At 34.3% G+C, this 119,473-nt stretch overlaps 9 protein-coding genes, 1 non-coding gene and 1 pseudogene across 10 annotated transcripts; 8 read left to right on the top strand and 3 right to left on the bottom strand.

Annotated features, from left to right (window-relative positions):
- Nucleotides 1-2,254: 2,254 nt before the first annotated feature.
- On the top strand, nt 2,255-3,117 carry LOC108340297 (lectin 7). The gene has a single exon (XM_017577582.1). It carries the CDS (start codon nt 2,262-2,264, stop codon nt 3,027-3,029), a length of 768 nt encoding a protein of 255 aa, XP_017433071.1. The 5' UTR covers nt 2,255-2,261; the 3' UTR covers nt 3,030-3,117.
- A 13,489-nt stretch (nt 3,118-16,606) lies between these two features.
- Nucleotides 16,607-17,515, top strand: LOC108327964 (lectin 5). Its single transcript, XM_017561720.2, has one exon. It carries the CDS (start codon nt 16,607-16,609, stop codon nt 17,432-17,434), a length of 828 nt encoding a protein of 275 aa, XP_017417209.1. The 3' UTR covers nt 17,435-17,515.
- A 9,441-nt stretch (nt 17,516-26,956) lies between these two features.
- TRNAN-GUU (transfer RNA asparagine (anticodon GUU)) lies at nt 26,957-27,030 on the top strand. The gene has a single exon. It is a non-coding gene; the product is annotated as a tRNA-Asn (tRNA).
- Nucleotides 27,031-27,864: 834 nt separating this feature from the next.
- Nucleotides 27,865-33,097, top strand: LOC108323253 (serine hydroxymethyltransferase, mitochondrial). Its single transcript, XM_017555649.2, has 16 exons — nt 27,865-28,023; nt 28,102-28,152; nt 28,240-28,326; nt 28,476-28,597; nt 29,300-29,376; nt 29,741-29,865; nt 30,181-30,273; nt 30,394-30,486; nt 30,620-30,817; nt 30,964-31,068; nt 31,351-31,416; nt 31,525-31,602; nt 31,828-31,939; nt 32,015-32,125; nt 32,267-32,435; nt 32,827-33,097. Exons 1-15 carry the CDS (start codon nt 27,934-27,936, stop codon nt 32,413-32,415), a joined length of 1,557 nt encoding a protein of 518 aa, XP_017411138.1. The 5' UTR covers nt 27,865-27,933; the 3' UTR covers nt 32,416-32,435; nt 32,827-33,097.
- A 5,260-nt stretch (nt 33,098-38,357) lies between these two features.
- Nucleotides 38,358-40,016, bottom strand: LOC108339495 (uncharacterized). Its single transcript, XM_017576625.2, has 2 exons — nt 39,737-40,016; nt 38,358-39,099 (listed from the first exon to the last, which is right to left on the bottom strand). Exons 1-2 carry the CDS (start codon nt 39,875-39,877, stop codon nt 38,698-38,700), a joined length of 543 nt encoding a protein of 180 aa, XP_017432114.1. The 5' UTR covers nt 39,878-40,016; the 3' UTR covers nt 38,358-38,697.
- A 473-nt stretch (nt 40,017-40,489) lies between these two features.
- Nucleotides 40,490-54,606, top strand: LOC108338897 (uncharacterized). Its single transcript, XM_017575999.2, has 9 exons — nt 40,490-40,760; nt 47,554-47,704; nt 47,782-47,910; nt 48,008-48,123; nt 48,645-48,726; nt 49,586-49,645; nt 49,729-49,836; nt 51,810-51,855; nt 54,025-54,606. Exons 2-9 carry the CDS (start codon nt 47,630-47,632, stop codon nt 54,237-54,239), a joined length of 831 nt encoding a protein of 276 aa, XP_017431488.1. The 5' UTR covers nt 40,490-40,760; nt 47,554-47,629; the 3' UTR covers nt 54,240-54,606.
- A 19,126-nt stretch (nt 54,607-73,732) lies between these two features.
- On the bottom strand, nt 73,733-74,597 carry LOC108336883 (pathogenesis-related protein 2). Its single transcript, XM_017573328.2, has 2 exons — nt 74,296-74,597; nt 73,733-74,196 (listed from the first exon to the last, which is right to left on the bottom strand). The coding sequence occupies exons 1-2, from the start codon at nt 74,474-74,476 to the stop codon at nt 73,910-73,912; spliced, it is 468 nt and encodes a 155-aa protein (XP_017428817.1). The 5' UTR covers nt 74,477-74,597; the 3' UTR covers nt 73,733-73,909.
- Nucleotides 74,598-76,291: 1,694 nt separating this feature from the next.
- On the top strand, nt 76,292-77,222 carry LOC108336459 (pathogenesis-related protein 2). Its single transcript, XM_017572926.2, has 2 exons — nt 76,292-76,601; nt 76,701-77,222. Exons 1-2 carry the CDS (start codon nt 76,421-76,423, stop codon nt 76,985-76,987), a joined length of 468 nt encoding a protein of 155 aa, XP_017428415.1. The 5' UTR covers nt 76,292-76,420; the 3' UTR covers nt 76,988-77,222.
- A 5,891-nt stretch (nt 77,223-83,113) lies between these two features.
- LOC128193307 (transcription factor bHLH93-like) lies at nt 83,114-84,648 on the top strand. Its single transcript, XM_017556135.2, has 4 exons — nt 83,114-83,738; nt 83,932-84,105; nt 84,178-84,345; nt 84,426-84,648. Exons 1-4 carry the CDS (start codon nt 83,157-83,159, stop codon nt 84,510-84,512), a joined length of 1,011 nt encoding a protein of 336 aa, XP_017411624.1. The 5' UTR covers nt 83,114-83,156; the 3' UTR covers nt 84,513-84,648.
- A 12,557-nt stretch (nt 84,649-97,205) lies between these two features.
- On the bottom strand, nt 97,206-98,555 carry LOC108327918 (uncharacterized). Its single transcript, XM_017561652.1, has one exon. The coding sequence runs from the start codon at nt 98,553-98,555 to the stop codon at nt 97,206-97,208; it is 1,350 nt and encodes a 449-aa protein (XP_017417141.1).
- A 6,294-nt stretch (nt 98,556-104,849) lies between these two features.
- Nucleotides 104,850-108,950, top strand: LOC108327907 (cytochrome P450 710A11-like; annotated as a pseudogene).
- Nucleotides 108,951-119,473: the final 10,523 nt, after the last annotated feature.

Here is a 119,473-nt window from a genome sequence, read left to right as displayed (position 1 = left end):
TTATAACATTTTAATAAAAGTAGAATGTTATTCCTCTAACAATATTTTTTTCTTTATTCCCATCGTACTAAAATTAATTAATTTATAATTACCATTCAACTTTTGTTTAAGTTATTATTTAAATATAACTATTTCATAATAATAATAATAATAATTGATACACATATTTATTTTTATCATTGCTACCATTAGACAATCTATTAAATGAGTCAATCACTATGTTAATCATGAGAAGTGTAATATTTCTATCAATGATTAAAATGGGTCACAAATCCGGCCCATCACGGGTTTGAGTCGGATTAGGTTTGAAAAAATTGTATTTTTTTTTTATGCGAGTCAGATTTCAACCCGACTCATTTAAATCCGGCTCATGCGGGTTGAACTTGTGGTGGACTGGGTTGGCCCACCAACCCACCTACCTAATTTTATTTTATTAAAATTTAATTTTAATTATAAAAAATATTTATTATTTTGTTTTTGTTTCAAAAAATTATTTAAGTTCTTTATTTTAAAAATTAATTAAACACATGTTGAGATTGAAATTTGGAAGTGAAATTTGTTTATATTTGAATTATAGAAAGTTTGTAATTCTTTTATTTAAAAAAAGTTATAATTAAGTGAGACAGTGACCCGTTTATCCACCAACCCGTGGTGGGTCGGACCGGGTTTGAATTTTTTTGACTCACTAATAAATGAGTCGGGTTGGGTTGGGTTGGCTGACTAAGTGACCAACCCGTGGTGGGTCGGGCCAAGTCGGGCCAGATGATCCGTTTTCACAGCTCTAGATTAGATATAAGAATGCATCAATATGTAAATACCGGAAAGAAGTACAAATATAATTTTTAGCATGCAAATAATTGATAAGTCATATATAATAGCTACTATCCTGGTAAGAAAAAACTGTAAGTCCTAAACAGAAGAAAAAAAAATTCGATTGCTCTTTTAATTTAAAGTTAATAAGGATAAAATAGTTTCGTTTTTAGACAATGAGAATTAATATTTTAATTATAATTAAAACAATTACAAATTGTTTATTCTAAAAGGAGAAAATTTCAGTTAAAAAAATAACAACAAAATACAAATATTACAAAATAATAACATATCTCATATACAACACTATCGGTTAATAAAATTTAACCTAATTAAACGAACTTAGGCCCAAATTATAGCCTAATTCTTTAAGTCAGTCTCTAGATGTCTAGTGTATGTTAAAGTGCCAACTCGATCTGTTAATGACTAGTTAATAACGAAGTCCAACCAGTTTTGGTGAAGATAGACTTCGACCAAAGATAACTCTTGCTCCTACTTAATCTTCATGCAGAAATAGGTCAACTTGTTGAAATTAGAGTAAATTTACTTAAAGTAATAGCCTCCACATCGTCCATCCTTTGGATTGAGTTTAGTCATTAGTATTAGAACATCATTCTCCTCAGTTCGGGTAAGTAACCTTCTTCTCTAGCTTTCACTTTTCTACCTTCTTCTTCCAAAAATATCATTCGTCCTCTATTGGGTCGCACTAATATCAACACAATTATGAACTATACAACTACTAGTTTGAAATACTTAATCTTTATATTATTTGTTTATAAATAACAATAAATAAATAGATGGAATTTTTTTTATTAAATATTGTTTTCCCTTCAAAACTAGAGACATACCTTGTATGTTACGAAATAAAATTTGTGATAAAAGTCAACATAATTGCTAGTATAATAAAACTTCGTTCTAATTGAAGAACAATGAAAAGATATTAGGAAAGAAAGAAATAGAGCATTTTGGAGAATTGGACTGAAGCACGCAACACCTACGAAGAAGACATAGAGATGCATTTCGGGGGAGCCTCAAAATTAATCTATCAACAAGAACAAGTTAGCAAGGAATTAGTTGTCATCTTAAATGCACCATTTAACTTATATAGACATTGATTTTTTTATCCCTCGAACCCCAAAGCAAGATTTCTTATACATTTTCTATATATTTCTTCTTTTTTACCACTTTCTCTTTTCATCCTTTTTATCTCTTTCACCATCAATCAAACGGTTTATATAATGAGAATGAAAAAGTTTTCCTACACATCCTTGTTTGAATCACCATTCTTCCTATGTGTCGTCAAGTGCCAACTATGCAAATAGTTTGGCCTCTTCCCTACCTACACAATTTATTTAATTTTATTTTCTCCTCTGACCAAAATCTCTATCTGTATATATGTAGTGGATTGACACTTGACCGTTCTCAGTATCGTATGATATGATCTTAGAGCCATGGCTGCTTTGCTCAACACAAGGCCCGTTTTCATGCTCCTCGTTCCATTACTACTGCTTCATCGTGATTTCGACACTTCTTTCATATTCCCCAATTTTTCAGCGGCATACGTGAACAGCCTTTTATTCTTCGAAGGCGATGCCTCTTCATCAAAGGGTGTCATACAGCTAACAAAGGTCCGAGATGATGGTAGAGTCGTGCCCAACAGTGTTGGCAGAGCCACCTATGCTCTTCCTGTTCGCCTTTGGGATGCACAAACTGGTAAAGTTGCAAGCTTCTCCACTTCCTTCTCTTTCAACATATCCTTTGGTCGAAGCAATGGAGATGGAATCTCTTTCTTCTTGGGAGCAACAGAATCTACCATGCCCCTAAATTCATTTGGCGGCTACCTCGGACTCTTCGATCCTAAGTTTGCTTTTACAAATACCGACCGGAACCAAATAGTTGCGGTTGAATTTGACATGCACCAGAATCATTGGGACCCTCCTTTTACCCACATAGGCATTGATGTTAACTCCATTACTTCGGTGGCATCGGCGCAATGGGAAATGCATCCTGGATTGATAACAGCATTTGTGACCGTAACCTATCAAGCTGCTTCACAAAGTTTGAGTGTGGTTGTCAAGAACGGACCTACGATTAGCCTCATGATTGATTTGAAGACGGTTCTGCCAGAATGGGTGAGGGTTGGCTTCTCCGGCGCCACAGGACGGCTAACTGAAGTGCACCAGATTCAATCTTGGACTTTCGGTTCCAGCTTCGATTAGGACAGTGGAGTCATGATGATGTTACCTTATTTATTTCTTATTATGTTTAGGGTTACACTTTCTTACCTTTTTTATGTCTTTGGGCAAAAGCACGTGTAATTTTTTCTTTTTAAACTAGTTTTAAATTCGTGGTTATGCAAGTGGGTTATTTAAAGACATATAAATATTCGAAAAATAAATAATAAACTTTTTTAGGTTTATAATTTAGTTTTCTATAAAATTAATTTGAAAAATAAAGTTTAGAAAGTAAATATATATATATATATATATATATTAGATTTTGTAAAAATATAAATAGTAAAAATATATAGACTTAAAATACACATAATATATTTCAATATAAAATACACATGCTTGTATAAATATAAATAATAGATTTTGTAAAAATACAAAGGACAATGCATATACAAAAAATATAGAGTGCATTCTCTACAAGTATAAAGGATATGCAAAAACATGTAGAGTAAACTCGCTAAAAATACAAATTAGTTTATGAATATATTGCTCTAATGTATATGTTAGACTCATCTAATCAGTACATTAACAAACTTGTCTAATATATATTGTTATATGGACTAATTTGTTTAACGTATATTACAAAACTTGTCTAATTAGATATTGGATAAAGTTGTCTAATGTGTATTAATAAACTCATTTAATATGTATATGAATAAACTTGCTTAATTAATAGATAAACTTATTTAATGTATGTTGTAAGACTCGTTTTATCATTGTATGGAGATATTTGTTTAATGTATATTTTTAATTAATGTGTGGAATGACTCATCTGATATTTTTTACTATACTTATTTCATCAGTGTATAGACAGACTCGTTTAATGTGTATTGCTAGACTCCTCTTATGTTTTTTTTCTATACTAGCTATGTCATTTAATCAATGTATGAAGAGACTTGTCTAGTGTATATTACAAGTTTCACCTAATCAGTGAATGAACATACTTGTGTAATTTATATTAATTGAATCGTCTAATTTGTGTATGGAAAGACTTTTCTAATCAATATACGAATGACTCGTCTAATGTGTATTACTAGACTGGTGTAGTCAATACATCAACAAACTCTTCTAATTTTTTTTTGCTTTAATTATCTAATCAATGCATTCATAGACTTGTCTAATATTTTTTGTTATACTTGTTTAATTAATGTATAAATAGTCTCCTCTATTGTATTTTGTTAGAGTCGTGTTCCTATATTTGTTTAATCAATGTATGGAAATATTTGTCTAATGTGTATTGTTAGACTTATCTAATCAATACATCAACAAACTTTTATAATGTGTATTAGACTTGTCTAATATGTATATATACACACTCATATAACATGTATTGCTAGACTTGTTTAATCAATGTATATTCATACTCGTATAATGTGTATTGTAAGACTCATTCAATTAATGAGTAGACAAACATGTCTAAATGTATATTAATAAACTTGTTTAATCTATATGTAGGTATATTTATCTAATGATACTGGTAGACATGTTTAATCAATGTCTAGACATACTTATCTAATGTCTATTGGTATACTCGTGTAATTAATGTGTGTCCACAGTTGTTTAATCAATGTATGTGAAAACTCATTTAATGTGTATTATAAAAAAAAATAATTTGTGAATAAACAAACTTGTCTAATGTGTATTAATAGACTCGTATAATTTGTGTATGGACATGTGTATGGACAAACTTATGCAATGTATATTGTCATGCTTATCTTAACTATGTATGGATAAACTTATCTAATGGGTCTTCCTAAACTTTTCTAATTAATGTATGAAATGATTTGTTTAACTTTTTTTTATACTTGTTTAGTAATTGCGTGGACAAACTCATATCAAGTGTATTGTTAAACTTGTTTAATTACTGCATCAACAAATTCATTTAATATTTTTTATTATACTCGTTTAATTAATGTATTATTGGACTTAATTTAACCAAAATATGGAATGACTCGTCTAATGTTTTGTTATACTGATCTAATTAATGTATGGACAAACGCCTATTGTGAATTGTTAGATTCGTCTAATGACTTATGCTATACTTGTTTAATCAATGTATGAACATACATCTAATGTGTATATATTAGACTCATATAATTTTATTGTTAAATTTTTCTTGTATATTACTAGAATCGTATAATCAATGTATATTTAATATATATTTATAAACTCATCTAATGTTAATATAAATGCATTAGTATATTTTAAAAGGATAATGATACTTTTCACAACATTTTTTTGACAACATTTTAACATCATTTACGTGTCATTCTGTGATTGATTCAAAATTACTCAACAATCAATAGTAATAATCATAAACACCAACATAAACCAATCATAGAATGACAGGTAGATGGTGTTAAAATGTTGTCAAAAAAATATTGTCAAAGTAACATTATCCATTTTAAAATTATTAGTTTGTTAGTTTTTATCTTTTGTTTTGGTCTTACTAAATTCTTAAGCTCTATATTTTTGTATTAAAAAGAAAATAAAAGGTTAATTTAAAGAATATAAAACAAAATTTATAATATTAAGGAGTGTGACTTTTGTTTATTATGAATATACATTTTAAACCTTTAAAATGAACTATTAAATATAATGTTTTAATTCATTCATTTACAACTACAATTATTTAAAATCTTACATTAATTTCTATGTATATATATATATATATATATATATATATATATATATATATATATATATATATATATATATATATATATATATATATATATATATATGATTAAAGTTAGTTTTATTATTAAATAATATTAGTTTAATTTTAACATACTTTAAATATGAAAAATATTTAACAATAAAAAGATTTATATTATACTTTAAAATAACGATAAATGTAATTTTTTGTTGACAATTTTTTTCTAAATTTTTTTTTTATCATATGACATACTTTTATATGATGGTGTGAATAATTTGTATTATATATAATTTATTAAATAACATTATTTTAAGAAATAAAAGTAAAATATAATTTTATTAAATGACGAAGTAGAAATCATAAAAAAAAATTAAAAATGAAAAAAAAATAATATAAAAAATAGGGTTAAATATGTTTTTAGTCCTAAACTATTGGTCGTTTCTGGTTTTCATCTCTCTTTCAAAATAAAGTACAATTTGATCCTCATTCTTTTCGAAACTTTGGTTTTAGTCCTCAAAAACTAACACCGTTAAAAATGTGCTGACGTAGCTAACTGTAGACTGACACACTATTTTTTTTTCAAGTGTTTCTCATCATTTCTCCCTCTCTTTGAAGCCAGCGCTCGACACTTCTCTCCTTTGATGTCCCTGTGCCTGCTCCCTCTGATGTCCGTAATCCTCATACAAGCCTCTCAGATGAAGGCGCAGGACATTCAGGAGCTTGGATATTTAAACTTGTTTTCGTACCTGCATTAGTAATAACTTGGTCAATCCAGTAGTATATATTTGCAACTCCTTGTTAAGATTCCTAAATTCATAAAAATCTACCTTTTGTTTATTTTAACCAGCTTAAGCTGTATAACGTTAGATGATTGTATATATCCAGTAACTGTATGATTACTTTCATTGCTACTTCTATAGCAGTAATTAAACAGACCATGAAAGCTATTACTAATGCAGGTACGAAAACTTAATGCAGAGCCTTGTTTTTCAGTGTGACCATCTTCCTTCTCAATATCATTTCTTTTTTCACTTCGAGAATCCTTCTCTTTATCTTCAGGACCCCATCTAGATGACCACTCATTCTCTCTTCTAGAGTCATGGCCAGAACCACGGCTCTCATGCCAGCGATCAGAGGGCAAGGATCTATTCTCCAATGTTGAAGTATTCTCCAAACGACGATCTTCTTTTCTACGATCTCTTCTCTCAAGCAAGCTTGTTTCCCTCTCCTCTTCACGTCAGTGGCGACTGATGTCAACATCAGAACTTGTCCTCCTCCAGTCTTTCTTGTCCTGAGACCCCTCCAAACGCCAACTATCTTTCAGTATGGGATCAGTTGAATTCACCTGAGGCGAAAAGCCAAGTAGAGATGTCATCCTATCATTTATCCAAGGTCGTATCGAATTCTACAGTTTAAATAACCACTCAAAATTAACCGAGAACAACACACAAGGGATTACGGACATCAGAGGGAGCAGGCACAGGGTCACCAAGTGTGACATCAGGTAGTGGTACCCCAGTTTCACATACTTCAGCTTCACGCTCTGCGAAAAATCCGATAACCTCTTTTTCGACTCCTTCGAGGTTGAGCTCGAGGTTGTCTCCTTCGTGTCCGTCTTCGTGTTGGAACTCATAATGGATCTGGTTCCTATGAGAGAGAGAGAGATTGAATGGGTGAATGAAGTAAAAGCAGAATGATATATATGTAGTGAGTACGAAAGAGATTGGTGCGGTGAGGGTCAAAGAAGAGAAGCGTCGAGCGCTGACTTCAAAGAGAGAGGGAGAAATGGTAAGAAACACTTGAAAAAAAATAGTGTGTCAGTCTACCGTTAGCCACGTCAGCACATTTTTAACGGTGTTAGTTTTCGAGGACTAAAACCAAAGTTTCGAAAAGAATGAGGACCAAATTGTACCTTATTTTGAAAGAGGGATGAAAACCAAAAACGGCCAATAGTTTAGGGACTAAAAACATATTTAACCCTAAAAAATAATACTGTAAAAATAAAATCTTTTTTGTCTAATATTTGTTAGATTTATCTAATTAATATATGTATAATATGTATTTCTAAACTCATAATAACAATATAAATATATTTCAAAGCAATAAGTTTGTTATTTGTTATGTTTTATTTTTTATTTGATTATGAAAAGGAAAGATATTACCGATGGTTATAATCCGTCAAAAAAAATTAAATTTCGTCGATAATGTTCAATTATCGACGAATTAGCGAGGGTCAAATATTCATCGATAAATTCTTTGTTGATAACTATTATCGACGACCTTTGACTTTCAATAATTATCGATAGCCTTTTTCTTTGATAACTGTCGAACGACTAACTGAAGTGCACCAAATTTAATCTTGGACTTTAAGTTCCAGCTTCTATTAGGATAGTGTTGTCATGATGATGTTACCTTGTTATTTCTTATTATGTTTAGGTTACACTTACCTTTTTTATGTCTTTGGGCAAAAGAGCACGTGTATTATTTTTTTAAACTAGTTTTAAATTCGTTGTTATGCGTAAGTGTGGTTATTTAAAGAGGTACAAAGGTTGGAGAAATAAATAATAAATATTTTTTATTTTATAATTTATTTTTAAATAAAATTAATTTGAAAAATAATTTAGAAGTTTAGAAAGTAAATATATATATATATATATATATATATATATATATATATATATATATATATATATATATATATTAGATTTTGTAAACATATAAAAGGTTAAAAGTTGTTTTAATTAGGTTTTTAATTTTGAAACTTTGATGCAATTTGACCATCTCCATTAATACAACAATGTTAACTCAATATCATGCATCAGTTTGTAAGTTTCTAAATTTTTTAATTTTTTTAGTTTTTATTTTATTTTTTTAAAAAAAAAATTGTTATATGTTTAATGAAGATAGTGGAAAAGATAGTATGATATAACAGTCACACCGTGTCATTGTTGGAAAAATTTTATGTGAAATATTTCCATTTAATATTTTTATTTATATTTAGTTAGTCCTGATTTTTTTAAAATTTGACTAAATTTATCCTTCTCAAAATTAAGATTAAATTTAACTTTTATATACGTATAATAATATTTTCATTAAAATTGATATTTTTATTAAATATTTTTAACAATTTTAAATTTGTATTTTACATTGAACTTTATCTAAATTTTGTTTCAAATATTTATATATTAATAATTTCTACAGAGTTGGTTGAAAAATAATAAAATTATAAATTTAAATATAAAATTTTAAAATACTTTTATAACAATTTGAAATAAATATTATAATGATATTTTTATTAAAATTTTGTTTAAATAAAATTCAATGTAAAATATAAATTTTAAAATATTTTTATAAATATTTAATAAAAATGTCAATTTTAATGAAAATATTAATATATATATGTATACAAAAGTTAAATTTAGTCTTAAGTTTAAGAGAGATGAAATTGCTCTAATTTTTAAAAATATTAAAACTAAAGTGAGACCAAAAATAAATTAAATGACTAAATTGAGATTTTTCATATGACACTTTTCCAATAGTACTATCACTATCACGTCATACTATTTCTGTCACGTGATAAGATCCTACGTGATAACTTTTTTTTATATACAAAAAATCAAAAAAATCACAGACTGACACGTGACATTGAGTTAACGTCATCAGTTCTGTATTAACAAAAAGGACCTAATTGAGACAACCTAAAACGAAAAAGACCTTGTACAAACACTACAGTAAAAAAGGGCATTATCGACGGCCATAATCCTTCGGAAACATCCAGAAGCCGTCGGTAATAAGCCATTACCGACGGCTTAGCGACGGTCAGATGATCGTCGGTAAATCCCTTGTCGCTAACCGTTACCGACGGCCTTTGCCCTTCGGCCCTTCGGTAATTACCGAAGGACAAAAGCCTTCGGTAATTACCGGCCCTTCGGTAATTACCGAAGGACAAAAGCCTTCGGTAATTACCGAGGGGCAGAAGCCTTCGGTAATTACCGAGGGGCAGAAGCCTTCGGTAATTATCTGCAATGTATTTTTTTTAGCTGTTTTGGTTTAGTGTATTGTTTACAATCTACGCTTGAAAAATCTTAATTTTATATATATATATATATATATATATATATATATATATATATAACACGTGTAAACTAAACATATATAGACGTTTATTTCCCAGAAGTAATTAATATTATGCTTGCAAAAAAGTGATTTAGCGAGACATAGAAAACATATAACCCAAGTAATTTACAATCTTTGAATTCAAATTCACCAGTACTCTATATGCTTTAAACACTTGTAATCCTTGATTTTGTTTATAGATCCATTTTGGTGGTAGGCTTCTAATCCAAGATATACATTCAGGACACCCAGGAATGTGACTACAGTTTCAAGTATCTAGTGTGCAAAGAACCAAACACTTCTTTTGGATCCCCTATGAAGAACAACAACAACAATATCATATTCATCATGTTCTATTAACAATGCTAATAAACATGGAGCATAAAAGGTCTAATTACTTTAACTTTTCACTGGTTTTGTAAGGTTGAGTACTTGTTTTTTAAGGCATTTAAAGGAAAAATTATGTTGTATTATTTCTCTCAAATTTTGGTAAAAATTAGTTTTAGTCCTTTCATGTTTTGGTGGATTTTAAACTTTGTCGTTAGGGATTAAATTGATCAAATTTCAAAATATACAAAAGACCAAAACTACCAATTTTAAAATGTAGTGACAAACCAATTTTGACTAAAACATGAGTAACCTAAAACACATTTTCTCAAGTCAACGAAGGCTAAAAAATTAACTAAAATTCTCAATCTTAGTACTATATTTATGGGGAATCCACCTACTGCTAAGTCTGAAATTCTGTAGAAGATGCTATGGTTGCTGAATTATTATTATTATTATTGCAGAAAACTGATAATGGTTTTATTTTCTTATCATAAATATGCATATATGAAACCAGATATTAACAGCCTTTACCAACTACTATAGGAAAATATCTTGTATATTGTGGAAAGGAAATTGGATACTTTAAGCAACCTCAACTTGGTTTATGAACGCCTTTCTTCTTCTTTCTTTCAATTAAAACTCATAATACCTAACTAACTCTCATTTCTATTTCTCTCTTTCGTATACTCCCTCCTAACGCCACCATTCTCTACTCCCCTGTTTTTCCTCTTTTTGAACCTAACCATAACCTCTTCTATCTCCTTTCTCTTTTTATTCACACACCATTACTCTACAGTTTCACAACCACACACTCTTGTCTATTCTTCTTCTGTTTTCTTCACATCACCACCACACTGTGGCTCTTCTATTGAAACACATCACCCACACCTTACAGAAATAAAATAAGAAATCCTTCCACATGCATGCTCTTCCCACATGGTCAACCTATTTTAACCCAATTCTTTCTCTTTTTCTTTTTCTTTTTCTTTTCTTTCTTCCTCATAAAGCTTTGTAGGACCATCCTTAACTCCTAATCCTAACTTTCTTATTTCTTCTTCATTCTAAAAAGTTACACAACCCTTACTTATGCACAGACCTGAAACCATTCATTCCTTTCTTTAACTCAAACAACCACTTTCTTTCTTTCCAATATCTCTCTCATATTCTTCTAAAACCAGCAAACCTAACCTCTTTATTTCCTCTTCTCTCTTCTTCCCCGTCTTACATCATTCACACTCTTCTTTTCTCCTTCACCTATTTCCTTCATCACCAATACACCCTTATACTCTAAACCTCCTCACTCATCATTCAACTCATTCCCACGTTGCATTCTAACCTTTCTCTCTTGATCCTATGAACATGTCACACACTGGGTTTACCGAATCCAAGAAGAGACCGAGAGTGGATCCCGTGTTTGCTTCTTTTCCAATAAAAATACTCTTCTCATTCACACAATCACATTTTACATATAAAAGTTCATCATATCAATGTCATTTGTTCCCTCATGCATATTCATACATAAACCAATATAAACAAAGACACTCTCATTACATAGAACTTTTCCAAACACGAGAGAAAACATAAAAGCACCATAAAACATCCACCCAAAACTCATATTCATTAATGTAACCCATCATGCATTAGATATAACTTTGTTCTCCCCTTACCTGGACTTTTCTTGAGCTTGCTAACCACTTTAACCTTTTACGGTTTTGATGGTAAGAGCATTGTCGCTTCTCCCCTCTTGCTCGATCAACCACTCTTCCACCAGCCTTTAACAAAAAACCTCAACCGGAGGACCCACCCTTCACGAAAATCCTCCAAAAGAATTGACCTGCATCATAAACAGCAACCCATTAACAACAATAGAGATTTGACCTACACAAAAGGGATGATTCTCGACACCCTACCTCCACAACGGCCTCCCTACACCACGACAGCCAAAGAATGTGCAGGAATCGTCGTCCACTGAGAGTCTTCAACCACAATCCCCCAACCACAGCACCAACCGTAACACCAATCGCCTCTGCTCACGACACCAACGTCCTCATCACAGCGTCAATATCCCACACACCTCACCTCACAACGATGACCGAATGACCCAAATGCACCAAACGCCTCTGCTCACGAGACCAACCTGGGAAGAACCACGACCAACTTTTAGCTTTGGGAGGGAAGAAAGAGCAATTAGGTTTTCTGGAGGAGGCGAAAAAAGGTATTCTCTGGTCTGCCAAATCGGGCTTGCTCAACCACCTAACGACCACCACTGAACATTAGCCGCGAAGAACCATAGCTGCATCAACGACTTCAAATCGACGAAAGACCAAGGGCGGGAGGAATCGCAACAGGGACGACGAAACTACGATTTGAGAGAGGGAAATCCCAATTCTGGGTTTTAATGATGGAGCGAATTACCGAAGGCCCTATACCGTTGGTAATTAAAATCACCTCAGTATTACCGAGGGCCTTAAAGCCTTCGGAAACACACCGTCGGTAATACACGTGTTTCCTGTAGTGAAACATGTGGACTATCCCAATGTTTTAACCAAATATAAATAGTAGAAATATATAAACTTAAAATATATATAATATATTTCAATATACAATACGCATATTTGTACAAATATAGATAATAGATTTTGTAAAAGTACAAAGGATAAAGAATATACAAAAAATATAGAGTGAACTCTCTAAAAGTACAAAGAATATGCAAATACATAGAGTAAACTCGCTATAAATACAAATCAATGTATGAACATATTGGTCTGATGTGTATTGTTAGACTCATCTAATCACTACATTGACAAACTCGTCTAATATATATTGTTATATTTGTCTAATTGGTATATGGATACATTCACCTTATATTTGTTAGACTCGTCTAATTAGTATATGAATTAATTTGTTTAATGTATATTATAAGACTTGTCTAATTAGATATTTGATACAGTTGTCTAATGTGTATTATCTAATATGTACATGAATAAACTCGTTTAATTAATGGATAAACTTGTTTAATGTGTGTTGTAAGACTCGTTTGATCAATGTATGGAGATACTCGTCTAATGTATATTTTTCATCAATGTTTGGAATTGTCATCTAATATTTTTTATTATACTCGTTTAGTCAGTGTATGGACATACTCGTTTGATGTGTATTGTTAAAATCATCTTATGTTTTTTGTTATATCATTCAATTAGTGTATGAACAAACTTGTCTAATGTGTATTTCAAGTTTCACTTAATTAGTGAATGAACAGGCTTGTATAATGTATATTAATTTACTCATCTAATTTGTGTATGGAAAGACTTTTATAATCAATATACGAAAGACTTGTCCAATGTGTATTACTAACACTACAGGAAACGCGCTAATTACCGAAGGGCATTTACCGACGACCTTTAGTCCTTATGTAATTAATTGGTGACATAATTTACCGAGGGCTTTTGACCCTCGGTAATTTCCACGATGGATTTAAGTAAAAAATTTGGGTTTCATTCCCCCAATTTCAGAAATCCCCTACCCCAAATTTCAAAAATCCCCTACCCTCGTCATAAGGCTTGCGCTTGCCCTAAGCTAAATATCATAAGTTTCTTGGCTTTTGGGAGTGCCAATTCGCTTGCCATAAGGTGTTGTTATGTAACCGTTCTGTTTGGCGGTGAGGTGTGTTCGTTGGTGGCTGCTGGTTTGCGGTTTGGGTGGCTAGGCTTCGTGGCATTTGCGACAAGGTGGTGGGTCGTGGTAGCTGACGTTTGCGCCAGTGGTGGTGGGTCGTAGAGGTTTGCTTGACGACGACGTTGGGGTGAAGTGGGGTTGTTATGTTCGTAAGGGTGGTGGTCTGAAGAGTGTGGTATCGTCAAGCATTTGGTTGTTGAGGTAAGTTGATTCCCCTGTTCTTTTTGATTCATTTAAGTATGGGAACTGTAAATTGACTTGCCCATAATCTTTTTGCGTACATGTTGGTTGAAGTAATTGAATCATTGAGAGTTGTTCTGTCATGTTGAGAGCTATACATTGAATCCGAGATACATGAGAGGAGAGTGCATACAATTTTTCCTGGTTGCGCCTGTCGGTAATAGTTAGCGACAAGATGTTTACCGACGGTCTCATGGTCGTCGCTAAACTGTCGGTAAATAGTCATTACCGACGGCTTCTGGCTGTTAGCGAAGGATTATAGCCTTTGGTAATGCCTTTCTTTTTTTATTAGTTAAACTTATGTAGTCAATACATCAACAAACTCTTTTAATCAATACATCAACAAACTTATATAATGTGTATGGACTTGTCTAATCCGTATAAACATGTATTGCTAGATTTTTTAATCATTGTTTATTCATACTCATATAATGTGTATTGTAAGACTCCTTTAATTAATAAGTGGACAAACTTGTCTAATGTGTATTAATAAACTCGTTTAATCTATATATGAGCATACTTGTCTAATGTATACTGGTAGACATGTCTAATCAACTCGATTGGACCTGACTTTTGTCTAGCTCGACTTGACCTAACCTTGACAAGATTGACTTGATCTTAGCCATGCTCGACCCACCGAACCTAACTTAGATCCATTTCAACCTATCATATTTTGGCCTAGCTCAACTCAAAATAAATTGGACTCAACTTGGCTTAACTCGACTTGCATAACTTGGATCCAAAAAATCATTCATACCTTTCCCGAGTTAAGTCTTACCTAACTCAATTTAACCTTGATAACTTGAGCTTGACTTAAGTCGACCTTGTCTTGACTTAACTTAACTCAACTCAACTTAAGCTAACCAGGACCCAACCCAAGTTAACTAAGTTTAGGCAGAACCAATTTAGTTTAATATGGATCAGACTTAATTTTATCTAACATGAAGTTGTCTCGTCTTGGTTTCATCTTGACTTGGTCTTATATAGGTATGGCCCAATTCAGTTTGACGTGAGCCTAGCCTAACTTGGCCTAACATAGGTTTTAACTAATGTAGCCTAAAATGTATATGGGTTGTCTTGGGTTCACTTGAACCTAACTTGACGAAATTGATATGGTCTTGACTTGATTTAACTAGGTAGACTTGTTGTCGACAAGTTTAGACTGATTTGAATTTGATCTAACCCAATTTGACTTATAGGCCTGACTCCATCTAGCCTAACTTATCTAGGCTCGTACCAACCTAACATAACTTGGGTCTCGATTAACCTAACCTAATATAGGTCTAACCTAATCTAACTTGATTTGGTTCAACTTGTCATAGATCTAAATTAACCTGATCTAATCTTGTATGACTTGAACTCAACTCGACTTGACATAACATGAATTAGTCTCATTGAACTTGTTTAACCTTGCATAACTTAAACTAACTCAGTCTCACTTAATTTTAATTTGTTACCATTCAAAATATTATTTAATTTTTACTCAATTCATATCTAATTTATATCAAATCCAAATCTAATTAATTAAATTCATTTAAAATCCAAAATCATGCATTTAAAAAATATATAATGTAAATTCAAAATTAATTCATTAAAATGGACTTAAAATAATAAAAATCTAAATAATGGTGATTTGAATTTGAAATATATGTTTTCACCTTTATAGAGTTAACTTTGAATCCTATAATTACTTGAGACATTCACCTCTTGTCTCGCACTCGAACATTGGAAGTATCAGTCACCCCCATTGCTGCCATGAGCGGCAGAATAATGTTATTTTAGTAACATTTAAATGAATATTCTTTCTATCTAGTCTATATTACAATAAAAAATTCAATAATTACTTATAAAATAAAATTAATTTATACATGAATTAATTAATAACGATTATTTGTAAATTTTGATTTCTAATCTATGCATACAATTTTGAGAAATTCTTTTTATTATTTTTTTTATTTTTCAAAAAAAATATAAAGAAATGTTACTGTAATTATATGAATACATTCTTTCGTATCTAGTATTAGGAGGAATTTTTAATAATCATTTCTTTATAAAATAAAAATAATTTATAAAAAATATTTTAAAATTTTATTTTAATCTGTGCATAAAATTTGGAGATGTTCTTTTTACTCTTTTTAATTTGTTAAAAAACATATAAAGAACTTGTCAAAACACATCCTCGTTAAATATAATAAGTTATAGAGTTTTTGTAGTTGATGAATGCCTTTCACTTAGCTGTAAAGACGTTGCCATTCCCACTTTTAATGGTTCACCAACACAATCCTTTCTTTGAACTTTCAAGGAGAAGTGGATATTCAAGTTGCAGTCCAAGAAAGATATATTTCAGACAAAAACTACTTAACAAAGTTATATACATTGACAGAAATCTATATTTCGATACAGACGAGAATATACGAAAGATACTTATTGATTTTGCCGATTTAGCAGAGCTCAGCGAGCCTATATATAACTCGAATTTCTGGGTTTTGCCATGCACCATCAATCAATTAAGTTTTTCAAAGTAATCTCTGGGGTGTCAACCATGGCTAAAACACGAATTCCATTTCCCTTTCTCATGATTTCCTTCTGTTTTGTGTTTCTTGTAAACAACGTGAAGTCCGATTCACTTTCATTCAGCTTCTCGAAATTCGAGCCTGGAATACAGTTTGACATTGGTTTCCTCGGCGATGCCCGTGTGGTAGACGGTGCAATACAATTGACTAGAAGAGACGGTGGATCATACGGCAATCCGATAATTCGCGAACACAGTGTTGGTCGTGCTGTCTACATTCCACCCGTCCGTCTCTGGGACAAAACCACAGGGAAACTTGCAGACTTCGAAACTGTGTTCTCCTTCGTCGTTGATTCCGCTGGGTCACAAATCCACGCTGATGGCCTCTCCTTCTTCATCTTACCATTCGATGCTGACCCGAGCATTCCCAGAAATTCATCTGGGGGATACCTCGGACTCTTCACTCCCGAAACTGCTTTCGACGCCGACAAGAATCAGATTGTGGCCATTGAGTTCGACAGCTTCGGAAATGAATGGGATCCCGAGCCTGTTGCCATTGCTCCGCATATTGGTGTGGACATCAACACTCTTGAGTCCGTTGAGACGATAGATTGGCCTATTAATTCGGTTCCGGAAGGTTCGATTGGAAAAGCTAGCATTAGATACGATTCGGAGACGAAAGAGTTGAGTGTGGCCGTTGGTTACGGTACTCAACCCCCCACTGTTGTTGCGCTGTCGAAAAGAATTGATCTGAGGGTAGTTCTGTCGGAATGGGTGAGAATTGGGTTCTCCGGTGCCACCGGTGACAGCGTTGAGACCCATGACATTCTGTCTTGGACTTTCGCTTCACGTATCTAGGGAGACCTAGTTCCTCCAAGGAAGATAATAATAGTTGCGTACGTCAGGGTCCTCAACTCATTTCTACATTTGTTCAGTCTTATTGTTTTATGGACTATGCCCTACTCTGTGTTTCCTTCAATATTGGACATTAAAATTAATAATCATTGCTTTTCCTCTTTCCTAAAATTTCATGCCCACACACACAGAACACACACAAATTTTTTTATAGTTATTTAATATTTTTTTTCTTAAAATACAAAAAATAATTTTTATAATTATTATTTTATCTTTATAATATATGTTAAAAATAAATGCGAATGTATATCACCTTTAGTTACTTAAGTGAAACTTCTCTTTCGTGTTGAATTGTAGTCAGTTTTATATCGTGTCAATGATAAATATATATCTTGTTTTTTCCATTAGCTTAAATATATATTTTTGTTTTCTCTATTAAGCGATAAACTTTCTTTATGTACATGAATTGTTTTTCATAAAATAATAATAAAATTTCGTAAAAACAAATTCAATCTGACATAATATAACATAAAGGAAACTGTTTTTATTGAAATGAGACGAGGATGTCGCCTAAGTGTTGTTCCGGTGTGCCAAATGTCTCTCCGCTACGTGTTCTAGTAATCGATCGATGTATGGGGGTGACCTACATAATACACTCAAGTCAGAATCTTTCTCTGTAGATCTTTTGTAATTCAATAATGAGTAAAAAAAGTGTATTTACCTCGAAATTAAACTCTTATCTATAGAGTCTAGAATCTAACAATTAATTTACTTCTTAATGGTCATTAATGCAAACATTAATCACTCATCAGTAGCCGTTGTAATATTAATTGCACATTAATTCTACTCAACTGCTGTCGGGACCGAGCGGCCGTGAGATGCTTTCTTATGCATTAACCGCTTGGTCCTGTCCATCTAGTTTGTCACCTTACCCGATCGGTTGTTCATAAGCTCATAGTAACATAAACACTTCTCACCTTTCCTATCTCTATCCCACAGCAATTAGAAATAATTTTTACTTAATTCTTCTTAAATTATTTTATATTTTAAAATGAAAGTATAGTTTTACTAATGTTGAGTAGGTGTAAAAATTTGATGTGTTCAACTATCATCACCCTAATAAAAATATTAAAGTAGATTAAATCTTTAGTAATTTATTATTATATGAATAAAAGATAATAAAATTAGCTTTCTTAACTCGGAGAACAGTAAGAACAAATGTCAGACATCAGAAAAATATATTTAAGAGTTAAAATAATATTAAAAATGTGTATCAAAGATAGAAATTATTCTTGATATTCAAGAAAATGGAAGCAAGAAATATCTAGAGAATTTTTGAATTATTATTGTTCTGTTAAATTCCTTGATTAACAGACTACCTAGGTAAGCTTAATTGCTGACTCAAATAATTAATTTTCTATATATCCAAAGTTGGAATGGAGACTACCTAGGTAAGCTTAATTGCTAACTCAAATAATTAATTTTCTACATATCCAAAGTTGGAATGGGCATGCAAAGAAAAACTCATTTAATAGAGTAATAGTTGGAAATTAACATAATAATATGGAAAATTATACTAATAATTTTAAAGGTGAAAACTTTTTTAACGGGAGCAAGGAAAACTTTATGAAGTGTATTTCAATAAAAACATCTTTATTATAAAAATAATATCATTGCCAAGAGTATTTTTCCAAAAATCTCACCACTTTCATATCAATTACCTCTCAATTCTCACTGAATCTGGGGGAATATAACTTCCTTTTTCTCTCAGAAAGAGAATAATTTTTTATTGGAATGGAATCCTCTCTATTTCCAGGATATGAAAATATCATTCATGATGTATGAAGAGATGTGACTCTTAAAACTTAATACAAAGATGTCACGTTTGACTTTTGATGGAACATATTTTATTGATAAAAATGTTTTTCAAGAATCAAAAGTCACATATTTTATATCATAAAGTGATATATTTTTCATAATATATCATTAGTTAAGGAAGGAAGTCTAATAAATCTCTTCTTTTTTTCTTAGAAAACATTACCATGTCAAAATTTTAGTCATAGACTTTAATCTTTTTGGTTGATATATTGTTACTCATCACGTCACACCAATTTATTATCTATATGTATATTTTGTTTCTTTAATTTCTTCTTATTTAGAGCTCATTGAATGTGTATTTCAATAAAAACATCTTTATTATAAAAATAATATCATTGCCAAGAGTATTTTTCCAAAAATCTCACCACTTTCATATCAATTACCTCTCAATTCTCACTGAATTTGGTGGAATATAACTTCCTTTTTCTCTCAGAAAGAGAATAATTTTTTATTGGAATGGAATCCTCTCTATTTCCAGGATATGAAAATATCATTCATGATGTATGAAGAGATGTGACTCTTAAAACTTAATACAAAGATGTCACGTTTGACTTTTGATGGAACATATTTTATTGATAAAAATGTTTTTCAAGAATCAAAAGTCACATATTTTATATCATAAAGTGATATATTTTTCATAATATATCATTAGTTAAGGAAGGAAGTCTAATAAATCTCTTCTTTTTTTCTTAGAAAACATTACCATGTCAAAATTTTAGTCATAGACTTTAATCTTTTTGGTTGATATATTGTTACTCATCACGTCACACCAATTTATTATCTATATGGATATTTTGTTTCTTTAATTTCTTCTTATTTAGAGCTCATTGAATGTAATGATAATATATCCTAATAGGTTTTAAGCATGAACGGAGCATGCTATTTTATAATCATAGTTCAAAATTTAATTAGTATGTCCTAACTATCTTAAGAAATGTTTCATTTATATCATTTCTTTGCTTGATAATTACGTAAATGTATGCTTGAGTATGGTGACTCGACAAAAAATGGTGAATGATAACTTCATGTAGTTGCATAGGAGGTGTGTACTTCGTTAAGACTTCCTATGAAAGTAATGAAAAGTGACAATTGTATACTTCATCAAGGCTCTCGAAAAGAGTAATGAAAAGTTGTATACTTCGTTAGAGTTCTCAAGAAGAATGAGAAGTGACACATATATATACTTTGTCGGGACTCGCTAGGAAAGTAATGGAAAGTGAAGCGATTATTGGTAAATTACGTGAGAGTTACACATTGGCTCTTGACACTTAGATTATTAGGGTTTGTATTATTTGTAGTGAGGACATGTTTTGTGTGGTTGGGTAAAATAATCAGTATAATTGTATGACGTTGTGATATATTATGACTATGTAAAATTTTGGGTGAGTGGTTATATTATGATTTAAGTTTTTTTTTATTATGATAACTTTTTCGTGTTAGCTCACACTTGATGATCTTAAACAAGATCAAATGATAAAACAAATACAAATGGAGATGTATAAAAATTAGAAGACATGTTGGGTTTTAGTGGAGAGAGTTTTATATTAGGACAAACTTTTATTCTTAAGTTTTTTATTTTTAATAAAGTTTATGGTTATAAAACAATGCTTTTATTTATTGAGATTTTCAAAATAAGAATACAGTTTTATTTTAATAATGTAATTTGTATTAATTATAGATTTTAGTAAGTAAAAACTTAGAGTGTTACATATATAGTCTTAGTCATCACATCAAACCAATTTATCATATATATATATATATATATATATATATATATATATATATATATATATATATATATATATATATTATCATTTATGCTCAAGAATTATTTAATTTATAATCATAATTCTTGAGCATAAATGATAATATATAGTCTTTAAGGTAATACATTGTTTGGTTTAGACTATCAAGAAGCTCTTCTTACTAGTAAAATAACTTGATATAGATTTTTTGAAATCAACATCTTTTGTCATATATGCATATGGATATCTAATGAGTATGAACTTTCTATTTTCATAACACAAGGACCATTTGGTTGTTTCTCTACTACACAACTTCTACATAAAAAGAATTGTTGGTCTTGTATTGAAGTAAACTTCTAATTTTTTTGAGATATCTAACATTATTCTTGAATGATTTTTTGCAATCTTCAATCCTACCATTTATTTCACTACATCTAGATTCTTCACATGAAAATACTCATTCAAAACCTTATTGATAGCAATTATTTTTGTCTTATCTTTCCCAATAATCAATATTCCACAAAAGTAATAAAATCTTCCTTTTTATAGTCTTTCACATATTCATGATGTTTTATGAAAGTATTCTTGAATATGTTTACTATAGTATCAAGACATTCTAAAAAATAAGTACAGTGTCTTATATGATAAGCCTAAAGAGACCTATAAATATATGTTATTATTTAGTACATTAACTTAATATTCATTCTATACTCAAATTATCACAAAAATATCTTTTATTAATTTGAGTGTTAGAGTCTTTGCAAGTGTACTTCTTCCTCTTGGTTGATTTGAAACTTAAATACTTGTCAATACAAAGTCTAGTCCACCTTGGATCAATCTGACCAAAATCTAATAAGAATAATATTGATATATAATATGTAATTTGTGAAAATTATAACTATAGATGAGATAAGACAACTGGGTCTGAAGTTATACTTACCACATTTGATGAAATTTAGATTCTATACTTGATTTTTTATGTGTTATTTTTGTTAGAATAAACAAAAACAGAAAACAGATTCAGTGTATCTCAACTACTATAAAAACAGAAAAAATCAGAATATACAAATTACTTACTCAGTACCTTGTGTGTGCATTCTCTGTTTTTCTCTCTACTCTGATCATCATCTTCTTCATCTCTGAGTTGTGTTTGCAGAGAGCAAACCCTAGTAGAGCTTCATTCTCTCGGCTCCCTCTCTCTCTAGAAAAACTCTGAACTTTGCTTTCTCTCTCTTGCTACGTAGGATTAGTCACTTAATCCTGATCTGAACGAGTGTTTTCTCTCTTTTACCCCTCTCATTTCTGCCCTTCTCACTAATATGGTATCAAAGCATAGGTGCTTGTGGTTCCTGGTGTGTACAGTGGGTGTGTGATTGGTGACTGGAATTGTGTATATCTAGAAGTGGAGAAAGAAGGTTTCTTTGGGTGTGGGTAAATCAAAGAAACTGCAAGAAGCTAGCAAGAAAGTGATGGCAGGTATTGGAGGAATACAGGGGCCGTTGCCTGTATTTGATGGGAAATTATTTGATGACTGGCGCATCAAGATGCAAGCCATCTTTGGTTTCCAAGATGTGTCAGAAGTGATAGAAGATGGGCTACCTGAATTGGGTGCAAGAGCTATTGAAGAGGAGAAAAGAAGTTACAAACTACAGGTGAAATTGGACAGCAAGGCCAGGTTTTTGCTGTATCAATGTGTCAGCCCAAAGATCTTTAACAAGATCTCTAAGGCTACTACTGCTAAGGAAGTGTGGGACATTCTAGTGAAGATGTATGGTGATGGAGACAAAAACAAGAAAGTGAAATTACAGGCACTGAGGAGGCAGTTTGAGATTTTGATCATGAATGAGGGTGAAACTGTGGCAGAATACTTTGATAAAGTGCAAGAATTGGTGAATAAAATGAGAGCATGCAAGGATGCAATTTCAGATGAGTACATTGTTGACAAAATCCTAAGAACTCTAACCCCCAGATTTGATCATGTGGTAGTGGCTATTGAAGAAGCCCGTAATCTGGAGTCTATGGAGATTGAGGAGCTGCTGCACTCATTAGAATCTCATGAGTATCGCATCAATGAGCGCAAGCAGTGCCAAGAACAGGCCCTACAGGCCAGATCTCAGTTGAAAGGGAAAAAAGGGTTCAAGAAATGGAGTAAGGGCAGCAAGAAAGGTAAAGACTCACAAGAACAGCAAGGGGAAGATTCCAGTGAGTTTGTGACAGTGAAAAACCAGAAAGCTGGTGGAGATTAGAAGTTTGACAAAAAAAAGTGAAATGCTATAATTGTCAAAAACTTGGGCATTATGCAAAAGAATGCTGGAAAGGGGAAGGTGCTAAAAACAAACCCAAAAAGAGGGCTAATCTGGCCCAGGAGGATGAGTCAGATTCAGAGGCTGTGATGCTAATGGCCAACATTGGAGAGGAACAGCCAGAGAACACAACATGGTACTTGGATTCTGGCTGTTCCACCCATATGACAGGGAGGAAGGACTAGTTTGTGAGGATGCAGGGAGTTGTACAAGGGAAGATCCGGTTTGCAGATGACAGAAGTCTGACTGCAGAAGGGTCTGGGAGAGTTGTTCTGAGAGATGCAGAGGGCAAAGAGGTGATAGTTGAGGAGGTACTGTATGTACCAGGACTGAAAACGAATCTGCTGAGTTTGGGACAACAATTACAGAAGGGACATGTGATGAAAATGGAGAACAATTGTCTCAGCATTTTCAATCAGCATAAGAAGATGATTGTGCAGGCTCAACTGTCACAAAATAGGACCTTTCGGGTGGTAATGAGTGCAGTAAAACATCAATGTTTTACTGCAACAAAAAATAAAGAGGAATGGTTGTGGCATCTCAGATTTGGACACCTAAATTTTATGGATTTATCACTGTTAAGCCAGAAAAATATGGTGAGTGGCTTACCTAAGGTGGAAATTCCAGAAACAGTGTGCAAGGAGTGTGTCCAATGCAAGCAGACCAGGGGCAGTTTTCAGAAGATCTTACCCCAGAAGTCAACAGAGAAATTAGGGGTGGTGTACTCAGATGTGTGTGGCCCTATACAAGTAGAAACACCTGGAGGCAGCAGGTATTTTCTACTGTTTATTGATGACTGGACCAGGAGATGTTGGGTCTACCTGATCAGGAGAAAGGGGGAGGTGCTGCAGACATTTGAAAAATTTAAATGTCTAGTTGAGAGGCAGTGTGAGAAGAAGATTAAGGTGTTGCGGACAGATGGAGGAGGAGAATATACCTCCACTGAGTTTAAAGAGTTGTGTGAAAATGAAGGGATAGTGCATGAAGTTACCCCTCCTTATACACCACAGCACAATGGGGCAGCAGAGAGGAAGAACAGAACCATATTAAATATGGTTAGATGCATGCTGAAGAGTAAAGGGCTGCCTAATTTCCTGTGGGGTGAGGCTGTGTTGACAGCCACATATGTTTTGAATCTGTCTCCAACAAAGAGACTGAATGGGTTGACACCTGAGGAAGCATGGACAGGGGTGAAACCAGATGTTAAACATCTGAAAATTTTTGGCTCTATATGCTATAAGCATGTACCTGACCAGTTAAGAAAGAAACTGGATGACAAGGGAGTGCCACTGATTTTGGTAGGTTACAATGCCACTGGAGGTTACAAACTGTATGATCCTATAGTAGGAACAGTTTGCATCAGCAGAGATGTTGTGGTGGATGAGGCTGGAGTATGGTAGTGGGAAACAGGTGAGCAGGAACCATCAACCATTAATCTGGAAGATGCTACTGCTGGAGAGGAGATAGAGAAGGAAAGAAGGGATGACAATAGTAGAAGGTCATCAAGAGTTACACAACTACCAGCACATCTAAGAGACTATGACTTATCCTATGAGGCAACACTCACATCAGAAGGCAACTTTGTTCACTTTGTCTTAATAGCAGAGGCTGAACCAGTTGAATTTGATGAAGCTGTGAAAGATGAAAGGTGGTATAAGGCAATGCAGGAAGAGATTGACTCTATAGAGAGGAATCAGACCTGGGAGTTGGTTGATCTGCCCTCTAACAAGAGGCCCATAGCATTAAAGTGGGTTTATAAGTCAAAAATAAACCCACAAGGTGTGGTTGTAAGGCACAAGGCAAGGCTGGTTGCTATGGGTTTTCTACAAAAGGTTGGAGTTGATTATGGAGAAGTATTTGCTCCTGTAGCCAGGGTAGAGACAATCAGGTTGGTGGTGTCACTAGCTACTAAATTTCACTGGTCATTACACCAGTTGGATGTGAAGTCAGCTTTCCTAAATGGAAGGCTGGAAGAGGAAGTATATGTTGTACAACCACTGGGATTTGAGGTTAAAGGGCAGCAGGACAAGGTGTACAGGCTGAGAAAGGCTCTTTATGGGCTTAAACAGGCTCCAAGAGCTTGGAACCAGAGAATTGATGAGTTCATGAGCAGCATTGGCTTTGAGAAGTGTGTTTCAGAACACAGGTTGTATGTGAAGTGCTGCCAACACAATGGCAGACCAGAGAAGCTAATAGTATGCCTATATGTTGATGACCTATTAGTCACTCGGAGCTGTGAGGAACTGATTTCAGAATTCAAACTTCAAATGTTGAGTGAATTCGAAATGAGTGACTTGGGAAAGCTCAGCTATTTCCTTGGAATAGAATTTACTAAGACTGAGAGTGGAATTGTGATGCACCAGTCCAGATATGTTCTAGATCTACTAAAGAAGTTTGAAATGGTGGATTGTAATGCTGCTAATACCCCAGCTGAAGTGGGACTGAGACTTGAGAAGGAGCCAGATGAAGAAGCTGTAGATCCAACAGCTTACAGAAGTATTGTTGGGAGTTTGAGATACCTCTGTAACACAAGACCTGACTTGAGTTACAGTGTTGGAGTGGTGAGTAGATACATGGAATGCCCTAGAATGTCACACTTGAATGCTGTCAAACGCATTCTAAGATACTTGCAGGGCACTCACTCCTATGGAATACTACTAGGAAGAGGAGAGACTAGAGAAGAAGTGTAAATCACTTCTTACTCATGTGTGGGAATGGCAAGAGGTCCTAGACCATAAGGTGAATTTGGGCGGTACGGACTAACCTCGGGTGGCAGCTGTTGAGGATATCCTAGTTATTACACCACCCGGGTGCAAAAACGTCGTAGTTACACAGAATTCATACAGTCCGGACAATCAGAGTAAAGTGGTCGGTCATTGCATGCTTTGACGTATGATTTTGGTTGGAAGTGTATGATTTGATGATTGCATGATTAATTATTTGATTGTATATCAAATTTATGTGAAATACATGATTTATAGAATTAGTTAAATTACATAAGCTTACACAAACAAAGAGCGGCTCCTGGCAGGCTTCTAGAGGGAGGGGCACATGAAAGAATCGAACATACACCGGAATGAGAGGGATCTAGAGACTGTATAGGTATGAGACTATACAGTTGAAGGATAGCTTAAAAGAATTGATTTGACTACTCATATCACCAAAATGCATTTGCTTTTCGGTAACCTAACCCATAAAACTCCATGGTTAAATGTGCTTAACCTAGAGTAATTGTGTTGATGTGTGGGAACAATCAATATTTCCTGTAAATTGCCGGGACGTTACATTAAGTATCCATATGACTGTAAAAGAATTATTAAGTATCTGAAAAATAATTCTTTATTTTAGTTTTAAAGTTATAATCTTATGACATTGTATTCATTTAGCATTATTTAACTATTATTATTATATTATTATTATAGTTATTAATTCAATTTTAACAACGTGTCAATCTTGTTGAAATACAATGTCTTAATTAATTTAACTAGTCCAATTTTAAATAAATATATGTTGTTGATACAGATAAACCTGGTTAAGAATCTGAAAGCTCCTACGAAATTCTTGAATGATAACAAAAATGAATAGTTTAGCAATCAAAAGCTGGAATAGCTCAGTTGGTTAGAGCGTGTGGCTGTTAACCACAAGGTCGGAGGTTCAAGCCCTCCTTCTAGCGTTTGGAACTTTTTTTTTGCCGTGTGATTCTGTTATACTTGTATCTTATTAGAAAGATATGAAAAATAATTATAAATTTATTGATGAAATGCTTCTCTTTTAATCCAAGAAAGTATTACATTCATATCCTTAAAGGAATGGAACATAAGTTGCCAAAAGATGTTGACTCAAAGAAATAGTTGAATGCATTGATGGCAAGTGGCAAAATATGTTTCAAGCATTTGAATTACCCTATCACCTTTCAATCATGTCCCAACAATTAGTTTGTGGCCAAGAAACCCTACTTCTGGATTGGCCTTTCAAGGCCTACGTTATTTCCAATTTTCATGCTTTCCATCATTTTCTTTTTCTTTACAAAGGAACAAAAATTTCTGCGTAGCTTAGCTCATCACCTCTAATTTTCTTACCTTATCATGCACGAATACTAAATTTCAAAATATAGCAGGTACCATTTCATATTGTAAAAAAATTAAGATCATGATACTGAAGGCTCGTAAACTCGTACACTAATAAAAAATATTGTTATTAAAATTTAAGTAAAAAATCATGGTATAAAACATTATCATTCAATTTTAAATCCTCATAAATATGTTTGTTAAATACCATAGTAGAATAACACTTATTACATTACATATAGTATTTGGTCATATGTTAGCCATCAATGCAACAGCCTCTTTCATTTCTCCTTCAATTTTTTAATATTTTTTTATACAATATATTTATGCATTATTATTAATACTATTATTTAAAAAAATAGCGAAAGGTCCAACGGAATCCAAAATCTGAAAGTGGGTCCCGCCTGGCGCCAAGCGAAAAACCGAGAGCAGTGATTGGGATTGGGATAACAAGGCATCGAACGAGTTCATCTTCACAAACACACTCTGTATCTCTGTGTGTACGAGAAATGGCGATGGCAATGGCGCTTCGCAGGCTTTCGTCTTCAATTGAGAAGCCTATGCGCCCTCTCTTCAATGCCGGTTCCATCTACTTCAAGGTTCACTCTCTCTGCGTCTCTTCTTCTAGCTCTTAATCGCTTCTCGTAATCTCAACCTTTTTTTTTTCGCTTTTATAGTCATCTTTGCCTGACGAAGCTGTCTACGACAAGGAGCGACCCGGAGTTACAGTGAGTCCATCTTTATGATATAATCAATTTCACTTTCTAAAAGTATCCATATTCATGATTTCATGAAGAAAAATTGCGACTTTGCAGTGGCCCAAGCAGTTGAATGCTCCACTGGAAGCTGTTGATCCTGAGATTGCTAATATTATTGAGCTTGAGAAAGCCAGGCAATGGAAGGTATATATATATATATATATAATTATTTATGGTCATGTATAAATATGTGGTGTTTCCTCGTTAATTTAGTATGGAAACTCTTTTCTTTTCTTTTTTTGTTATAAGTTATGTATATTTTAACTTCTTCTTTTTCTGGGTGAACTGTGAAGGGGCTGGAACTGATACCCTCAGAAAATTTCACTTCTGTGTCTGTCATGCAAGCGGTTGGGTCTGTCATGACCAACAAATACAGTGAGGGGTATCCTGGTGCAAGATATTATGGTGGAAATGAGTATGTCTGTCTCTCAACTCTTGCTTCTACATATTTTCATAATCAGGCTCCTCTGAGGTGAAGTCACTAACTAGGGAGGAGACCAAGAAATTTTAGTTCAGGACAAAATCAATAATTTATATTTATTGCACTGGAGAAGAGTTAGCAAACAACTTACATTCTAATTAAAAAATTTATTAAAATTAAACGGTAAAACTGAGTATAATCCATAGCTTTTGTGATTTCTGATAAATTTGAATTAACTTGTATAATCTATAAAAAAGTATTTTTCTTTATACATTTTTTTTTTCTTTTACAATCTTATTATTGATATATATTATCATTAATTTCCCAAATGACTAATTTTTATAATTACTAATTTTTATTGAACAATCTGAATGAACTGACTTTTTAATTAGTGAGATTTCCGTTTCTAACCATGTTTTCTTCATTCACGTTACTCGAATTCACAACTTTGATCATGAGACCGGTGCCACTCTGAGAAATGACTTGTCGATATACAAATAGGATTTTTTTTAGAAGATTAAAAGTTAATTTTCTTATCAAGAGTATTATATATTTTATCTTTACTTGCTTTAAAAGAATCAAACCCGGCTTCACAACTCATCCATCAACACAATGATGTATATGTAGTTGTTGGCAATTGAGACTTTATTCTATACGGAATTCAAATTCGGAAACTTGTGGATCTTTCCTTTTCAGGTATATTGACATGGCTGAAACACTGTGCCAGAATCGTGCCCTTGAGGCGTTTAGATTGGATCCCGCTAAATGGGGAGGTAAACACACAAAGACGACGAAAACATAGCAGCACAATAAAGAAATACCCTGTTGTCTATATTTCGGGCCTTAGCAGAACGTACCATTTTTTTCGGGTTATTAGCATGCAAAGGAATGTGTCTGAGTTGCGACTTGTTATTGTTTTTGAGCCATGGCATACTTTTTCTACGGAACTCTGAACTGCTTTATACAAGCTAAGGTTGAATTCAAACTAGGTTTCTAGAGGTTGCAGTCTGACATGGACTTTGGTGGTTAAATTTTGAAATGATCACCCAGGAGCTCTCTTGATACTCAATAAATTCATTGAATGTATTAGGTGTTTGCTTAAGTCTTCTGATGCCACTGAACCCATTTAAATTGCAGTGAACGTGCAGCCTCTGTCTGGGTCTCCCGCAAATTTTCATGTTTACACTGCATTGCTAAAACCCCATGAAAGAATCATGGCACTCGATCTTCCTCATGGTGGCCATCTTTCTCATGGATATCAGGTCCTTTGAAGTTTGAACCTCCACAATGCTTTTCATCATAATTTATTAACTAGCCATACCTGTATAACATTATTTTCTTTTTCTTTTTTAAACCATTACTTTTTTAAAATATTTGACTATTTATATTTTTATGAGTCATTGCGTAAACTGTTAATTTGTGGCAACCTTTAGTATAACAATCAATTTATATTATTTACGTTTTCCAGATAAGCTCTCTTAATTATTTTCTAAATTCATGCTAGAAGTTCTCTCAAATCCAAATTCATTTAGTGTCTTCCGTTTTTTTAATCTAATATTGCTGCTACTACTATGCAGACTGATACCAAAAAGATATCTGCAGTCTCCATATTTTTTGAGACAATGCCATATAGACTAGACGAAAGTACAGGATACATCGACTATGACCAGGTATCATTGCAGGGTATATTTTGTCATGGTAGGGGTACCGTTGGCCACATTTCATAGATATATTCGTGTCAACTTTTATGCCATCTGAATGATTTTGTTACGTAAAAATCTTGAATTCAGTTGGAGAAAACGGCTACACTCTTCAGGCCAAAATTAATTGTTGCTGGAGCCAGTGCTTATGCACGTCTGTATGATTACGCACGTGTACGGAAGGTAACATGCATACATAATTTTCAGTACTAATGATTTTATAAATAGATTGTATGATATCATTTTTTTATTTTTACCTTTTACTTGGAAAGATTGTATGGAAGTCCCAAGGTTAAATTCCTGAAACATGTTACAGGTTTGCGATAAACAGAAAGCTATCTTATTGGCAGATATGGCACATATCAGTGGATTGGTTGCAGCTGGTGTTATCCAATCACCTTTTGATTATGCAGATATAGTTACTACCACAACTCACAAGTCACTTCGGGGACCACGAGGAGCCATGATATTCTTCAGGAAAGGAGTTAAAGAAACTAACAAACAAGGAAAAGAGGTAAATTCCTAGGCAAATTTAATTTGGCATTCTTTTATTTTGATTTCCATACTCTTAAATTTCAATTCCATCTATAGGATAGTTTGTGTTGTTTCCAACTTGAACTGATGTAAATTCATAACAGTAGTTCTTCTTTTAATCTGAAGGTTCTCTACGACTATGAGGACAAAATCAACCAAGCTGTTTTCCCTGGACTACAAGGTGGCCCTCACAACCACACTATTACTGGTTTAGCTGTTGCATTGAAGCAGGTAAATAAGCGGAGAACATCGCATTTTTACTCTTACCAGTATAGTGACAGACTGAGATGGAAGGGCTGTGTCACTGTCTGTTTTTCTTCATATTTTTGTATCCACTTACAGTTATCAATGATTTTTTTTTTGTAGTAAGATTTTTCTCATTACTTTGTGCAATCAATAGAAACTACAAGATATGGCAAATGGATGGGGTGAATAAGTCATAAAATTGACCTTAGTTTGTAGCTTTATCTAATGATAATGTATATCTCTTTCTCTTTGTGGTTGTGAATGCAGGCTACAACTCCAGAATATAGAGCATATCAAGAGCAAGTTCTCAGCAACAGCTCAAAATTTGCACAAGTACCTCATAAAAGAGATCCTCCATTTCTTTATTATTTTGGATCTTAATCCGTAAAGTGGTTACAACTTGCCTTTTCGTATCCAACAAATTAACCTAATGTGTTTCAGGCTCTGAGTGAGAGGGGCTATGACCTTGTTTCTGGTGGAACTGATAATCATCTAGTTTTAGTGAATCTGAAAACTAAGGTAATGGGAATCTGCTTTGGCATTTCATGTAAGCTTCATTGACTCTGAACGAGAAATCATCACTTCAAGTGCTCGTTCTTTGTGCAATAGTCATAAAACTGACCTCAGTTATGAATATGCTTCTCACATTTGTGGTTTCATTATGGAGAAATTTGGTAAACTAAGGAGTAATTTATTTCAATCTTAGGGGTCAGTAAAATAAACAATTTTTTTAAAAATGTGCAGGGTATCGATGGCTCCAGAGTTGAGAAGGTGTTGGAAGCAGTTCATATTGCAGCTAATAAAAACACTGTTCCTGGAGATGTGTCTGCTATGGTTCCTGGTGGCATCAGGATGGGTACAGGCTCTTTGTTGTCTGTATTACAATTTTCATTTCTTAAGTCACTGAAATTATCTCTTTTGTGGAATTCAGGAACCCCTGCTCTTACTTCTAGAGGATTTGTTGAGGAGGATTTTGTTAAGGTAGCAGAGTTTTTTGATGCAGCTGTAAAGTTGGCTTTGAAGGTTAAAGCAGAGAGCCAAGGTTTTTAGACCTTCATTATGCTTCCTTAATTTGCTTTTGTTTCTTTATCTGGAATGAAATAAATGTTTTTAAGCTCATTCTGTCGCCTTGTTAGGTGTATACTAAGCTAATAAGTGGTTGCTGTTGAACTATTCTAATCAGGAACAAAACTGAAGGACTTCGTGGCCACTATTCAGTCATCTTCTACCATTCAATCAGAGATAGCAAAACTCCGACATGATGTTGAGGAGTATGCAAAACAATTTCCAACCATTGGTTTTGAAAAAGCAACCATGAAATACAAGAATTGAGAGAAAAAAATTTCCATTAGGTATGTGTTATTCTTTTCTCGTTTTCTCATTAGTTTATTCATTTTCGTTTATTTGTTGATAAGGTCATATAACACAAGAGGTAGTTGGACACATCTGAAAGGTGGTGCACTATGGACTTTGTTCTTGTCTCATTCAAATAACATTTCATTTCATAGTCTACTCAAAGCTAAAATTTACAGTAAAAGAAAAGCAAAGCAAAGCGATGCCAATAGCTGTCATTAATCTCTGATAAATTTAAAAACTGATATAAATGAGTGATTCTTTTTACTCATTTGTATTGTCCGGGACAGGAATGTTTTCAACTATTTGACATTTATAGAATTAAATTTTCTCATCTAGGACATTCAATGTCTGATGTTCTCTAACAGATGTTAGTTTGCATTGTGACAGGTCATTCAATGGTCTTACTGGAAAAGCAATTCAACATGATCAATTTTCCTGATTCGTGGTAGTAGAGGACGACAACATATGCTTTAAAAAAATGTCAAAAGCCTTTGTAAGTGTGAATCTAGAAAACCTTGATCATTATCTCCTTGAAATGTATAGATACATATGTAATAAAGGCTTCAAATACCAAATTTCCTGAACAGATGATTGTTGAACCTACCCCTTTAATGTTACTACCGATCATTAGAAGTGATTGTATTTTCCAAAAGGTCAATTAGCCCTCCACTTCATAGAATCTCTCTGAATGCTGATGTTAATTCTTTTACCATCTTGATTATATTCCTTAAAATATGAAGCAGTTATGGCAGTTTGAATACCTATGTCTTCGGGAGCCGTAATTGTTAACCATATTTGACAAAATGTAATGAGGCTTGAAAACAGATTTGATACATACTAAAGAGAAGTAAACATAGAAGTGAAGGAAAGAAATGAAAGAAAATGCTTAAGGGAATAGAAATGCAGGAATTGAAAGAGATGCTTGAAGTAATGCTAGATATTTTTTATCTCTCAAATTTTAAAAAATCTCAAGATATTAAAGTGTATACATAATTTAAAATTTGTCCGAAAATATTTATAAAAAAATATTTTAAAAATCTTATTCCTCGTACAATAATAATATCGTTTTTAAAAAAAAGAAAGAAAACACATGTTATTATCTTAATTCCTTAGTTTATTAGGAAGATTTTTTCACGTATGAACCTTTTTCTTTTAATTGTTTTCAATATGAGTCTTTAGAGAGAATTTATAAGATACATTAACAATCAAACATATTTTAATGTACATTAAAGATTGATATTATATCTAATTTAACATTTTAATACAATAAATTTATGAATCTTTATTTATTTATATAATTTTGAACTTTCTTATATATTTAAACTTAAATTGGCATTTGAATTTCCTAACACAAATAAAAGTAAAGATGACTACCATGAATTTGCATGGGTTTAGCCATTTTGACAAAGCATAGATATTGTCACTCCTTGACTAACGTCAGAGCAATATAAAGTCCAAGCTCAATTGCTATTTCTACCAAAACTTAATGAGTACAATATTGCACTGTAAAGAGAAGAGAGAAATACTGAGAATGTTTTTTAAGATAACAAGATTGAAGAAAGGAATATGGATAAATTAGAGGAAACATGCGTTAGAATTGTTGGCTGAAGCATGTCTTTTAGGTTGTAGACCAACGTCCACTCCTATCGATAATGCCAAGAAAATTTCATCTACTACAGGAAATTTTTCCATGATGTTCTAGCTTATAGACATCTCATTGGATGCCTGTATCTAACCTTTACTCATTATTATGCAACCTTGAGAATTCTACGAAGTGTGAAGAATGTCTCGGTTTGTATTTTCCTTCAAATTGTTCTCTTCAGTTAAAGTAATGATTAGGCTTCATGTCTATATCTATCTATATATATATATATATATATATATATATATATATATATATATATATATATATATATATATATATATTAGAATATCAATCACATGTTATGGTGTATATCTTGACTCTTTCTTACTATTTTAGAAGTCTAAGAAACAAAACATCGTATCAAGAAGTTTTTGTGAAGCTAAATATAGATCAATGACATGTGAAATTCAATGGTTAACTTTTCTTTTACAAGATCTCGAAATCTCTTTCAAGACACTTGCATTCCTATATTGTGACAACCAACATATATTACATACATATTGTGACAACCAACATATATTACATACATATTGTAACAATCAACATATATTACATACATATTGTAACAAATCTTATTTTCCATGAATGAACAAAATATATCAAATTAAATTGTTATTTTGTGAGAAAAAATAATCAACACGGTCTATTAAATCTATTAAGACTTTTTCCTACTACATTTTGTCGATTATCAGACATTTATACATGTATTATATGAAATATACCGATCGGAGTTAATGGACATTCATGGGCAATTATCAGGTATTAATAGGTCAGATTACCTTACACTTTACAAATATACGATATTAATTATTGATTATTGGGTTTGATTCCCTAAAAATATACTGATAACTAATCAATGGACTTGACTGCCACAAACTTTATAAATACTACAACTGATGTCAGGTACAATCATCTTTTACGATCCCAATAAAATATAGACTTCTTTATGAAACATATCTGACTTGAGCAAAAGAGAGCAGAGCAAGGAAGGACGACCCACTCTCGGACCAATTCAACCGAAACATTTTGGCGCCCACCGTGGGGTCAAACGACATCCCCATGAAACCACGAGGAACCAGACGTGTAGACGTGCGCTCGGCCTCGACATTGCTACTTCGGATCAATACCAGGTTTTGCAACAAGAGTACAAAATTCCATAATAATTTCTAAAGGCATGTCTTTTGTTTTGAGAACTTTCAGGAACGTTCAGCCCTACATCCAACCTTGTGAGGTTACAATACTTTTTATTATAATTTATAATTTTTATTTTGTTTAACTCATATTTTTGTGAGTAAAAATATTCTCCACAAGAAGGTTCAGTCTTCCGTTCAAGCTTGTCAGGTTTCATTTTTTATTATAATTTATAAATTATAATATATTAAAGCATTTATTTTATTTAACTCATATTTTTGAGTAAAAATATCCTTTACAGAAAGGTTCAGTCTTATGTTCAACCTTGTTAGGTTCCACTATTTTGTTTAACTCATATTTTTGTAAGTAAAAATATCCTTTCCAAAAAGGTTCAGAGCTGCGTTCAACCTTGACAGGTTCTACCAACTCTTAATTTTAAATTATAAATTATAAAATATTATGCACAGGATAGTTCAGAAATGCGTTCAACCTTGACTCTTAATTTTAAATTATAAATTATAAAATATTATCCACAGAATGGTTCAAAAATGCTTTCAACTTGGTCAGGTTCTACCCACTCTTAATTTTAAATTATAAAATATGATGCACAGCACGATTCAGAGATGCGTTAAACCTTGTCCCAACTCTTAGTTTTAAATTATAAAATATTATGCATAGGATGGTTCAGAAATGCGTTCAATCTTGTCAGGTTCTACCGACTCTTACTTTTAAATTATAAATTATAAAATATTATGCACAGGATGGTTCATAAATGTGTTCAACACCCACTCTTAATTTTAAAATATAAAATATTATGCACAGGATGGTTGAGAGCTGCGTTCAACCTTGTCAGGTTCTACCAACTCTTAATTTTAAATTATAAAATATTATGCACAGGATAGTTAATAGATGCGTTCAACCTGGTCAGGTTCTACCAACTCTTAATTTTAAATTATAAATTATAAAATATTATACATAGGATGGTTCAGAAATGCATTCAACCTTGTCAGGTTCTACCAACTCTTAATTTTAAATTATAAATTATAAAATATTATGCACATGATGGTTCAGAAATGTGTTCAACTTTGTCAGGTTCTACCCACTCTTAGTTTTAAATTATAAAATATAAAATATTATGTGCAAGAAGGTTCAGACCTCAACTTGGTCAAGTTCTACCAACTCTTAATTTTAAATTATAAGATATCATGTGCAGAAAGATTCAGACCTACCTTCAACTGTGTCAGGTTATAATGGCCGCTCGGGGGAAATCAAAAAAATGACTTCAGAAATCCCCGCTCAATGCAGGAAGTCAGAAAAATGACTCCTACCTCAAGCCGCTTGGGGGGAAGTCAGAAAAATGACCTCAGAAATTCCCGCTCAACGCAGGAAGTCAGAAAATTGACTCCTGCCTCAAGACCGCTCGGGGAGAAGTCAGAAAAAATGACCTCAGAAATCCCCACTCAACGCAGGAAGTCAGAAAAATGACTCCTGCCTCAAGACCGCTCGGGGGGAAGTCAGAAAAAATGACTTCAGAAATCCCCGCTCAACGCAAGAAGTCAGAAAAATGACCTCAGAAAGCTCGGGGAGAAGTCAGAAAAAATGACCTCAGAAATCCCCACTCAACGCAGGAAGTCAGAAAAATGACTCCTGCCTCAAGATCGCTCGGGGGAAGTCAGAAAAATGACTTCAGAAATCCCCGCTCAACGCAGGAAGTTAGAAAAATAACTCCTGCCGCAAGCTGCTCGAGGGAAGTCCGAAAAAGGGCTTCAGAAATCCTCGCTCAACGCAGGAAGTTCGAAAAAGAACTCTTATCAGTCAACTACTCAACAAGTTTAGCTTTGTCAGGTTCCAATGCCTTTTCATTATAAAAATAAATTATAAAATATTGAAGCGTTTACTTTATTTTATTTAAAAGCATATTTTTTGGAGTGAAAATCTCTTAGGAAAAAGTGTCAAAGAGAACTCTTAGCATTTTCTGTTCAGTCTAGGGAACAGATCCAAAGAGAACTCCTAGAGTTCGCCGCTCGGTACAGAGAGTTATGAAGACTTAAAGCATCGAAGATAGACTCCCTAAATACAACGTGAGCGACCTCTTTTAAAACTCATAATAATCCCTACGCACCTCTTTCGAATAAAAGAGCTTGCTTGGGCTTGGGGGCTTATGTATATGAAATATACCGATCGGAGTTAATGATCATTCATGGGAAATTATCAGGTATTAATAGGTTAGATTACCTTACGCTTTACAAATATACGGTATTAATTATTACAAATATACAATATTAATTATTGATCATTGAGTTTGATTCCCTAAAAATATACTGATAACTTATCAATGGACTTGACTGCCACAAACTCTATAAATAATACAACTGATGTTAGGTACAATCATCTTTTACGATCCCAATAAAATATAGACCTCTTTATGAAACATATTTGACTTGAGCGTCAGAGTGTCTTTTGTAGGTCAACAATTCATTGGAGTGGATCGCGTTTTCGAAGAGGATTGAAGATCAAAAGAGAGTAGAGTAAGGAAGGACGACCGACTCTCGGACCAATTCAACTGAAACAATACTAAAATCGATAATGGTAAAAGAAAAAAACACTTATCATCTAGAGACTAAATAAAAATCTTTTGTAATTATGAAAATTGTCAAGATTTTCTTTCTTTACACTTGTCATTTTTTTTATTGATTATGATGTAAGAAATTTGTTGTTGGATGTGTTCCTCGTAAATACTAGGGATACAATTCGAGAAATACCAAAAATGTACACATTACTTTTTCCTTTTCTATGTTATGTTTTTCGAGTTATTTTTTTTTATATTTAAGAAAACTCATCTTAAATAATCGATCTAGTTGTCATTATAGGTGGCACATCTGAAATGATAGAATGTGTAATCCACTATACATGACACCACAATAAATAGGAAATAAACCCAATACAAAAGCATGTTCAACATAGCACAACCAATTCTTTATTTCTTTTAATCACTCTTTTAATTTACTTTTTAAAATATAAAAATGTCAAATATGTCTTTTTTCACACACACATATGTATATAAAATCAAAATGTTGAAATATAATCACTGTACTCTAGGAGAGAAATTTAATACAGAATGGATAGTTTATATTAGGCCTAATACCTCTTTTGGTCCCTAGAAAGAGGGGGATTGTTCAAAGTGGTCCTACCTTTTTAGAAAAGTTCAAAGTGGTCCCAACTTGTGAAAAATCGAGTCAAGTTAATCCTTTTCAGTTACGGTGTCAAAATTTTAACGGTAGAGCTGCCTCGTTGGCCAAAACTTAATGAGTTGTCCTATTTTTCTCATACGTGGAATAATACGTGTCAATTTTGAATTTTAAAAATACAAATTGTTTGTCACATCAGCTTCATCTCTAGAAACGTTGAGCCACAAATCGCCATCGTCAACACCTCAGACCACCACTAAGGGTTGGCCAAATCGAGCCTCATCCACCGAGAACCTACAAAAACCAAATCGGCTGAATGTGGGCGTAGTGCTTGACGAAGAGTTGGCTTCCCCCGACGCCCATTACAAGGCCTTCTATGCTGAGAGAAGCCCCAGGTGGTTGGTCATCAAGGTCGTTGGGGTTTCCGACCATGGATCCAAGCTTTATGATAACTCTGCCATGAAGAATCTCCTTAAGAGCATTACAGGTGTAATCAGGAAACCCAACCTCCATCTTCAATCTCGCACAGCCATGGCGGTCATTGATGCCACCGCCGTCGAAATCAAATGCCAGTTCAAGAACCTCAGCAGTCAGATACTCAAGAATTGAGGCCAAGTATACTGCAGCAGTGGCCCCAACACGTCCATTGGCCTGGACCCTTTGTTTCAGCTGTCTATGGATATGACCCACAGGAAACTATATTTCCAAACACATAAAAGAGTTACAAAAATATATAAAAACACATATGGGTACCCACTTAGTATGAAAAAATTACATTTTCAATTAATCAAATGTCATAATAAGTATGACTTTCAGATCTGTTACAGTAAAAGGTAACAAACTTTACATAACTTAATGTACAAAAAATTAAACTTTAAGAACACTTCAAATAAATCTAACCCAGAAACTTAAAAATCAAAAATAAGTTGCAGATTATGTATGTGTATGTATGAGTGAACAAGAATGGATAGATTATTCACTCAAAAATGAAACCATATACACTCATACAAAGGACAAATACCTAGCATCTAAAGCAACAAATCCATGGTCTGACAAACACAAAAGTATATATATTTTAAATGTATATACATATATGGTGCTTAAACCTTTTGTATAAAATGTTCCATAAGCATGTTCATACTTAATAATAGTTAAACTGCATGTGGGTGAATCAGAAAATTTCACATCTATCAACCCTAACCTTAGTGCTTTAAGGCAAAACAAAAGCAAACAAAGAGGGAAGAAATAGAGTGACGAAGGTTTCAAAATTGAAAATAGAGAAAGTAGAAGACTTTAAATAACATAGAGAAAAAGGAAAAGGGGAAAAAAAAACCTGGATTCCTGCACGAGATGAGCGAGAAATAGGTCGTTTCTTGTCTTTGTCTTGTCCTTGTTGGCTGCCGTGGTTTTCGCTGCAAGAAGCCCCTTCCCTCCCAAATTGCAAGATTTGGGTTGCTATCCATTCCACTGCCATCGTTGGAGGTTACACACAACGTATCACCACTCAGGACGAGCTCCATCATCTTTCCGCAACAGTTGCCGAATGGGTTCTTCACTTCGCCGAAGAGCTCGTTAGCCTCCCAGTCCCCGTCCTCTCGCACGCTCCCTCTTCCTCTCCCTCTCGCTGAACACGTCATTTAACTTCAGTGCCACGCAATCACAAAAAATGGACAACTCATTAAGTTTTGGCCAACGAGGCAGTTCTACCGTTAAAATTTTGACGCCGTAACTAAAAAGGATTAACTTGACCCAATTTTTCACAAGTTAGGACTACTTTGAACTTTTTAAAAAAGGTAGGATCACTTTAAACAATCCCCCTCTTTCTAGGGACCAAAAGAGGTATTAAGCCTTTATATTATACACATATATTTTCTATAGGTAAGTTTTATAGTAATGGAATAAAATGTTTTTTTGAAAACTTGCCTGCTCCTGAAGGAACACATTCATAAGATAATTAGTAAATTTTGGGGAACAATAATATAACATTAGTAAATTCTGGGGAATAATAATATAACATTTTTCATCAATATACAGTCAGTGAAAAATATAAAACGCGGAGCATAAATACGATTGGGGAAAAGTAAATATTGATGATGATAGTGGAGGTGTAGTTAGAAAGTTTTTTAGTGTAATTTTCATTTCCAAACTAAATGCCCTTTGTTCCCGTACTCTGGTGGTGCTTATCGCGCCAAACGGTCTCATCAGTTCCATAGCCAATTGATGCTTGTCTTGCATTCAAGCTCGCCACCTCTAAGCTCGCAGTGATCAGCAAGGTCGTCGTGACTGTCAAGTTCATCGCCCACCCGTGCGTTCTGCCTCCCCATGGCCACAACCTAACTCTTTGTCAAATTGCCAAGGTAACACTTCTGTCATTCGATTAAAGTAGTTCATACACCCATTAGGGTTTACTGTTTAAATACCTATTATTTCTGATGTTGGTGGCGCCACATCAGTCAATTGGTTGGCATTGGTGCTTCTTGTGATCCGGAGTCACTTGCATCTTGTTGTCTAATTTCTGTGTCACTGTGCCGTCATTGTCATTGGTTTCTGGATTTTTTAAGTTTCTAGGTTTAATATATACAATGTAGGTGTAAATTTGTATAACAGGTTAGGAATAAAAGTTTTTTGTTTTTTTATATTTTGAAAACTGATTTGAAAGAAGTTTAGGATCGTGAAGGGCTTTCTTGGATTGGTTTATGAATGCAATTGGTTCTATTTCAGTAGTCAATGGGTTTTGTTTTAAGTTGATATATGAGTGAGTTTATTGGAATTGTTTACGTAATGAGTAAGTCTTGATGTGGAGTTGTGACCTGTAAAACTAGTGTTGTGGGGGCTGTTTTGGCTATTTAAAATTTAAGTGCACATTGGTTTCGTTGTAGATTGTTAGATAGGTATAGAAAAATAAAAAGGAGAGAAGTAGGACCGTGGGACACATATGGACCAGATCTTTTAATTGCTACGTAGAAGCAATACATTAATTAAATGAAAGAATGAAGGCATGTCATGTTATACATTTTATGATGCAGAATCTTGGTTATTTAAGTGGTCTAAGTCTTGAAATATTTTCTTAGAGAACTCACATAAATATGAGATCATGGTGCAGGGTTTTATGTGTTGTTTTATGTTTGTAGTTGGTTGTTCCAACAGTAAAAAGTTTGGGTGTTACAACCATTAAAACAATGAGTAAATTCTTGGAAGTGGATGCATGGTAAGAGGTTGGGTTAGTGATGTTTCTAGATAGGAAAAAAGAATTTATATGCAGTAGCTGAATGAAATTAGATTAAGTGCATGAGAAGAAAGACTTCTCTGGAACGTGCAACACTTGTTGCCTTGAGTATGGTTAGTGGTTGGTTCAAAGGTTGCTATCAACATGAGATCCTAAAGTTTTCTTTTTTATAGACAAACATAAAAAGTGAAGAAGACCATGGTGTAAACGTAAATTATGATTGTAGGATGAATTAATGTTGTGCAGATTTTGTCTTAGGTGTTAAATGGCTTAACTATGCTACTGTCCAGCTGCTAGGAATTGATTTTGAGGATTGTATGGTGGTGGAAAAACTAACGTATTGCATCTCTCTTGGCTGTTTTCATGGTTTGTTGGTTCCTCAACACCTTAGAAGTTGATGCAAAGGAAAAGTAAAGTCTTAGAATTTTTATGTTTTAAGATATAATGTTGGAGAAAGATGTAGGACCATGAGGATTATTTTTATGATTGGATTATGGAGGTGACTGGTCTGTTCAGTGCATTCACGTTAGCCATAATTCTTCCTTTTGAAATGCATGATATAACGAACCTTGGTGATGTGGAGTTGTTGTTCATTAAAAGGAAATTTTGTTACATGTGAAAGCTATAGATGTGGGGACAATTTTTTTTTAGCATATAGAGGAAGAAAACCTGGTGTTGTTGTATGGTTACATTTTAGGCTTGAATTTGGTGTAGGTAGAGAATTAAATGGTGTTCCTAGTTAGTTATTAAGGTGCTGGATTTTATATGGTAAAGATTAGTAAATTTTACAATGTGTTTTGAGTGAAATAAGTGGTAAATTAAAGCAGGTACTTATTTGGTTATAAATAGTTGGGATGCTTGATGTGGTTAGATTGATTCATAATTCATGGTTTGGTTATGATGATTTCTGCCAGATTTTTGTTTTAGAACTTGAATCCGCAAGTATGTTGTGTTATTTGAGTGAATAAAAGTTGATAGACATAAGGGAGGTCATATCCAATGTGAATCACTTGTCTTGCATAAAAGAGTCCTGTTGGCCAATTTTAATTATTAAGCTGTAATGGGTATTATAAAAGAGATGTGTATCTGTTATGTTGTGTTTGTGACATGATTGTCATTTAATTTGGTATAGTTTAGGCATGATGGTTGGGAAAACTGTTTGAATGATTTAAAAGTTGTTACTATGAGCATTTCGTATCTACAAACTGGCTGTTTGGAATCCTGAAATTGTTATGAACTCACTTGCTGATGTGTAGTAATGTTCTGGTCCCAGTTAAGAAAATTCAGACTTCTCTGGACTTTGGGTTGTTGTTAAGTAAGTTTAATTGACTGAGAAATATATTTGGAATGGATTAAACTTTGTTTGAATGATGAAAGTAGGTTAGAACTGTGAGTTGCTACTGTCCACATTGATTGACGTTGTTGTATTGATGCCTGCCGTTGAAAAATAAATATTAAGTTTGTTTGAACTGTGAAGTAATGAGTTAATATGATTAGTAATGCTTATGAGTACGGGTTTAATAGTATAGATAACTTGATGATGTGTTGGATTCATTTGTATTGTATGGCTAGTATTGTTTACACCTGTTAGAGTGGATTATTGTCATTTGTAAACCTTGGTTGTTGATGCAAGATTGTATATGACAGAGAAATGTGTATAACCTTGAATTAAAAACCAGTTTGGACTAAAACGGAGTTAATGGTTTTTTCTTTTTGTGGCTGTTTATAATGTTAGGTGTGTTGGGTTATGTTCTGAGTTATTTTGTTGCTTTCGGCTAGCCAAATATTGATTCTTGGATGACTATAATGTAGCTATTGTTGTGGTATGTGATGGTTGAACATGGAGAAGTTTTGATGGGAAATGTTTCTAATTGAGAGATAAGAGAATTTAGGATATTGGAATGCTTATGTAGGTAACTCAATTTTCGAGGGTGAAAATTTTTGAAGTTGGGGAATGTAAGACCTTGTTGATTGTTAAATAGATATTAAATGAGTATAATATCAGCAAAGTGAGCTTAGCTTAGTGGCAATGTGCTATGTTGTTGGTGTGCTTGTGTTCGGAACTAGTTAGAAGCAAAACTGTTATTTTCTTTATTTTTTTGTTTTGCTGCATTTTTATTTTTTTGCATCAGACTTTTGTTTTGGGCCAAAATTACGAACCCCATAAGCAAAGAAAGGTAGACAGGGTCAGATTTGGGAGTTTCATTTCCTCTCTTTTGGTTATCTCGTTTTCCCTCTTCTCCCTTCTCTTTTCTTCTTTGTTTTTTGAAACCCTAGAGGAAGGGAATCCTATGCCTTGAAGAATAACGGACAAGGAGAATTAAAAGAGGGAAAAGCACGGTTTCAAGGTGAGTAATGGAGAAGAAGAATCCGAGGTTCATGGAGTTAATTTTAGGGTTAGAGTCTTTCTTTTGGGGTTGTGCGAAGAACCTATAAATAGGGGCGAATGGGAGAATGGTAGAGACACCAAAAACAAACGATTCTATGAAGTTTGAGAGTGAGGGTTTGAGAGAGAGCTGAGAAGTGTGGAGTTTGGAGTTCGTAGGAGTGTAGCATTTCAGGTTGTTGAGTGAAAGGAACAATTGGCCAGGTATGGGGAGCTATTCTCTTCTTGTTGAGTCAGTTGTATTGGTTGTGAAATTGGTATTCTTGATTTGGGGTTTTTATTTCGTCAAATTGGGTTTTTTTTTTCTGGAAACTTAATGACGTGAATTACATGGGATGAGGGTTGTAGGAATTTCTGTTTGGAGGCATTTGATGTTAACTTTGAGTTATTCTATCATAATCTGGAAAATTGTGTACAGAGTTATGGTAAAATAGGAATTCACATATATTCTAGTATGAATTAGAAATAGTGAATACCCTGTTATGACTGTAAGAATGAATACTATATTTGAATTAGTATTATCTTGTGGGATTGGGAATGTTGCATAGGTTGTGATTAAAATGGTAATGTATGTTGGTAACTCATGGAATCTTCTCAATGTTATAAACCACTAAACAATTGGGTGCGGTAGTATATTAAATGATATGGCTGGTTTCAATGAAGAAGGATGAAAGGTGGTTGGGTTGAATTGGGAATTGGGTATTGCTTGAAATTAATGATGAATTCTGAAATTGGAATAAGGGTGGAAAGAATGATGATATAAGTGTTAAATTAAGGATATTATTCGGTCTGGAGCGTGAAATGAATTAAAGATAGTAATCTATGCACCTATAATTGTGTGGCAGAATCCAAGTCTTAAAGAGTTATTGAAAGCTTGTCTATATTTTGCAATATCTATGTTTGTTAAGTAAAACTAGGTTGGGATAGTTTATAATGGTTTGGCATTTGGAATTTGTCTGGATGTAGTATTTGAACTAATTGAGAGCTAGGCGCTATTAATTGATGAAGGGAATCTAGTTTGAGTTTGTTGAAATAAAGTTAAAATTTATATCTTTTGAGTTTAGAATATTGTATGATGGCTAGTGATTATTGAATTTGGTTTTACTCTTAGCTGCTGTGATGAAAAGTTTGAATGTAACTAAGTAGTGCAAATGGTGTAGTTGCAAGGCTTATTTAGGAAATAAAGATGCAGAGATGTTTCTGTAATATGGTCATAAGCATGTGGTTTTAGGGACTAAGTTAATGTGTAGGAATGTTAAATACTGATGCATGAATGTATCATATTGGGGTAATGAGATTAAACCTATTTGTTAATTTGTTTGAACTATTTAATAAGAGAATGAAAGTTTATGGTGAGATAGTTAACTGCTGTTAAGATCAATTCTAAATTTGTTCGGTCACGTGGGTTTGATTTGAGGTGTTTAAGGCTTTTAATCTGATATTAGGGTGAATTGGTTCATGGTAGTTGAGTATGTTGCTTGTATCTAGGTTACTTTCAAGGTGTGCAGATGTTAAAACAATGAACGGTAATAATAAAATTATGGAAATGGTTGTTTATTTTGAGTGGTGTATATTACCAAGTGAAATTCCCTGTTATTACATGTAGGATGCTAATTTTATGGATTAGAATTATAATGGTATAATATGTTAAAGATTAGTTTATATGCTAGATAAAGTTAGTTAACGTTAGTTAATGTTTAGGCATAATTAATGCATGAATATATAATTTTAAGTAATGATATGGGCCTGTGAGCGTAAGGAGAAAGTTGTAAGAATTGGAGTAAGAAAAGAAATCTAATTTGAAACAAAATTAGTCATATAGGCTTGTTTTTTTTAAGTGCGTGAATGATTTGGGTACTGTAATGAATTATTTTATTAGTTAATTATGTGTGGTGTAGAATGGTTTCAATTAGGAGAGTATAGTTTTTTTTTTCTCTGGATGTTGGAATCATAAAGAATGGTTTCGGGATTCTATAGATGAAGTTTGTTTAGGGTGGTTTATGGTATTAAAAGTGGGGTCCTTCGAGTTATAATGTTGAAATCATAAATGATGGTGTCAGGTTTTTATAAACATAATTGGTTATGGCAGCTTATGATATTATAAGTGGCGGCCTGTGTATTATAATGGAATAATTGTAATATAAATTGAACCTGGGGCTTGTGGAAAAATGGTTTAAAATTGGGAAACACTCGGATGATGGAAATTGGAGGTTTATTATACACTGTGAAAGGCTGTGACTGTGTGGTTGTGTTTATGTTGTAGCTTTGACGGTAAAGGTGTGTTGAGAATGTTATATTATTATTATTGATGTAGTTACACGGTTATATGAATGTTTGGTTGATGTGATACTAAACCTTATAGTTTAGTCAATAAAAGTGATTTGGCTATGTTAAATTGTAGATAGTGAGAGATGAAATAAATTGAGAGCTATTCTTGATGTATTCAAGAATAGGAAGTGGTATAGGATGAGTTTCCCTTAATATCAGGGTCTCTATTTTTCCTGTGTGTTGGGAAGGAGCACTCTTCAGACTGTGTGAGACAATAAGAGTAGGTTTGAGTACCGTACTCTCTAGTCTGTGTGACCGTTAACGAGAGGAAAGTTGTTGGCTCTTTAAGAGGAACAAGTCCTTAACTATGTGTGTCGGACTACTCAACCACCTTGTAGGGATGTTGGTCTATGTGATCTTAGTCTGTGTGACAATAGACCTCTGACATTAGTCTTTGTGATTGTAGTCTGTGTGACTTTATACATTGAGTGACGTCTGTGTGATCTGATGATGGATGATATGCGATCATTGAGATGAAAGTAAAGTGAATGGGTTATTGTTATATTTGATGATGTTATTACCATTATTATTGCAATTGATTCATTAGCTCGCCCATGTTTTCTGTGTGTTTGATGCGATGATCGTATGATGTGTGTGTGTTGTACGGGAGCATATAGGAATGTTGAAGCCGATGGATTGGAATATATGATGCGAGAGGGGATGTGCTTTGAGGAGATTAAAGATTCCTTTGAGTTGTATGAAAGGAATTTCTTTATAAGTTTAATTTGACGTTTTAATCTATTTTGGTGTATGAATATTGGAGTTTTAAAGTTGTAATAAATTAAATTCTTTCGAAATTTTCAACTTTGTCTTAGAAAAAATTTTAGATTTTGATGCTTTTGAGTGACTCCTGGAATTGGGATGTTACACAACCCATGAAAAGGATATATATTGTTGTGTAATGTTCTTTTCTTTGTAAAAATGGTGGCTGCTATTATGACGTGATTTAGATTTGAGCATGGGCAGTGTTGATACTTTGATCAAACAAAACCAAAGAAGGGTATTAATTATCAAAGGTGTGAACTTTGCACCTTGTGTTAGACCTAGTAATGCATATAAAGTAAAATGCTACTTGTGTTGTCAATAGGGTGTAAAATGTAATTTGACTAATGAATGTGTTTTATAATTTCAATGTAAGGCCCTTTATTTCTATTTGTTTAACCTATTTATGGAAAACATGACTCATGTGAACATGTTTATGTCTATGCAGTTTGTAAGTTGTGGGACAGAAGGAGCCTGTTCCATTCAAAGCCCAGTTGACAGTTTCATTGTTTTTGAGAGAGAAGATGCTGCCAAGGGCATTATTGGCTAGATTCATTCAAAAATCATCCACCGTTTCTCCTTTCCAATTCAATCAACAGGCATATTATTGTGTTTTACTGTACTAATGTCCTGTTTCAAAATCTATGCTTATCTCATGGGTTTTGAAATTTTTCAGAGAGCATTGCATAGCAGGAATAAGAAAGCATTGGAATTCATTGCTAAAGGCTGGAATGCTTTGAAGGAGGTTGATAGAGTGATAGATTATTGCGAGCTCAATGATAAGCGCCTCATTCCTCTTCTCAGGGTAATGAGTGCTTTATCAACCTGTAGCTATTTGCTTCTTTATTTGAGATTTCATACAAGAGAAACAAATAAGTTACTTATTTGAGGTACAATGTTAGACAGCTAAGGAGAATTTTGAGCTTGCTTTGGAAGCTGATAACACCAATACCCATGCTAGGTATTGGTTGTCCAGATTGCATATGAAGTACCATGTTCCAGGAGCTAATAAAGCTGTGTATGTGTCTTTTCTCTTCCTGCTCTTGATGTACTCCATTAAGTGCAGAATTCCTATGCCACTATTCTATTTCTACTACTTATTTTAAATTAATAAGCACGGAGCCTATGATTCTCTAGAAAATTGTTCAAGTCAGGCTACTTTCCAATGTGAACCTAGCTGAGTAACTATCCACAAAGGCCAAGTAAACATTAGAGTTGGAAAGGAATGCCTTAATTCATTATAAAGCTCATTTTGCATAGTATAACGAAACAGATTTTAAGAAATTCTCTTTTAATTTTTTCCTTTTTGTCATCAATGCTGAATGTCCTGTGTCACTTTTGAAGTTTTATTATCTAATGTGTTTTTTAATAATTTTTTAAACAGTTTCTGTTGACTGTGTAGTGGACCTATCCACTGATCAGTGATGACTATTTTGAGTTGTTTTGTTTGATTGTTTTATTGAAGTCAAATAAAAATATATTTCCAGTTCTATCTACCATGAATTCATGATCAAATTTTCCCTTTGCCCATGCAAACAGAGGTGCTGCATTGTTGGTAGAAGCAGCAGAAATGGGTGATCCTGATGCACAGTATGCATTGGGTTGTCATTTAAGAGTTGAGGTGAGGGCACTCTTAACCTTTATATTGTGATGAAATTGATAAAGTATATATGTTGCAAGCTTTGCTAACTTTGAGTTTATGATTATAACCATTTGTTGATTCTTTCTTGACTCACTTAACGACTATCAATACTATTTGCAGAGTTCAGATTTGAATTTTGAATTTTGTTTTTTGTGGTTAATAAATGAGATATATTGGCTTGGGGAGAGTGATGATAGGCTAAAGTGCAGAAAAAATGGCCTGACAGCAATATAATGTAATCATAATGGTGAATTACTATTAGTTTCTTGTTTCTTTTCTGCCTGATTATAGAGCACCACTTCTTTAATTTATTGATCTGATCTTGATACATAAGACAAAACCGTGTATAATATGAGATAAAACCCTTAATGAACCAAAAATAGAAATTGTCCTCTTTCTGGATAATTTCTAGAAAGGAATGTGATTTATACTATTCCTGTTTGTTTTCAATAATATTCAAGAAATATTTCTCAATTTGGATATACAGAAGTGAAATTATATATTAATGTTTTATGATTTTTTATACATAACTATATTTTCTCATCTTTTATATATATATATATATATATATATATATATATATATATATATATTATGTGTGTATGTATGTATGTATGTATGTATATACAGAGTATGTATGCATAGTTTGTTTTGCATGATCTATTAGATTTTTACGAAGTATGATTGGAAATTTCTACCATGTAATCTTCTTCAATCCTAAGTTTTTTTTTTCATATTTACATTATTCGATACATTGGAAACATGAAGATCCAGAGAACCCTATTTTTTTTTTTTTTTTTACTAAAATGTTTTCTCAAAAAAATAATTTTGGAGACAGAATGATTATGTCCACTCTGATCAACAAGCATTTAATTATTTGGAGAAAGCTGTGGACCAGGTACGTGACTTTATGGAAGGTGTCTTCTTACCATGATTTAATAATGTTCATCTAAACCTTAGTTGGACTGTGCTATGTTCTAGTTGCATCCAGGTGCTCTATACCTTTTGGGTGCTGTATATTTGACAGGCGACTGTGTCAAGAAAGATATTGCTTCTGCATTGTGGTGTTTCCACAGAGCGTCTGAGAAGGTGATAAGAAGCACTATATACCAATTAATCAAATTTAAGCCACTGGTTTTCGACAAAATGCTTGCAACTGGTTCTATATTTTTATTCACTGTTGATTTGTTTATGCTATTTTCTCATCTGTCTGGTCAATTAGACTTTGAGTTCAACATATATTGGAACTCAGATATCATTTGATCATATATGCTGTTATGGTTAATTTGGTTCACACACTTGAATTTAGAGATGACCAAAAATCAGTGACTTTCATCTCAGCTGAAGTATATGTATATATATAAAGAAAGATCTCAAAGAGGAAGAAGGCTACAACCTATGTTCCTTAGAAACTAAGTACACCCAAAAACACCTTTTATAAAAGCTGTACAACAAAATAATAACACCTATTTCAACATCTTCTCTCGAGCTTGAGCATGTATGTAAATTGTATGTCTTAGGATATAGACTTTAAACCTAATTCAATATCACAAGCTTCTTATTAAATGAGGTTTGCACCCACTTAAATATTATTTAACCATATCTCTAATTTAACACACCCTCTTACACTGAAATGGACATCTCGAGTGTGAAATAGTGGGGGACCCAATAGTGGTTAAAATGATAAATCTAACAAATTTTACTAGGATAAACTTTTATACTATCTTAAAAGATAAAGTCTAACGAAACTTCACAAACTGGTTTTGTAAGGTAAATTTTGCATCTTACATAACATTATTCATTGGTCTAGATTATTTGGTCATATTTCTAGACGGTGTGAGATCTCCACTAGTATGGTTAAGCTTAGAAATATAAACTAAATTCATCGTCGTCTTGAAGACTTAGTTAGAATGTTTTCACATTGGTTATTATTGTTTTGGTGAATCCAATACTAAGTTCCTTGGACAACAACTTCTCACTAACAAAATGACAATTAGTCTGTGTTTGGTTTTGTAAGCATCGGATTGAAGACAATATAAAAGATGATCTGATTACCACGACATAGTTTCATTTGCTCAACTTCACAAAATTTCAACTACAGTAGTAGTTGCTTAATCTACACAAGTTCATAGGTGGCCAAAGCCATAAATTTATATTCAGATTTTGTTGTGGATTGGGTAACAACACTTTCCCTATCCACAACAAAATGATGCCATTGATTAGACCTAAATGAAAAATCTACCCCGATCAACTCAGCAACAGCTATGCCGGTGAAGAGCCAGACACAACCTTCCGCTCTACTCAATGGTCAATGTAGCAAAGATGAGAATGTTGCAGTTGGTAGTTGCTGGACTAAAATGCACTGACGAAACAAGTATCATATATGACACATTTTGACACTATTGATATGTATTTTAAACGTATCTGTGCATCAAGGCGCTGGACATACTAGACATAATACGATTTGGAATGGATGCATTAGGGAAGAAGCTGGCATAGCTCCTGTTATAGAAAAGATGACCAATGTGATTTGGGCACGTGACTACTTATAAAACCCAAATACGGACAGTAGATTAAGAGTAGCCAAATCTTTAGAAGTTGGAGACTGAGAAAAACTATGGTCAAATCAAATTTATAGTCAATAATTTGTCTGTAGACATGACATATGACACCTTTGTGGCATTGTTTAATCCACGTAGCCAACTCCATCTAGTTGGAAATGCTTGGGCGCTGTATGAATGCATAGCTGTACATGTATATATTTCTCATGATCAGGCTTTACCTAGCTAATGACTTTATTTAATTACTTCAGAATGATCTATAATGACAATACATCCTCGTTTAGCCAATTTTAGCACTTAATGTTTCACTTTAAAAGTTTTATTATTGTAAGAGAAAAATTGCACCTGAATATGTGCTTGAAAATTGTTTGGCCCTATTAATCTACAAGAGTTTAACCCAAATAGAGGTTTATTGTCTGTGCTATATGCACGTGTAAACATGATAAATGTTTACTTGCTTGTTTCAAGAGTTTGCTTAGGTTTCTGGTTTTATTCATGTAGGGCCATGCTGGGGCAGCTATAGCATGTGGATCTCTTCTTCTTAAGGGTAAGCTTTGTCATTCTATGTTACTCTCTACTTCCGTTCACCCAATTATGTGGTATATCATCGTTACGGGCGACTTTATGGTCATAGTAAGTACATCATTGGCAATTGTAGGCCCTTTTAGCTCTACTAATGATAATGTCTACCTTAGAGGCTAAATTTCTTTTTGTACATTGAATACTAGTACTGATATGTGAGTGGATACATGTTTAGAAGAACAACATGCCATTGCCAATTGATCTCATACTCAACTACTTGTTTGGTAGAATGAAGGACGAAGAAAGGAAGGTAGAGAATTCATATAGAAAATAATCTTTAAAAAAATGGAATTCATTACGCTATTTCTTATCTACTTTGTTCATTTCTACTTCCCAACATCTAAACATTCAATTTTAGATCTTGGAGGATTCTGGCGTGGACGAGTAAAATAAATATCCCACCATGGCTCAGGGAATTAGTGCTGTTAGATATTTATAGGCTCATTCAATGGTTGAGATTAAAGGTTATTTACTAGATGACATAATATTTAGTTAAAAAATAAATAAAAACTAATTAAGCAAGAATAGAACTCTCTCCCTCCAAAGAATTCTAGAAATGTTCTAAAGATCTCACTTCATTCAATATAGTCAAAGTTTCTCTTACAAAAATAAGAGGTGGCTATTTAAGCTTACAACCATCTCTTAATGACATTTTAATGTGTCTAACATGAAATGTAAATGTAGAATCTAAATACTTTTAAGTATGGACGAAATTTAAACTAGACAAAGGGAAAATTTAAATTTTAAAATTCAAAATTATTCCCATTATTGAGTCGTTATTCATGCTTCATTTACTTGCCTGGCTTCTTCTTGATCTTTCTTTGTCTTTCACTTCCTTGCTTGACAGAAATTTGAGTGGACTGATTTGGGCTAATAATGGTTGCTTCTCTGCCGTTCAATGTTGACACCCTTTACTTTGTTGGAATTAATAGTCCAATTAAGAAATTGTTATTTATACATATTTTAACAAATAAAAAAAGTAAATTTTTAATTTCTAAAATTTACAATCAAAATAGTACTCCACTTTACAAGTATTTTATCTATACCATTAATAAAGGTATTCCTCATTTTAGTGTAAATTTTTTCCAGTTTTATCTTTGTAGTCATTACTTTTTTGAATTTAAGTAATTACTCATAATAAAAAAATCATTTATACAATAAAATAAAATAACCTATAATAAAATTATCTATATACCATTAACAAAGGGGATTCTTTTTTTTGGTGTACACAATTTTTTTTTCAGATTTTCTTTTCTAGTTACTACTTTATTTAATTCAAATAATTATTTATAATAAAACAACCATTTACACAATAAAAGAATTCTCTATAATAAAATTATAAAAATTATTTATTTTTATAGTTATCTTTTTGGGAAATTTACTTTATAATTTATTAATATTCTTTTTATTTCAATAACTAAATTATTTTATAGTTTAATAAAAAAAATTATAAGTAAAAATAAAGTGGATGCGCGCATACATTTCTCATCTAGTGTTTTTAAACTATTTAAAATACTCCCTATCCATGTACTTATGAGTCTCCTAACCTTATCACCTGCTGTGGTTGGAGAACACCAAGCCTAGGGAGGAGAGTATCTATCCAACACTGTGGACGTCTGATTCTGTGGTATGAATGGTTGGGAAAATGGACGTGACGTCTGTTCTGTTGATTGACACTAGAAATAATTGTACGTTTGGATAATATAATTTCCATTATATCCTTTACTTTATACAGCAACACTAATTTTTTACTTGTTTTTTAATCTTTGCCCAACTTCCATTCTGTATCTATCATCTCTTCCAAACTAGATTTAATTCCCATATTATTCATCTTTGTTCATTATCTCCACCAAACATGGAATGAGTGTTGAGTCCATAATATAAGGCACCCGCAGAACATGTAGAATGTCCATATAAATGAATGTAGAGGAAAAGCAGTTTTTATGAGTAAGGAGAAAACATAGGTTGTTGTTATCCAAGCAAGTAATGTCAAATTCCGGGATAAGATTGATGGTGCCTGAAATAATTGACTGATTTCCTTTGAGTATTCCTTGTTCCGTGCAAAGGAAGATACTTCTGGTTGGATGTGGTGGTTATTGCGCACAACTTTTGATTATCCTGTATTGTGCCTCAGGTGTTGAGGTTCCAGAATCGTTAACAAAGTTCAGTAAGAAGAGAGGTGCAGCAGCTCATAGACGAGGGAAGAGTAAGGGAAGTGTTGCAATTGACCCGGTAGAGATGGCAAGAGAAAAGTTTGAAATAGCTGCAAAAGCTGGGTGTGAGCTTGGATTCAAATGGCTGGCAAGGTTGGAGGAGGAAGAGAGACGGGTACTCACAGAAGGACATTGAGATAAGATTGAGAAGTGCGGTGCTTTTTTGTAGCAGAACCTCATATCAATATCATTTAGCTTCTGAGTTATCGATGAAAAGCAATGGATTAGTGATATTTTAGCAAGAGCTAAGCTCAAAAGGTGCCATTTCATTATAAATGTGAAAATTCCAAAATGTGTCATTTCATATTTCAATGTTGGAAAATCGATCCTGAAAATACCAGGTCGAGTCCCTGTATCTTAGGGTACATCTTATAATTACTACAATAGATTTGATTGATGGATGCCTAATGTGAGAATGGTACTCATTTTAAACTATTTAGAAAATAAGTATGGGAATCTGTTACATTTTTATCGGTAAGAATTCAGATATTTTGATGTTCCAATTATTTTATATATCTAGTATATGATTTTTCATATATCTAGTATATAATTGTTCTTAAAAGTTTTATTTTTAATTAAATATTTATCTTTAGTGACTAATCTGAATGTAAATATTTTATTATTAAAAAATAATTATAAACTAATGTTTTGTTTATTTTAACAAGAGTTTAAAAAGGAAAGAAAAATATTATTTTCTTTTTATTAATACTTAGTATTTTATATTTTTTATTCTTTTACCTTAATCTAAACAACAATTTTGAGTATATTTCTCTTCTTTCGTCTCTTTTTCTATTCTCAAATCCACTGAGCAATATTAATAAAAGGGAAGTCCGACCAAAATTTGATGAGAAAACAAACAAATTAAGAAAAGAAATGGACAATATATTGTGAACAATATTAATTTTAATGTAAAACTAATTTTAAACCTGTGCGTTTCTATTGATGATTGTTGGTGTGTTTATTACAAAAAAGATTTAGATGACAAGTGAGAAAATAAATATTTTAAAGTTTATAATTAAGTTTTAAATAGAATTGACTTGAAAAATAATTTATAAGTCTAAAAATAAATATGTTTATAAAAATATAAAAGTAGACTTTGTAAACATATAAAGGATAAAACATGTAAAAAAATAAAGTAGACTTTTTAAAAATATAAAAGATATGTAAGAATATGTAAAATAGACTTGTTAAAAATATAAATTAGTGTATGAAAATATTGATTTAATGTTTATTGTTAGATTTGTCTAATGAGTACGTTGTAAACTCATTTAATATGTGTTCTTAGACTCATTATCATTATATGGATACATTTGTCTAATGTATATTGTTAAACTTGTATAATCAGTATAAACACAAGTTTGTCTAATGTATATAACAAGACTTGTATAATGTGTATCAATAAACTCATCTAATATGTGTATGAACAAATTTGTCTAACATTGTATTGCTAGACTAGTATAATTAGTGTATAGACAAACTCATCTAAAGTGTGTTACAAGACTCGTCTGATTAGTGTATGAACATATCTGTCTAATGTGTATTCTTAGACTCATCTATTCAATGTATGAAATGACTCATCTAATGTTTTTTTGTTATATTCATCTAATCAGTATATGAATAAACTCGTCTATAATTTGTATTTCTAAACTCATCTAATGTTTTTTTGTTATATTCATCTAATCAGTATATGAATAAACTCGTTTATAATTTGTATTTCTAAACTCGTTTAATACTTTTCACTATACTCACGTAGTTAATGTATGAACAAACTCATCTAATGTGTATTACAAGATTCATCTAATCAATGAATGAATAAACTTGTCTAATATGTATTAATATACTCATCTAATTTATGTATGGAAAGATTTATCTAAAGTATATTGCTAGAGTTGTCTAATAAATATATGAATGACTCATCTAATGTGTATATTTAAACTTGTGTAATGTGTATTGCTAGACTCGTCTAATGTGTATTAATATACTTGTCTAATTTATGTATAGACAAACTAATGTATATAGACATGCTCATCTAATGTCTATTAGACGTTTAATTAATGTATGGCCATAGTAATCTAATTAATGCATTGTAGACTCGTTTAATGTCTATTGCAAGATTCATTTATTCAATGAATGAACAAACTCATTTAATATATATTAATAGACTTTTCTAATGAATATTTCTAGACGCGTTTAATCAATGTGTGGAATGATTTGCCTAATATTTTGGCTATACTTGTCTAATGATTGTATGGTCAGACTCGTCTAATGTGCATTATTAAACTTGTTTAATCATGGACTCGTTTAGTAATTTGTTATACTCATCTAATCAATATATTCTTGACTTATCTAATTAATATATGAACATACTCATTCAGTATTTTTTGTTATAATAAATTGATGTTTGGACAAACTTGTTTATTATGTATTGCTAGATTCATCTAATAGCTTTTGTTATACTCGTATAATCAATGTATGTATACATTCGCCTAATGTGTATATTGTTAGTGTTGAATATAGTGAAGAAGATTAGGAGAAATCTCCCTTATGTGTTTAGCATACACATAGGGTAGTTTATTTATAATGTAAGATAAGGGAGAAACCCTAAATACAGAGTGGGTTAAGCCCAATTAAAAAAAACACACAACTTAACATCTAACACTCCCCCTCAAGCTGGAGCATATAAATCATATGTTCCAAGCTTGTTACAAAGATAGTCAATTCTAGGTCCTCGTAAGGACTTGGTGAATATGTCTGCCAACTGGTTGCTTGAGTTAACGAACTCAGTCTTGATATCTCCGGATATGATTTTTTCTCTAATAAAATGACAATCAACTTCAATGTGCTTGGTTCTCTCATGGAAGACAGGGTTAGAGCTAATATGAAGAGCAGCTTGATTATCACATATAAGTGTCATGTGAGTGACATCTCCAAATTTCAATTCATTAAGTAATTGTTTAAGCCACACAAGCTCGCAAGTAGTAGATGCCATAGCTCTATATTCTGCTTCTGCGCTGGACCTTGCCACAACACTTTGCTTCTTATTTTTCCAAGACATCAGGTTGCCACCAATAGAGACACAATATCCAGAAGTAGACCTCCTATCAGAAGGGGAACCAGCACAATCAGCATCTGAATAGCAAACGATTTTTGTATCGTTGTTAGGGCCATATAGCAAACCTTTTCCAGGTGATCCTTTAATATACTTCAGTATGCGAACAACTGCATCCCAATGGTCTTCACATGGGGAGTTTAGAAATTGACTCACCACACTAACTGCGAAAGAAATGTCAGGACGCGTAACAGTAAGATAGTTTAATTTACCAACTAATCTTCTGTACCGTTCAGGATCTGAGAAAGACTCCCCCTGATTTGGTAGGAGTTTGATGTTAGGGTCCATAGGTGTCTCAACAGATTTACAGTTCATTAACCCTGTTTCCTCCAAGATGTCTAACGCATACTTCCTCTGAGATATGACAATACCATCATTGGATTGTGCTACTTCAATACCCAAAAAGTACCGAAGTTTGCCAAGATCTTTGGTTTGAAAATGATGACAAAGGTGTTGTTTCATGTGAGAGATGCCGAGATAGTCACTTCCTGTGAGAACAATATCATCGACATACACTATTAAGTAAATACATCCAGCATTTGAGTGGCGATAGAACACTGAATGATTCGCTTCACTGCGAGACATACCAAATTGTTGAACAACACAGCTGAATTTACCAAACCAGGCCCGAGGAGATTGTTTTAGGCCATATAAGGATTTGCGAAGACGACATACCAATCCAGATGACTCCCCCTTAGCAACAAAGCCAGGCAGTTGCTCCATATAAATTTCTTCATGCAAATCACCATTCAGGAAAGCATTTTTGACATCAAGTTGGTAAAGAGGCCATTGGCGAAGAGCGGCCATGGCAATGAATAGGCGAACATAGGTCATTTTTGCCACTGGAGAAAAAGTATCACCATAATCCAAACCAAAAATCTGTGTGTAGCCTTTGGCAACCAGTCGAGCTTTCAGACGATCAATTGTGCCATCAGGGCCAACCTTGATAGCATACACCCACCTGCAACCAACAACAAAATTTCCAGATGGTAATTGGACAAGCTCCCAAGTTCCACTTTTCTGTAAAGCACTTAATTCATCCAGCATAGCTTGACGCCAGCCAGGATGAGTTAAGGCATCACCCACAGATTTAGGAATTGACACAGAAGAAATGGATGAGAGACAAGTGTAAAATGATGGAGATAATCTGTGGTAACTAAGAACAGTATAATGGGGGGAAGGGTTACAGGTAGAGCGTATACCTTTAAGAAGGGCAATAGGCAAGTCAGACTCATTTGCTGGAGCCGGAGAAGACACAGGAGGCGACACTGGAAGTGAGTCATGAGGGAGACAATTGCGGCGACTATAAACCTGAAGGGGTGGTGGTGAAGGACGATCCTGTGGTGAATGAGAGTCTAAAGAAGGAGGAGACAAAATGGGTGGAGCATCACCAGGAGGATCACAGATAAGAGGAATATCAACAGTAACAGGGAGAGGTACAGAGCTAGAAGATAGATGTGTAAAGTAAAAAGAAGATTCATCAAAAGTGACATCAGCAGAGATAAAATGACGATTGAGGGAAGGGGAAAAACACTTATAGCCCTTTTGTGACCGTGGAAATCCTAAGAAGACACATTTGTGAGACCTAGGAGATAACTTATCAAGACCAGGACTAAAATCATGAACAAAACATGTAGACCCAAAAACTCTAAGGGGTAATGGATGTAGAGGGTCTTAAGGAAATAAGATAGAATGAGGGATTTTGTTCTCTAGGAAGGAAGATGGCATGCGGTTGATAAGATAACATGCTGTGAGAATAGCATCACCCCAAAAACGTGAGGGTACTTGACCATGAATGAGAAGGGTACAAGTTGTTTCAATAAGGTGTCTATTCTTGCGCTCAGCCACCCCATTTTGTTGAGGGGTATAAGCACATGAGGTTTGGTGAAGAATGCCATGAGAAGCCATAAAATGTTTAAACTGTTGAGAAAGGTATTCACGGCCATTATCACTGCGTAAAGTGCGAATAGAAACCCCAAACTGAGTTTTTATTTCATTGAAAAAAGTTTGAAACATAGAAAACAACTCAGAACGATTCTTCATGAGAAACAACCAAGTACATCTGGAATAGTCATCAATAAAGGTAACAAAATACTGAAATCCTAAAGTTGACATAACACGACTAGGTCCCCAAATATCAGAATGAACCAATGAAAATGGGGATGACGCTTGTTGTGAAACACTACGAGGAAAGGAACTACGAGTATGTTTACCTAACTGACAAGACTCACACGACAAACTTGATAATTTGGACAGACTCGGAACAAGTTGCTGCAGTTTGGCAAGACTGGGATGACCTAACTAAGCATGAAGAAGGGATGGTGACTCCATGATTACACCAGCATGTGGAGAAGGGCTAAGATGATATAGGCCATGAGACTCACATCCTATGCCAATCATGTGTTTCAAACTTCGGTCCTGCAACCAAACAGAATCTTTGGTAAATGAAATAACACAATTAAGGGAACGAGTTAGACAACTTACGGACAATAAGTTAAAAGGAGACCCAGGGACATAAAGTACATTATCAATGGATATGGACGGAAAAATATGAACAGTACCAATACCATGAGATGAGACTCTAGACCCATCAGCCATTGTTACCGAGGGTAAATTAACTGGACATGACAAGGAAGAAAACAAGGACTTGTTACCAGTGATATGATCGGTGGCGCCTGAGTCAAGGACCCAAGATCCGGGAAAGTGAGTCAGACCAACAAAAGGAGTACCTGTGCGTATAACAGAAGTAGATGTAGTGGAACTAGAGTGCTGACGGTCCTCATACCATCTGAGAAATTCCTGAAAGAGTAAAGGGTTATTTATGGTATTTGATGAAGTAGGATGGTCTGCAGACGGTGATCGGGGAGGTGGATCAGAATTAGCCATTGCTATAGGTCGAGGAGGACGTCCATGAAGCGCATAACATCTATCAATTTTGTGGCCTAGCTTGCCATAGTGGTCACATTTTGGACGTCCTTTACCTGGTTGGCGAGACCGACTCCGATCATCAAGTTGGGCAGCCATGGTGATACAAGAAGGCCTAGCACCATTGGACCTATCACAAGAGGGATGATCAAGAAAATACAAGATGAGTACTCTCCCAAAGGTCAAACCCTCTTTGCTATTTTTGGATGGAAAATTGGAGAACAAGAAGATGCTACCAATTTGCCAAAACATGGAGAAGGGTAAAGTGGACATTGCCACACAAGAAGGGGTGTGCTTATCCTTCTATGGGGTAGCATTAGTAATTGTTTTCTCCACATGTTAAAATTCATTTAGCACGCTTACTGGAAGCTACTCATTTAGCACATGGTTAGTAATAACATTTCACAATTAAAACGTGTAAAAGGCTTGCTCAAGCTGGGAGATTGATCTATAAAATCTCATGGGCAAAGCTTGTATCTCACTTTTGAATACATGGAGTTTTACTATGCTGATGCATTTTTTTCAGCAACCAGAACTCTGCCAAAAGTCACCTCTTATTGAGCTTTCCTTCTCCTTCTAGCTTCCTTCCAGTGAAGGCTTTCTGAGTTAGATAATCCACTCACCATAGAGCTCTACATCCATCTCTACATCCATCTCTGCATCCAGATCTGTTTCCACTGCATTAACTATACTGCAGCCACTAAATTCACTTCTGCCACTGCTGTTAAACCTCACTTCTTTCCGCTGCCACTGCCTCTCGTGATCTAAATGCAACTCTGCTTATGATTCCATTCATCATTCTACTACCTTCAAACCACAACTCTACTGGATCAACATCATCAAGTGGTATCAGAGCCTAGGTTCTGCATCACGCTCCAGCTAAGTGTTCTTTCCATTCCATATATACTGTCATCAACATTCCCTTCGTGTATTCATTCTGTGCACACTGTTTCATTGAAATTTTAATTCCAGTAGATTCCAATGTTGGATTTCGTTGTTCCAGCTTTTAATTGCTTTATTGTTAATCATTTTAATCGGTTCATTCCATTGCTTTGAGTCTTTTAGTTTGGAAATCCAATTCTGTCATGTCTAGTACTGTGTTGTGGTTTATTTTGTCAAATTTCTGAGTTGAAACTGGTTTGGGATAAATCTGCTGTGTTGATTGGATTTTCAATAGAAGCACATGAGATGAGCAATGATGAATGAGCTTGTGCATCTTGAATTCCATCACAGTGCAGTTCCCGTTAATGCAGAATTTAAATCTGGTTTGAATCTGATTTAAAATGTATTTTCTGAACTACACCGTGTGAAAATTTGCTTTCTGGTTGTGTTTGAATTCTTGGACTGCGTTGTGTGCATACAATATGAACATTGTATTGTCTAAGACAATAAAAACTGGTTGCATCAGTCAGCAGAATCCAGAATTCATTGCTAGAGCAGTTGAACCGAGCTGCATACACTTTGATTGAGTCTTTTTTCCTGTTTTTGAATCTGTCCAGATTAGAACTCACTTCTGGACATCTCTTAATGAATTTCTAGAGTCTTTTTCAAGTTTAATTTGCTGTATTGGAGTCATAAAAGTTGCTTACAATTTCGTTTGAATCCTCTGCTGAAGTTTGGTTGGTGATTTGGTTTAATTTTGGTGTTAAATAGCAACTGAAGTAGTGAAAATCAGAATTCCAAGTTTTTAGCCTCTGCTGGCAGTTTGAACAAGTCACATTTGGTTAAACAAAGTTGCTCAAATCATAAAATTAAGTGTGCAAACGTGTTTGTGTAAAATTGCCATTCAAACCACCAAATTTTCAACACTTTTTCTGATATAAGTTGCAGATTTCGAAATTCAGAGTTTGGTATGATTAATGCATCATATTCAGTGTTAGATTGGTAGCAAAAGCTTGGTTCAATTGAATTAAAAGAAGTGCACAATTCAAATCTTACCAACTGCATTGTAAAAAGCTGTGTGAACCAGTGCCAAGCAAAATTTAAAATCTGATGCACAATTTTTTTTCCAGCTTTCTTCTAGGCATTTTATCAAACACTTTGCCTAGTTTTACATTTGATTTCGAAATTGATCAAAGCTGCAACTTATCTTTGTTTCTTGCTTTTCAAATCTACTCTAGAGCCTTTCCTAAGTTCATTTTGAGTGCCATCAGTCATTGGAAACCAATTAATTGATTGATTTAAGTTGTTTGAAAATCCTGCACATAAGCTGTTTGATAAAACTACAGTTGTGCATTCTGGTTTAACAGTTTTTGGCAGCAGCAATGTTGATTTTTTTGGCTTAACAATTGATCATTGGTGGTCTGTATGAGCTCTTTGCTGGGTGCAGAATCATCTCAGGTGGTCCTACAACACTGGTAGCATCTTAGGGAGTGGATTGGAGCAAGGAAAGATCAACATTGAGGCTGAAATTTTTGGTGCAGCAGAACCAAATTCTTCACTGGTCTGCATCAAACTGGTTGCTGCAACAGCAGCATAATTCACTTGCAGCTGAGAGAATTGCATGAATCCAAGCTGATTCATTACTTGTTTGAGAGCAACCAAAGCTGCCACATTCAAACCACATCCTTGTTTTACCAAATTTTGTGTTGCCCTTGTATTTTTGGTGTTTACTTTCTTTTTTTCAATTCTGTAAGTTGGCCATTTCAAGCAAGTGAAGTGGAAGAGCTCATAAGTGTTCTTCTCTCATTTGCTAACTTGACTAAAAGTCTCATCACTTTAAAATTGGTAGACGGTGAGTGTGTCTTAGATCCAAAGTCTAAGCCTCACCTAGGAGACCTCACTTTAATTGCTTGTTCCATTCTCGACTAGATAGCCTATATCTTGTGCGAATAGGAAGCTCTCTTAGGGGTCCGAATTTAGAGTTAGGTTGTGCCTTTTCTTTACTTTGTGTTTTCTTTGTTGTCTTTAAGACTTAAGTGGATTTAAGAGTGATTTTGATCTAAGGACTCTAGTAAGTAGCAAGAAGCATATTTGGCAAGGAAAAGGCTTGGTACTTAAGCATTCCTAGTGAATCACCTCCCTTACCTGGAATATTGCTTCAAGTGAAAATCTCTAGTCTTTACTTCAAGAACAACATTTAAATCCATCATAATGTCTAGAAGGCATTCTCCTAGGATTAGTGATAGTGAAAAAGAACATTTTTCTCTTCAAACTTTAGTTAATGAATTCAAAGAAATGAGAAGAGAAATGAATGAAGAGAAAGTCAATAGAGAGCTTCAAAATGCTGTTATTCAAGATGAGTTGAGAATGATAAGGAAAAGTAAGTCTAGGGGAAGTCAGAGTGAAAACTCTCAAGAGGGAGGGATGTCTATGAGTCTGGGTGATTATTACCCTCATCAGTCTTCTACTTCTAGAAGGCATAGGAGAAATTCACATGCACCTCCACCCCCTAAAGAAGTCAATATTGTGTTGCCTCACTTCCATGGGAAGGACAATGTAGAGGCTTATCTTGATTGGGAGATGAAGGTAGAACAATTGTTTGAATGCCACTAAGTGAGTGAAGAGAGGAAGGTATCTCTAGCTACCCTAAGCTTTCAAGGGTATGCAATGTACTGGTGGACTGCTTTAGTCAAAGAGAGGCTTAGACATCAAGCCCCTCCCATCCACTATTGGAATGATCTCAAGTCTGCCCTTAGGAGGAGACACATTCCCTCCTACTACAATAGGGAACTCATGGATAAACTCCAAAGGTTACAACAAAGGTCTATGACATTTGAGGAATATAGACAAAAGATGGAGTTGTATATGATGAGGGCAGGCATAGTGGAGGGTCCAGAAATTACTTTAGCTAGATTTTTAAGTGGGCTCAATTTTGACATAAGAGATAAGGTTGAACTTCTACCTTATAGAGATTTGAATGATCTTGTTCAAATGTGTATAAAGGTAGAACAACAAAACTTGAGAAAATCTTCTTCTAAAAGAATTCAAGTTCAACCTACTTTTGAAAAGAAAATTTTTAAAGAAAAAGAGCCATTTAAACCTCTAGCCAAAATAGAAGAGAGACCCAAGAAAGAGACACCCTCACACACAAGAACAAGTGAAATCAAATGCTTCAAATGTCTAGGAAGGGGTCATGTAGCTATTCAATGTCCTACAAAAAGAAACATTATTTTGAAAGGCAAGGACATTTATAGTAGTGAAAGTGACACCCCAACTAGTACAAGTGAGAGTGAGGAAGAAGAGAGGGAAGAGGAAATATATGCTGATGATGGGCAACTTCTCATGGTGAGAAGGATACTTAGCAACCAACCAAGTCTTGAACACATATCACAAAGAGAGAACATCTTTCACACAAGATGTAAAATTCAAGAAAATCATTGTTCTCTCATTGTTGATAGTGGGTCTTGTTGCAATTGTTGTAGCACAAGGTTGGTTGAGAAGTTGAAACTTGATATTATACCCCATCCAAAACCTTATAAACTTCATTGGCTAAATGAAGATGGGGATATAATAGTCAAGAATCAAGTGAAGTTGGCATTTTCCATTGGGAACTTCAAAGATGAAGTTTTATGTGATATAGTTCCCATGGAAGCATGTCATATGTTATTGGGGAGACCATGGCAATTTGATCATCAAACTATCCATCATGGTCTAACCAATACCATCACTATCCATCAAAAGGACAAGAAGTTTGTGCTTCATCCTTTGACTCCTACCCAAGTGGCTAAGGATCAAGCACAAATGAAGTCTTTAAGAAAGCAAGAACATGCTCAAAAGAAAAAGTCAAAAAGAAAGGAGGGTATAGAAACAAGTGTGCCACCTAAGGTCACTCAACATGAAGTCCTTTTAAACAAAAAGACTTTAATAAATACACTTCAAGTTGAGCAACCTTCATATCTTCTTCTTTGTCAAGGGACACTTACATGCACATCTAGTGATTCAAAGATTTCAACTCCTTCTCCATCCATTCAAAAACTTTTGAAAGAATTTGATGATTTATTCCCACAAGAAATTCCTAAAGGGCTTCCACCCATAAGAGGAATTGAACATCAAATTGATTTCATTCCAGGGGCAGTTCTTCCTAATAGGCCAGCCTATAGGACAAACCCCCAAGAAACTAAGGAGATTGAGACACAAGTCCAAGAGTTGCTAGATAAAGGCTTAGTTCAAAAGAGTCTAAGTCCATGTGATGTACCAGTGTTGCTTGTTCCAAAAAAAGATGGGAAGTGGCGCATGTGTTGTGATTGTAGAGCTATCAACAACATCACAATCAAGTATAGACATCCCATTCCTAGGCTTGATGATATGTTGGATGAATTGCATGGAGCACAAATATTTTCAAAGGTAGATTTAAAAAGTGGCTATCACCAAATAAGAATTAAGGAAGGTGATGAATGGAAAACTGCCTTTAAAACCAAGTTTGGATTATATGAATGGCTAGTTATGCCTTTTGGTCTTACAAATGCTCCAAGCACATTCATGAGACTTATGAATCATGTCCTTAGGGATTGCATTGGGAAGTTTGTAGTTGTTTACTTTGATGACATCTTGGTATATAGTCAAAATTTGCAAACTCATGAAAAACATTTGAGAATTGTTTTAACAATTCTTAGAACACACAAATTGTTTGCAAACTTTGACAAGTGTACCTTTTGTGTTGATAGTGTCATATTTCTTGGATTTGTGGTCACCAAAAATGGGGTTCATGTGGACCCAGAAAAAATAAAGGCCATCCAAGATTGGCCTCCTCCAAAGAATGTAGGAGAAGTAAGGAGCTTCCATGGGTTGGCAAGTTTTTACAGAAGATTTGTTCCTAACTTCTCTAGTCTTGCTTCACCCCTCAATGAGTTGGTGAAAAAAGATGTTACATTCCATTGGGGGGATAAACAACAAAAAGCTTTTGAGCTACTCAAAGAGAAGCTCACACAAGCACCCATTCTAGCTTTGCCAAATTTTTCCAAAACTTTTGAGCTAGAATGTGATGCTTCAGGATTTGGCATAGGTGCAGTATTATTACAAGAAGGACACCCAATTGCATACTTTAGTGAAAAACTTCATGGTGCCTCTTGTAATTATCCCACCTATGACAAAGAACTCTATGCACTTGTGAGGGCTCTTCAAACTTGGGAACATTACCTTGTTGCCAAGGAGTTTATCATTCATAATGATCATGAATCACTTAAGTATTTGAAGAGTCAACACAAGTTACAAAAGAGGCATGCTAAGTGGTTGGAATTCATTGAACAATTCACCTATGTTATTAAATACAAGAAAGGAAAATCCAATGTGGTGGCTGATGCTTTGTCAAGAAAAATTAATCTATTAGCCACATTGGGAGCTCAAATTCTTGGATTTAATAACATTCTTGAATTATATTCACAAGATCTTGATTTTGCTCATATCTATGAGGAATGTCTCAATAAGCCTCAAGGAGGATTCTATGTGAAAGAGGGGTATCTTTTTAAAGAAGGAAAAATTTGCATTCCCCAAGGTTCACATAGAAAACTCCTTGTTCAAGAGACACATGAGGGAGGATTAATGGGACATTTTGGGGTAGAAAAGACCCTTGGCATGTTGAAAGAAAAATTCTTTTGGCCTCACATGAGAAGGGATGTTCAAAGGCATTGCTTTAAGTGTATAACTTGTTTAGAAGCTAAATCTAAAGTAATGCCTCATGGACTGTATACTCCTTTGAATGTTGCTTCCACCCCTTGGGAAGAGATAAGTATGGATTTTGTGTTAGGTCTTCCCAAAACTTCAAGGGGTTTTGATTCTATCTTTGTGGTGGTAGATAGATTTAGCAAAACGGCTCATTTTATACCTTGCCACAAAGTAGATGATGCAAGCAACATTGCAAAGTTATTCTTCAGAGATGTGGTTAAACTTCATGGGTTACCTAAGGTAATAGTTTCGGATAGAGATACAAAATTTCTTAGTCACTTTTGGCGGACCTTATGGTCTAGATTAGGGACTAAGTTATCTTTTTCTACTACTTGCCATCCTCAAACAGATGGTCAAACTGAAGTAGTCAATAGATCTCTTTCCACTTTACTAAGGGTAGTTCTAAAAGGCAATCATAAATCTTGGGATGAGTATCTTCCTCATGTTGAGTTTGCATACAATAGAGTAGTTCATGGAACTACTAAATTGTCTCCTTTTGAAGTTGTTTATGGTTTTAATCCTTTGACACCCATGGATTTAATACCCCTTCCAAATGCTATTGATTTTGTTCATCAAGATGGGGTATCTAAATCCAAGTTTATCAAAGAATTACATCATAAGGTTAAAAATCAAATTCAACAACAAAATGAGAAATATGCCAAGCAACACAACAAGGGCAAGAAAGAGTTAATCTTCAATGAAGGTGATCTAGTTTGGGTTCATCTTAGAAAGGAAAGATTTCCTCAACTAAGAAAATCCAAACTCAATCCTAGAGGAGATGGACCTTTTAGAGTAATAAGGAGGATAAATAACAATGCCTATCAAATTGATCTTCCTCCCGAATACGGTGTTCATGCTACCTTCAATGTATCTGACCTTAAACCTTTTGCAGGTTATGCAAGTGAAAATGAAGACCCTATGGATTTGAGGGCAAATCCCTGTCAAGAGGGAGGGGATGATACAAGAAGGCCTAGCACCATTGGACCTATCACAAGAGGGATGATCAAGAAAATACAAGATGAGTACTCTCCCAAAGGTCAAACCCTCTTTGCTATTTTTGGATGGAAAATTGGAGAACAAGAAGATGCTACCAATTTGCCAAAACATGGAGAAGGGTAAAGTGGACATTGCCACACAAGAAGGGGTGTGCTTATCCTTCTATGGGGTAGCATTAGTAATTGTTTTCTCCACATGTTAAAATTCATTTAGCACGCTTACTGGAAGCTACTCATTTAGCACATGGTTAGTAATAACATTTCACAATTAAAACGTGTAAAAGGCTTGCTCAAGCTGGGAGATTGATCTATAAAATCTCATGGGCAAAGCTTGTATCTCACTTTTGAATACATGGAGTTTTACTATGCTGATGCATTTTTTCCAGCAACCAGAACTCTGCCAAAAGTCACCTCTTATTGAGCTTTCCTTCTCCTTCTAGCTTCCTTCCAGTGAAGGCTTTCTGAGTTAGATAATCCACTCACCATAGAGCTCTACATCCATCTCTACATCCATCTCTGCATCTAGATCTGTTTCCACTGCATTAACTATACTGCAGCCACTAAATTCACTTCTGCCACTGCTGTTAAACCTCACTTCTTTCCGCTGCCACTGCCTCTCGTGATCTAAATGCAACTCTGCTTATGATTCCATTCATCATTCTACTACCTTCAAACCACAACTCTGCTGGATCAACATCATCACATGGGGAGGGAGAAACCCTAAAAAAAATCCAAAGTGCTCCGATTGATGCAACGACCACAGATCCAGAAAGAGGGCGAGGAGGCGATCACAGCGGTTCTGATCGGCGGCGGAACTCTTCGACAACGCACCGGCACGCGCGGCGAGAAGCGGCGGCAACGGTGACTGTTTCGGCGGCGCGTGGAGGCGCGTGGGTGGTCCGTTCGTCGCAATCTTTGTGCCACGGTGGTCGCCCGGCCGAGACGATTCCGATGGTGTGGTCGTCGGTCGATTCTGGAACTCCGGCGACGGCGGCGACGGCGACTGCAGCGACAACGGCGGTGATGGGTACCGGAGACCGTGGAGTTGGCGGGAACTATTCCTGTGCTCTAGATACCATGTTGAATATAGTGAAGAAGATTAGGAGAAATCTCTCTTATGTGTTTAGCATACACATAGGATAGTTTATTTATAATGTAAGATAAGAGTTAAACCCTAAATACAAAATGGGCTAAGCCCAATTAACAGAAACACACAACTTAACATCTAACAGTTAGACTCATATAATGTTTTTTGTTATATTTATCCAGTGTGTTGCTAGACTCATTTAATTCATATACGTTTAATATATATATATTTTTAGACTTCACTAATGATATATATGTACATTAGTGGTATATTTTAAAACAATTAGTTTGTTAGTTTTTACCTTTTGGTCTAACTAAAGTCGTAAACTCTACATTTTTATGTTAAAAATAGTAAAAAATGAATTCAGAGAATATAAAACAAAATTTATAATATTAAGAAGTGTAAATATTTTGTTACAAATATATAATTTAAATTTTGAAATGAACTATTAAGAAAAATGTTTTAATTTATTCTCTCACAAATATAATTATTTAAAACTTTATTCTAATTTATATTTATATATGACTAATGCTAGTTTTTATTAAATAATATCAGTTAAATTTTACATACTAAAAATATGAAAATATTCAACAATAAAAATATTTATACTATAATTTAATATAACAAATAAAATAATTCTTTTCACAATATTTTATATAACAGTATAAACAATTTATATTGCTAATAAATATATATTATTTTTTAAATAATATTATTTTAAGAAATAAAAGTAAACTATTAAGAAAGAAATTATAATCTGTATAAATATTAAAAATAATTTAAAATAATATTTAGATAAAGATAAAAAAATAAAAAATATAAATAATTAAATTTAAATCTTAAAAATAAAGATGAAAAAAAATGAATTAATTAAATTATCTTATTAATTAAAATATTTTACTAATTTAAGATGAAAACGGATACAAAGTCTGAACAGTATTATGATGAATATGAATATATTCATCTTCCACTTCCTACTCAATTTAGTCACTAAAATTACACTAGAAACATGTAAAAGACCGTATAAGACTTCTTAAATTGTGTTATATAAAAAAAAGTAGAAAATTATGAAGATTTAAATCTTAGAAGAGAAATAGTTACAATTTTATCCAACACCGATGATATATAGTGAATATTATCCACCTATCTGACCGGTGAATCAATGCAGTAAATAAAAATAGGAAAACGATACTTTTACACAATCACGTGTTAAAATGTGATTGGTCTAATTTTAAATTTTTTTGCTGACGTGAAAAATTGATATTTCACATTTTCAATGTTGTGTTAGCGTTTTGTTTAAAATTTTCGATTTCAAGTTTTCGGAAACTTAGGTTAAGAATTTATTGAATTTTGTTAAGGAGGTACAAAAACTTTAAGGTTGTTATACACTTATTTGTTCTTTGATCCCTAATTATGTTGTAATGTTTGTTTTTTCATGTTTTCAAGGAGAACAACCATGAAATTAGTGCACTTTGAGAACAACCATGAAATTAGTGCATTTTGAGTTGGGATGTGGTGACTTTGTTCATATTTGTGGTGATTGAGAGAACATAACCTTATAGTTGTTGCATGAACCTTGGTTTTATTGAGTTTTGTTAAGGTTGTACAAAACCTTGAAGGTTGTTACTCACTTAGTTGGTTTTTCTTATCTAGTTATGTTGTAGTGCTAGTTTTTTATGTTAGCTTTCGATGTCTTCTTGAACTTCATTGAAAAACCCCTAAACAAAGACTAAAGAACGAAATACTAGTGGAAAAAAGAGATTATTTAATGACTTACTATGATACATGAAATCCACTTATCATAATAAGTTGATCAATGATATTTTCGTAATAAAAATAAGGGTTATTATTATATACTTTGGAAGACCTGTCATAATAAGTGGACGCTCTAACAAAATTGAAATCATGTTCAAAACGTATTATGATAGGTGTAAAAAGTCATGTCATAGTACGCCTGTTCTATGATGGTTAATTCATCACCTTTAGCTTGCGATGACATTTTCATAATAAACTTCAAAACATTATGACAGTTTATAAACCATCTATCATAGAAACTCTAAATCCCTAATTTCTCTTACTCTAAATCCCTAATTTCTTTCAGATCATTTTCGCATTTCCTCTTTCTGATTCACACATCCTCCTCTTCACGAATTCTCTGTTTCTGAGTTCATCTACGTTGCTCTCTTCCACCTTCTTCTCTTCACTTATAGTTTGGAGGAAAACTCACCCAATCTCATTCTTCTTCTTTTTCAATTCTTTTTGATAGGTGAACGAATGTATGTAATATAACACTGGATATATTATGACAGATGAAGAGAAATATGTCATAGAAGGTGAGTATACTATAACAGTTAAAGAGAAGTATATCATAGTAACTTAAAAATATTATGATAAGTAATCAAAGATACGTCATAGAAAGTTGAATCGTCTATGATAGTCAATCCAGAGTACATCATAGTAAGTTGGACCTAATATGACAGATTTTTTTGCTATGTCATAGAAAACGCGAACCTTATGCCAAAATTATAACGTTGCATAAAAGGTCCATTTTACCTGTTACAAAATGTAATTTCTGTACTAGTGAAACAAAACAAAACAACATAGAGGAAGCTAGGCTTTCCACCTTCAAATCAAAACAGATGAAGCTATCTTTTTCATCCACAACTCATGTATGGAAAGGGATCCTAAAAAACTTGTAAAAGACAATTAACTCATTCTGAATATCGATGAAACAGAAAACAAAGAAAAAACAACAGCAGAAAAAACAATGGTGAATGTTGAGTCTCAAATAAATGATGGTGAAATGTTGTATCTCAAAGGAACAATGTTGAGTGAAGGGAACAAGTAACGGAAGCAACGATTAAAAAGGAAGTTTTGGAACGAAACTCCTAACCTAAATTTCGTGAAAACTCGAAATAAAAAATTTGGAACAAAACGTGAACACACGGTAAAATATCAAACTTTCATGTCTAACATAAAAAAAAAATTTAAAATTGGACAATTTTGATACATGTAAAAAAATTGTCGAAAAAATGGTGTGAAACTTTCGTTTTCCTGGAAAAATATAAAAGTGACCACTAAATGTAATAGGATTACCCCTTTCCTAAACTTCAATTATCGAATTTAAACTTAAAAATGGAAGTGGGGCAAGGTTTAGGAAGAGTAAGAATTAATATTTTGATGTTTGTAATGCATTGACGTGAAAGAAAGGTTCTAAGAAAACATCAGTGAAGAAGGGACCAATATAGAATAAATGGCTACTAGAAACCAAAAAGAGTCCAAAGAGGTGAGTAGTAAGAAAGTTAAAAATAGATTGAATTTTAATTTTTACGATGGAAGGATTAAAAGGAGTGGGTAGTGATGGGAAATGATGAAGGTGTATGACCCCAAAGCTGAAACTTCCTTTCAGAGCAGCACGTGAAACTCTTACCAATTCATACGTACCTCATTCTCTTTTTTTCTATTTTTTCATTAATTATTCTTCTTACTTTACTTCTTCCCCCAACATCAACCATGCCCTTTCACATCACGTCATTCCGATCACCCAATCACCCATTGTCCTCTCATAAATTCAGGGTCAAAAAGGGAATCATCAACTCCATCACACACAAAACCTTCAACAAATAATGCATGCATTTCATCTTCAACATTGTTACACTTATTTAGGACACTAGTTGATCTTATGAAGTATGAAAAACTAAAATAGAGTTTTCTATTTCTATTTTAAATGGGTCTCGTACTTGGTATACAATTAAGCCTCTTATAGTCGTTCTATGACCGAGATTTGTTATCTTGAATTAATGGTTACAATCCTTTTACATTCAAGTCTTCGAGACAAAAGTCTAATATATATTTAGATTTTATGTGAGTTGAACATAGAACGTAATGAGACTAAAGTTTATTAAGTCATATAGTACATCAATTAATAATCATATCGTAATTAACTTTATTTTTGTTAGAAAATTAAGTATAAATTTAGGTTTTAAAAATTTATCAGAATTAAATAATGATCTAATTGCTTTAATTTTTCAAAAAAAAAACTCGATTGAAAAAAAAAACTTATTTAAGAAAATTAAACCGTTATAAGTATACTACTAAATCAAAAAAGAAAAATAAGTGTTTAGTTATAAATGCAATTAATCAATTGAGAAATCGAGATGTGACTTTGTTCAACTTATTGGAAAAAACATTTACATCAAGAAAAGTATATAAAACCTTATACATTGGCTTTACAATTTTAAGATTTATTTTATAATTAAAAATATCACTTTGTTGCTCAATCTAAAGGTTTAGTAAAATAATTGAGTGTGGAAAGTTTACTAACCTAATTTAACTTGAATTTATTACATCTTTGACTTACAAGATTGACCCAAATTATTCTACGTTGTTTTTGTCTAGACTTATATCAATTTTAAAAGATAAAGAATTGTATTGGTTAAAACTAAAGTTTGAAGATATAAGTTTGCTAAGATCGACAAAAATATGTCTTGTCAAGACTAATTCATCATGTCTTATTCAAGATTATTCCAAACAATATTTTATTTAAAGTCATATTAAAGATGTTGAAATTAAAGTCACACCAAATATAAAACGGGACAGAGTTGTTTATAAGTTTTTTAAAAATCCATCAACTTCTCATTGCCACTCTTACGACAAATCTTATAAAATGATACAAATACTATAAAACTTTACCTAAAATCAAAATATGAACTTAGATAGTATAAATTTAAATAAGAAATTTAATGTGTACAATTTTCACTCAATAGTTTTTAATCTGATTTAAATTTGAACTACTATGATCTACGATTACGGTTGATTGGATAGGGATCAAACACATATTTCTCGTATTTTGCACTATCGTACTTTAAAGTACTAAAACATATTGAATTAAAATGGCAGTAAACAAAAAAAAATTAAAATTTGCTTTGATTTATTATAATTTATTGATGAAGTGAGATACAAAAGATATTGGAAGTATATTTCCCAATAGGACAAAACAAAAATAAGAAAGTAAACAGTGCGTTAAGTTGGAAGCCAAGTTTTAAGATAAACACACAAGGATGTAATCAAAGACAGCTGATAATAATTCAAGCATTGGCCAAAAGGTAAGCCTCGATGACCTTGAAAAGAGCATCACTCTTGGCCTTGCCAGCTTTGAGTTCATCTTCATTGGGTGGAGCATCTCCTTTGCTGTGGTATTTTATACTCAGCTTTACAACTGAGCCTCCGTTTGGACCATCACTAAGTTTGGAGTCAATCGTGATCTTCTCTGCAGTGTCTGGCAAAGCAGCACCTCCAACAATGCTGTAACTGTATCCCAAATTGTTCTCATCTATTCCTTCTATTTTGTGCAACACAAACTTTGTCTCCCCATCTGTCCATTCATTCGTTCATTCACAATTGGCAGTTAGATATATAATGGTATAATGCAAATAGAGAAAATATGTAAAAAAGGAGTGAAGATGTATCTTACCCTCAAGGAAAGAGATCTTCTTGATGGTTCCTGGGCCACCGTTGCCCTCAACGATTTCAACACTCTTAAAGGAATCAACAGCCTTTGGAACGATGTTGTCGGCATCTTTTACAAGAGCTTTGTAAAGGGTGGCAGGAGCCACGGGAGAGGTGGTTTGGTCCTCGAATGTGAAAACTGCCATGATGGATGAATTCTTAATGAGATTGAACGGAATGGAAGACTGTATAATATGAGAATAGAAGGAGAAGATGTTTGGTGTGAGTATTTAGGAGAGGAGAGTGGTCTCTATTTATAAGCACAATGCATAGCTCATACCATTTGTTACCATAACACATCAAGTGTGAAGCTGATATCATTGGCGGTTCTTTGTTTCTGAATAAACAATTTTCTTCAGAGATAGTATGTCATGATTCTTTCATCTTTTTGTGTTTGTCCAATATTGTGTCTCGAAAAACTTTCAAAATCAAAGAAGTCAAATTGCATACACGTCAGTTTCAACGATCAACGATGGCGACTGTTTGCTTGCGGGAATGGATCATTTCGAAGAGAATTACGTTAAGAGTCTCTCGTGTTTTCTTAAATTATAGACATTTCCTCTTAAATTTATATATAAATATACCTCCTTAAATTTTAAAAACATTATATTTATACTTTTAATGTAAAAAACAGAGGCATGTGTATGTATTTTTTAAAATAAAATAAAATAGGATATGGTATCGTATAGCTCACTCTTAATTTTGTATTATATAATAATAATTACTTTAATTTATGGCTTACATTAAATAAGCTATACTTTTTTTAAAAAAAAAATAGTAAACAAATATTTTAACATACAAATCGTATATGAATTTTTCTTAATTTTTTTTCTAAAAATAATATTTAATTCTTTATATAATTGGAATAATAGTTTTCACTCTTTACTATCATAAATTACTAATAAATTGACACAGTTTATGCAATTAATAAAATGTCAATCAAAGTATTCCTTTGACGGAATGTGGGATAGCCTTTGATGCTTTCCTAGACGCCTTCTAGATGCTGTTTCTTTTATAAAGTGTTTTTAATAACCAGTTTCCAGAAAGTACCCTTATATATAAAAGTAGTATTAATTTATACTAAATATTAATATCGTTTCTACAATTTCATACCGTATATATTTTCAATAAATATTTTTATTTTAAATGAATATTCTAAAATCATTTATTAATATTTTAAAAATGTATTCCTCATATTTATTTATAAAATAGATTTTACTGTAAACTTTTCTATTACAGATATTAATTTAAATTTACTCCACAATTAATATTGATAATTTTTTGTGTAATGACTAATTGATACTTTATTAATTATATAAATAGTTAATAAGTAATACTTATAAATTTTTAGAGAAAAAAAATGAAATGAGTAACCAAGATAGATATTTGTCCAAAATAGAACTAACTATTTAAAAATAGAAATTATAAATTTAAATATTATTTATGTTAAAGCTCAAACTAAAATAAGATTCAGGTAATATAAAATCGTTCATTCCTGCAAATACAGTACACGTGCAGTCGCCATCGTTGAACGTGATGTATGCGCCACTTAATCTTTTTATGAATAATTTCTTAGGAAACTTTTTATTTTAGTTTGAATGATTAAAAAATGACAGTAATTGAGAAACAAATGTAAAATTTATAGTGTTTAACACTAAATAAAAAAATTGGTTGAAATATCACAGATTATACAAGTGGAAAAAGCAATGTTTGAAAATTTAAAATTACTGAAATAACAGAAAGAAAGACAACATGAAAAATGGAAAAAGGTAACAAATTATTAGCAAACATAAGGTTGTTTGGAAATATCGTCGCATGATGACTTGCTATTAAACTACTTCATATGAAATTTGTTCAAAGAAATGATTTTCATTGAAGTGTGTAAAGGATAAAACGAGACCATACGCATCATGTACATGATCAATATTAAATTAATGAGTGAGTCGGCACCTTCGTTGAAGCATTGTGAAACCATCGAGAGGCCTTGCTTCCTTATAAATAGATGGCACTCCTCTGCCAAAGAGCCACACACAACACAACACAACACAGCAACAAACATCTTCACCTTCAATTCTTCCATTCCATTCACCATGGCAGTTTTCACATTCGAGGACCAAACCACCTCTCCCGTGGCTCCTGCCACCCTTTACAAAGCTCTTGTAAAAGACGCCGACAACATCGTCCCAAAGGCTGTTGATTCCTTTAAGAGTGTTGAAATCGTTGAGGGCAACGGTGGCCCAGGAACCATCAAGAAGATCTCTTTCCTTGAGGGTAAGATACATCTTCACTCCTTTTTTAGATATTTTCTCTATCTGCATTATACCATTATATATCTAACTGCCAATTGTGAATGAACGAACGAATGGACAGATGGGGAGACAAAGTTTGTGTTGCACAAAATAGAAGGAATAGATGAGGACAATTTGGGATACAGTTACAGCATTGTTGGAGGTGCTGCTTTGCCAGACACTGCAGAGAAGATCACGATTGACTCCAAACTTAGCGATGGTCCAAACGGAGGCTCAGTTGTAAAGCTGAGTATAAAATACCACAGCAAAGGAGATGCTCCACCCAATGAAGATGAACTCAAAGCTGGCAAGGCCAAGAGTGATGCTCTTTTCAAGGTCATCGAGGCTTACCTTTTGGCCAATGCTTGAATTATTACCAGCTGTCTTTAATTACATACACCAAACTTTCCCTCTGTGTTTATCTTAAAGTTGGCTTTCAACTTATAGTACTCAAGTTAAGTTTTATTGTAAGGGTGATCTTTGTATCCACTACATCAACCGTAGATCAATAAGTTATAATAAAGGATAGTATTACTATCACTTGAAGTTTGTTTTTTCTTTAATGTTTATGTAGTGAATTTATATAAAACTTGAAATTACTCCATGTTGGACTCTCATGTCTCATTGACAAAGGTCGTTAACGCTTATGTGTATAGCTTTGCTTTTCTCCTTCCAGCAGCCCATTTCCTCGTGCAATCCTCTCCTCCTCCTACATCTGATGCAACTGTTACTCTTCCTTCTTTTGTATCTATCAATTATATAAAAAAACTTGTTTTTATTTTCATATATAGATAATTTCTTTCTTCATCGTATTTAGTGAAAAAGATGGAATAATGATTGAATTGTTGTTACAAATCTAATATAATCAATACGGAGATTCATATTTGGAAATACATAAGTCTAAATTGAGAAAATTGAGTACGATATAAGGATGATAAACTCATAAAATTGAGTTCGATATAAAATTGAAAATTCATAAATTTATTATTTTAAGGTTTTTAAAAGCAGTTAAGGAAAATGACAATAGTTATTTTCGTCCATAAACAACGATTCTTGAATCGAGGCATATAAAGACGAAAAAAAAGAGGTAGACTTTTTGCCTCAGTTACAAATCGAGGCAAAAAGGGACATGTTTTCGCCTTGGTTCCTTTTGGACCGAGGTAGTATCTCAGACTCTACTGCCTCGGTTGGGACTTGAACCGAGGCGGTAGAGTGTTTTTTATTTTTAATTTTTGCATTTTCGCTTTCTATTTCTTAGCATCTGGTTTAAAAGAAATAAGATATCTCTTATAAACTCCAAGCAACAAATATATTCTTTGTCCAGGGTCTTCATTTAACGCTGAACTGAATAACAGCTGCAGAAGAGATTTCAAATCCAAACCATCTCATACTTGATTAGCCTTACTGATCTCTGGTTTAATGGTCCTATTCTGCCGTGTTTTCTCAACCTTTTTATCATCTTCATCTTTAGCATCTTCATTTGAGGAATGATTCTTTAGAATCATTGAAATATCTGCCTTAGAAGCTCCTACTAGCTTAAGGTGTTCAGTTGCAACATCCAGGTTTTCCTTCCAACCACTCATTCCTAATTTGCATTCAACTTGGGATCTTTCAAAAAGCTTTCATCTTCTCCTCTACGCTGTCAAAAAGTTGAAGTGTCTCTTTAGAATCCCAGCCAGACATATTTTATTTTGAGATTAAACAAAAATGTCAAACATTTTCAAATGAACACACCATATTGTATTTTGGGCACATATCAATGGCATCGGCACTCTGGAGAAGCTTGATAACAAGGCGCCCACAAATCTTCAACACTCCATTCTCACATCGGACCACCACCCAATAACCGTGCCACCTTTACCGAACCACCACAGGCCACCATGCGAAGTCTTCTTCTCCAACGATTCACAACCACCATGCGCCTCTGCCAATCAAGCCCACACAGCCTACGAAGGACTCCGCTGCTAGCCACCGAGACCCTCATGGCTACTCCACTGGCGCAACCATCAACAATCCTCACCGGATCCCCAAAAAGAAATTCCCCACACTAAAAACCCTAACTTTCTCAATCGCCATGTCCCGCCGCTCCTTCGGCACACTTTCGCCGTGCTCTCGTCGCCTCCGCCACTGAGACGCCTACTTCGTCGATTTCGCATCCTCTTCCCTGCAACCAGAATAGAACCAGAAAGAGAAGAGGGAAGAAGAAGAATGACCAATCGCACCGCCACGAGCCACCACAAGCGCCGCTGCGAGCCACCACGAACGCCGCCTGTCGCGCCATCTCCACACCGTCGCTGTGAGGTTGTTGTCTCCGCTCAAGATGTCGATCATCCTTGCTCCAATGTGGTCGTTTGCGGTGAAGAGAAATGGAAGAAGGAGAGGAATTCTCCCTGGCTTGTGCGGGATGAGGATAAAGAGAGAAAGTATTTTTGTGAGCTTTTTTAGGGTTGGATGTGCGAGAAGGAGAGGAATTCTCCCTGGTGACGCGACCCATGGGCTGGTCCGTGAAGAAACGAGAAGTCTACTGTTAGGCATGGAATTCAAAACGCTTTTTTAGGGTGTTAGGCTTCAGTTAGAATATTAACCGATGTCATATGATGTGTATATGTCTCGGATCTCAAGTGAACCGAGGCAGTAGATCAAGATTAAAAAAGTTGTCAGACCAAAAGTTAAATCAGCAGAAATTTTGCAAGATATTATGCATCGGTTGAATATTTAACCGAGATCATATGATGTATATGCCTCGATTCTCCTTGAACCGATGCAGAAAAGTTTGACTAAACTACAAAAATGCCACCGCGTTTCGATAAGCTTCAGTTGCTCCTAAACCGAAGCATATTGTTTATAAATTTTGTTTCAAGTCATCTGATATATGAGTACATGATTAATTGTGGCAAACTACTAGTTTTAACCGATTACATTATTTGGATAATCAATTAAAACTTGTGTCTTTGCATATACTTGATTACTGAGTGCATTGATGAGTTTTTGGATGAAAAAGTTTTCAAATTTGTTTAAGTGTGATACTTAACTAATTACAGTCTTTTCTTAATCGGTTAAAACATGTATGCATTGAAAACTTATTTTTTGATAAGTCATAACTACCTTAATGGTCATATTTTTAAATGCTATGACTTGCATTAATTACTTAATTGATTACATGTTATGCTTAATCTATTAAATGCGTTAAATGTAATTTTGTTAAAGCAGTATTAATTGCTTAACCGATTACATTAATAACGTAATCGATTAAATTGCGTCAATAGTATCATTTCTATAAATTGACGCATAACTCTTTGCATTAAACAACTTTTTGAATCATAACTTTCATATTTGATAAAGTTTGTTGAGTTCATAATTGCAGGAGCGTCTGTTCTCCAAGAATCAAGATGAATTTCATTTAGAAAGAAATCAAATCAAGGATTCTTGAAGAGTTGCTGAACTTTCAAAGTCTGATCAATCTGAACTGTTAGGTGTTCTATTGGAAGATCATAATAGTTTTCAATCATCTATGATATTGATGTTCTCGTATGTTGTTCTTTTCTTTGTTATATTGAATTCATCATCTCTTTAAAGTGAACCTTAATATCTAAATAATGTTTTTATCTTAATGTTCATTGAGGATGTTTTGGAGAGGAAGGGAGAGAAAAAATGCAAAAAAAATCAAGACATAAAAAAATTAAAAAATTCAAGACCTTGAATGAAGGACTCTCTATACAGAGTTCGATGCTTTTCTATTCTAGCAACAAATAATATTTAGTCAAGATAGACACGCCCATGTCATGCCATACAAGCACCAACAATCATTTCGTAGTCGAGTTTAGAAAAGGAGAACATCCACCAAGTTGCAATGTCTTGGAATCCTGTAAAATTCATCATTTTGATGATACCAACGCTACTTTCGTAATGGACCCAAACGTTGTTAGTAAGACTCCTCTAGATGTTGCCTGCCAATGTTCTTCTGCAAACAAACATTTCTCTTCAATCTTGCTTACTAGAAGATCGTCTTTTAGAAGCTACACATATTTTGGTTTTAACATTTGTTATGCATGCGATTGAAGAAGCATTTCATCAAGACTGTTGTATTCGTCCAACGACCCTTGTTATTGTTGAAGACCTTTGAAGAGGAAGTACTTGTGTCAATGGACAATACTCTTTGCTACATCAGACAACAAGCCTTCAATCTCCAAACCTCAACATGTTATCTTCACACCTCAACCTGACATCCCCATAACAATCACTACCACCCAACAAACTCAACCACTCGCCATGCTCCCTCCAGAAATCACCCTTGCCCTATCCAATGTCATATTCACCTCCTCCATCCTGGATCAAGTATCTTCACTCATTATTGAAAATAATGTGCAAGAAGAAGTAAAAATTGTTGCAATGATAGAAGCAAATTAGCAAAAAAAGTGTGCGAAGCTGACCTTGTTATCAATTCCATCAATTCCTTAACTAGCCAACTTCTCACACCAAAACTTGTTGACCCAACACCACCACCACCACCTAGGTAGTGATGTGGTCTCTAAACCCTTTGATGTTTATCAAATAAGGGGAGGAAAATATGTTAAACAATTTTGTTTAAGGGAAGAAAACATTTTGATGATAAGGGAAGAAATTATTTTTAAATCATGTACATTTTTTTATGAAAATCATATATTTTCTTATGTTGTTTATTTTTGTTTTCCCTAATAACTATTTTTTTTCTCTTATACTTATATGATTTTCTCTAATAATAATTTGATATGTTCTAATGCAATTATTTTTTATATACTGTGATACTTAGAACTTTTTACATGCTCTTATGCTTATATGTTTATTTCATTGATGTGATATTTCTCTTACTTTGGTTAATTAATTATGCATTTATGCTTTGATACATTCATTTTTACATTTTCTCTGAACAATGATTTATGACTTATAGGAAGTCATTTATCATTTCATTATCTTATTGAATACATGTTATATGCTCTTATATATCATGTGCATAAATGACTAGTATGATAGAAATCGCTCTGATCAATTTTGAATATCCATCACATAAGCTGATATAGACGATTAGTTAAATGTTCTACTATAAATAACTGATATACTAAATGTATAAAAGACTAGATAAACGACTAGCATGATAAAGTTCATATGATCAATTTTGTCTTCTTTCTCTTATGCCTATTTCACATTAGTATAAGTATTTGTTAAACATAAAAATGAGAGAGATTGTTAATACAAGATTGTCTAGGAACCCTTTATTTTATAGTTTAACAAAAGCATTTATAAAAGTGATCGTCTAATATAACGAGCTAAACGCTATATATGATTAAACAAAATCTTGAATGCAATGTCTATCCTAAAGGCTAAAGAGAATAGTCTAGCATAAATATAATAATTTACTCTAGACGCAACGATTTGATAAATAGACTAGCATAAATGTTATAGTACATGGACCTTGCTAAACATTACAATGAACGCCTATCGTTTTAAATCCAAATGTATGAGTAGTACTCATTTGTCCGTTTCTCTTTATCTAATGTAGATACATGAAGGATTAATGCTTTATTCAAAAGTTCTACGCTGGTTCAGAAGAACATTAAGAGATGTGAAGACATTCTTGGGATGTTTCTTTAATGCCTTTTGTTTGTCTAATCCATACAAGCAACACAGTTGTCTCTACAAAAGCAAAATAACATTTGACCTAGTACAAAATGCGACAACATCTACATCTAAGTTAGTGCTTCTGAGTAATGAATCTTTCTTGAAGTTGCCTGTATAAAGAAAACTGTATGAAGAGAAGAAAAACAACTAATTGCATATAAAGAAATGTAATAAGTTTTTAGATAAACTTTGTATTGATTTAATTCCTCTCTAAGAGAGCTTAGTATTGATCTTTTCGACTTGAGTTAGTAGAAAGTGATATTTTGTCATGAGATTATGATACATGACTATGACAAAAAATTTAGGATATTTAACTTCAAATATATTTCAAAACTTTCAAAGAAAACCTATCAATCTTTCTTTGAAAAACTCTTCTTCTCTCGTGTCAAAAGAAAGGAAGAGGTAATCCAACTCTTTCAGATCTCAAAATTGTATTTTCACTTCAAAATCTCTTGAACTTCTAAGATGAAATATGTAAAAATTAAGTTAAATTTTTATTATCATTCTTATATTTGTTTTCACTTTATTGGATTAGGAAAATCATAAAAAAACCGAATTGAAGTAAGGGAAATTGATAAGGATGTACTATAACACTATCTGATTAAGAAAAAGGAAATATATTGTTAGAAAAATTTGTAATAGATATGATTATTTGATTAATGTAATTAAAAAATTGATTATCTATTAATATATTTCAAAAAATAATTTATAAATAAAATTTAAAAGTTATTTTATGTAAAAAATAAATTTCAGTTGAAAGGGAACGTAGTCACCAATAGTAAAAAGGTTGGCTTACTGACCTAAAATGTAAATAATATTTTGAAGTTGGGAAAACATTATTAGTTGGTGAGGTCACAGGGTGAGAGAGTGAGAAAGAAGAGAGATGGAGCTTTCTCAGCTTGGTTTCTTAGAAGAATTGGTAGCTCCAAGAAGAGAGACATGGAATGCTTTATCCAGTGGGTTCTTGGAGCTATTGTCTAATGGTTGGAGTTTTGACACTTTTCTTGATAACCCATCTTTCCCCTCCTCTAACACCCTCTTTGGTGCATTTTCAGCACCATTAGACCGCAGATTTGAATGCCCTTTCACCAATGAACTACCACCATACCCATTTCCCGATGCCTTCACAATGCCATTGCCAGACCTTCAACCTGGCAACGATCATCCCTCACCTCCACTTCCACCCACACTCGAGGATGCAGATATTGCCTTTTATCACAACAACGATAACAACTTTCAAGAAATCAAGACTGTCTGCAAAGTTGAAGAACACGGTGTTGAGAATCCACAACCCACAGAGATTCCACTCTTCAACACAGCCATGTCTGATGATGGAGAGAGAAAACACAAGTCCAAAAAGCTAGAGGGACAGCCCTCAAAGAATCTCATGGCAGAAAGGAGGAGAAGAAAACGTCTCAATGACCGTCTTTCCATGCTTAGGTCAATAGTCCCCAAGATCAGCAAGGTGATTTCCAAAACAATATCTTTTCTTTTTTTTTAACCCTCACTTTTCCCCACTAGTAATATCTGAATCAGTATAAACAAAATTGGAATTCTCATGTTTGGCTTACATCCATAACATGACCCATGCTTGGTTTGTTTGTTTTCTTGATTTTGCTGTGTGACACACTGAACTGAGCAATATCAACTTTTAACAGATGGACAGGACCTCTATTCTTGGGGATACTATAGACTACATGAAAGAGCTTTTGGAAAGGATTGGCAAGTTGCAAGAAGAAGAGGTGGAAGAGGGCTCAAGTCAGATTAATCTGTTGGGCATTTCAAGGGACCAACTCAAACCAAATGAAGCAATTGTAAGAAACTCCCCCAAGGTACTCTGCCAAACCAAACCCCTGACTTAAAGCATTATCACAGACCCACTTTCTCAATAAATGTATTTGCAGTTTGATGTTGAAAGGAGAGACCAGGACACTAGGATCAGCATTTGCTGTGCCACAAAGCCTGGATTGCTACTATCAACCGTCAATACATTAGAAGCATTGGGCCTTGAGATTCAGCAATGTGTTGTAAGCAGCTTCAATGACTTTTCAGTGGAAGCATCTTGTTCTGAGGTCTGTATTCTATTTGGTCCCTTCAATCTTAATTGCATGCTTGAATCTCTACCGTAAACTTACTCTTTTCGTGGTCATAGGTAGGTGAACAGAGAAATAGCATTAGCCCTGAGGAGATAAAACAATCACTATTCAGAAATGCTGGGTTTGGTGGGAAATGTCTCTAGGAGAAAGATGGAAAATTGATAAAACAATTTGCAGATGGTGTTAAAGAAGCAACTTTCCTTCTTTAGTTTGTAATACATGGAATTAGTGAAGTAGAAGTTTTAGTGAGATTCAGAATAAGCTGGTTTTGATTGACGATTTCCTTCTTTAAGCCACACCCTGTGTTTTAACATATACTGGGGGGCTATCCTTTAGTATGCTGCAAGTTCCCCTTTTGAAAAGCCCACAATTAAGTGGAACAATTAACATGGTAACATGATTTTTGCTGTGACTATTATGCTACTGTCAACCATAAAGTAAAGCCTATTATGACCATCGCTTTAATGTCAAACAATCCAACAATCAGATTGTGGTTACTCTTTTGGCAAGTATTCATTTTCTCTTGATTCCTGGTGAAGTGAAATTTAGGTTTGTTTTCACATATGACCATGATCACTTATTTTGTTTCTTTTCTTTTGGCTAGATTATAATCCATATATTACAATTATTTATCCTTCACACAAAGCACAATGTTGCCATTACCGGTTTGTGGTCAAATAATTTGTTTCAACAAACGAAGCTCCTGTTTGAATAAACACTTAATAAGTACTAATGAAAGAAAAAATGAATGGAAATAAAACAAAAAAGACTTTTCTATACGTAAAATCAGGAAGCTTTAAACTGCGGTTGAAGCTTCTACTTGAACATGTGAATCTGCGTACGTAGAAGTTACGAAGATAACATAAAAGGTATTGTACCTTCATTGGGCAATGATTAAATTTTCATATACCTGCATTATTACATGGTCTCATGAAAACAATAAATTATAGCTGAAGTTGTTGAAAGAATTCAGCGATGAAAAGAAAGGCAGTAAGAGGTCTTAAAAGTTAATTTTAACGGTCAGAAAAATGAAGAAAAGGTATGGATATATGAAGAAGGAAGGCCTATAAGGAAAGGGAAATGGCAGTGCAGAAAGATTTTTGGTGAAATGGGGTGTTGGCAATGCTGTAATGAAGAAAAGTCCAATTCCAGAGTCATTTTGGTTTTGTTTGTTTGTCGACCCACGTCAGCTTTCACGTGACTTGTTTTGAGCTTTGGTGTAGTTGTTTTCAGCGGGCCAAGTTGATCTTAAGAAAGTATTGAATGAGACAAGGGAAGCTCTTGAATTTCACAAACCGGGAGGGAGTCATTGACCATGAATATCTCTTTCGGTATTGGAAATTTGAACTTCATAGACTGTTGTCGTAGACTGCCATTTAGTCCCTGAAAATTCAGTCAATCTATTTTTACATGTGCTTCTATGTTTTAAGAATTTCGGTAAACTCCAAAGTTTATTTCAGTTTATGGGATATGCTTCATAATCCAAAAGGAATCCAGTCTATTAATTAAAATAAATTTTATTTGAGTTTTAACGTGGTTATCAAGTTAATTAACTATATATATATATATATATATATATATATATATATATATATATATATATATATATATATATATATATATATATATATAATTTGATTAGATAACCGTGTAAAAAAATGCACAGTTTGTATATACGTTTTCTTCTTGTGCTAATTTTAGCTAAATTCAATATTTTTAGTTGGAAGTTAAAAGGAAACCCCTTAAAATAACGATGGATAGGTGAAAAAAATTCATATCTTGAAATCCAATTCATATTACATTAAATTTATTGTAATATATTTATTCCAAATATAAATTTACATTTCTTGAATATTTAAGTCCAATTCATTTAATTAGATTTAGATGGAATATAAATTGGATTATTGTTTAGAATTTGAAAATTTTAAATCAATGTGATGTGAGTTTGGCATAAACAAGACACTATGTGCTTAAGTTGGGCTCAAATCATACAAGATTGAGTAAGGTTGGAGTCAAATAATGTAAAATTTGTTTGCGTTGAGTCTAAGATAAGTTAAATCATGCCAAATTCAAGTCAGGCTAGGTCAAATCTAAAATAAGTTGGACTAATCCAGACCCAAGTCAGGTTAAGCTAAGTTAGGTTTAACCTTAAGTTGGATTGAGCATAAGTCAAGTTGGGTTAGGCCAGATGTAGGTCAATATGGATTAAGTTGTGCCAAAGTCTAGTTAGGTTGAGTCACAACTATGTCAAGTTGCTTAGGCTAAGTCCAAGTTAGGTTAAGTTACTTTGGACCTCATAATAGGATGATTGGATCAAATAAAGGTTACGGTAAATTTAATTGAACCAACATCAAGTCAAACTAGAGTAGGCTTCTTTAGGTCAAGTTAGATTCAACCCAAGTCAGACCATGTTGGGTTACGCCTAGATTTGGCTAACTCGAGCTAAACCAAACTTGATTGCGACAAAGTTGAACTAAATGTAAATGGGTCCAAGTTAGGCCAAATAAAGAAAAAATCATTCAGGCTTATGTTAAGCCAAGTAGTTATATGTTTGGTTCAAGCCAAATCATTCTTAGTCCATAACAAGCGAAGATCATCAAGGCCTATGTTAGGTTGAATTGGTCCATGCCTAGGTTGAACTCAGTCAATCCTAGTCTATGTCAAGTTGAGTCAGGGTCCATGTCAAGTAAAATGTTATATGACCTAAGTACTGCCAATTATCAGGATATTTCTTAAAGAAGATATTGACATTTAACGTTGCATGAAATGAAATTAATGTAGTTTTATGTCCATGTTTGTCAAATGAAAAAAAAATTGAAATTGTTTTAATTTAAAAGTTCTCAATGATCAAAAAAGGATTTGCTACAAGCAAGCTCTATAAAACTATCATTTGAATAAAAAAAATAGAAAAGTAATCAATTGTCAAGTGCTAAAATATTGTCAAAATCTTTCTATAACCTTAAAAACTTTATAAAAAGCCATTGATGTGTTCATATATTAAATTAGAAGAAAATACATATATTTGTATATGTCATAAGATGCTAGAAAGCATTTTGGTGATAACGACCATTATAGATGAATTTGATCATGTCACATATTACTCATTCTACATCTACGAGACTTATGCATTTCAAAATCACAATTTCGTCCCTAATCCAATGACACTATTAAGATATTTGTGGTTGTTAAAATGATACATTGGTTAGACCTAAATAAAAAAATTCATCTTGTTCAACTCAACAACAACTATGCATTTGATAAGTCATACATAACCTTTTTTTTTCTTCTCAATGGTTAATGTAGAAGAGATGGGAATGTTGAAGTTGCTAAATATTGGATTAAAATGCACTGAAACGATATAAGTATCAAATGCGATATATAAGGTAAAATATATTCAAATACATTTAAAATATATATTTATGTATATATATAATTCATAAAAATAAAATAAATAATGCAATTAAGATTTTTTAAATAACCATATTCAAATTCAAAATCAATGTGATCCAAAATAATCTTTCAAAACTCAAACATACCTACACATTATAGTTTTATACAAAAGTGTCTAATAATGAAAGTTAATTCTATCAAAATTTGTTACAAGAGCACTTATTTATTTATTTTTAATTAAGTGATACTCAAATGTCTATTTCTAAAATTGATTTCATGGAATAAAGAGCAAATATTACTAATTTTAAGTATGCTTTTAATCACTAGTAAAAAATATGCTTTTGAACTCGCCTAATAGGCTTCGGTCAAAGAAAAACTGAAGCCTATTCGAAAGCGGTGGCAATCTTGTAGTGTTCACCAACTTATATGCACCGGTTTAAGAATATTCGAAGCATATAGAGCATTTTACTTCGGTTCAAATCATAACCGGTGCCTAATACTTTCTGAAAAAGTTACCTGCGCCTCTACAAAATTGAGTTTTGGCCTGACACGTGATCTAGTGCTTCAGTTCTATACAGAACCGGTGTCGAAAGAGGTTTATGCCTCGGTCAGTACAGAACCGAGGCCTAAGATGGAGCAGTTAGGTAGGAAAGAATGGATGAAAAAAGATGAGAAGAGTACGAAAGAGGAAGCAGAAAGGAGGGCCGGTGGGAATATATTAATGGCATGAGTCCGCGTGCACGCAATTGCTCTCCAACATGATGAATCACTAACACTGTCACATCCCATCCCATCCCATATTCCACCGCCTGCAACTTTTCCTTACTTTTCCTTCATCCACTCCTAATCCTAAAAAATAATAAGACTACTTCCTCTTTTATTAATTGCACCTCCATCAAGCACATGCTTCACTCATTTACAAATATACTTTAGTTTCATCAATGGTGGATTACAAATATTCCTGAAAGTGACTACACACATCACAAACGAAGAAGGAGGAGCTGGAGCTAGAGCTGGAGCAGGAGCAGAGTTAGATTCTTGAGCTCCACAAAGCTCGTCGGAACCTCGCCGGAGAGAACTTTGCTGGACAGATCCATCGACTTGAGACTCTCCAGGTTCTCCAACTTAGGAGTGAGCGAGCCGGAGAGCGCATTCACCTGAAGAAAGAGCGTGTCCATATTCTGAAGCCTTCCGAGGTCAGACGGAATATCGCCGGAGAGTCTGCAATACGCGGCGTCGAAACGGACAAGCTGGGTCAGGTTTCCAATCTCCGACGGGATGCCGTCGGAGTAAGCGTTGTAGTAGCCAATGTAGAGCTCGCGAAGCGCGATGAGGTTTCCAAGCTCCGGGAGATGTTTCCCATGAGTTCGTTAGGTGTTGCCAGGTGCCATACTTGGGAGGGATCTGGCCGGAGAAAAAGTTGCTGCCGAGGTGGAGATGACGGAGGAGGGGCATGGCGGCGATGGCGAGGGGGAAGGGACCGGTCCGGTCATGTTGTTGTTGTAGAGATCAAGGACTTGGAGATTGGCAAGGCGGGCGAGGTTGGAGGGGAAGGTGGCGTTGAAGGCGTTGTTGAAGAGGTTGAGATGGCAGAGGGCGGACAATGCATAGAAGGAGGCGGGGATTGGGCCGGAAAATTGGTTGTCGGCGAGGGAAAGGTAGGAGAGGAAATGGGGGTTCAGGAGAGGGAGAGAAACGACCTCGGTTCCGGATGAACCGAGGCATAAAGGCCAGCAAAAAAAAATATTTAAAAAAATAAAAAATGTTACTGCTTCGATTAATTTTGAACCGAGGCATAATCCTACCATTTTATGACTCGGTTCTGAACTGAGGCATAAAGCCTATCACTTTTTACCTCGTCTGAATATGTCTTAGTTTAAAAATCGATGCCTATTAGCGAAAATAACCGATGTCGTTTTCTCCTATTGCACTAGTGAATGTTTGGAATAATATATGTTTCAGTATGGATGTGGAAACCGAGATACAAACCTAACAAATCTCAACTGCTCCTTCCTGTGATGTCGTTACTGTGATATCTCTCTTCCTGTGTAACGCTCTCTGAGGGGAAAATGGGCTGGGTACCTGCAAAGGCACTCCGACGCTCAAGTCAGAAAAGGGATACCCTGAATCTTTTCAGTTCAAAGCGATCAAGAAGAAGAAGAATTTCTCTCTCTTAATTTCTCTAAAGGGAAAAGCGTACCTTTTTTCTCATGTGATCTTCATATTTAAAACAGTAAGATAAACCGTTTACCTGAAAATCCGGCCAGATACCGGAGTGGATTACCTGGAAGTTGTAACGATTAGATCGTGTTTGATACTGAGTCAGTTATTCCCGTGATTCGTGGTATTTGACTAATATTCGTAACTGTTTATTTTTATCTGCTAAACCGTTTGGTTGTCATGCGAGCGCTATATGTCGCGACATCACTGGTTGTCGATCGCCAAGTGGTCGACATCAACATGTAAATGTTACCGGGTGTCGATCGCCAAGTGATCGACATCAACATGTAAACGCTATGATGTTAAAAAACGTTTGACATACGACATACCTACGATCGTGACATTACGATCGTAAGAAGGTTCGACAAACGGTCTTCCGGGTTATTCGTCGACCGTTGGTGAATTCAGGTATCCTACGGTACATGCCCCCCGAGTCCGAGTAAACGAGCGCAGATTTTTGCCTGTGAGTTTACTAAAGGACGCTGAGTGGGTTGTGATGAAGGAAATGATACACACCGTTTTGGGGTTAGAATTTTTAGGGTTTTCCCGCTTATTTGAGGAAGCGAAGAGACAAGAAATTAGAGCCGCTGGATTGGAATTGATCTGACGGCGCAGGATGCACTTGTGTTCTTGGCTTCTTTAATACGAAACGAAGATGAAAAGACGCGTTGTGCTTACCAAAACCGAAGAGTGGCATCTGCCTGCCGGTGCTTGTTGCGGAATCACTCAATCTTCTGGCCTTCATACGTAATATTCCAGGTAACATTCAATCTTTTCTTCGTCCTAGTGTGGTGTGGTTTTGATCGATAATGGAAGAAAAGGGGCAGAGCGCCGGTATGGAACTACCGGGGCCGTCGTCAACGGCGGAGAGTCCCGATATCACCACTGTGCCCTATGGTGAGAATGCGTTTTGTTATGGAAACGTGGGAAGTGAAGGCCCAGAGGCGTGTGGAACATCGTCGGCCCGTGATGGTGATTACGATTGGGCGGCGCGTGAAGTTGACGAATTTAGTAGTTTGTTTAGGAGTAGCGCCGTGCTAGCAGATTGGGTAGAAAATAGCTGCATTTTGAGAACCCTAGGGTATAACGCGTGTGTGAGGTTGGTGGCTTGTAGGGAAGACGAGAGGGTGTTCCACGGAAGGGAGAATAGCTCCCGCGAGTTCTTTTACTGTTATGCGTCGCCGTTTTACGATTTGTATCTGAGAGTGCCTTTCACAACCTTCCAAATGGATGTGTTGAGGACCCTAAATGTCGCGCCCAGTCAACTGCATCCCAACGGTTGGGGGTATATGCAGGCATTTGCTGTTCTGTGTCGGGCCTTGGCTATTAGGCCGACTGTGACGTTGTTTTTATATTTCTTTAGGTGTCGATCGGTTGCGAAAAGGGGTTGGGTGTCGTTGATTTCCGAGCCGGGTAATGCCCTTCTAGAGCTTTACTTGCAATCGTATAGGGGCTTTAAAAATAAATTTTTCAAAGTGTCGATCCTTGACTCTGGGCGGAGGCACTTTTTTGATGGTGAGGGAAACCCCAAGTTCCCATTGTACTGGACAAAGGAACCGCTGAGGTTTACCTCGTGGGCCGAGGATAAAATGACGACCGAGGAGTTAGAGGCGCTGAACGTGTTGGCGGCACTGCCACGCCCCTTTTCTTCCCGTCGGCTCATAAACTGCCTCGAGCACGACGATGCTGATTCGAGGGTATTTGGTATGATTCTCTTCTTGTTATTTTTATCTGTTTCCTCATTGTGGCTGACTGTTGTAGGGTAACCTTTGTTGAGCAGAGATAATGGGGAGGAGAGGAAATGTCCGAAACTGGTTTCAGTCTATCGACAACGAAAAGGTGGATGGTGACCTTCCAGGGTCTTCATCTAAACGCACGCAGGGTCACCAGCGTGCGCAAGTTGAACTAGCTGGTCCTGTCGTGCACGTGGTTTCGACAGATGAAACAACGGTTGCCGATGAGCAACCCTTGGTGCGAAAAAGGAAAGGGAAAGTGGGCGACACTAGCGGTGCGGTGTCTAAGAAGAGGAAGGATACTGTAGATGAGACAGCGCGTCCCCTTCCTCTCGGCGTATGGGATCCCTCCTTCACATTGAGCCATAAGGTCGATCTCAATCTGGACAACTCGGAGAAGAGGGTGATGGAGAGCATGACTGAGCAACAAATGGCCGACGCCCTGTTGGAAATGACAACTCGCTCACAGATGTTAGCTTGGCATATTGCATATGCCTCTGACAGAGGTGTTCTGCGGGTTGAACTTGACAAGGCGCGAACTCAGCTGAAGGAGCTTACCGAGACTCATGCCGCCTGCGATTCAAAGCAGAAACGGTCAGAGCAACTATTGCGAGATGCTGAAGTGTTGTTGAACGACGCCCGTGATGCCGGCTTGACTTTGAGGAAGGAGCGTGATCAACTGTTGTGCGAGTTAAAACGGGCCAAGAAGATAGGGGCGACGGTGACCAAGGAGATGGATGACTTGCGGGCGGAAACGATGGAGGACAAAGAGTTAATAGAAGAACTGAAGGAAGCAGTAGTAATTGAACATACCAGGGGGTTCCGGAAGGCTCTGAGACAAGTCGGACACTTGCTCGAGGTGTCGACCGAGGGAGTGGAGTTTGACGTTCGGAAGGACGTGTATGAGGGTCAATTGAAACCTCTTAACGAAATTCCTAAAGATGCCTTCATGGACGAGGAAGAGGATGAAGAGGTGGTTGCCAACGATGAGCCTGATGAAGCGGTCGCCGTGGATGAACCGGCTGTGGAGACTGTGGATGCTGCTGGCGACACGCCTAATATTGTAATAGACTAGGATTTGTTTTTCTGTTTAATGTTGAACTTGGATTTGTTGAACTTTTGATGATTGTGAATGTTTTCTTGGATGTGATGAACTTTCCTTGTAACGACTTACGTGTTGAATATTCGTCTGAGTGAACGAAACGTGTTGAATATTCGTCTGAGTGAACGAATGTTGAAGAGGATGATCGGCTAAGAAGATCATATCTTTAGTGTCGATGTCGAGCGTATTAATAGCGCCGTGTGTGACCGTCGAGGGTGAGGGTCGAGTAGGGGAATACTGGGTGTTCAAGGGAGAACAGCTACCAGTGGGAGTGTATCCCGAATGGACGGGGTGTTCAAGGGAGAACATCTACCAGTGGGAGTGTATCCCGAATGGACTGGGTGTTCAAGGGAGAACAGCTACCAGTGGGAGTGTATCCCGAATGGACTGGGTGTTCAAGGGAGAACAGCTACTAGTTGGAGTATTTCCAAGTTGTTCGAAAGTGGATGTGCCTGGGGCGATCGACAACGACCTTGGGACTCGACATGGGAGAAATTATAAATGAAATGAAATAATAATAACAATGAAATATATGTTTTATTTGAAACTGAAATGAATAATGTGTCAGCCAAAAGATGAATGCTAACTAAAATAATATTTAAGATGAGTAGCATTCCACGTGTTGGGAACGGGCTGTCCGTCGAGGAGTTGGAGGCGGTATGCACCATTTGCCATGTCCTCGACTATGCGGAATGGGCCCTCCCAGTTGGCAGCTAGTTTGCCGTGCGCTCGATTCTTCCTAGCCTCTCCCCGTTTTCGCCATACCAGATCGCCGCTCTGGAAGGCTCTGGGTTTGACCTTGGTGTTGTAACGGCGAGATAGCATTCGCTTTTGCGCCTCTGCACGGACGGTAGCGACCTCTCGACGCTCAGGAAGGATGTCGAGATTCACCCGTAACTGTTCTTCATTAAGCGTCATATCAGTGATATTCCGTCTTAACGAGGGTTCGCCGACCTCGACTGGGAGCATGGCATCAGTGCCATAAGTCAGGTTGAATGGTGTGTCCCCTGTGGATCCATGTGGAGTGCACCTGTACGCCCACAAGACCTCTGGTAGCTCTTCTACCCACAAACCTTTGGCTTCGCCAAGTCGCTTCTGTAACTCAGTAAGTATGGCTTTGTTTGCGGCCTCGGCTTGGCCGTTCGTTTGAGGATGCTCGATCGAGGAGGTGACATGTTTGATGCCCAGACTGCTAAGGAATTCCTCCAGTTTGCGCTCGACGAACTGGCGACCGTTGTTAGTAATGATCTTCTGCGGTAGACCGAATCGACAAATCAGGCGCCAGATGAACTTCTGCACTCGCTGAGCACTGATGACGGACAACGGTTCGGCTTCTATCCATTTTGTGAAATAGTCGACCGCCACGAGGAGGAACTTGTTCTGTGCTTTGGCAAGGGGTAAAGGTCCAACTATGTCGAGGCCCCATTGAGCGAACGGCCAGGGAGAAATGATACCATGCAAGTCTTCGGGAGGTGCGTGGATGTCGTGACCGTGGGCCTGACAGGAGATACACTTCTTGACGAACATCTCACAATCTTGGTCGATCGTGGGCCAGTAATATCCTGCGCGGAGTATGCATGCTCTGAGCGTCCGCTTACCCGAATGAAATCCGCATATGCCTGTGTGCAGCTCGCGCAAGACGTAGTCGGCTTCATCCTCTGATAAGCATTTCAATAGAGGAGTACTGTGGCCGCGGCGGTATAGATCGCCGCCTATGCACAAGAAACGTGCAATGTGTTTTGAATCAGTCAGAGTAATGCTCTCTCCTTGTTCCTGTTTCACCATTAGATCCTTGATCTTCTGTCGCCAGTCTGTTGCCGGTGTTGACACATCGGTGACGAAAGCTTCCACGACTGGATTGTCGAGCGTCATCTTGATGATTGATGATAACTGTGCTCTCTCCCTAGAGTGAGTCAACTTAGACAAGAGATATGCTCTTGCGTTTTGCTCCCTGGGTACATGGACGATGCTAACCTCGGCGAAGTTTTGAAGTAGAGTCTCAGCTTTGTGGAAATAGCGCAGCAACTGATTATCTTTAACCTGATAAGTTCCGTTCACGTGGCTGACCACCAACTTTGAATCCATTCGACACTCTAGACGAGCGACCGTGAACTCTTTGGCCAAGGATAGACCAGCAATCAAGGCTTCGTACTCGGCCTGGTTGTTGCTAGCAGGAAAGTTGAATGTGATGGCTTGCTCTATGACTAAACCATCTGGTCCTTCTAGGACAACCCCGGCTCCTCCCCCCCTTTTGTCTGAGGATCCATCCACGTTGAGGAGCCACTTTGGTGTCGAGTCATCAGGTGCGGGTATTAATTCAGCTGCAAAATCCGCCAAATGCTGACCCTTGACGGACCCCCGCGGCTTATAACGTAATCCAAACTCGGAAAGCTCCACTGACCAAGAAACCATCCGTCCTGCTAAGTCGGGCTTGCGGAGGATCTTGGCGATCGGGTGATCAGTACGGACTACTACTTGGTGGCTCTAGAAATACGGTCGAAGTCGACGCGAAGCTGTGAGTAGGGCCAGCGCGATTTTCTCAACTCGAGAATATCTTTCTTCCGCCCCCTGCAGCGTACGGCTGATGAAGTATATTAACTTGAGGGAGGGTGCTTCTTGTATTAAGGCAGCACTGATGGCTTGGTGGGATGCTGCGATATACAGCTGTAAGTCGGACCCAGCGTCCGGTCTAGCCATAATTGGAGGGCTAGTGAGAATGTGCTTGACAGTGCTGAATGCTTTTTCACAATCATCATCCCAGTGTCGTGTGGTGCCCTTCCTCATGTTCTTCAGGATGGGCTTGATGTGTTGGGCGAGCTTTGGAATGAAGCGAGAGAGGGTTGTGAGCCTACCAACTAGACGTTGTACCTCCCTGAGGGTTGTTGGGGCTGCCATGTCGAGGACGGCTTTGCACTTATCTGGGTTGGCTTCGATGCCTCGACGAGTAAGCATGAAACCCAAAAACTTACCCGCAGGGACTCCGAAGGTACACTTGGAAGGGTTAAGGCGCATGCTGTACCTTCTGATTTGGCCAAACACCTCCTTTAAATCTTGTAAATGTTGCTCCATAGAATGGCTCCGAATGACCATGTCGTCGACGTAAACGTCCATGCACCGGCCTATCTGACGATGGAAAACTTTATCCATGAGGCGTTGGTATGTAGCCCCGGCATTCTTCAAACCGAACGACATTACTTCATAACAATAATTGGCGCGCTCAGTAATGAAAGTTGTCTTGCCCTGATCAGGTGCGTACATGGGGATTTGGTTGTAGCCTGAGTATGCGTCGAGGAAGCTGAGTACAACATGGCCGGAAGCCCCATCTACCAACCGATCGATGCTAGGTAAGGGATATGAATCTTTAGGGCACGCTTTGTTGAGGTCGGTGAAGTCGACACACATTCTCCACTGGCTGTTCGACTTCTTGACCATGACTACGTTCGACAACCACGTAGTGTAATTTAACTCTCTGATGAACTGGGCGTTCATCAACTTCTCGACCTCGACCTGAATGGCCTTGCGCTTCTCTTCTCCGAACCGTCGCTTCTTTTGCGCGACAGGGCGTGCCTCTCTGAAGATGGACAACTTATGGGCCATGAGTCCGGGGTGGATTCCTGGCATATCGGAGGCCGTCCACGCGAACAAATCCGCGTTGGTTCGGAGCATACGTCCCAGATTCTGTTCATCCTTCAAAGCGAGGTCCCCGCCAATGTTTGTGGTTTTAGATGCGTCCGCCGCCAACGAAAGGAATTTGACATCACCTTGTGGATGGAGACGTTCGTCTATGTTAGTTCGGGGGTCCAAGTCGACCGCCGCTGTTTCAGCTCCTTTCGCCCTTTTGGTTGGTACAAAAGAGGTGATCTTAAGCCCGGCAACATAACACTGTCGAGCCGTTCGCTGATCCGCTCTCACGGTACAAACGGTGCCACGTTCCGTGGGAAACTTCATGGCCAGGTAAGGGGTGGACACAATGGCTCCAAATGCATTCAAACAAGGTCGCCCTAACAAGGCGTTGTATGATGTATTGGCCTCGACCAACAGAAAGCGGACTCTAAGTTTCGGCGCCTCCCGACCCGTTCCAAGACGCGTTCGTAGGTCGAGGTACCCCCGGGTGTCGACTCTTTCCCCTGAAAAGCCTACAATTTGCTCGTTGAAAGGGGCAATGAGGTCCTCGGATAGATCCATCTTTTTGAAGGTGGACCAATATAGGATGTTGACCGAACTCCCCTGATCGACGAGTACCTTGCTGACATCGTATCGAGCTATTTCGACCGTGATGACCATGGGGTCATCGTGATCAGGGTCGGGCGCATGGAAATCTGCATTGGTGAAGGTAATATCAGGAATCGACCGAGGCTGTCGATCCACCATGTGTACCGACTTTAACTGTCTTAGATGTCGTTTCCTGGCGGAGGATCACACTCCCCCCCGGCGAAACCACCCGATATGGTGTTGATTCGACCTCGGACTGAACGTTCTCTCTCCGTCCGTCGGGGTTGGCTGCGTGATCGCCTGCGGCGTCGGTCATCCCTGGGAGGCGATCGCTCGGGGCTCCGTCTGGAAGGATCTTTACGGTGAGGAGTTGTGGCTCTGGTGGAGATTCTGTCCTTAACGTAGTTCTGGAGGTAGCCTGCTCGGATGAGTCGCTCCAGCTCGTCCTTCACCATGTTGCATTCTTCCGTGTCATGCCCATGGTTCATGTGGAGGCGGCAGGCCTTGCTGTTGTCTGCGTTCTTGGGAGTAGCTCTTCGCCGCACAGTTAGGAGTTCGGCGTGCAAGGCCTCCTCGAGCACTTTTGCTCTTGGTGCGTTGAGGGTTGCATAGCGATCGTACTTAGACGTCCACCCTGACTCTTTTCGGGGCGGTCGGTCTGATCTATAGTCGTTGATCAATCGCTTTGCGATTTTCTTTACATCATGATTGGGGTTATCTTGCTGCTGCTTTTTCCTTGAATTCCGGAGATCTTCGATGCGGATGAACTTTGCAATTGTGGATTGCAGTTCTTCCATAGATGCTGGCGGATCAGCATATAACTGTTCTGCAAAATACCCCAGCCTTAAGCACGAAGATAGATTGCTGATGATGAAGGTGTGATTGATATCTTTCACACGCCGGGCCATCTCGTTGTATCGTTGCATGAAAACCTTTAGGATTTCATCCTTCTCCTGCTTAGTATTTACAAGCTCAGCAGCAGTCATTTCCGGTCTTCTGTTGGTTGCGTACTGTTTTCGGAATAAAGTTTCGATTGTCGCGAAACAATCTACTGAATTCCGTGGAAGAGTGTGGAACCACTCCAAGGCCTCATCCTTAAGGGATAAGGAGAAAGCTCTGCAAATGACGGGGTCATTGTCTGTGTAGAACGCCATGGCGTCTATAAAGTTGCGCAGGTGATTGTCGGGATCGGCGGAGCCATCATAACGGTCTAACGCTGGGGGAGGTTTATCTGGCATGTGCGCTTGCATGATGGCCTCCGTGAATGGGAGCAAGTTGGTGAGGCACATGGAAGTAGGCCCCTTCCTGCCCCCGCCAAAAGGGTCAGACGGTCCTCCATGGTGGCTCCCTTCATTATTGTCATGCCGATTAGAGGCTGACAATTCTGGTGGTGGGTGTTGCGCCCTCAGTGCCGCCAGCTCCTCCGCCTGCTTGCGCTGGAGTTCTTGCTGCTCCCGTATAGTTTGTGCTTGTGCCTCGATCTGTGTCTGCAGCTGCTGGATCAAATTGCGAGTGTTGAAGTCTTCCATAGCTCCGGTGGTCGTCGTTGGGATATCAAATCTCGGCCCCACGGTGGGCGCCAAAATGTTTCAGTATGGATGTGGAAACCGAGATACGAACCTAACAAATCTCAACTGCTCCTTCCTGTGATGCCGTTACTGTGATATCTCTCTTCCTGTGTTACGCTCTCTAAGGGGAAAATGGGCTGGGTACCTGCAAAGGCACTCCGACGCTCAAGTCAGAAAAGGGATGCCCTGAATCTTTTCAGTTCAAAGCGATCAAGAAGAAGAATAATTTCTCTCTCTTAATTTCTCTAAAGGGAAAAGCGTACATTTTTTCTCATGTGATCTTCATATTTAAAACAGTAAAATAAACCGTTTACCTGAAAATCCGGCCAGATACCAGAGTGGATTACCCGGAAGTTGTAACGATTAGATCGTGTTTGATACTGAGTCAGTTATTCCCGTGATTCGTGGTATTTGACTAATATTCGTAACTGTTTATTTTTATCTGCTAAACCGTTTGGTTGTCGTGCGAGCGCTATATGTCGCGACATCACTGGTTGTCGATCGCCAAGTGGTCGACATCAACATGTAAATGTTACCGGTTGTCGATCGCCAAGTGATCGACATCAACATGTAAACGCTATGATGTTAAAAAACGTTCGACATACGACATACCTACGATCGTAAGAAGATTCGACAAACGGTCTTCCGGGTTATTCGTCGACCGTTGGTGAATTCAGGTATCCTACGGTACAATATATAAACAAAAAACGATGATAATTATATAAAGCAGAGAGATGTTATATATTAAATTAATTTAGGAAGGAGGGATTGGGGTGTGGGATCCTTGGTATAAGGGTCTTATTTTTGTGGGGTAATAAAAAAGGTGGCGAACCCTCACTATTGAAATATTTTATTGTGAAAGTCTAACCCAAAGATTAACCAGTGTAATATAGTAGTGTTAGTTGTATCAAACAAATAATATTTCTAACTTACAAACGCTCTTTCTATGTATATTAATCACTCTTTTATTTTCAATCATTTACTCTTCATATCTTTTATTGTTAACTATTATAGGTATTTTAAACCTATCCGAGCATATTCCTGTGGATAGATCCCTGTGAGAATGTTCTCCTTTTATTTTAACCAAGAAGAGAACATTCTCATATTTTAAAGAATTCTATAAATGTTATGGAAAAATCTCATTTCATTCAATACAATCGAAGTTTCTTTTATAAAAATAGGAGGAGACTATTTATAGTGTAGGAACATCTATTAAATGACATTTAAATTATCTAACATAAAATGTAAATATGGAATATAAATACTTTTAAGCGTAGATGAAATTTAAACTACGTAAAGAAAGAAAATTTAAATTTTAAAATTTAGATATAAATTAATAACTCAAATTGGTCTATATTTATTATGTTAGAGTCACATTTTTCATGTTCATTTCCTAATAATGTAAAGTGCTGAATCTAATCTCCAAATATCTAACTGTTCACACTGGAATGGGCCAAACGTTTAATGTCTTTTTTTTTCAGTTTTTTTTTTCTTTCTATTTCTCCCCTCATATCAAAAGAAGACACCCCACGTATGGTTTTGAATAAAGAATAAATAAGACGAGAAAATATATCAAGTAAAAACTAAAATTGAAAGTTCAGTTCTATACGAAATAGAAATAGAGAAAAGAAATTTGAAAAATAATAATTTGATTGCATAAAATAAATTGTATGTTTTGATAATATAATTCTCTATTATATCCTAGTAAAGAACTATTTCCTAAATATATACAAGAAGAACGAGAAGAAGAACATTTGTAATTCAAAGAATTTATAACCAGACCAAAAATTAAAACACGACTTTTTTGAATTTTGTAATGTTTCATGAAAAGAGAAACTTAAAAACAAGAAGATCATTAATTAATTACAGTTTGTGTGTCCGTTGGACGAGCAGATCTTGTTAGGTGAAAATTATGTGTTTGTAATTGTTGTTGTTTGTTATTTTTATGTGTTTTGGGTTTTAGAGTTTAGTTTATAGAGGTACCCAAAGTTGAGGTAAACACTTTTGATTCATATTATATGCATTTTGCATTCTTTTAGAGAGGTTTCTTTATGTTCTTGTATTAAAACTTTGATTATTATCAAAGATTAACATTTTTGTGGTGAATAATCTTTCCTTAACTTATTAATATGTTAGATTGTGGTGTTCTCATCTTTATCTTATTTCGTATTCTTCTCTGATTTATTTTTGTTATGCCTGTTGAGGATTTAAATTCACAAGCGATTGTACTCTTTCTAGGACAGAATCATGTCATCTCATATTAGAGTCTGGTTCTGGTTTAAATATCTTTTTTTATCTTATTTGTTGTCATATTAAAAAAAACTTGAAAATTTTTGAATGTTTTTTTTTCTATGCCTCGTTTTGAATTATGTTTGGTTCGTTGTTTTTAAAATTTTATAAGGAGTAAATACTCTAATTTTTATCCAATTCTGTTGAGTTTTTAATTTTTTGTATTTTTCTTTCTCTTACATTAGATTGTCCTTCAAACACTAAAAGTCAAGCAAGATGAAGAGAAACAATTAATTAATAGAAAAATAGAAAACAGATAAAGGAAAAGAAGAGAAAGAAAAGACAGAGGGTGAAAGAAGAGAAAAATAAAAGAAAGAAAAGAGAGCAAAAGAGGAGAAAGAAAATACAGAAAGAGAGGAGAAAGACAAAAAGAGAGAAGAGAAAAAAGGAAAACGAGATAAAAGTGAGAAAAAGAAGAGTATCCTAATTTGGCATTAAAAGGAATTACTAACTGGTTTCTTTTTCGTTTTGTTGCTTAGGAAACATTAGTTTATCAAAGAACCATGACATTAATAATGGAAGGAAGACATGATGACACAAAAGAAAGACACAATCTTAAAACTCAAAGAACCTGTGATAATTTGTTTTATCAATCTCTAACCGCATCTTTAAGCAATTTATGCACAACCAAAATCATACTTATAGTTTGATTGTTTACCTCAAAAATATTCTTGTGATTTTCTTTGAGCATTGCATCTTAAATAAAAATTATTTGATGATTTTTGCATGTGGGTAATTGATTATGGAGGTAGACCTCAAAACCTTTGGTAATAAGAGATGGGTTAGATCCAAATATCTCTTTATTAAAATTTTTATTTTTGATTATTTTCTTTCAGGTATTTGATCATGGAGGTAGACCTCCAAACCTTTATAAGCTATTTTTTTCTTATAGGATCATATCATATTTTTACACTTTATAAAATATAATTTTTTTATTTGTTTTAATCTTAGCCTAACTTCATCTATCCTCTCTTCCATACTAAATTTAATTCCCATATTATTCATCTTTGTTCATTATCTCCACCAAACATGGAATGAGTTTTGAGTCTATAATATAAGGCACCCGCACAACATGTAGAATGTCTATATAAATGTAGTGAAAAAGTAGTTTTTGAGTATGGACAAAACATAGGTTTTATATATATATATATATATATATATATATATATATATATATATATATATATATATATATATAAGTAATGTCAAAAGGAAATCCCAAAACGTATTTGGATACTGTGGGAGCTTTCTGCTGTAATTATGATCACCTCACCAGAGGTTTCATAGAAAGGAAGAATTATTATTTTTTTAGAAAATGGTAGAATATATACAAGTTCTTATATTTAGTTTGTGTTGGGATTTGTTTTAGATGAATTTATAGGAGTGAAAAATGGTAGATTTAAGAAAAATAAAATAAAAATTGTGGTTATTTGAATAAAAAAAGAGAAAAAAAGAGAAAGTTTACTAAAATTTGTGAGTGATTTGATTGATATAATAAATTTAAAATAATTTTAAAACAATATATTTAATAAATTAATTAAACTAATTTTGCTAATATATATTTATTTTAATTAAATATTAAATTATAATTTTATATTTTTATTATCTTTTCAATTTTATAATATACTATTATTTTACAATTTTACTTTTGTTATCATGTTCGTAATATCTTTATTTTTATCATTTTATTAATAGGTTACATTTTTACTTAACTATAGTATATATTATACATTTATTGAATTTTGAGTTTAAACTTAATGGACACATGTATTTATGAAAATTAAATTCTATATTTATAATTTTGTTTTTATTTTCGCACTTTCTTCAAATTTCATCAATGTCTATGATGATTGAAATATGATTTAACTCAAAAAACCATAATGGAAAAATAGGAAAACTAAAACTAGATGGAAGTAATATCTATTTATAAAACAAATGAACACAAAGTTTCTCTCTTTCCTGAGACCTTTTTTCTATTTTGTCTCTGACAGATGTGAGAAACATTATGAGTCGACATTAATTTTCTTTTGGTTTAAACTCTCGATTGGTCATCACTTTTGTATGATAATCTCATTTGGGTCCTTATTTTTGAAACTGTTTTAATTGGGTTATATTTTTTGTAAAAATGAGTCAATTTTATCCTAACCGTTAAATGCTCTTAGACGGCGTTAAGTTTTGCTGAGGTGTATTTTATATTTTGATGGTGTGGCATTGTGCATTAAAATTGAATGGGTGATGTGTTTTAAATCATCAAATCCACGTGGCGCCGATGCTTCTTCTTCCCTCCAACTACTGATCACCTTTCTCCTCTTCCGCTCCTCCGCCCAAGCTGCTTCCTTCCCACTCCCACCCTCAAACCCTCACTCCCCAGACACACATCCTCTTCTCCCTCTCAAACTAAAAACCTGCCAGGAATATGAAAACATCTTAACAACTAAATTCTAAATGCAAAATTTAATGGTAAAACATAAAAGACATATATGCATGGACATTAGAATGAACAATTGGAATCTGAAACAGTAGCAAACCAGAAACTGTAAAATGCATCAAACCTAAGGTAAAATAGCATAATGATAGTATTTGGAGGGAAGAAGAAGCATCGACGCCACGTGGATTTGATGATTTAAAACACATCATCCATTTAATTTTAATGCACAATGCCACGTCATCAAAATATAAAATACACCTCAGCTAAACTTAACGCCGTCTGAGAGCACTTAACGGTTAGGGTAAAATTGGCTCATTTCTACAAAAAATATGACCCAATTGAGACAGTTTCAAAAATGAGGACCCAACTAAGATTACCGTACAAAAATGAGGACCAACCGAGGGTTTAAACCTTTCCTTTTCTATATTCTGGACATCTCTGTTACTGAAGTTTATTGTCAGCACTTATGAACGTTGTGTTTGAAATTACAAGCATTGTTGGTTAAATGTTATCTTTAACGCAGTGTTCTTGAACATATTTGATTGTTAAGAGGCGAATGCGATGAAATGAAGCAAACTTGGTGTTCACTTTCGTCAATTTGCGACGACGGAATTGAGAGGATTTGTGGGATACATGCTTTTTGTATCACTCGCATATATGAGATGATTTGCAGAGAATTGAAAGCAAATCTCATATTTGCTCTTAGTAAATATCATGATATCAGCTGAGAAAAAGAAAGATGTATTCGGTTATGGGGTGCGTATTCGGTTACGCTATAGAGTGAGAAGAAAGCTGGGTGTTGTATTCGATTCTGCTTTGTTGTATTCGGTTCCAGCGTTGGTGTGTGAAAACTAGGCGCATATGGAGGTCATTTCCGAGCAAGAAACTCGATTTGAGGTGGTTGTTGTGTGTGAACCTGAAACGTTTGGGGGAAGAGGTGGACCGGTCTACACCGATTGGTTCTTCTTCTTCTACATTGTGTAACGAGAGCTTGGGGAGTGAGACAGAGTCTTCATTTGTTTCTCCGATGAGTCGGATAGTGTCGTTGAAGATAATTCTAAGTAGAGAGAAAAAGGAAAGCGTTTCGGGGTGTGTGGTGGGAGGGTGCAACTCCACAACCAACGAGTTAGATGTAGAATGGGAAGAGTGTGACTTGGGGAGTTGTTCATGAGGATAAATCAGAGGTGATGTGGTGGTGTTGGATTCTGAATTGCAGACTGGGAGGAATCCTCATGTCATTTACCACTTATATGAAGAAATTGGGAGTTTAATAATTATTTTTAATTATTTATTTTCTACAATTAAATATAACATTAACAAATTATTAAATAATAATTAAATATAAAATTAATATAATAATAATAATTAATGTTAATTTTTTATTTTTTATTTTTTATAAACATTTTTACAATTAAATATAACATTAAAATTTATCATTTTATATTACTTTAATAATTAAGGGCATTTTGGTAATATTTAATTTCTACCAATTAAACAATTTTTTTTATCTTTCACATCAATCAAATCCTACACTAATCCTCACAAACTTTACTTTCAAATCTACTCTCAATTACCTCCAAATCCACTCAAATAAACAACAAAATTTACCCTCAAATTCTCTCAAATCCATTCTATCACTCTCTCCCAAATCATCTCTCCCACAAATCCTCACATGTGAACAAAGCCTAAAGCCGTATGAGTTTTTGTTGTTTTGTATTGATTTGGTTTTTGTGGTTAGATGGATAACTTTACGTGTAGTATGCATGCCCTGCAACAACTAACCTTATGTTGGTATAGCATAAAGTAGTAAGAGTTGTTTTCTTAGGAACAAAAACTTTGCTTCAGCTTTCACTTTTATGTGATTTTCAGTAAAAGTTCTAACATAGTAAAAGTTCTGACATAATAAATATGCAGTAAAAGTAGGCAACAATTTCAATATTGAATATTCAAAGAAATAAAGAAGATTTTGATTTGCATTAAAGCAACCTTTTCCAAAATGGGCTACACACTCAAAATGTCATCCGATTTGGCAACATTTGAATTTATAACCAGGACAAAACATTTGATTTCAAAATTCAACTAAATATTAGGGTGTACTCCACAACTACATATATAAATTGTTAAAGTATATAACATGTCTCCGTATGACATATGATAGGTTATTTATCATTGACAGAATTTTTATGGAGAATTTTAAATTTAATTTTTTAATATATATATATTATTCACTTTAAATGAGTAAAATCATTGACAGAATTTTATTTTTTATATATACATGTATTATTCACTTTAAAATTTTGAATTTTTATCATCAATTTATTCTTGAAAGATAATTTGAATTCATATATGAAATTGTTGTAAAATCTTCTAAAAAAATTCATCATACCAAAATCTAGAATAGATGTAATAACATATTAGTCTCATGAGTAAAATATGCTAAACTTCATTTTTTTTAAGAGATCTTTCGAAAATTTCAAAACGAGACTCATCTTTTAGACAAGGAAATCTAATTGTTATTAAATTTCACAAAACTAAGGGTTATTTAGGACGAACTTCACAACTTTTAACCTCCTGAATCTTCTTGTAGTTTTTCTACAAGAACTTCTTACAATGTTATTTTTTTGATAACACAAAATGTTAAAGAAAATTATAATAATATTAGGTTACATGTTCTTCTTATGGATCATTTTCTTCCAATTATAGAAATATTTTCCTGTGTTACTCAATAAGAAAGACAAGTGATTCGAAATAGTTTTTTCTTTGGACGAGAAACTAAAAGTAATGTTATTGTTTTTATAAGAAACATGGTTTTCTTTCAAACTTATAAACACTAGAAATATAACCAATAGAAAAGGTTTACACACATTGTGGCGACAACAATTTTAACACTAAACAAGAGACAAAATCAAAATTTTTACATAATTATGGAGACCAAGATATTCGGTTTGACTTAACAATATTGATGACCTTGTTGGAGCAATCTAATAATGACAATAAACAAAAAGCCTATCTATTGTTAATCAAGTTCGCTTTATCATATCTTCTTGTACCCACAAAGGTAAGTTTTTTTACATCTAATAATTTCATCAAAAGAAAAACTTTAATCACCTGTATCATTGAGTAAGGCACAATTGATCATATATCTTCTTCTCTTTTGATTTTTTTTCTTATAAGCAAATACGACGTATAGTTGTTAGTTTGCCTAATGGATCTAAGGTTATGGTTACTCATGCTGGCACAATCAAGTTCAATTACTTTCTTAATTAAAGATGTATTGTATATTCCTAGTTTTGCATATAACTTAATTTCTATTTCTAAATTCATTTTTGTTTTCAGTTATCTTTAATTTTGATTTATTTGTTATCTAGCATCAGAAAACCAAAGAGAAGATTGTTTTAGGAGACAACAATAATGTTGATCTTTATATGTTTAAAACTTTTATACATTATGCAAATTTAAATTTTGTTGTTCTAATTTTGTAAATGACATATTCAACTTAGATATCTTTTTACTGAGATACTTACAATTATGAAACATCAACATCCTTATATATTATTCACTAAAACTTATAAATATGACATTTGTCATTTTGTTAAACAAAATAAATTACCTTTTCCTCTTGGTATTTCTCATGTACGTGAATCTTTTTCATTCAACTCATTTTGATATTTGGGATCTATGTTCAAATTCTCTGTTGAATGTTGATAGATATTTTCTTACTATAATTGATGATCATACTCTATATACTTGATTCTCTTACGAAAAATAAGATTGAAACTAATATACACTTAGTAAATTTCATTGCCTTTATAAAAAATTAATTTGTAAATATTTTAGTCATAAATTTTGATAATGGATTTGAGTTTGATATGAAACTTTATTTTAATTTTAGGGCATTACATACCAAACAAGTTTCATTGAAGTTCTTGAGCAAAATGGTTGTAAAATAGAAACACCAACATATTTTAAATGTTACATGGCTTAATCTTTAAATTTAATCTTTCTATGCAATTTTGGGATTACGCTTTCAATTATATAGTTCATTTGATAAAAGTGTTAATTTGACTTAAATTTGTGTTTTCATATGTTTATGTTACATGTCTTCTATCAATCCTAATAGAAAGAAATTTTACCCTCGACTAATATTTTTCTTAATTCTAAACTCATTACTAAATGTTGTATTGTTTGAGATACTGAGTCTCGTAGTACCAATTTTTCTCAAGTATTGTCTTTTGTGAGGATCAATTTCTTCATACACACTCTTATAAGGAAATCAATTGTTCTTTGCTTATTCTTTTATTTGTTTGTCCTAATGATTAAGTCAACTTCAATAATGATTTTCTTGAAAAGTTTGATACTATTACTGAAATTTTCAGTGATCAAACTATTGTTGAAAATGAGACTGAAGATTTTGAGTCTGATATTGAACAATTAACTCTCAAAGATCCATCTATTCATGAATATCTTCATGATTTTCAGATTTATTCTACCACTTATGACAATAACAATAAAGTTAAGTATCAAATTGAATCTTTTGTATCTCTTTCTAGACTTTCACCTTCTTTTATAAGCATATTACCTTTCAATTGATGCCAATATTAAACAAGAAAGTTATGAAGTTGCTTCTCAACAAGAAATTTGGATAAAAATTATGAGTGAAGAGTTTGTAACCTTGAAAATGAATAAGACTTGGACTACAACTTCTCTTCCAGAAAACAAAAATTGTTATTGGCTAAAAATGGGTATACAAGTTAAGAATAATTGGTTCGGTAAATAAATAAATAAATAAATATATATATATATATATATATATATATATATATATATATATATATATATATATATATATATATAAAGTTTGTTTTATTGCAAAATGTAAAGGGACTAGATTTTATTGATTCTTTTTTCTCTATAGATAATTAACTATTGTTTAGCTTTTTGGCTACTATACATAATTGGCATCTTAAATACAAGGTTAAACCCCTTTAGTTGTCCCTATTTATGTGGGTTTTTCTCATTTTAATCCCCGTTTTATTAGAATTTTCAATTGAGTCCTAAAAAGTGCTAATTTGAATCAATTGAGCCCCTACCGTTAAATTAGCTTAACGGAGTTAAATTTTTTATGACCTGGAAGTTGACATGGCTAATTTGTTAAACATGTCATTCATGTAGCTTTATACGTGGAATTTTCACAACATTTAACATTTAACCTAACTCCTCGAACAAATCTCCTACCTTGCCAAAAAGGCTTCCATCCCAGGACCTCCTTCGTCGTGCCCTTCCTAGGAAACACAATCCCATTGGTCTGCAATCCAACCAACTTCTGGACCTTCAGTCCTCATTGGCAAAGTTCACCCCTTCGGCAACTTCATTGTTTTCATCAACGACACCGAACTCTCTCACAAGGTCTTCGCCAATGTCAGGCCCAATGCTTTCCACCTGGTGGGCCACCCCTTCGGCAAGAAGTTATTCGGCGAACACAACCTCATCTACATGATGGGTCAAGAACACAAGAATCTCCGCCGTCGCATCGCCCCCAACTTCACCCCAAAGCCCTCTCTACCTACACCGCGCTCCAGCAAATTATCATCCTCGATCACCTCAAGTCCTGGGTTGCCAAAGCAATTAAACCATTATAAAATACATATTATTAAATAATAGCAGAGTTGTTCTTTGTTATTGAATTTCGACATAGTTAACCAGATATAGAAGAGACCGAAACCGAGAATGTGAATGACTTTGACTAAAAATACAGGACGTGATAAATACGATTACAAGGGAAAATGAAATTTATTGGTCACGAAATTAAGGAAACGTTGAAGGGAAAACTCAAAGGAGTCTGAAATGGGAACAGGTAGCATTGTGGAGAAAAAGGGAGGAGCTAAAACCAAATCTTGAAGAAGCAAGATCAAACTCCAAAAAATTGTCCTCCATCTGATACCCACCGATAACAATGGAAGTTGCTATGGGACTTCCAGGCTCCAAACCTGCATCCACAAACCCAAGGCATTGCACCGTTTTGTTAACCTTCACCATAGAATTTGCCCCATGGATTCTCCACTCAACCCCACCTTCAAGGACCAGATCTATTGCTGGCACATTCCCAACCGTTCTCGAACTGAAGCACGCCCCAAATGGCACCACCAAAGCCACTCTCTTCATTTTCCTAAGCGTTGCTTTCTTCACGAAACCATCCACCAGAGGTCGATAGATTGAACTGTGCAACCTGCTGTAAGGAATAAAGGTGCTCAGTTTTGTGCCCCTGTTTCCCTGTTTGTCAATAGACAATAGAGAGCTGTTAATGTTGATAGTTTTCCCGTCAAGCCCAAATTTGTTCAGTTGTGGACCGGCTCATCGAAACGTTGGCCACCTACACTGAGATGAGCAAAACTAGGATGCAAAACAGGGAAGAGCCTTCGTGTCTGATTGACTACTGGATGCAGGAAACACTTAGGGAAATCGAGGAGGCAGAGCTCACCGGAGAGCCGGCGACACCGTTCTCCGTCGACTTCGAGATTGGTGGTTACCTCTTTTATTTTCTCTTTGCGGCGCAGGACGAGTCCACGTCGTCGCTACTGTGGGTGGTGGCTCGTGAGGTAGTGAGGTTTCGGCCGCTGGAGACGCTGGTACCGCATATCGCGGCGGAAAGGTTCGCGCTGACGGAGTCGTACACAATACCAAAGGGGACGATCGTGTTCCCGTCGGCGTTTGAGTCGGCGTTTCAGGGGTTCAGTGAACCGGAGCGGTTCCACCCGGAGCGGTTCTCGAAGAAGAGATAGGAGGACCAAGTATTTGAAAACGTTACTATTTTTAAAATGTTAAATAATGTAAAAATTCCACGACACCAATGACACCTTTAAAAAATTGTCCAGTCAATCTCGCACCTCATAAAAAACTTAATCCCGTTAAGCTAATTTAACGGCAGGGGTTGAATTGATTCAAATTAGCACTTTTTATGACTCAATTGGAAATTCTAATAAAACGAGGATTAAAATGAGAAAAATCCACATAAATAGGGACAACTAAAGGGGTTTAACCTAAATACAACAAGGAAAATCAAGTTTACATGAAACTTTTTCAAAGTTTGAAACACAAGGAAAATCAAGTTTATAATTTAAACAACTCTATTTGTGGAGGTAAATAGGCCAGTGGATAATGGTATGTTAAACTTTCTAACTTTATTTTCTCACATGAGTTCAAACAAAGCTTTTGCATGTCTTATTTTTTTTTTTACTAAAATAAATAATTGTATTGGTATATGTTGATGTTATTATAATGAGAAATGATATTTCTAAAATTCATAATATTACGTCCTACTTTTATCAAACTTTTAAGATAAAAAAATAAGAGTAATTTAGTCTATTTTCTCAACTTTAAGGTGAAAACAAGCAGTAAAGAAATATTTGCATAAACAAGAATATTTGCTTCTACAATTGTTTATACTTCCATGAATTCTCCAAGCATACTAGTTTTAGTAATAAAGAACCTCTCAAAAAATCCTACTTCTTATGGAAGACTCATCTTTCTCACCAATATTTGCCTAGATATAACACATAATATACACCATCTAAGCCCATTTGTTGTTGGTCCTATTACTCATCTTCATCATACTCTTTACGTATTCTCCAATATCTTAGACAAATTCCTAAACAAGGAATATTTCTTGTTGCCAATAAATATTTCTTGTTGCCAATAGTGAAAATCAATTCAAAACCTTCAATGACTCAGATGGGGCCGATTGTTTTTATTATCCATGTTTTGTTAGTGGTTACATGGTCTATCTCGACTACCATTCTCCTATATCCTAGAAGTCAAAGAAACAATAGTATTTAGAAGTTCTTCAGAAGTTGAGTACAAAGCTTTTGTTTCTACCACCTTTGAAATACAATGATTCAGGTATCTCATACAAGATCTTCAAATTACACACACAAACTTCCCTTTTATATTGTGATAATTAAACCGTTCAAATTACTTATCAAGTCTTTCATGAATGTATCAAATACATAGATATAAATTGTTATATTGTTTGAGAAAAACTTCATCAAGACCTTATATGTTCTAATCCCCAAGAAATTGAAAACTTAACCAAAGATTTGTTATAAAAAAAGCGTGCTTTTATAAAAATATTGCAAAAATATATCACTTCATGATTGGCTGAGATTTGGTGCATGGCCACTCCATGAAATTGCCATTCATGGGTCCCTTCCTCATCAAGACACGAAAATCTGCTCTATGGTTGTATTGAGCAACAAAATGCGAGATTCCTTCCTCACTACATGCTTCCGTTAGCAGTCTCGGATTCCCTTTTTCTATCTAAAAACAATGTTTTACTCTCTCTTAGGAGAGGCAACACAAATTCACTGAAACTCTTCATCTACACAGGAAAACTTGAGCACGAAAACACCTTCCATTTTTTTGCTCTTCAAAACAAATTCCTAAAGCTCTCCCTTTCAGTTCTATTTTTCTTTTCGTTTCTCTTTTCTGACTCCTATATTATCCTAGGTATTAACTCATTTTAAAGTTTCTTGTTATTTTTTATATCCTTGAATATTTTTGAGAAATTCTTGTTGTATCTTGGGGTATTAACTCATTTTAAAGTTTCTTGTTATTTTTTATATCCTTGAATTTTTTTAGAAATTCTTGTTGTATCTTGGGGTAGTTGTGCAATATTTAAGGACAATGAAACTACACACATCATGAAATATTGTCTGTGATTTTGTCAGCATTTTAACAACAATCTTAAGGACTTATGGCTGACTTCAACAACCCAATTTTGAAGAGTCAAATCATTGTTTCTAAAACTTAGACGGTCTTTGCAAAATCATTCCCAAATGTGTAAAAAGTCGAGATCTTCTCTGGACAGAAGTTTCAGCAATGGAAAGAATGCATGTCTACCATTTTAGACATGTATGGAGTTGCTACATCCCTCTTATCTCTAAATCTCGACTCCAATATCCCTTCAAATTCAAAACTAGTTGAAGATTGGATTTACACAAACAAGGTATGTCAACACACTTTACTTTGTGTACTTTCTAATGATTTGTTCAATGTGTATTGTTCTTATAAGAAATCAAAATACATTTGGTATTTGTTGATTCTCAAATACACTACTGAAGATGTTGTTAGACAAAGATTCGTCACAGTACTATTGTTGAAAGATGATTGAAGAAATTCTGATCAAGAAATTATCATCATCTTGGACTAATAAACAACAATTGAAACACACACACAAGCAGATGTCGCTTCAAGAGCTCATTAGGCACATTATTATTGAATATACCAAAAAGAAAAAGTGTGCTACTACAAGGGCCAAATCCTTGTTAGCAAAAGCAACAATGGTAGAACTCAAACCTGCTCCCAAAAGGTAGGAACAAAAACTTGATCACAACAGGAAACAATTTTTTTGAAAATCTCGTCCTAATGGATCAAACCTCATCTTTAAGAAGAAGGTTGATTTGTATGTGGAAAGTCGAGATATCATGCACAACAATGCAGACATAGAGTAAGAAATGACAATCCTTCTAGACTGAATATAACCAAAGGATAAGATAAAATTGTTGTGGTTGTTTCACTAATAAATTTCATGATCAATGTAAGCAAGTAAGTGGTAGACTTTGGGGCTACTAGGCATATATGTGCAAACATAAGTGTCTTAAGCTCCTATACTAGTATAGGGGATGGAGAAGAACACGTTTACCTCAATGATTCCAAGACAACTCTTGTCCTAGGAAAATGAAATGTTCTTCTTAAGCTCACATCTGGAAAGACTCTGGCCTTGAGTGGTGTGTTGCATGTGCCCTCTATCAAAGTTAATTTAATCTTTGTAGCATTACTGGGGAAAAACGTGGGTTAAAGTGTCATTTGAATATGACAATATTGTTATGAAAAAAAAATAATGTCTTTGTGGGGGAGGGATATTGTGATCAAGGTCTCTTTATACTAAATATTTTCGAAATTATTAATGAATCAAGTTTTTCTGCATACATTGTTGACTCGTAGATTAGGACATGTGAATTCTTCATATGATTTGAAATTATAATGATTATGATTAATTAATATGCATGATAGATAGAATGGTAAGTTATATGTGTGGAATCTTAAATTACAAAGAAAACCTATTATCATATAGATTGTTAAACTAAATTATCAAGGTTAATTCATACTAGCTCATTTAAAACAAACCATATCTAAAGACGATAAAAATTATTCATGTTCTTAAAATTGAGTATAATTCTATAGTAGAAACAAAAAATGTCAAGTTTTATGAATATGTTTTTCTCTTAAAAGTTGATGAGACATTTGAATCTATTGATAATAATAGTAATATCATGAAAAAGGATTTGAAAAGAAGTAAAAGAGAAAGGAATAAACTTTCTTTAAAGATTATTTTTATACTTAGTCTCATTGATAATGATGTAACTAACTTTGTAGAGAGAATGCTAAACAGTGAAATAAAGCTATCAGGACTAAATGTAACAGAGGGGATTTCCCTTTCCTAAACTTCAATTATCGAATTTTAAGTTAAAAATGGAAGTGGGGCAAGGTTTAGGAAGGGTAAGAATTAATATTTTGATGTTTGTAATAATAGCATTGACGTGAAAGAAAGGTTCTAAGAAAACATCACGGAAGAAGGGACCAATATAGAATAAATGGCTACTAGACACCAAAAAGAGTGCAAAGAGTGTTCTCGTGAGTCGTAAGAAAGTTAAAAATAGGTTGAAGTTTAATTTTTACGATGGAAGGATTAAAAGGAATGTGTAGTGATGGGAAATGATGAAGGTGTATGACCCCAAAGCTGAAACCTCCTTTCAGAGCAGCACGTGAAACTCTTACCAATTCATAATTACCTCATTCTCTTTTATTCTATTTTTTTAATTAATTATTCTCCTAACTTTATTTCTTCCCCCAACATCAACCATGGCCTTTCACATCACGTCATTCCGACCATCCAATTACCCATGTCCTGTCATAAATTCAGGGTCAAAACGGTAATCATCAACTCCATCACAAACTTTACAAATACAAACCCTTCCACACAACACTGCATGCAGTTCATGATGACTTCAAGTTGTAGAAAACCAGCTCCAAATGCACTTCATCATCGGTCATTAACAAGAAATTTGTTTCTAACACCCATTTCCAGCCAATCAAACAACCATATTCCCATTGCGCAATAGACAACGATGGTGGACCTAATAGCAATTCTGTTGCATGATATCAGACATTGACACATGACCGACTCTTTCTTTACATAACAACCTATATAGTTCTAAGAATTTTATTTTGTTAGATGTCACGTAATTTGGTAAGAAATATGGATATGATAAAGCAAAGTGAGAAGGTTGATTGGCGCTATGTTTGGTTTTGCAAACAATGATTAGCGTGTGATTGAACTGAGTTAATGATTTGGTCACATGCATTGAGTGAGTGGTTGGTATTGAACAGCAGGAACGAAGGTTTGGCCCATAGCAATAGGGTTATTACTGTTACAACGACAGGTGAATGATTTGAAAAGGCTCGTGATGATGATTTGAGCACATTGACATGTTCCCTAGCTAGTAATGCTGAATCAGCCACAGCGTAGGTTCTCTCATTGAAGCCAAGTTGGTATTGCACAAAATCTAGGACCATCATGCATTCATATTATGTATCATATGTTATAAAGTTGTCGTCATGTCATAATATGTGTTATATCATATAGTACTTATGAAATTCATGTCTGCCTCGGGAGTGGGTAAGAATTGTAGATAGTTGAGGGAAATTATGGAAATATTCCTAGCCTTAAAAACTGTGTAGGGCCAACTCTGTTGACGAGGATGTGATATTGTACCACTGTTGCCAGTTGAAATGAGTTAGGGTGTTGCCCCAAAACAAAAGAGAGTTTGGGGTGCAATCATAAAGGAATGGATTTTTTTCAATACCAGCGTTTGTTTTTACTGGCTAACAGATTAAACAAGTGAAAGTTACCAGAATAGTGAAAAAAATGATTTTTTTTAAGATTATTTAGTTGAAAATATTAGACTTAATAAATTTATAAACTTTCAAGTTGAATATACCTATTAAATTTGTGTAGTTTATTAAATCCTTAAAGATATAAAACTTCTTAGTCTACTTATATTTTTCTCATCATAATTATGTAACTTGAGAGTGAGTAGCTCTTATTATTTTGTTACCTTTCTTGTATTCCATCACATATAATCTTATAATTTTATATTTATAATTTTATAATTTTACTTAACTCAAAAATACTATTATTGAGGATTTGAATAAAAGCTTCAATTTGAATAAAACCTATTCAAATTTTGATGAAAGGGTTAAATTTGTGTTTATTATTGGTGTGAATGAGAAATTGTTTCTATTTTGTTCAAATTATAAAATCATTAGTTATGATCTATCTAATTGTATATGATTACAACATAATAACACAAGGTAAATGTTATTTTTGTGGGGAAAAACATATAATGTAAAAATAAAACAACATTATTGTCCAAAGTGGTTGGTGTACAAGATGAAACTAAGGGCTTTTTAGTTTAACTAGTATAACCTGTGAGGGAGCCTCTAGTATGATGAAACTTGTGGTGAAGTCTCTAGCAGAATTTGTGATGGAGGTGCAACATGTTGCTCAATCATAGTCTGAACTAGTTCTGGGTAATCATGATTATATTTGTGTTGTAAATGAATCTCTCTTGTTAAGAATATAAATTGTGGTGTGGAAGTGAAATCTGATTTCTTACTTGATATGCCTTCTTTGGAAGATGTTACTTCTATTTTGAATAATTTGTTGAGTTTACAACAATTTAATTTCACTCATAGTAATTTAAGAACCGTTCTTAATTATTTGATATCTAAAGAGACTTTTTTTAGAGGAATTAAAAACATATAACTTATAAATGTACTAATATGTGTGATGAGAAATAATATTTCAATACTAAAAAGATACAAGAAAATCTTGTAAAGATAGACAAAAGAAATTTAATACTAAATCCTCCAAGCAAGAAAACAAACTTTTAATAAGTAAAGACGTTTTTTTTGGAATGTAATGGAAGATTGGTTAATGATAAATTTGTTAATATGATGATAAATTTATATTTTTCTTGGTATATGAAGTTTAAAGTAGAATGATTTTCGTAAAAAAAATTATAAATATTTTGCATAATAGGCATTTTTTTAGTCATGATGTGTGAAATTTAATTTTATTATGAGTTTGGTATGTTCTTTCGTATTTTGTTTTATTCTCCGTGTAATGGTTAAAATTCCTATGAACTTATTCTAGAATAAGGGAGCAAAATGTGGTGAAATTTAATTAAACTAAGAAAATAATAATAATTTGCAATTATCTTGTTTTATATTTACATTTTTTAATAAAAATTTAATTTAAATATTTTCATTCATTTCCACTTTCTTCACTCATTCAAATAATACTTGTTTATTTGTATGTATTTCGTTCTCTGTTTTCTTAATTTTCCTGCACATCCTATCATTTCTTTTCTCGCCATCCAAACGTAAGTTGATGAAAAGTACAACTTTTCATTACAAGATTTCTATTTTATATTTCATGACATTTTTCTAGTAAATATTTCGTGAAATTTTCAAAATTGAAAGAAAACTCATTTTCTTACAAATTTTTACAGTGCATGTATACAATTTTTCTTTTAATTTTAATAGAATTATTAATAGAAATCATAACAACCTCTATCAATAAATATATGTAATGGAAACCTATGTTTAAGTGTAGTGTCAAGTTTTAGTGAAACTTTTTTTTTTCATTTTCCATATAATATAGAAATCTTATAATGAAACCCTATGTTAAGTGTAGTGTCAAGTTTTAATGAAACTTTTATTTTTTTCATTTACGATATGCTCAAAACTCGGTTCATCTTTTTTTTTTCTTGCTATATAGCATGCTCTAATATCAAATCTTCGTCTCTTCACTCTCGTAAATAAAGAAAATTCATTTTGCCTCTAACAGCTTCCAATTTTTCAACTGAAAGGTTCCGATTGGTAATGGGTTTTCCTATGTCCTTTTTTACTTTTCATACTTTCTCATTAATTTCTGATTTTGTCCTCACTTCACATGTTTGCAGTTGCTTCACAGGTTCACAATTGCTTAAAACTACACTTTTTAGCTGACTAAGGAAGTTCTATCCCGATATTACACCAATTTAATAAATATATTTTGTTCACATAAAAGAATTCAACAATTCCACACATTATTCCAATACTCAAATCTTAATAAAGAAATGAAAACTAAACCCCTAATTTCTAATTTCCAAAATAGAAACTTCTCCAAACTCAAACCATTCAACCAACTCTATATAAATTCACAAATTCATAAATACAAAAGCTTTAAGTTACATAATAAAGTCAAAATCATCATATAAACATAAATTATAATGTTAGATAGATATAACTTCCCTTACCTTATTGCCTGAAAATTATAAGTTCAAATATCATCTTAATTGTTTTCATCAAGTAAAACCTAACAAACAAACATATTGCAACAAACTCACACCTTTTTTTTTATAAAATCTCATGTGTATCCAAAACATTCCACATACAAACTATAAAGGGAAAAGAAAACTTAAAATCTAAAGAAAAAAAAACTTACCCCAAACAAAGTTAATTTTAAATTTTAAATTTGTGAATTTAAAATTTAAATTAATCTATCTTATTATTTGTATATTTAATTAATATGAAAAATTTTTCTTATTTAATTTTTATTGGTAATAGGTGTATTTATAAAAAAATTATAATAAAAGAAACATGATATTATTAAGGATTCAGTTTTGAAAGAATAAATAACTAACATTTTAAAGATTTATGTAATTGAAAACTTAAAATTAAAAGTTGATATTTTCATGAAGAAAAAAATAATAAACAAAGTTAAAAAAAGTATAATAATCAAATGTGTGTCATAAAAACTATTTGATTTAATAAAATTAAGATTTATATTTCCTTAAAAGCAACACATAATTTGAACGAGAGCATAAAGAAAATATATATATAATCAAGGTTGTGATATGATGATATCTTATTTCCAAATTTATTTCGGGTAGGAAGGTATAGTTGATTTTATTCCTATAGTTGTAGTGAATTTTTGTTTTAAGATTATTACCAAAAATTTAGAAGATTGAACTATATATAACAACAGGCTTATAGGTTTTAAGGTTATTTATTACCAATTGAGCTAGAAAATTAAGTCTTAGAAGCTATATATAACAGGTTTTTTTGTGATTGTTGGTAAGATTGTTTCTCCCTATAAAAATGGTTTCATTAAGGACAATACTCTTAAGGATTGTATATGTATTACTTATGAGATTGTTAATCTTTTGCCTAATAAGGTTAACCGTGACAATGTGGTTTTCATTGATATCATCAAGGATTTTGATACCATAAATCGATCATTTTTAATTTGTTTTAACTAATTATTTTACTTAGATAGAGGAGATAGATAGGAGGTCTATTTTTTCCCTTGCTTTTTTTATTTTTCTAAAGAGGTGTTCAGTATGACCATTTTAAATCTCATTTTTAGAAAGATTATGCTTTCTAATTTCCTTCCCATACTCTATATGCTAATGATATTTTCCTATTCTACATAGGAGACACTATAACACTTCAAAATTTGAGATTTTTGCATTTTATTAATCATTTTTACACCACTATTGCTTTATTTATTCTTTTGTTAGACAACTTAAGTGACTTTTTTCTTGTAACCAAGGATTTAATCCCTTTAATTATTTAGGTGTGCCAAATTTATTGGGCGCTCCTAAGACTCAATTTTTAAAACCTTTAATTGATAAGATTCACACTAAGCTTTCTTCTTGAAAAGGAATTATGCTTAGCATTAGCATGATGAGAAGAATTTAATTAGTAAACTTAGTAATTGTTGACTTGTTATCTTATAGTTCTTAAGTTTATAAATGACCAATTAAGCATTTTCTTGAAGTGGAATAATGGATTTGAGTTTTTGTATGAACTAATGATACATAAAAACATAAAAGAGGATTAATTATACTTAAATGGTCTTTTAGTGTGAGGTGAATGGTGGTTTGCAATATACTTATATTCAACTGGAGAATAAAGCCTATTTGTTGCTTTAAGCTAGAGAGTTTTTTCATGGCAAGATGACTTGGACAGAGCTTGTGAGGTTTCGTTTTCTTAA

The sequence above is a fragment of the Vigna angularis genome, chromosome 1 (genome assembly GCF_016808095.1).
Source record: "Vigna angularis cultivar LongXiaoDou No.4 chromosome 1, ASM1680809v1, whole genome shotgun sequence".
Lineage (NCBI taxonomy): Eukaryota > Viridiplantae > Streptophyta > Magnoliopsida > Fabales > Fabaceae > Vigna > Vigna angularis.
Note: the sequence above shows the minus strand (reverse complement) of the source record. Positions and strands in the feature narration are given on the sequence as shown.

What these genes read in the sequence shown, in the direction of transcription:
- LOC108336459 (XM_017572926.2), top strand. Translation starts at nt 76,421, where the DNA reads ATGGCAGTTTTCACATTCGAGGACCAAACCACCTCTCCCGTGGCTCCT. An exon ending in GAAGATCTCTTTCCTTGAGG is followed by an intron (nt 76,602 to 76,700) that starts GTAAGATACATC and finishes ACGAATGGACAG; the next exon opens with ATGGGGAGACAAAGTTTGTG.
- LOC108338897 (XM_017575999.2), top strand. Translation starts at nt 47,630, where the DNA reads ATGCTGCCAAGGGCATTATTGGCTAGATTCATTCAAAAATCATCCACC. An exon ending in CCAGGAGCTAATAAAGCTGT is followed by an intron (nt 48,124 to 48,644) that starts GTATGTGTCTTT and finishes CCATGCAAACAG; the next exon opens with AGGTGCTGCATTGTTGGTAG. An exon ending in TCCACAGAGCGTCTGAGAAG is followed by an intron (nt 49,837 to 51,809) that starts GTGATAAGAAGC and finishes TTATTCATGTAG; the next exon opens with GGCCATGCTGGGGCAGCTAT.
- LOC108336883 (XM_017573328.2), bottom strand. Translation starts at nt 74,476, where the DNA reads ATGGCAGTTTTCACATTCGAGGACCAAACCACCTCTCCCGTGGCTCCT. An exon ending in GAAGATCTCTTTCCTTGAGG is followed by an intron (nt 74,197 to 74,295) that starts GTAAGATACATC and finishes ATGAATGGACAG; the next exon opens with ATGGGGAGACAAAGTTTGTG.
- LOC108323253 (XM_017555649.2), top strand. Translation starts at nt 27,934, where the DNA reads ATGGCGATGGCAATGGCGCTTCGCAGGCTTTCGTCTTCAATTGAGAAG. An exon ending in AGATATTATGGTGGAAATGA is followed by an intron (nt 28,598 to 29,299) that starts GTATGTCTGTCT and finishes TTTCCTTTTCAG; the next exon opens with GTATATTGACATGGCTGAAA. An exon ending in GGTTAAAGCAGAGAGCCAAG is followed by an intron (nt 32,126 to 32,266) that starts GTTTTTAGACCT and finishes TATTCTAATCAG; the next exon opens with GAACAAAACTGAAGGACTTC.
- LOC108327964 (XM_017561720.2), top strand. Translation starts at nt 16,607, where the DNA reads ATGGCTAAAACACGAATTCCATTTCCCTTTCTCATGATTTCCTTCTGT.
- LOC108340297 (XM_017577582.1), top strand. Translation starts at nt 2,262, where the DNA reads ATGGCTGCTTTGCTCAACACAAGGCCCGTTTTCATGCTCCTCGTTCCA.
- LOC108327918 (XM_017561652.1), bottom strand. Translation starts at nt 98,555, where the DNA reads ATGGAAGACTTCAACACTCGCAATTTGATCCAGCAGCTGCAGACACAG.
- LOC108339495 (XM_017576625.2), bottom strand. Translation starts at nt 39,877, where the DNA reads ATGGCAGTGGAATGGATAGCAACCCAAATCTTGCAATTTGGGAGGGAA. An exon ending in CATCTCGTGCAGGAATCCAG is followed by an intron (nt 39,100 to 39,736) that starts GTTTTTTTTTCC and finishes TTGGAAATATAG; the next exon opens with TTTCCTGTGGGTCATATCCA.
- LOC128193307 (XM_017556135.2), top strand. Translation starts at nt 83,157, where the DNA reads ATGGAGCTTTCTCAGCTTGGTTTCTTAGAAGAATTGGTAGCTCCAAGA. An exon ending in TAGTCCCCAAGATCAGCAAG is followed by an intron (nt 83,739 to 83,931) that starts GTGATTTCCAAA and finishes AACTTTTAACAG; the next exon opens with ATGGACAGGACCTCTATTCT. An exon ending in TTGTAAGAAACTCCCCCAAG is followed by an intron (nt 84,106 to 84,177) that starts GTACTCTGCCAA and finishes ATGTATTTGCAG; the next exon opens with TTTGATGTTGAAAGGAGAGA.